This window comes from Pungitius pungitius, chromosome 12 (assembly GCF_949316345.1).
Source record: "Pungitius pungitius chromosome 12, fPunPun2.1, whole genome shotgun sequence".
NCBI classification, from domain to species: Eukaryota; Metazoa; Chordata; class Actinopteri; order Perciformes; family Gasterosteidae; genus Pungitius; species Pungitius pungitius.
Window position 1 is genome coordinate 7,539,685 of NC_084911.1, and position 140,093 is coordinate 7,679,777.

Consider the following 140,093-nt stretch of genomic DNA (forward strand, 5'->3'; position numbering starts at 1 on the left):
AAAGCTTTTACATAAGTGAACCAATAAAATAGAAAACATTTTCGCTTATTTAACAAAGGTAAAGTCTGACATGTATTTTGCTGACCAAATATTTTAATATTGTAAGTTTTGATGTGTTTTTTTTTATATTCAAGTAAGTGTGTAACAAAATGCGTATTCTTCACTTCTTGTGAGAATACGCAAATACATTTGTGGTGGACTGGAATTTCAAGGCCAATAAAAGCCACCACATCAAATAAAACATCGTGGATCAAAAGAACCAACGCATGGACATGTTTCCCTATATAAATTTAAAAAAGGGAGGTAGTCTTCCACGCTTGATTATGCCCGAGTCCTGCCCCGCTTCTGCGATTGGCTGGACGGACTCTCATGGGGGGAAAGTTTGAATAAAATACAAGAGCATGGCCCCGGTGTTGTCGTTCAAGCTTATGCGCTTGGTCCACAAGGGCTTCACTTGGGCTTCACTTGGGCTTCACTTGGGTGGATGAGCAGACGGTTGTAGTGTCACTCTTTGGCAGATTATTATACATCCAGAGAACGCGGATGACTGTTATTCGTTTAAAAGCACTTCTAATAAAAATAATTTGAGCGTTTTCTTAGAGCGGGGCACTGATAGTTGAGCCATCTTTTAAAACTGTGCGTAAATTGTCGTTTATTTGGCTGCTAAATTAGTAAAAGGACGTATATCTCCGAGGACACGTTGCATTTTAAGAGAAAGAACAAACTTACACTCCGATAAGATATGGCAGCGATCCGAATGGTTTCATCAGTGCTGGTGCTGGCGCTGATGCAGTCCGGAGCTCTTTGCGCACGGAAGTTTCGGGGTGGCCGCAACCCACAACCACGACGCTCACCACCTCCTCCCACATACCGGGCGGATCGGGGTGACACCACCGAGAGCTTCCCTCTGGATTTCACCGCCGTGGAGGAGAACATGGATAACTTCATGACACAAGTGAAGAACCTTGCGCAGTCCCTCTACCCGTGCTCGGCGCAGAAGCTCGACCACGACATGAAGCTGAACTTTTTGGAGAACACTTCGGTCACCTGCAACGATGGAAGTCCCGCAGGGTATGTACCAACCTAGAATACGCGAGCCTGCACAAGGGAGGAGGGTGGGGGGGTGGGGGGGGATCAGCAGTGCAACCTGCAGCTGAAGGAGCACTCGTTGTTCAGCGTCGGCAGCGCGCAGCGCGTGCCGCTGATCGTCCTGCTGCCCACATCAACGGTGTCTGGCACGAGGACAACAAGGGTCGCCTCGGTGTGGATTCCTCTTATTCGAGCCGTTTTCTTTGGAAGTGGTTTTCCTCTATTTAGGATAAACAAATAAAATAAATGGGGTGGGGGGTATGGTTTCAAAAGAGAGCTTTGCCCCGGGGTAGAACAGTGGGATGACACCGACAGATGCTTTGCATCAGCGAAGCGTGAAATTTGCCGGATAACCACATGGCCCTTTGCTTAATTTCCTGTGCTTCAAATTAGAATGCGGGATTTGCTGTGCAGGAAGTTTGTACACACCGACCCATCTCTCTGCCTCTCTCTCTGATGATTGCACCCAGCATGCACACTGCTGGCTTTACAGCCGTTTGATGCACATTAGGTGCCGTTTTGGTGCTATTTACGTGGCTAGTATAACATGTGTACTATTTGCCCTGATGGCTACGGTCTATGAGGTGAACAGAGTAGTAGACAGTAAACAGACCACTACATTTGTTTGCCATGATCTCCACTATTGACATTGTTGTAAATCTGGAAGCAAGGACACCTCGATGATTTAAAGCAATAAGCCATGGCACTAAAAAGTACATTAATATCAGTCAGATCGATTTTCTGAATACTGGAAGATAAATGAATTGCTGTTAATTTCCAAATACCGCTAAGTAAGGCATGGTGTGACAAGAAGAAGTCATATGTAAAACTGCTCCATCCAAATATATATGGATATGACTCAAACTGTCAAAATATCATTCTGCAACTACCCATACCACAATGAATGAACAGTATTTAAATGTTATGCCCCGAATGGGCCTAATATAGGAAACTTACAACCCAGTTCAGTGGCAGACTGCATTTAAATGACTATTTAATACGTTTCTGTGTGGATTTAGTATCCGTCTGTTGGGGCGGTAAAGACACTTAGTGGCAGATGGGCGTTTCATTCTCCACCGTGGCCTGTCGTTTCCACGCAGCTATTGTTACACTAACAGGGCACGCAACAAGTGAAATCATGCACAGTGCGTGAAGGTGAAAGTGTGTGATACCTCTTGTGGAAATACACTTGTTAGAGTGAGTGTGTTGATGCACTTCCTTTCCCCATCTCGGCATGTTCAGCTTTTCCAAGCCCGCCTGTACTTTGTTGTTTGGAAGTAGTGAGTAGAGGGCACTGTCTTCAGTCTGCATCCTTGACGGTGCATTGCAATAATATAAGACATAAACTGCAGCCAAAGTCTGATTCAGAGTTCTGACCAAATAGCTCAGAACATCAGCCAAGTCGGTTTTCTTTAAAGTCACTGACGCTTCTTTGGCAATCCCCCCCAAAAAAAGGATGATGAAGCATCCGACATTAGAACGTCCTGCAGAATGTGCATGCCCTCTTCTGGACCGAAAGCACACAGCACGCGTCTTTCATTCTATGCAGCGTGCATTCACTTCTCATACGATTTTAACATAGCACAAAAACATTTACTCTACCCAGGGTGCAGCAGGAAAGCTGTAACTTGGAGAGAGACAAATCCTAAATATAAAGACAGGCCGGGTGTGTTTACATCTACACACATCCATTCAGTTTCTATCTTTAACATCCCTGTGGGCCGGAGCCCTGATGTTATCCATGACGTGTGTCTTGACAAAATAAACACCAGGAACATCTGTAAACTACAAAATGGACACAGGACAATTTATGACCTGTTTAATCCCTGTTTCAGTTACCTAAGAGCAAACAATACACATACCTCATTGAAAACGAAATTTGCTGTTGTCGGTCACCATTCAAAGATCAACAGCACAACAAGACATCTTGGTAATATTTCTTACTTGGACACTATCATTGATGGTGGATATTGGTGGATATTAGTTTTCATTATTTATATCATATATCTGAAGAAAGATAAGTGTTACAATTGTGGAATGTGGTATAATCTATTCATTGTTCAAACATATTTATATTTAGGCTGTGTAAAATACAATTTACATATATTCAAGCCTTATGGACTCTGTTGCATCTGCCATGCTGTGTTGATTTGATATTCTTTGGTCTCTCGCAGGTACTACCTGAAAGAATCTCGGGGCAGCAGACGCTGGTTGATATTCTTAGAGGGTCAGTATTAAAATAAAATAACATCATGTCATTGTCTTTCTCTTTATAAGGCTCCAACTGCAAAGGGTGTACAATTCAACACATTGGATGTGACACACTCTATTTATTTGGTATCTATATGCAGGCGGCTGGTACTGCTTCAACAAGGAGAACTGTGACAGCCGATACGAGACCATGAGGAGACTGATGAGCTCTTCCACGTGGCCCCAAACTAAAACAGGTCAGCTTCAGTGATTGTGTGTCCTTCACTGCCACCTGAAGCAAATCCTGACTCCAAAACAGGATAAAGAAAAGTAGCTACGTCCTAATTTCTAAGTATTTAAAAAGGGTCGGATGTGTCCGTCGCCCTGTTATAATGTAGCTGCCGTGCAGAGCTACCTGGCGCCCGCTGCTGTAGGGGCCGAGACGCTTCCCTCTTTCATCGCAATGTAATAACTATAATCCACTTGGTAATGATGATGAGGAGGAAGAGGATGTGTTTGGGAGTGCCACGATGGCTAATGATACATGCTGCTCTGTCTATGCAGGCACAGGGATCCTGTCTCCGCTGCCTGAGGAAAACCCTCACTGGTGGAACGCCAACATGGTGTAAGTTGACTAATGTTTCCGTGCTTGTTGGAGCTCAAGTTTTTATCCGAGCTGGGAACTTTAACTGTATTTTTGTGGTGCAGGTTCATCCCGTACTGCTCCAGCGATGTTTGGAGCGGCGCAACAGCCAAAACAGAGCAGAGTGAGACATCACTGGATCTTCACAACAAACCTAACGTGTAACTCTCTTTAAAACCAAAGAAACCTGTGTTACAGTTGCACTCTGTGTTGTGCTTAGGTGGATATGCATTCATGGGCTCACTGATCATTCAGGAGGTTGTGAAGGACCTGCTGAACAAAGGTCTGAACAACGCAAAAGTTCTTCTGCTCGCAGGAAGCAGGTATGTTCTTGTGTGAACATTTCGCAGCGGATTCAACATTCCAAAATCTTTGACATTTTGACATTGTCCAACTGTTTGTTGAGAACATGTTGTATTATTATGCGAGCAGCGCGGGTGGCACTGGGGTCCTTCTCAACGTGGACCACGTGGCGGAGCTGCTGGATGGGCTGGGACACACTGGGATACAAGTGCGGGGCCTGTCTGATTCCGGCTGGTTCCTGGACAACAAGCAGTACCACTGCACGGACTGTGTGGACGCTGTCAGCTGCCCCCCAACCGAGACCATCAAGAGAGGCATCAAGTACGGCATCCAGAAAACATTGGCATAAAAAGAGAAGCCTTTTTATTATGAGGTGGACCTATTTTAGTATGGGGATGAGATCATCAGGTTACTAACCTCGACACCGCGTATGCTTTCTTCTCACCTGTCCCGCCAGGTACTGGGGAGGAGTGGTGCCAGAGAGGTGCAGACAGACCCATGAAGGAGAGGAGTGGAACTGTTTCTTTGGATATAGAGTCTTCCCATCAATAAAAAGTGAGCTTGGGGGTCTCATGATCTACCTGGGAATATGCACCTATTGCACATGCAAGCCCAACATACCTGAATAATACTTGGCACAGAGTATATGTTACTGCACTATATTGATCATTGTGTATATATACACAATGCTCTTACGTGAATCGGCGTCCATTCTCCCTGCCCAGGCCCTGTGTTTGTTGTCCAGTGGCTGTTCGATGAGGCTCAGTTGACCGTGGACAACATCCAGCTGACGGGCCAGCCTGTGCAGGAAAGCCAGTGGCGCTACATCCAAAACCTGGGCATTGAGCTGAGAAATACCCTAAAAGATGTCCCGTAAGTCCCGTGGCTTTGTTTAGGAGGGGGAATTTAAACAGGATGTTTGCGAGGATTCCTTTTGGCTTATGCGTTGTTGTTTTTCCATTTGCAGGGCTATGTTTGCTCCAGCATGTCTATCACATGAAGTTATCACCAGAAAGTGGGTATAATGTACATTTTCAGATCGCTGTCTTCCCGGTGTACCATTAGCAGGGGACACTGAGCTTCGTGAGAGACTTGCGAGCTGACAGCGCCCTCTTGTGTTGCGTTCTAGTTACTGGATTGACGTGCAGGTCAAAGGCACCTCCTTGCCCCGAGCCTTGCACTGCTGGGACCGCAGCCTCAACGACAACAGGAACAACAAGGCTCCACCCAAAGGCTGCCCCGTCCATCTGATTGACAGCTGCCCGTGGCCCCACTGCAACCCCACCTGCCCCACCATCCGAGACCAGTTCACCGGGCAGGAGATGAACGTCATTCAGTTCCTCATGCACATGGGCTTCGATGTGCAGAAGATGGCCCAGCAGCAGGGCATGGACCCCAGCAAGCTACTGGGCATGCTCAGCAGCGGCAGCTAAAGAGGCGCGCACACACACACACACACACACACACACACACACACACACACACACACACACACACACACAGCATCTCCAAGCTAATCCCAAGCAGGGCTGGATGGGCCAGTCCCTCTATGGCTGATACCTCCATCTCCACCTTCACAACCCCATCTACCAATAGTCATCTCCCCTAGGAGCTCTTCTGTACTTTGGTCCGGGCCCTTAGTCAAACACAGGGGCTTTTTTATTCATCCCGCAAAACCTTTTTTTTTACCACTAATGTAATTGGTGTGTTGCCAATTCCAGTGGCCACCACGACAAGGCACAACTCTCTGCTACTCTCCATTTAAATTATCTTTTGCTTTGTAAAAGAAGAAAAAAATACCACAAATATAATCCAGTTTTAAGGATGCTCACTGTTGTTTAATTCATTTAAATGTTATTTTCATCCATCCGTTGATTATATTTAGTCATTGTATAAAAAAGGAAAACACCACAATGGAGCAAGGATGCTCTTTCTTAAGCAATCGCTATAGATTCTATATTTTGAAAAACGGTTTTTATAGTGTCTCATCTCATGAAAACCTTTAACAAAGCAGTAAGAGATAACAGCAGTAAAATATGAGAAAATCACTGGATCAGAAATTAAATTTAGTATTTACTTTAAATAATAATGGCAAGAACGATAGCAAGACACAAACACTCCACATCATGTAAGACGTTGAGTTGAATCAATATGGATGTTTCTTTACTGGTCAGAGTGTAACGAGGACACCGTTGCATCAGCGAAGAGTGAATACGTTTATTTAAAAGAAAAAAAAAGATACAATTCAAAATATAAAAAAAATTGCAGAAAACCTTAAGCTTCTGAAATGAATCCAGCGAATTGACAAATATCAAATGTTGTTTCTTGCTAAAGAAAGTAGCCAAAAAAAAGACTGACAATGTTAAAGAAATATATATTACTGTGGCTATTTTTGTGGGTAAAGATAAATAATAATGTAACTCACGCCTGTTAGTGTGACTCAGCAATCTGAGTGAAACATTTAGCTGCAGATCGCGGGGTTAAGTGGAGCCGAGAAATACTTTAAAGGTCTACTCGTAGCTACAGATTCACCACAGGGCCATTACGTCTAGTCTTTACCTCTTTCTCACGGGTTCTCACGGTGTTCAAACCCCAGACATCATGTTAGATCAATGCAATGAACATTTAAAGGGAGACAAATTATGTGTACTGTATATTTTCTTTGAGTATTTGTATAGGTTCTTTCAAGTGTTCACTAATGTAACTCCCTTCTTATATTTCATAATAGAGATCACTTTTTAATATAATGACAATGTTTTATGTAATGATGTCTTTACAAATGATGTTTTTAAAGGACCTTTATTTCGCGTCACACCAGAGAATGAAACGTATTACTACTTGTAATTTTATTCTGTAACATATTTTCTAACAGAAAAAAAAACTCAAGCTACATTGGTAATTTACATATTTATTTTGTTATGTAAATCATATTTATAAGTGCCATTTTCACAGAGAAGTGATTCTTTGTAAATTGTAAATACATTGTGTTTTCTCTTTGTGTTGATTGCATGTCTTTGTATCAGATTAAAAAGAAAAGACACATTACATACTGTATACTACAACTGCCGTCTTGTTGTTGTTACTATTATTAACATTATTCATATAATCAGTAATTATTCTTGCATTACTATCATTCCTATTTTTTATTCCCCTCAGAAAAACCTTTAGAGGGAGCTGAGCTAAAGAGCTCCATCAGGCCCAGACACCATCTATCACCATTTTAACATATCTAATAAAAGATATGATGGTTAGTGTATATAATAACTGTCACTTAAAGGTTTTTCAACAACAAATATTTTGCAGCTCTTGTTAAATCTCAAGATCGTTGGTCAATCCCCCAAAACAGGAGGAGATTGACAGGTGAAAGTGAGAAATAGCTCTGCAGCGCAGTGTTTATATTTGATTTAAAATGACCCGTGGCTAATATGAAATGAGTTACCTACCCGCAGTCCCAGGTGATTCTGTGTGTGGCAATCACGCCTTGAAAGGGGACAAAATGTCCAGAAATCATTTCAGTGTCTGATTGCAATCAACGCATATCAATGACACAAATCTGAATAAAACATAATACACAAGGTATGTTTCCAAACTCACCTGCAGCTGTGAAGCCTCTTACCAGGATTATTTATCAAAGTTTCTTTCCTTGACACCTACTATCTATTTAAAAGTGTGTTTATTTCACGATGACCCGGGTGAAGGACGTTGATCTAATCACATTAGTTAGTTCATTATTAGTACATTAGTTCATTGTTCGCCTCCTGCTTGGAATAAACCCTCTGCTTCTTCAAGTGTTTTGATTGACAGGAATACACAAAATAAACAATATGAAATGGTGTCGCTCAATGGAGGCACGGAAGATAAAAGATGTGTACCTTACTGGTAACACGCCCACAGATTGTCTACCTGGTTTTCGGTTAACTGGTCTGTCCACTTTCCAAAAAACATGTCCATCAAGTCTCATTTAGTCGTAGATAATTAATTGCGTTCCTGGCGTTCTGCACACCTTTTCATTTCTTCGCCACAGTCCGACACAACGGTCACAGAACGTTATAGGACGCGCCCCAAAGTCATCGTCAACAAAGTGTTACCAAACATTCACGCTCATTGTCTTCCTTGCTTGTTAAGTAAAAGTATCGCAAAAAGTACGTCGACCTCTGAACCCTGTCGACTGTGATTGTTTTTCAGGTGTTTCCTTGAAGCTGTACCCGTATGTGTCAACTGTGGCCTCCTGTGGTAGCAGGACTTTTACCTCTTTATTGTTCGCCTCCTCCTTGGAAGTTCATTTTCTGCTTTTTAAGTGTTTTTGATTGACTGATGCTGGCAACACGCCTCCGGTTTGGCTCTTTCGTTAACTGTGACTTTGACTGTGAGTCTACTGAGTCTACTGATGTCTATCAAGTCTCCTCTTCTAGTTAGACAATTAATTAACTTCCTGGCTTTCTGCCTGCCCATCTTTTCTGGGTGAATTCACATGCTGTAAATAAATGATAAATTAATAAATATGTTCACCATAAATCCCACAACTCAAGAAACGCAGTGTAATACCACAGGGTGAAGTATTTAAGGTACTCATTTATTTCCGTTTCCCCTTTACATCTATGACTCAAATCTGCAATAACAGAATCTCTCCGAACCTGGATGTAATTTCTGCCCTCTGATGGGAGTCTAAGCCTCCCTCCCTGTCATTACATCGGTATAAATGCCAGTTTCTTACCGAGGGTGCTCTGACTCAGCCTCTCTGGGTGCTCCCTAGAAATACGACTCCCACACTGCTCGCCACACGTAGCCTCCCCCCGCTATGTGGAATATAGACCCCCTATTTATAGAGCCGGCGAGGCCTGTACCCTTGGGTTCGGCACAAACGTTCATTTAAACAACCTCCCCTTGCAGTCCAGTAAGTGCACACTGACACACACAGGAGGGAGAGGGTGTGTGTGCTTGAAGAAAAAAATAGAGCGAGAAAGGGTAGGAGACGTGTTTCAAGAGGAAAAAAAGAGACTACGGGAGCGAGACAAAGAGCAAGACACAGCGCCAATTGTTTGAGCAATTTTGATGAGCAGTTAAGGGCCTACGGGGAAGATACTACAAGGACCGGATCCCTGAATGACAGGACGACCAATTAGTCCACCTGTTCGAGAGTGGGGGGCTAATGTTGGAAGATTGATCACTGGATATTTAGAGGACTGTACTTTGAACTTTTGATCCACTGGACAACTTGGTGATTGAAGAGAGCAAGCGAGGGGAACCAAGGTCTATGAGGACGTACGCTGCTGCTTTGAGTAAGAACAGGATCAACTATCTTTAAAATACTTTTAAAACACTACAAAACATACTATACCAGTGTTACATGATTTACAGAAATTGTACTCTCGGTTCATAGTATATACTTCTGCAGTCAAATGGTTCAAATGTCCTTCAGCAAAACAAGCTACCGTTCGAACTTCTACACAACAGTGTACATGTGACTTGATATTCAGCACACCTCTGTAATTACAAAGCACGCCGAGGGAAGAGTTGCCGACATTTGTAATTAAGGACCATCTATAAAAAGGCACCCAAGGAAAGGGTGAGGTCCGTGGCGGAAAAAGAGGAGAAAAAAAAGAGTTAAGCCACAAGGACGACCGAGACTGAGAACAGGACGCAGAGATTCTCCCCGAGAACCAAAACAGCCATGGATTCCAATGGAGGACACTACCTCAACAAGGAAGCTGTGCTGTCCCCTTTAGGTGCAACCCGAATGTGCCAGCTCCTGCTCGGCTGCACCATAATGGCCCTCGTGTCCCACGGCGCGGACTACAGCGCCTCCTACGGGACCTTCTGCATGTTTGTGTGGTGCTTCTGCTTTGCGGTCACACTGGTGGTGTTCGCCCTGGACATCACGCGCCTCCACGCCTGCATGCCCATCTCCTGGGATAACTTCACGGTGGCGTTTGCCATGCTGGCAACCCTCATGTACATCACTGCCTCCGTGGTGTACCCCGTGTACTTCCTCCAAACGGAGTACACCGACGCGGACCTCGAGGTCCAGATCTACCGCATCGCCGTCACCGTCTGCTCCAGCGTCTGCTGCTTCCCGTACGGCGCCGAGGTGTTCCTGACTCGAGCCAAGCCCGGCGCGGTGGTGGGCTACATGGCGACCGTGTCCGGGCTGCTAAAGGTGGTCCAGGGTTTTGTGGCCTGCATTATTTTCGGAGCCCTGGCCAACGACAGCGAGTACACCCTCCACATTGCCACCCAGTACTGCGTGGTGGTGTACAGCCTGTGCTTCTCCGTCACCGTCGTAGTGGTCGCGCTGACCGTTTCGGGCCGGACCGCCGCCCTGCCGTTCCCCTTCGACCGGTTCGTGGTGGTCTACACCTTCTTCGCCGTGATCCTCTACCTCAGCACTGCACTCGTCTGGCCCATCTTCAGCTTCGACAAAAAGTACGGCACCACCACTCGTCCCGAGGACTGCCCACGAGGGCAATGTCCCTGGGACAGTAAGCTCGTGGTGGCTGTGTTCACCAACGTCAACATGATCCTATATTTTGTCGACCTGATTTACTCGCAGAGGATTCGCTTTGTGTCCGGCTCCGCGGTCTGAACCCCTCGTCCCTTCGAGACTGTTTGGATTCAAAGACAAACACTGAAACTCTCAGTCCACATCCCGCTCTCAGTGGAGGAACGATTCCCGTGGATTCAAAACTTCATGAAGTCGTCTAACCATTTTGTCAGTGTTTTTGTAGAATGTTGCCTTTTCTAAGCAGAAAAACTCAGTGTTACCCCATTTTATGAGCTTGAAAGGCCTTTTCCCGGTTCTACACTGACCTACCAGAGAGAGACTACATCGACGAGCTGATCTCAACATCTTTGTCCACAGAGGATCCTGGGAAATACGTCCATCTCAGCACCGAATGCGCTGCAGATTCCTTCGGAGGTGGCATACAGGACTTCTCAACTTTGGGAGTGTGGGATCATGTGTGTAATATTAGAACTTATGTCAGTCAGGGTACAGAGGCCGTACAATGTATTTATGTATTAATCTATGCATTAAAACGTATGTAAGTAAAGTAGAGTGAATATATCTCATGGTATATATGGGGTGAATAGTATATGTTAAGTCTACAGTATGAACTAAACGTTGCTTTTGGTTTTGACTTTTTAGATATTTTTTATTGTTTCACCTACACTATGTCATCACACAAGTTGTGTCAAAGATTGAGCTTCATTCATCTTTTTCGGTCATCCACTGAATGTTAAATACATCTTATATGATATTTCAAGTAAATTACATTTTATTTGGGATAAGCACGGTCGTGTCGTGTCACCTTATCTTCTGCTATATTTCTGATGCGTTCCATGTTTTATAAAAATGTATCTAATAAATTACAATAGTATTACTGGTTGACTTTTTTTATTTATGTACTTTGCATTCTGTAATAAACAGTCTAACTTGAATTGTGAACTATAACTTTCAACTTTCAGAGGACAGAAGACTCCTCTATTACATACACATCATGCATCTCATCCGTGTATTGGAAAAGATTCAAATGAAAAATGAAAATGTTAGTTATGTTGATTTAAGTACATGATTCATAGCCTGGTTAAATCAAATCAACGTGGTGCTTCAATATATGCACTAGGCTCATTTATGAAGGCGGAGTTGTGCCGGAAGCCGGCGGTTTGAAACCTGGCTGCTCCCTGGCCCATGTTGAAGTGTCACCAGGAGCCCTTACGGCTGCACACTACTCCCACTGTGTGGGATGGGTTAAAAATGTAAAACCATGGATTACAAGTGCAATGTAAGTTGCTTTGGATAAAAGCGTCAGCTGAATAACATGTAATGTAATGAATATTTTAAATGAAATGTACTCACAGTGTTAGAAAACAGTTTCGTGAGAAGCTTTTTTGTTGGTTGCCTGCTACCAACAATTGAACAAATTAAAGCATGATTATTTATCATTGTAAGATTTTATTACTTGACACCTACTATCTATTTAAAAGTGGGTTTATTTTATGATTACCTGGGTGAATAACGTCGACCTAATCTAAATGTCGCAAGACTTTTACCTCTTTAAAATTAACATTTCGCCTCCTGCTTAGAAGTAAATCCTCTCCTTCTTCAAGTGTTTTTGATTGACATAAACGCACAAAATAAACAATATGAAATGGTGTTGCTCAAGGGAGGCACTGAAGGTAAAAATCTGTATACCTTAATGGTAACATGCTTACATTTCCTGGATCCGGTTAACCCGTTTGTCCACTATCCTTAAAACATTTCTACCACGTCTCATCTAATAAAGTTAGATAATAAATGAACTTCCTGTCTTCCTCCTCCTCGCCACAGTCTGACGCAGCCGCCGTCTTAGAACCCGCCCCGAAGTCACCGTCAACACCGCTGTGATTGGTCGAAGAATGTACGTGTCACCCAAAAACTCACGCTCATTGGCTTGCTTGCTTGTCAGCTAAATGCATCGCATCTAGTACGTCAGGTGAGCGCGACCTCCGAAGCCTGTCGAGCGTTGTTTTTCCGGTGTTTCCTTGAAGCTTCACCCGTATCTGTTACCTGTGGCCTTCCTGTGGTAAGTCTTACTTCTGCGAAGGTATTTACTGTACAACAATATGGCCGCTGTCACTGCGTGTGGAGGATTGTCGTTTGCTTCGTTTAATAAGGAAATGTAAACAAGTTACCAGCAACTACAGCAAAACATAGTGATACCGTGATTATAGCGCACGATGTTGGACTGAGTAAATGATCGGTTTTTGTTGAAATGAAATTCCTCCCTGCACACACACACACACACACACACAGATAGAATGAGCGTGGGCTTCATAGGAGCAGGCCAGCTGGCCCATGCTCTGGTGAGAGGCTTCACAGCTGCAGGTGAGTTTGGAAACCTACCTTGTGTGTTTGTGGTATTCCGAGTCGTGTCGTCGACGTGGGTTGATTGCAATCACACACTGAAATGATTTTCTGGAAACCTTGCCCCTTTTCAAGGCGTGATTGCCACCCACAGAATCACAGCCAGTTCCCCGGACACAGATCTCCCTACAGTCCAGGGACTGCGGGTAGGTTCATAATTAGGGATTAATACTGTTGTCGTTATAATATTTATGTTTGATTTTGAACATAATCGTGGCTTTCCAAACGTTCCCTTCTTGTGAATTCCCGTGTACCTCTTTTTCGAGAAACTAACGCTAAATATGATATTTGTACAGAAATTGGGCGTCAATTTCACCACCAGCAACAAAGAGACAGTGAGCAGAAGTGACGTTCTCTTTCTTGCCGTGAAGCCCCACATCATCCCTTTCGTACTGGATGAGATTGGACCAGACATCGAAGAGCGTCACCTTATTGTGTCGTGTGCTGCAGGTGTCACCATCAGCTCTATTGAGAAGGAAAGTCATGGCCCTCACTCTTCCAATGTTACTAATGGACCACAGATTGTTATCAACAGAACAATATTGATGAAAATTAAATATAGTTTGTTCACTCAATACTTGAAGAGCATAGTCTTTTGGACAGATTAAGCGTTAGTGCATGTAAGCTAGATGTTATTTTATTAAGAAGCTGTCGGCCCATGATGCCTGCTGCTTTTAAAATTCTGGCTTTTCTATAGGGATGCATTGACACTGATGTCAGGGGATACCGACTGAAATAGCTGGATAGTGTAGTAGTAAAAATAGGGCTCATATATTGTATAGGCTTTGACCAAATTAGAAATAGGAATCACAGGCATACAACCTTTTAATCCTACACTGCTATCAGATTGTTATAGGCTGATACTCATAGCCCAAGAAAAAGCTGGGAATGTTGCGTCCCTATTGTTTGTTTTAAGATAATGTTTTAATATATTGTCTGAAGTAAATGTTTGGTCCATGGCAAATCAAAGCAAATGTTGTGCAACTATTACATTTGGACTCTTCTATCAACTAGTGTATAAACTTTGAGCCAATAACGATCCTCCCAGTCCAACGTTTCCCCCTGATTCAGTACATTGCTACGTTCCCCTACAGAAGCTCCAGCTGTATCGGGCTGATCCAAAGGTGATGCGTTGCATGACAAACACCCCAGTGGTGGTGTGTGAGGGGGCCACTGTGTATGCCACAGGCACCCATGCAAAAGTGGAGGATGGAAAGCTCCTGGAGCAGCTGATGTCCAGTGTGGGATTCTGCACTGAGGTGGAGGAGGACCTGATCGACGCCGTTACCGGCCTCAGCGGCAGTGGTCCTGCTTACGTGAGTCATTCAAATAATGTGGATTGTGTTTCACCATTTTTCCTTACACCTGTAGGATCAATATAACTATGTGGCCTTTCAGGCGTTTACTGCTGTCGATGCTCTTGCTGATGGGGGAGTGAAAATGGGCCTGCCCAGGAGGCTTGCTGTACGCCTCGGAGCCCAGGCCCTGCTGGTATTACTGTCTTTTTTTAAAATAAAAAAAACACAATCCTCTTGGTTTAGGTGCTTTTAGGTTTAGGTTTTTCAAGCTGTGCTGTCATGTATTCATATTACAAAGGTGTCTGTCCTTACTCACGCTGGCATTTAACTCTAATGTTAACTGTGTCATGGGAAATCTATACAACGAGGCTGAATTTTTGTTAGCTGCAATCTGTCATGGATGTTTCTGGACTCAGTATAAGATCATAATTGGATATGACAGCAATACTGTGTTTGTCTAATGTGGATCGTCCTTCTTTAAAAGGGGGCTGCTAAGATGTTGTTGGACTCCGAGCAACACCCTGGACAGCTCAAGGACAACGTGTGTTCACCAGGGGGCGCCACCATCCACGCCCTGCACGTCATGGAGAGTGGTGGCTTCCGCAGTCTCCTCATCGATGCTGTAGAGGCCTCGTGTGTTAGGACTAGGTAAGTTGATGAGAAAAGTGTGATAAACAAACCAACAAATCATATCTCTTGTCATAGGGATGCACAAGAAATGCTTTCAAGTTAATTGTCATATTCAAATAGCTGAGTGTGTTGTATTTCTTTTGAAGTTTATGATTCTGACAGTAGATGGAGCTAAATGCAAATATTTTTACAATGAGCGCTTTGCCCTTCTTAGGTTACTAGTTTTTAAGTAATCAGATTATTATTATTACGCTACTGTATTAAATATAAATTTATACTGTATTAAAAATGTATGCTTCATGCTATGTTAAGAATGTCTCTTGTGTTCTTCTCCTTCCCTAAAAAGGGAACTTCAGTTTTTGGCTGACCAAGAAAGAATTTCTCCAGCTGCGATAAAGAAGACCACTCTGGACCAAGTGTTGCAGCAGCCAGGAGTGACCGCAGGACCTGTTGGAGTCAGATCTCAGGGGATCAGTATGTTCAGCAATAACCCCAGGATCAAGAAGAAGTGAGCTTCTTTTTTTGTACCACACTGCCCAAACATTTTAGCTGCAATGACGCAACATATGCTTAAATACAACTGTCTGACGACTGTCTGAGGAGAGTCTAACCCAGTGGATAACTTTCTAGAGAAAAGCCAGCTGGGGGACGATGAATGCATGAGCCATATTTTATTTTTGTAAGGCAATAACTTTTGTTTGTCAGGCTTGACTAAAATAATCATTTAAATCTCTGATTAATTTGTCTTCCTCTATCTTACTTCAGTCAGTTTGATCTCAAGGTAGTTTCCAAAGTACCATCTGAACCAATGCAATCGAGTGATATGCAGCAAAGCAATACACTGTGTGTCATGACTATTTTTTAAACGCATATTTCATGATGCAATGAAAGTAAGAATGTCTTTGAAACATTATACAAATAGATATTAAAAATAACATTTTGTGGATATGGTTTGTGTGTGGGTTCGTTAATTGCCTCCAATGTCGTTATCAGAAGCTCCAATCTAACAATAGGGGGTATAATTTTAGTGAGGAAAGCATACCCTTCATGAATGAAGTCACGTGACCAAACACAATGACGTCTGGCTCGGATACAAGAGAAAGGAATCAACAAGGAGAGCACGAGCTGGCATTCGGAAGCGCTGTCGCTTCTGTCAGTGGAACCCGATCCTTAAAACTGCTCCCGATGTTTGGGTCTCCGTCGCGACGACGCGGGAAGAAAAACTCGACGGCAACAACTTCAGAGAACGTCATTTTTCAGTCAGGTGGGTCTGTAAGCCAAACAGAGTTACTGTTGTTATGCTGAGTGTGCATGCCTCCGACTCGCCGCTGATAAGCTTGTCGCGGCTGCTAGCTTCGTGGGTTAGCATTCCTAGCGTCTTGCCTATACCCCCGACAAGTTAGCCCGAGTTATACCGAACTTTCCTTTCAAAATAAGAGCACCGGCGTCGCTCAAGCCGTTCACTCGGCCGTCTTCGCAAGTATTGGGTTTTACTTTGAAAGCAACTACCGGAAACAGTGTAGCCGTTGGTAACTGACAACCGTTCGGGCTCCTACTATGCTGAGATGGCAGCTAAGCTTTTTGTACACATGAAGCTCTCGAGTGGCGAATAAAAGCATGTCATTCAGATTTGGGGGGTTGAAGCGCAGCACCCAGCCGTTTTGCGCTTAAAGCGGAGACCCCCCCCCCCTCTCACCACGGTACAGGAACCGCTCGTAATGCTGAACCGCCACGGTTATAGTAGGAAGGCTGAGCACGGGGATTTCCTCGCCTTCTTGTTTGTAGGCGGGCAGTTTTACGCCACTTCCACGCACTGAGGGATCGCGGACCGAGTCGTGAAATGCCCCCCAAAAACCGTGCTGTTGGGCGGTTTTGGAGATAAATAGTTGTGGCCGAGGTGCGCCAATCTCTCGCGGCGGGTTGTCAACTCATGCGCTTCTCGCCGTCCAAACCTGCTGCTTCATCACCTCGTTGCGGGGGAAAAAAAGGAGCGACGGCGCGCCGAGGCAGCGGTTTAGCGAGATCAGGTTGGTTTTCAATACCCCCCCCCCCCCTCCTCAGTGACATTTAAATAAAACGTGAATATATTTCTAAAATCTGAGCCTGTTGTGCAGCTTTTCAATGCATGCATTGATTTATTAACATTTAAGGGAAACGCTTCCAAGCCGTTTCTTTGGAATGAATTGGTTCACCTGAAGTGACAATTCATTCCACCACTGGTTAAATAGTAACAATGGCAACGCCAAAAAAACCCGCCGTCCTTGGCTTTAATTACCACAGCGCTCTTTTTATTAATACCAACAATCACGCAGCGGCATGTTTTTTTTATCGTGCTGAATCATCAGTGATGTATCTAGACGTCCTCAAAGTCCACCCGGTAATACGGTACCGGCGGACAAAGGTCTGCTCGGTTGGATGAGGGTCGATGTGTTTATCAGCCAGCCGCCGTCATTAAGGAGATTGATCGTGCAAGTCGGTCATCAAGCCATGAGCATCAGGTGATGACCATCGTGCCTTTTTTATTTATTTAATCTACAGCCTTGTCTCCGTCCAGCTGAGAATGGATTCCTTTTAGTGCAGTGCTGTCATTATGTGCATCTACTAACCCCTGGTGTAGAGTACATTCCCGCTAAGTGCTTATATGTCAAGTGCGATGTCAAAGCCTTTTAAAAAATACATGATAAGCAATGTATTATGCCCGTGTTGGTATAATGGAATCCTTCTCTGAATGGCTGTTTAAATTGGGCCATTTGTAATGATGGGAAGTTAAAAACAACACCCGGCGTGGAAATACAATGCTGTTATAGAAAACACAAATTTCTTGTGACGTGCTGTATTTGCTTTTCATCCCATTGAACAGTACGCTGAATACTACATCGTACCAACTTGCGTGTCATATCGTGGAATGCAGTATGCCATTTTATTTCTTTGATTTAGGGTGGGCAGATGCCCTTGTGTAAGTGTGTGCATGTGTAAGAGAGACATGATGAAATTTGCCGCCTATTAGAGTGCACGCGTATGGAGGGCAGGTAATGAATTATCCATGGAGAATCTCTCTGTGCAATTTGAAAAGTCACCTTGGAAACTGTTGAGCGCATATTTATATATATATATATATATATATATATATATTATACACACACACACACACACATAGGCAGGGACTAAACAGAGAAGTTGCCCGTTCTTGCTCACTTATTCAACTTTGTTTCATCATCTCTGCTCATGCCCTTTGGAGTGTGTTTAGCAGACAGGCCGGCCCAGCATCAAGGGCCCGCCTCTCTCCCCAGGTAACGAGAACAGACGAGGGCCCACGTAAGAGTCCGATGGGGCTGTGCGGTGGTGTCTGGCTGGAGGCACGCAGCGGGTGGGGGAGAAAGCCACGCAAAATAACTAAGGGGGGGGGGGGAGGGAGGGGTGTTTACAATGGAGGTGAACCAGGTGCTCCGCCGTTTGCTACACTGGGCACGCGACTGTGAGGGTGGAAGGGATGTTTGTGGTTGATGAAACATGAGGCAAGATATTTACAGCGGATCCAGTCTGGCCACCAACACCTCTGTGCTGTGGACAGCTGCGCCTTTGGGAAAAGTTCTGCCTATTCAGGACAATTGATAGCCTCCAGAAAGGAACACAAATGTGTGATTTGCCCACGAAAGTGCTGCTAAAGCTGCATGGGGAAATAGGAATGCCTTGAAGGAAGATGGAAAAAGATCAATATAGCTTTTTCAACCCCTATTTTTTTTTCTTCCTCTTCTTTTTGCATTAGAAAACAGTTTAAACGTCGGTGATGAAACCTCTTGCAAGTGTAGTGCGGATTATGATTGCTTAGCATTGCGATATGCCCGCTCGACTTCTCAAAGTAATACTTTCATCCAGACGGAGGAGAGTGTGTTTGATGATTTTCTGTTTGAAACTTGTGTGTGTGTGCGCGCTCTTTGGATCACCCAATATCGGACAGAACATGGAGAGCGTAAGAGCTGGCTGCTGTTTTTTGTCATGTAAGTTACCTCGGCCGATTTAAGGTTTGAGACATGTCAGTGGAAGCCAGGTCTGTGTAAGAGGCCGAGGCCAGATGACACCAGCGGGTGGGAATACGCAGTCGGTCCTCGTGCATTTTGGGGACTTGTGTTCTGATTGGTTCTTGGCTGGATTTGTGAAAAATGTCCTACGGTGGTTAAAGATAGCGAGACCTTGTTCTAAGATAAGCAGCGTATAACCCACATTAGGAAAGGAACTCGTGCGGATCATTAGACAACCATTAGTCTGTCTCTAAAGGTTGGTAAAATGAACAGGGTTGTTTTGTAAATAGGTTTCCTGAATAACTGACGGCTATATTTGTACCTGATTACATTATGCTGTCCATGCAACAGGATCCAGTATTCCTATTTTTTATTTCTTGCTCTGTCCAGCCAGTATCGTCTTACTTGCTCCAGCTGATTAATTGACAATAATCTGCATTTATAAATATTGTTTTTTTTAAATGTACACAAAATATAAAATAAAAATGTATTTACAAATCTTCTCTTTAACTGAATGTGATGTGGTACTGTTTCAAAACAGTGTGTGCCTTTTTGGGGTCAAATGTGCGACCTTGCTCTTACCTTAAGACCCTTAAAGTATCTCTTTGCTCTGTTTTTATTGGGTGTGTGCTGGATGCAGTCATTTCTAAGAAGGCAAGATTATTAATTCACAATGCATTTCTGGAGTAAAGCAATCCTAATTTATTTGAATTAATTTAGGTTTTTTTTCGACACCCTCATCTTCTTGAGGCTCCATCAAAAATCTTGTCAGCAGACATCATCAATCACGTTCCATAATTTGAACTGAGCGCTTCAATGTTATTAATAGCAATGAGCATCTCTGTTACTTAGTCTAGGTACTGACAATGAATCCAAGCACTCCACATGAAAATCAGATGATGCTTTTATTTTCTTTCATTTTTTTTAATTGAGTGACTGAGCTCTGTTTGTTTGTTTTATCCACCCCAAAACTCTAGCTGTGCGGTGGTACCAGTCTGAGGCTGGAATTATTTCTGTATATTTAACTTTGATTAACATAACGTGTTGAACTGCTACAGTTACGCCTCGCCTGCCATGTTGCTGATAGGTCGATGTGATATCTATTTACTGTAATATGTATGCAAGCAGTGTAGTAAGGCTCCTGGATATTGGTGCTGGTGTGTGTGGGTAGCCTGCAACCCTCACTTCCTCTGCCAGCGCTAAGGCCGGAGTATCAAGCGCTATTCTCTGCCTGTTGAATCAAGTCCTCCGGGCAGATGCTCTGGGGGGGGGGGAAAAAAGCCAATGGAGTCTCCTCTCCCGTCCTTCTGCTTGTACTAACAGAGTAAAGAGCAGCTACCGAGCTTGGAGATGGGCTCCGAATATACCGGAACATTGGTTCATGCAAACTGGTCTAACCCAAGTCCCTTTTAAAAAAAAAGAAAAAGATCTGCTTCACGTGTATCAGAAAATCTAACGGCCCATTAGGGCGGTGATTCATGTTTTCACTTTGAAAGCACGAGGACTGGATGCAGATTCCACACAGCTCCTGCATGCAGGCTCCCATGGTGCATCAACTGATGCTCTCTGTCACCTTGTGACAAGTAATCAGTCATCCATGTAAACCTCTGATAGGATAAAAGTATCATTCAATGTGTTTTGTTTTTTTTGTGGAATATTTTATACATTATAATATTCAGATATTCTCTCTGCTTTCATCTTTTTGTCTCCATCATAAAACAATATATATGTTATAGATCATGAGTCAATAGTCAATGCTATTAAAAAAAAAATCTCTACCAATATCCCAACAATAAATGACACTGCCACTCATTGTAGATAATAAATATAAAACCATTTACTAACAGCGTAAACAATTGATTTGGTTTTCTCACTGAATAGTTCATTAACAGAATGATATACTATTTAGGTGTTTGAAATGTAAAAATCGCTATGATAAGTTACAATCTCTTTACATTAATTTCTCTAAATGATGCCATCAAACGTGATTGAATAACCAGAGGTCCACGATGAGGATGGTTATGTTTGTTGATTTTAAACGCTGTGAAATTAGAAATGCGCCGCCTACCCAAGCTTTTATCTCCAAATAATAGGTCTAAAACCAGCTCCAATGCTTCTTTTCTCTGGTTTCAACATGCGGGAGGTAGATATTCAATCATTTGGTTTTTTTGTTTACAGTGTGTGGGAGAATGACACTTCTTCTCACTAAATCCCTTTTTGTCTTCCGACCTGTTAATTGATTTCATAACGTTTCAATTAAACAGTGTTTTCGGCATTTGTATCAACTTAATTTGAAGATAATACCAAAATAAGAAGGGTACACTAACAACCGTTTCCACGAGTGCCGGCCTCCTAAAACCCAACAGCTGAGTTGTCTTGAGCCGGAGGTCTGATCCTCGAATATCGCAGGTCTTTTAAAAAAAACAAACATTTTTTTTATCACTCTGCAGTTTTCTCACCCTCCCACATGGATGCCTCGTTCTCTTTACCCGTCCTCACCCCCACCTCCATTACACCGTCTTCATTCTCCGGGGTCGGCCTTTCCACATTGGCGTTCAGAAGATTTTGGTTATCTGCTGTTTTGAGTGGTCCGACGTGTCTGCTCAGTATTTCCCCCTTCACTACAAGCGTGTCGCATTCCACTCTGAATGATTTCCCCTCTCCCTCTTTTTGTCACTCTTATTTCACGCTCTGAACACTCCGTAGTTAATGGCGTTCCTCCCGTCGTGCCCGTCCTCTCACACAGACACGCCGGCCTTCCGGTAAACTCCTCCGCTGCAGTCAGAAAAGGCCGTTTTTTTTAATTTGCGGTTAAATGGCGCCCAACTTATGCCCGCTCGCTTGATAATTGACTTCACTCAGCCTGAAGGGGAAGAGCGATTAGCTCTGAATATTAAGGGCGCTCTTTTCCACTGCGCGATTAGATGGGAGGGAGTAAAAGGGGTGTCTGTGATCGGGCAATTTGTGGCCCACGAGGTGGAAACATTGGCCCTGAAGAGCAAGTGGACTAGACAACAAATGAGCACAACGTCTACACAAAAGCCACAATGTGCGTCTGGGTTATCGCCGTTTCTATTTTCATTGGAAATGTCTGCGATGACGGAGCCAGAGGCTGCGAGTCTCATCCATTATTGATCGGGGAAACTCGATAGGCGATCGCAGTGATCTCACATGGAGCTCTCCATAGTGCTAATCGGCTCACGATGAGCAGGTTTTTACCGAAGACATTGAGTGAGGAACCTCCGCCGAACCCTAAGGCCTCGTTCGCACGGGAGGGTGGGGGGGGCACGTCGGGGCTCCTGAACCAGTCCGGACTGTTCCCAGTGAGCGAAGTTCCCCATCGTGCGTCTAGTGGTGTGAGACCAGTGTCTCTCGTCAGCACGCGCCACGGCCCAGTTCCATCAGCAACCAGACCACGCACGACCAATCCAATGTGCATGTGGGATTGTTTGTGTTTTTTTCTGGGCGATCTGTCTGAGTCTGGGGAGCCGCCATCCGCCGCCATGTCTCAAGAAAAGGCTCCCCGGCCGCGCTTAGTATTCAGAGGGCGCCCGCCGTGGTAATCTGGATTCCGGGGGGCCGCTCGCCGGGCTTTTTGTTTGCTCTTATGGCCCCAGATAATCTTGTTACACCGCTGTCAAGTGGAGATGGCTCTCCCTGCGAGCACCCGCCCACCTCCCCTACTGAACCACCTCAAGTACCATAAAACCCCCCCCCACCACCACCAACCAGCCGCCATTTTGAGACCGCCGTTGATGGAAGAGCTTTGGATGTATCCTTGAAGAATCACCTCCTGACCATCTTTACCCCCCCCGTCCCCCACCGTAGGCGGCTGAACAATAAATATATGATAAATATTAATGGGGGGGGGGGTGTGCAGTGTGTGTACAACAAAGGGTCCCCTAGCAAAGTGTCCATCCTTAGCAATCACCCCCCCCCTCCCCCAAAGACATACTGTGGTGGGAATGAGGTCATTAAAGCATGACACAGGCTCAAGGCCGAACCCATCATGTGGCATCAGCGTTTATTCCACCAAGCCAAAGTCCCGTACCCCCCCCCGCCCCCCACCCCCCCAGAGTCGTAACCTGACCCCACCTATAGATTTAAATGAATACGGACAGCTTTTGAAGGTTGGCTTCTCATCGTGTTAGTTCAACTTGACAACTTCCTAATTGGCAACTTGGTTTTGGTCCTTGCTCAGATGTGTGTGTGTGTGTGTGTCATTTTTTTTTTCTCTAACCTGTTCTTCACAAGCTCCCCTAAATGTGTCGAGCATGCATCTTTCACAAGGCTGTTTCCTCTCCTTTTCTCTCTTTCCGTCTTCTCACCCTCTCTTTCCAAGTCCGTCTCCCTCACCCATCCCCTCCTTCTCTCTTCTCTGGGTGACCACACTCAGCGATTTCTATCTCCTGGGGGTGTGATGTCTCTCCTCCACAAGCAATCAGCTCTGATTTGTCAGCGTTCTTCCAGGCGATTCATAAACATTCAGCAAGCACCTACAAAAGACTCTGTGTGTTCCCGCACTTGCCCCCTACCTCTACTGCCCCCTTGTGCCCTCAAGCTGCAGCTTCCTTTCTCTCACACACAGGACATGAAATCATTAATTGGAGGTGTCCAAGAAAGACATCAGTGTCGAGTGTCCTCGCCTGCGACCATCAAGAACGTGAACTTGTCACTTGAACTCCTGCCGCAATCCAATCAGTGCGGCGACGTCCCCGGTTTTCTCTTCTCCCCCTTTTCGTGTGTGTGTGTGTGTGCGCGTGCGCGCCTCTCTTTTGTCTGCCTCGAGGCGTGACGTGCCCGCCGCCGGCTGAAGGCAGCAGCTGTGCGTCGGACGTTGTCTGTGTCGCGCTGCCGTGCCCCGTCGTTGGCAGCCGGCTCGTTTGGCGGCAGCAGCAGCCGCTGGAGGGCCGCGGCCCGGGCTCCATCATCCCAGCGCGTCGCATGGTGAGCTCTCAGCCACGCCGAGCCAGGCCGAGGAGTGTGTTTGCCTCGCACACAGCTGTGTGACAGCGAGCCCCCCCCCCACCCCACAGATTCCCACTGCTTTTTGAACAATGTTGGGTCTAAGCCGCTGAGGGGGAAATGACAGGGTTTATATTACATTTGGAAGAAGGAGCTTTTTTTTTGTCTTTCTTTCTTTCTCCCCCCGACTCTCGTCCCAGCAGCTATTAGCGGAGTACTTGCCTGTCTATTTGTCCATTATCTGTGCATCATCAGGCAGACCATTATCCCATTATGTTTTGCATCTGTGGTCCAAATGCTTACTGGAAATGAGTCACCACAAAAGGCCAGTGACAGGTAGGTGTTACTATCAGTCAGCTATGCATAGCCGGCCCAACGGGGATGAAATGTATTGCATTTTAAAAGTCCTCCGGTACGTGAAAGGCTTTTTTTGTTTTGTTATTAATGTGGCATTCACAGCACCAGGAAATATCTCCGTTCTATGAGGAGCCAGAGGACGTTTTGAAATGGAAGCATTGAGAATGCGAGTCACAATCTGACCTCATGTTATGTCCCCAGACTGTGTGATAGTGTCGTATTCAGGTCATTTTTAACAAGCGTCTGTCTCTGCCTGTTTGGCTCATGTGACCGGTCCACCTGTAGCACCCTTTTGTTACCATGGAAATATCTGGCCCATCTTGGTCCACTTCAGAGCTGCAACTTGTTTTTTATTTTATTTTCTTCCCCCTCCATGCACACATCATGCATACATTATGACCACCTTAGTGGCCGTGTAGGCTATTAACACACCCCAACAGTACTTTCTTTTTTTCTTTTCTTTGGGGAGGGGGGCGGGATGGGGATTCTTTTGTTTCCTTTTTTCCACACCAATCAGTTGCAAGAACCCACACGCTGCTCGGTGCAAACACACCGCCAGGCTGTGAATCAGCTTACAGAAGCAATGTGCTGGCTCGGCTCGCCGCGGTGGGTACGCGTGTCGCTGACACAGCATTTACTGTGTGTAGTATAAAGCACCCAGGGCCACGTGTGTGTGTGTGTGTGTGTGTGCACGCTTGTCCTCCTTGTAAAGGCTCACAGGGTGGAGGGCCTTCTGGCCGACCCCACGCCAGCAGGTTAGATTATCCGTCCACACGGCTCCTCCCCGTGTTCCCTCTGTACTGACGTGACAGAACTGCAGTGCAGTCTCGGTCCTCTGGATGGTGGCTGAGGCTCAGCCGGAGTCGCAGTATATTCCTTTTTTTTTTTTCATTGATTTCACGGGATAATACTGTAGCCGCACACCAGACAAATCTAGACCGCTGTGACCGTCTAGACGGGACAACACAGGTGAAGGGCTGCCCCGTGTGCCTCTATATATATATTTGAGCCGTGGGGGTGTATGCACAGTAGAAAAAGCTGCATCCTTTCTGCCGTTACTGCTCTGCAGAAGGGGCTCCCCCCTTGAGTGTTCGAGTCTTTGAAATGCTGCCAGCCCCCCTGAATGTCATCCTCCTTGTGTCTCAACACTCGGCTGTTTTGAAGGCAGTGCGGCATAAAAGTGAGATGTTTAGTGGAAGGGGAATACCACCACGGTATTTGTTCACAGTGACATGTGCATTAATAGTCCAGATAGCCCCCCGCTGAATGGAACTAGCACCACCTGCAAGGAGGTCACCCGTGACCCACTTTTGTGTATTTGAAGGACATTCTCGTAGTATACCTTTCCAGACAAATTACCTAATTGTGTATTTTTACAGAGCTGTTGCTCTTCCAATCTCTGTTGGTTTTGCTCTACATGCTGATGGTGACTTTTTTTTACCCGACAGACCGACCAGCAGCGCAGGTGGACGCGGCTCTCGTGGCATGACTACCACAAACAAGGGAAACAAGGCCTTGAAGGTAATTGTGTGACCCGCCCCGTTTTTTCCAAGTTGTCGCCGTCGGCGATGGCGCCACTCACCAACCCCCCCCCAATTCGCAGGTGAAGCGGGAGCCGGGCGAAAATGGCACCAGCCTGACGGACGACGAGCTGGTGACCATGTCGGTGCGGGAGCTGAACCAGCACCTCCGGGGCCTGACCAAGGAGGAGATCCTGCAGCTGAAGCAGCGGCGGCGCACCCTGAAGAACCGCGGCTACGCCGCCAGCTGCCGGGTGAAGCGCGTCACCCAGAAGGAGGAGCTGGAGAAGCAGAAGTCTCTGCTGCAGCAGGAGGTGGACAAGCTGGCCACGGAGAACGCCAGCATGAGGGTGGAGCTGGACGCTCTGCGCTCAAAGTACGAGGCCCTGCAGAGCTTCGCCAGGACTGTGGCCCGCAACCCCGTCACCTCGGCCAGGGGGCCCCTGGCCTCCGTCATAGGGCCCCTCATCCCGGGTAAAGTAGCCGCCACCAGCGTCATCACCATCGTCAAATCCAAAACGGGGGCTAGGTCGTAGTAGCGGAAAAAGACGGTGGGGAGATTTTTCACGACTCCAGCCGGTCAGTGCATCGTAACACGCCAGAGGACCGCCTGTGTAAGTTCTTCGTTTTTTTAACCCCTTCGGCACTAACGCTAACAATATGCTTCCTAAATTCACTGCCGGGGGTCTGACTCAGCAGTCCGTGCCCGTCTTCACACACACACACACACACTTTAGATCCAACACTACGGAATCGTGCCGTTTTGGGGAGATCACGTTTTTATGGGCCACATGTCATTTAAAAAGCAGATTTTGGTCGCAGATGCTCAACAAGGTAATTCCGACTGTTAACAGCTCGTTGATGTTTGGATATTGTGATGCGTCTGTTTCCTTAAGACTGAGCTCTTAAGATATTTCCGTCCTGATAATCTGGCACTTAATAACCCCTGTTTAGACGCTTTGGACCCCTTTTGCCTGTTATCATGCACTGACTTGAAGTTGGATTAATAACAAAACGGTCACAAGCTCGTGAGTGCTACAGATGTCTTCAGAACAGCCCGACAAACCCCAAACTATAAAACGAGTCCAATTTGTAATTTTTGTTGTCTGTCTGTCTGTAAGCACGGAGTGGTGCTCCCAAATCGAGCATTCATTTCTGTTTACGTGGGACAGGCTTTAATGAACTTGTCATTATCGAAATGACCGGTAGATGCAATAATATATGTATGCACTGAATATACAAAGAGGTCTTGCATATTTATGGTTGGTGGAAATGTTAACAGTGATCAGCAGTTCTCACAATAATGATCCAGAGCTGAGTGCCATTCCAATATGACAAGATTCTTCACAATACCTGAATGTTATAACGGTAATATCCTCTTGTTTTGTGGGGGCGGGGAGATCCACAAACTTTTTGAAAACATCCATTTTTGTGTTCATAGAGAAAATATGTTCAAGTTGTTTAAAATATATATATAGAAATATATATATGTATTGCATTTTTTGTAATTACTTGTTGACAGGTCCGTTGGATATTTCCAAAAGAAAATCTTTACACAAGCTTTACTGTTGAATTGTTAAGGTGTAGACAATTTTGTCAAATGTTGGGTTGTTGGTTTTTATTACTAGGTAGATTACCTTCCATTGTTTATAGAAATACCGATAGTGAAAAAGAAAATGAAAAAAAAAAAGTCCTGTGAATCTTTTTGCAATTGTACCGAAAGTGGCTTACTATTGAAGTCTAATAGCTTTTTTTTCTAGTGACTAGGCAGGTACTGTGGGGTAGCGCGCGATGTGATGTGTAAGTGACAAGTGGGCAATGTCGTCACTGTGTAGATGTCAATGCTGTGCTATTTTCAAAAACAAATCTGTTGAGCTAAACTTGGTGGTGTGAACAAGGTCAATTGTCTTTGTGCGTATTGGCAGCCGTGATATCCTCCGCTTCCTCGGTGTTAGTTACCAATCACATTGTCATGAAGAGTTCCCCCGCATCGAGCCAGGGGAGAGGAGAGGGGAGAGGGGAGTGTGTGACGTGGCGTCAGTGACTTTTACCTGAAAGCTGTGCGAGGGCCGCACCCGGCGCTGGATGCCCTCTGAGCACATCCTCTGCAACCTGGAAATAATTGACTTTATCGTTGGGGAGATTTCATTATCATATCCATTCCAGCCTCTTAATTGGTTGTAATTAGATCATAGGAACAGGAAATGAATAACCTTTCAAAACGTAGCTTTTGACGGACTAAAATCAAATGTGAAGTCGACAGTGTTCTCTTTTTGTATTTATTCGTTTTGTATCTCACTTCCAAATGCTGTCGAGAATCTTTCTCAAGACCACAGCGATTTGTAGGGTCGCGTGTCATTGAACTCAAAGTGTGTAGCCGCCATGTGGTGCAGCATCACTTGCGTGGATTTACCTTCTGGTCACAGACTGTCTGAATAAAAGTGGTTAGGGTTTGTATGCACTAAACTCCTGCTTGTTTTGCTCAGGACAAAACAGGTCACTCTCTTAAAAAAAAAAAATGAGCAAACCATTCGAGACGAGACAGAGAAGCTGGGACGGAGGAGCAGGTTTCTTTTTTTTCTGCTTTAAAGAAAATATATATACAGTGTGTGTGTATATATATATATATATATATATATATATATATATATATATATATATATTAAACAAGCATGTCATAAAGGGCTTCAACCCACACTCCGGGTGAGGAGGAGGAGGAGACGTCGAGGTGGGGGGTGGAGAGACACAGCAAGACCACGTAAAATCACAATCAATCATCGCCGCCACCACGCGTCTGCAAAGGAGAGCCAACTGGTGGCGCGCTTTCAACACCTCAAGGTGAAAGGTCATGTACATGACATTAGCTGAACGCACTTCATACTCCATATATATATTTGAAGTCTCTTAACAAAGCGTGGTTTTTATGTTGGCGTCCTTATTCCGCTGTGGGAGTGAATCCTTTTAATGTGTCATGTCTTTTTTTTAAAAGGTGTTAAAGCGACGCTGTCGCCCAATCTCTCGATCTTTCCGCTAGAGGCGACAAACTCTATTTGCTCACACATACAGTTGTATAGTATGTAGCTACAGTAGGTATTAATGACCATTGTGAAAAAGTGACCCTTAATATGCAACTCAGTGGAAAAGGTGTGCAGGAGTAGATGTAAGAGTAATCAATATTGTCAAAGTGACTATGGTCTGTTATTTAATCATTCTTGCTGTTTTGTAGGTCGTTTTCTTTTTGTAAAAATGTGTTATTCATTTAAAAAATGTTGCCCTCAGATTTTGAAGTCCCTAAAATGGAAGAGCAATTGGCCCTTGTTTATAGTAGACGTGTTAAAGGTGTAAAAGTGTGGAATCGTTGGACAGTTGCACTCACAGCCTTACTCACTAATTGCTCTGGTCTTGAATTAGATGAATTTACCCGATCCATTAATTTAACCTGTGGATATCTGACTGAAGGATATTGCTGTCTTGTAAATGTTTGTGCACTGAGTGAAATAGATGCTACAGTAGATTCTGTCACAAGGGCCACTTGCAATATTGTCTGTTCTTTGGTACGTGTGTGTGTGTGTGTGTGTGTGTTTTGTACGTCCGAGGTTCCTCTGCTGCTCCACTCATTGAAGCTCGTTGTTTGCTGTAGTTTCATCTGCGGCGATCCTGTTCTCATCGTGTCGAGTGTGTCTGAAATTGATCTTAACACTGGAATTTGTTCTGCAGATTTCATTTTTAATAGGTTCTTTTCTTTCCTATTTTTTATCAGCAACACGTTAGAGAGAGGACACATTACAGCACTTGTGTGGCAGTTGAACTGAACAGATCTCAAGACGTTGACTTTTTTTTTTTCTTCGTGATTTGTGATGCAGCTTTGAAAACCGTTGAGGTTTCTCTGGAGCAGGTTGGCCTTTTTTAGAGGAATGAAACTCAAGCGAGTTAATACACAGTAAATGATCTGTTTTTATTATTTTTCCGTATGGGTTTAAATGAAATGTTCCAGTACTTTGTATGAAAACAAACGATAGTTAATCGTAACTATTTATAAATTAAATTATTGTAATTTTTGCAATCTGTAGATAAGTACTATATATACAGTAAAAACTGGATAAATGTGATTCTGAGGTGTCTAAGTTATTGATGTATATATTGTATGTTTTGTTGATACAGCTTACTTTATTTTCTATAAGACCAATAAAATGTTTTGAAAAATGAATTGAACAACTATTGCTGTTTGTTTAAAATCCGTTTTTCTTCATATTCTGTGGCGTCATTGACCCAGTTTCATACTTTTATAAAACAAACCAGAGGGGGGAAGGCTCTTTGCAAGTCCAGGGTGAGTTTTTTGAGAAGACAGCGATCACTTAGATGGCACAATTTCTTTTTCTCTGATCCAAAAAAAGCTGTCGGGCGACCCACTTCGGCTAACCCCGGCGGACGCTTTTTTTTTTTTTCTGGGCCCGACGCGCGTAAAACATTAGAGTCATGAAGGATGTCTAGGTGTGCTTGTCCTAGATTAGGAGGAGTAGTGAGTTAGTCATCTGTGCTCCCTTTGGGCCTCCCTTCCCCCCCCCCTCTCCTCCTCCTACTACTCGTCGGGAGCGAAGGAGACAGATGGTGGCTGACGAGCTACACGTTACTGCTTCATCCTTCACCCCCCCCCCCCCCCCCCCCTAGCCGCGTGGTGTTGCATGCATGCTCCTTCAGGTCGGTGTGACCTGTGTCTCAAAAAAAACCCGGCTCCGCTCCCTCCTGTGGATGCCCGCCTCAGACAAGCCGGACGGCCTCCGAAGGGTTGATTAATTTGGCGGGGTGGGGTCGGCGCGGTGGGCCCCGGTGGGACAAACTAGGGCGGGCATTCTTCATCCTCGGCCACTCGTGCAGCAGGGGCCCGCCCCAGTTCTCAGACCACAGCCCCGATGCACACAATTAACGTTAATCTAACAAACGCCCGTCCGCAGAGAGCGCTCGTTTTAGAGCGTCCGCACGCGCCGCCGCGCGGCGTGGGGCTCCGCTCCGTCACCTCGACAGAGGGCAAATTCGTTTAACTGGAGAGGCCGCTGTGGGCTTTACAGGTGGGTTTATCGGACGTTTATTTGTTTCCCATAATGCTGCAGTGATAACGCCCGCAGAAGACGCTCGTCCTCATATCGAACACAGTGTTTATTTTCCTCTTCTTCAGATAGCCAGTGACGTCATAGTTGTAAGAAAGCCGTAAAAGCCGAGGTCGTTAATAAATGTTCCTGCTTGGGAGGAAGTTAACCTTTTCCTAGCTCACATGTGATGTGTTGGTCTGGGTTTCCCTCTGCTGGCTCTTCTGTGGAAGTACGTTGTGGGTCTGGTTTTTCCACAGGATGACGACACACACGCTCTTAACAGAATGATCTTTACTTGTTGCACTATGAAATGTCATATTGTCATTATGGTCCAGGAAGGGTCAATAGTCCATACAATATGTGACGGGGCTTTAGGGGAAGAACCAACAACGCCACCTGGGGATAACACCAAGGAAGATACACAAATAAAGGACTGTGGTATTGGCAGAGACGCTTGTTTGTTGTATTTAAAAAGGGTTTTATTCGAGAAAACAATAAAACCAAGGTAAGTGCAAATCACTGAAAACTGGGTTAATATTATAAAAACCAAGCAAGCTGAACACCGCAACCAATACCGAGGAAACTGAGGAAAACAAAGTAAACCAAAGAAAACACAAGATTACAAAATGTAATAATACAAAACAGCAGCAGGTTCTTTCTGTTCAGCACAGGACCAAAGGGGGGGGGGGGGCTTCATGTTAGTATACAGAATTTAAGACCAACATGCATGCAGACAAACACACCTGTACAGGACCAGAGGGGACTGAGGTCATGACGGCATGTGCTTTTTTAGGCCTGCCACTAATTGGCCATTTGGTTGGATCCACATATACACAGAACCATCTGATTCCATCTCATATCAGCAATGCAATACATGCTTGTGAGTTAAGAATTTGTTGACATCCTGAGAGTCAGGCATTCATTTAAAAGGCCTCATTGGGGATGTTGGGGTGAATCACACCTTTCACTTATAGTACACCACATCACAAGATTATTTTGAGTGTGAGTACATTCCTCACGAAGATACATACACTCACCGGCCACTATAGGCACACCTTGACCGTAAAAGGATGCACCGCATTTTGCCTTCAGAACTGCCTTAATGTTGCAGCTTATGATATCCAGACTCACCAGGCAAAGGTGTTTCAAATCTTCTATTGTCCAATTTTGGTGGGCCTGTGTGAATAGTCTCAGTTTATTCTTAGCTGACAGGAGTAGCCCTGTTGCTAACTGATCTTCTTCAAGGTTCCACATGTTGTGGGTTCAGAGATGGTATCCTCCTTGGTTGTAACGAGTGGTTATTTGAGTCACTGTTAACTCCACATTAAGATGATCCAAGCAAGTTGTCTTGAGCCCTTCTATCATCTCTGACCCGTCTGCCCATTCCCCTCTGACCTCTCACGTCAACAAGGCCTTTTCGTCCACTCAGTGCCGCTCACTGGATATTTTCTCTTTTGGATCATTCTCTGTAAACCCGGATGGTTGTGCCTGAAAATCCCAGTAGATCAGCAGTTACTGACATACTCAGACCAGCCCGTCAGGCACCAACAACCATGCAACGTTCAAAGTCACATAAATCCCCTTTCTTCTGCACACTGATGCTCCGTTTGAACTTCAGCAAGTTGCCTTCAGCACCTCTACATGCCTAAATCCATTAAATTGCGGCCATGGGATCAGCAATTTTAGTTAACAAGCAATTGAACAGGGGTACCTAATAAAGTGGCCGGGCTGGTTTGTAGTAGGGCTTGAAAATGTATTTAGTATGAATCAGTGAAGAGGTATTTTATTTTCGTGATTCTGATGTCAAAAATGAATAATCATATTGACAAAAGTTTTTTATGTATGCTAAGTTAACGAATTCACATATAACACATTTACCCATGCTATATGTTGCGTTTTCTTTATCCCTTTTTATTTCATTTTAAATTATATTAATCCATTATTTACACACTTTAACTAGAAGAATAATGTGGGGGGGACCTCAGTAGTAATTATTCTGGTTCCTTCGAGCATGTTAAAATACTTTAAAATACAAACGAACGGTTTTATCTCGTTATTGAAGTGAACGCATAGACCACAAATTGGCACGTCATCAAAGACCGCTCGGGCCGAAACCTTCTATTTCTGTCGGAATACAGACACTGTCACATGATAGTGTAAACGCCGCGATTATGTAACAACGTGTCGCCTGCGTGCACCGTGCGCCTCGTCGTACGATTCACCTTCCATCAAGTCCGCCACAATCAACACGCTGCTTCCGGTTTGGCCTTTTCAAAGTAAAACCTGCCGCTAAGGCGTCGTAAGCCACCGCGTTTTACGACTAGCTATTCATTTCCGCCCGTGGCCTGTGTGCCTCTTTCGGCCGACTTGACGTCGCGCGTCGTACGTCGCTGCGTCGCCGCTGGAGGAGGCGTTGGCGCATCGCACTGCTGCTGCTGCTGCTGCGGAGCCACAAACCGGCTGTCCTGCACCGACACGGGGCACGCGACGGACACCGTTCACCGATCACACCTGAGAGCAATAAAAGAGGGAGAGAGAGAGAGAGAGAGTCGCTACGTTGAACTTGAAAAGCTTAACCCCTCACCAGCTTCGACATGATCAAGAACGGACACCACCTCCACCACCACCACCACCAAGTGAACACCGCGGCCGGTAAAGACACCGACACGACCCCCGCCGCTGCGGCTTGCAGTCCCGAGAAGAGGAGGAGGAGAATCCGGCTGTGGTGCGATGGCTGGTGAGTAAGTGGTCGGGTGGTTGGCGGCAGCGGTGAAGATGCCGCAGCGGGGGGGGCGGGGGGGGGGGGGGGGGCTCATCGGTCGTTGTCCGGTTGGATGAATGTGTCAGCACAGGGCCTCCCGCAGGTCGCACCGCTCTCACCGGCCCGCTTCCTCCGTCTCCAGACATGTCAGCACGCGCGCAACTTGAAATTCACTTTGGATGTTCGATCAGGCCAGAGTCAATGGTCAGGTGTTATTTGGTAATTCGGGATTTATTACATTAACATTGTTTTTGATTGATACGGGAGCATACGCTCTATTCCCCTCCTCAATCGATATAGTAATACCAGAGCAGACTAACCATGTTTACTCTCCACTTATTCCGCGTCACGTTGAGGGAGCCCTTTAACGATAACATGTACTACTTACATATGACACATGCAGTGTTATTGCATGTGATTCTGATAAAAGTGTCTGCTGGACCGTTATTTATTAAATGTAGGGGGGTGTCACAATTTACAAAATGACCAATAACAATAATGAATTATTAGAATTAAGATCAAGTGAGTTATATATATTGTCTTCATTTAGAATTGATGTATACAGTTTAATATCCACTGAGAATCATGGGCCTGTGAATGCGGAACTATTTAAGTGTCATCTTTTTCTCAATTGATGAATGAAAATCATTCTCGACCTGACATTCTTCGAATGTTTTTGCACATATTCCACAAAGATAGCACAATGGGTTTAAATGTGTCTTCAGGAGGCTCGCACACATTTATCTTAAATACTGGTGAATGTGTCCGACCTAATCAAGTTCATGAGAAGAATTTATTCAGACCAGTTACTCACTGTCGCTGAGACAACAGATTATTAACGAGCCTTCCCTATGTTATCACTAATTCCTGTGCTTCTCATGCTTTGACATGTCAAAAAGTGAGAATGATTATTTGCCACAACATGAAGACATTGTCTGGAAACAGTACTTCCCTTTTGCTTTCCACAGATATGTTGTATTTGAGAGGAATAGGCGTTCAGGGCGTTGAGGTTCAAACGCAGCTCACCAGGTCGACTTGACTTGGGTTCATGATGCCGTTTTGACACCCCGATGGCGTAATGGAACACAGTCGTGTAGCTTTAAACGCAACGCCGATGAATAATGTGAACAAACACAACGCTGATGAATAATGTGAACAAACATCTGTGGGGGAAGGGCGATGCTCACCAGAGTAAATAAGCTCTTGGCATTGATTTGCCAAAAACAACAAACGTGTGGAACAAAGACCAAAAACAAAGACAGCCGAGGTCACTGTGCTCCTGCAGCTTAACATTCAACATCTTATTTTGTGATTATTGGATCAAACCAATGCTTGATTTGTCTTGGCTAGATTCTTTAGAAAAATTCATTTTTTAATTAAAACACTTCTACTGACACCCGGCAGCGAAAGCAGTGAACGGGTCTCTCTTTGTGTGACCAATGAGGCTTAAAACACTTGGACCGGACCAAGTGTAGTTCAACGTTTCAGTGCCATCACAGAAACTACTCAGGACACTAATATTTCCGTCATCTCAAAGTGGCACTTTATAAAAGGGCAAGTCAGAATACTTCTTTGTTATAAGGAACAATTTGGACAACCAACAAAATGTCTAAATTTCAGTTCTCATTTCGTCTCATACAAAATAAACTTAACCAAATTGTATTGAGCTGTAATTGAAAATATTATGTGAGCTTTGATTTGATTCATTTACAAAATGTGTTGTCAACCATTTTCACACTAGAAGTTGGTTCTGAACTTTTGGACCAATTCAAATTGAACGTGTCACCCCATGGTCTTTTTCTTTCATTTAAGCACTCTTTTATAAAGCAACAATGAAGATGACCATCAGGCACAGCCCTAGCACTGACCCCTTTAAGATGCCTCCTGTGGGGAAAAACACCAGGCCTCTGCGTTGCAGGGTCTGGCTCCACAGTGCAGGGAAAAAACCCAATGTTTGGAATCCACGTATGAGGGCCAGGATTATGTCGGCTTTCTCTTGTAGAATTCCTATCATTTAGGTGTGGCTGCCTAATCCGTGGTGTGATGGTATGTTGCAGAATATTTGGGATGCCGGAATATTATACGGTGGCGTGAGCGCGCAAAGAGAGCCAATGTCAACAGAGCTCATGTCATTGACCCCTCCAGCCCCTCCAGCCCCTCCAGCCCACACCTGCCACAGCCTCTGCAGCTTGTGCGTCCGCGCCCCTCACTGAACCCATTGTCCCCCCCCCCCCGCCGGACTGACATCCAGCGCGGTCAGCGGTATGAGAGGAACATTCCAAGGAGAGAGCACAGTCACTTCGTTTGTTGAGACATCTTTTTATTTTGCTCCAACAAAGACGCTTATTTATTGTCCGTCCTAAAGAGCGGTGATGCGGGCCCAAAGGTCGGTTGTCAGTGGAGCATCATGGAGTAAAGTCCACTTCCACTGTGTCTTGGGTGAGGTGGCATGTCTTGACAGGGCTATAAACGTGCTATTTAAAGCCTCAATGAAGTGTTAATTATTCATTACTGGATTAACTGAGACTATAAGTATGCCTAGAATTATTCAAGACAAATCCATCATAATCCCTTTGTCTACAGGTGTTTAAAGTTGAATGAAGCCTCGATAAAATGCCACGGTAATTATCTTTGTTCCCCATTAGCTGGTATTTCCTACCCGTGTCTCATTGTGTGTCACTGTGCACGCTGGTGTCTGTCTGGCTTTATTCCCGTGAGGTGTAGGTGCTGTTTGGGTGTCCGCTAACAGGCTACGCTAATTAATATTACATCATCTCACGGTCATGATCCACGATCCATCCCTGGCTTATAAATACAACACGAGTGCGGTCGCACATGTGGGGCATCTAGCTCGTGGAACAGCCCCAAAAGCAGCCTCCTGGTCTTATGTAACTCAGCCCTGTGAGTGTTTTCTTCTCTTCTTATTCAATCCACTTCCAAATGCCCCCCTCCTACTGCATTCTTCTCGCCTCAGAGCCATTTCAAGAAATTGAAGGCACAAGACACACACACACGCACACACACACACACACAGAGACCATCTTGCTTCCCCGACAACAAGCATCGTATTTTGTCTTTATTTTGGGTAATAGTTTTCCTTGTTGTCCTACCATTAAGGGCAGTTTTCAAGCAGCCTGTCTATAGTGACACCGTAGCGAGGTAAAAGTATTTGGTTAGCAGAGCCCTGGGGCTGAAAACAGAACGGGATCCTGTTACTGACGCGGCTGTGTGGATACTGTCTTAAAGTACTCACGTGTTTTCTCATTGATTCTGATTGAAGGTGCTATTCATGGTGCTGTGCACCGGACCGGGAGTTGACAAGGACGCATGTGGCAATTTTAATTTAATTTCCGTCTTTAATAACGTTGTCATTATTGTGATTCCCAAAAGTCAATTGCTGTCACACGCTTCCTGTCACGCTGCTGTAATGAATTACCTTGTGAGCGGATCCTAATAAGCTCCATGCATCTTCAGTGACACCTTCATTCGCTTTTATCAGTCAAAGAAAATGCGCCTATTTTTCAGAGCACGGTAGACGTCATCATCATGATCCCAGCAGAGCAGAGATAAAAATAGTTAGTTAGTGATGAACAGATAATACTCATTTGTTCCTTATTACTATGGAAGATTATCTGTACTCAATGTAACTATTGTTTGGAGGGAAGAGGGAGGGAAAACACATTGTGCTGCTGAGTTTTGTCATGTTCTTTGATCAGATATCCAGCAGATCACATGAAGTGCGTGGAACATTGTGCGTGTTTTAGGCCTTCAACTGAATGTGTGTAGATCTCCTAAAGCTGCAAGATTGTGGGTCCAAGAACACCCGAACATCTGCGTAATGAAGAGGAGCAGCACTCTCTGACTTTAGGAGTAGTGTGAACTTTAAAATAAAACACGGCACGCAACTCAAACCCAGCACGCCATGCTTTATCCAGGAACCGTTTTCAACCCTCTGCCATCATCAGGAATAAAACACGGGGTTCTGGAGGAGAGTCGTGTGCCTTAATATTTGATGAAAGAGCAGCTGCCAGGCTTTATTACTTGAATTCAAGAAATCCTTCATCCCTTGTTTAATTTTAAAACCAAGAATACAAAATAAAAGAATCTTGCTCTCTGCTGCTCCTGTACTATTTATGATGCAACTTATATAACCTCTCATGTTCTTATCCTCCCAGCTATGACATGGTCCATTATGGCCACTCCAACCAGCTGCGACAGGCGAAGGCCATGGGAGATTACCTCATCGTTGGAGTACACACAGATAGTAAGGCTCAGAACCGCTGACTTATTGTCCTCATCACACCTACAGTACTTCAGTGGAAGTCTTATTACAGCATTCCCAATTCTTTCCCCCTTCCATTACCATGCATAAACCATGCGACGCTACTCCATTTTCTTTGCCTCATATAGCACACTGGGGCATTCTGAAATGACGATAAACCCCCTTCCTCCCATGACTTCATGGTCAGGGAAAGCAAAGATACCACAATCTTTCCCTCTACCGAAGTTACAACGAATAACCCACTGTCGACTGCTGCGATCAGTCACTGTAAAAGTTGCTTAGAATGTCATCCGAACGGAGACACATCTCTGTCTCTGTTTATCTGTGAACCTCGGTTGATCCGTGCATGTCGATGGTACCGTTTGAGTGGACATCGCTCTGTTTTCCAGGCGAGATTGCGAAGCACAAGGGTCCGCCAGTTTTCACCCAGGCAGAAAGATACAAGATGGTGCGCGCCATTAAATGGGTGGACGAGGTCGTGGAAGGAGCGCCTTACGTCACCACCCTCCAGACCCTCGACAAGTACAACTGTGACTTCTGTGTGCACGGAGGTACAGTTATCACTACCTCATGTCCTGATTTATATATAAATATTAGCACTGCTATTCTGCTAAATACTGTTATTAGTTGAACAGGGTTAAGTGTAGGCTGTCGTTTCAGATGACATAACACTAACAGTGGACGGGAAAGACACATATGAAGAGGTGAAGAAGTCAGGGCGGTACAGGTGAGTGTCCTTTTGAAATGTGCGGGAGAGTGTGAGCCAAGATATCTTGTATGTGTGTGTGTGTGTGTGTCTGAAGTTGTCGTAATTCTGTTGCTCCAGGGAGTGTAAGCGAACCCAAGGAGTTTCCACCACGGATCTGGTGGGCAGGATGCTGCTGATGACCAAAGCACATCACAGCAACATTGTGAGTAAATCCCCTTTGACCTCCACAAGGCCCTCGGTACACCATTTTCCATGAGCACACCTAATTCAATCCTCCTTTGTCTTTAGGATAGTTCAGACTATCAGCAGCACACAGACAACTTTGGAAAGGTAGGTACCAAATACTTACATTGTTTTTACAGTGAATCAAATCAAATCCTCAGCTTTTTAATAAAGTCGTAGATGAAGGACTAAAACCTTGGCTCTGTGGCTTCCCAGTCAGACAGTTTTGCCATTCAAATTATTGGAGTTGCCATGTGGGCCAAATGTCAACCATTATTTAACAAAGACCTTTACTTGTGGACCCACTTTACACTCAAGTGGCAGGCAGCGCCGGTGGCACAGTGAATGTTGCTCTTGTTCCTGATGGTGGAAAAGAAAGCCAGAGTCAACATGCTGGGGATTCTAATGATCGCATTTGAATGAGGAGAGTAGCAGAGTTGTGCTGTAAAGTTGGCCAGTGTTGAATAAACGTGCTGAGGATTTGTGAGACAGCCTCGAGGTGGCGTTGCTACTCACACCACTAGGGGGCGACGGTGCCGCAGTGCCAGTGGTGCCACTGAATCAGTCTCTCTGCTGCCCCGTTTGTACTCACTGTGCCTGTTTCCGGATTACGGGGGTCACATGGTCAGAAGGGCCCCAGTCCCTGGACGGGAGTGTCTCAGTTCCTGCAGACCTCACAGAAGATCATCCAGTTTGCTTCAGGCCAGGAGCCTCAACCCGGAGACACCATCATCTATGTGGCGGGAGCCTTTGACCTCTTCCGTATCCTTTTACATTCTCAGAATTTCTGGAAACCGCAAACTTGTTGATCAAAAAAGCACGTGCTATTTAGTAAACTGAGACGAATGTGTGACTGCCATTACTAAAAGGGTGTGAATTATTTATAATTCACTGAACTGTTGTTATTTAATAGTCAGCCTCTTGACTCATTTCCTGTCAGACATCGGCCACGTGGACTTCCTCGAAGCAGTGCACAAGCTCGCCGAAAAGCCATACATCATAGTCGGGTTGCACTTTGATCAGGTGAGACACCTGGCTGAGACCAGCGTTGCCATTGCACTTTACAGTTCCTAATACTTTGTTTCCTTTCAGGAGGTGAACCGCTACAAAGGGAAAAACTACCCCATCATGAATGTCCACGAGCGAACACTCAGCGTCCTGGCTTGTCGAGTTGGGTCTTCTTCTTCTTCTTATTCCCCCTCCCCCCTTTCAACACGGTGCATTGCACACATAATTATCCCCCGTTCATTTTATGTCATTGATTTCAGATTTTTTATTTCACAGTATGTGTCGGAAGTGGTGATTGGTGCACCCTTCGCAGTCACAAAGGATTTGCTGGAACATTTCAAGGTAATCAAAGGCAAAACAATTATCTCGCACCACAAGATGATGATGTTCTTAAATTAAAAATGATTAAAGTAGAACATCTTTTATCTACAGGTGGACCTTGTATGCCATGGGAAAACAGAAATATACCCTGACAAGGATGGCTCCGACCCTTACGCTGTAAGAGCATAAACACTCAGTTTGAACAACATGTGAAACATTGTGATCTGTAGGAATGATCAGTCACATCTGTATTGCAATATTATGTCTTCACATCCAGGAGCCGAGGAGGAAGGGGATCCTGCGTACCGTTGACAGTGGGAACGGTCTTACTACGGATGCAATTGTGCAGAGGATAATCAAAAACAGGTTAAAAAAGGATTTGAGGGCAAATAATAGATCATTTTAGCCAACATTTACAGTAATTTAGAGTAAATACAACACATTTTATTTGTCAGAATTATAAATAGTATTCCTTATTTTTCCAATTTTCATGTTTCCATTCAGGTTGCTCTTTGAAGCAAGGAACCAGAAGAAAGAGGCCAAAGAGATCGCTGTGATCCAGGCCATGAGGCGACAAGAGGAGGAGAAGACTAAAGAAAGAACCCAGGCCGTGCTGTAGGAAGGCCCGCCCCCAAGATATGCACTTAGTGTCGACGTAACAATGAAAAAATTAATCTAAGCTCGTGTACAGTAAAAATCAACCCTTTTCTATGCGTTATTACACCGTCCCCACGCGATCCTGGCTCGTAACGGCACTCCTTACAGCAGCGCGTTTGAAGCCAGGGCGGCGTAGTCCGCCGCGGGGTCATCAGGTATACCGCATTGGTACTCGTGTGCGGTTGTGTGTGTGTGTGCGTGGGGATCGTCTGTGTGTTCATATATTCGGCATATGCAAATACATTCAGTTCATGTGAGTCATCAATCAGACATACAGGTGATTGAGGTTATAAACATAAGAAAGTTGGAGCGAGGCAGATATAACGTCTCCAAATGTCTATTTTATCTCTCTGGATATTTTTTTACTTATAAATCACTTTTATTTATTTTTTGCCTTCAGAAATATAAAAATCTAAGTAAATTATTTTGGGATTTGGACATACAAGGGGTAAATTGTGGATACCTTGAGATGCTGATCAGCCTTTCACCTGTGAACAGAAAGTGATTTGATAAGTTGCTTCTAAACCGTTGGGCTGCTTTCTGTCAACCATTGGATGTAACCGCACAATTGATCTATGTATGTACTGTATGTATTACAAATGAATCATAGGACTTACGGAGGACACTAAAACCACGAGGGAATCCCCCCTGCTCCTCTGCGTCCAACCTGCAGGGCCTGGATGTGATGTCTTTTGGGGCCGCATATAAATTTGCTCTGGAAAGGATCAGAACTGTCCTGTAGAGCAGGTTTTTAACTCCTAAATGACCTGTACTCTTGGCCTTCTGAGTGGAGTTGTATTATTTTTTTAACCAACATTACTTAGCTTTTATCCTAATATAGAGAATACTACTGAGTTTTAACAGGCTGCGTTAAAGTTTTCATGCTATAACAATGACAAATGGTCAGTGTGGTTGACTTGATCATGAAATAGACCTCTTACTGTAATTGAGCCTTGAGCAAAATATCTTCTGTCTCTGTATCAAATGTGATTAAATAATATATTTTTTGTAGATCAGTATTTTACTCCCCTCCTCTCCATTAACTACTGTATAGATTCATATTGTGTAAAAAGGCATTATAATATATCTGTATGTCAAGTAGGAATGTATTCATTGTAAGCTATCATGTAGATGTTATTGACAACTCCCAAGTTGATGAATACAGTACAATACTGGTATGACCACAGTATATTGCTGATAATAATAACCTTTTTGTCTGAAAGACTATTTGTCATATTCTTTTCCCTAACACTAAAAATATCTGTGTTTGGGAGTATTACAGTCTTATTGAGTTCTTAAGGAATTGACCTAACCATGTAAGCTATGCTTTAATTACACGATCAAAGGTTAGGGTTAGGGTTAGTTGTAGAGACGTTTAATCAGAGAATTTTTTTTTTTTTTACCTAAGTGAAAGTAGCAAAAACACCATAAAATTGTCTTCCCTTAAATCGAAAAGTCCTGCATTCGAAATCTTTCAAAACATGATAATGTTTAAGAAGTGAACCGGTATGACTGCATGTAAATGTAAAAAAAAAAAATAATTAATTAAATAAACAATACCGTACTCCCATCATGGAAAAGGTGACGTAATTATTGATCTTAATGACATAACTAAATGCACGTGCTGAGTAAAATTTCTACTATCTTCAAATGTCCCAACAATTGTGAAGACAAATTGTGCTCTTATTTTGAAACAGAGGCGTTCTTCCACTTCCTGTTTGAGAGCCGCTCCAGAGACATGCACACGTGCCCTCAATTTGGCTAATTAACTAGCTGTGTCTTCTTCTTCTTCTTCTTCTTTTGTTGTGTTTCTCTTAACTCTTTCCATCAGCAATTCCGTCTGTGAGTCCAACGACCCCGGCGTCCACAGCCAGTAGAAGCGGGGAGATGTTCTGCTGTCTTCACACACTGCCGGTCCCGCTGCAGGTAGAGCGCTCTTTACGCTGTCATCTCATTATGCAAACGTAGTCTCTCTCTCGTGTGTCCCCCAAAGTGAGAGAGGGTCAATCTTCACTCGAGTTTCGCCTCCTAAATTGGATGTTTGTTAGTCGAGTGGCTGAGCATGTTATAGAATGAAGGTGAGTTATTACCGGTATGTGAAATTAAACCGCTTTAAAAATGTTTTTAAAGTGACCAATTATATTAACCTCTTGTCAGCATTATGTGAAACTACATTTAATTTGGGCTTACTAGCTTTAAGAAGACTGCTATCTAATAGTAACGTGAGGTCTATATTTTAAACTAAATTCTTATGTTTGTCAAAATGTTTTTTTTCTATTTTCAATTGTTCCAATGCATGTGAATACTTCCTCAGTTCTGCATGGGAATGTGCTTCCACCCGAAACTGTCAGAAGACTGTAAAAAGGCCAAGCTCCAGAGCTCCAAAATAGAGCAAGACCTCCATGAACATGCCAGGAATGAGATGCACGTGGTGAAGATCCTCATGCTCGGTAAATCAAAGGCGTTAACGTCCGTCATCCGGGTTCAACCCAAGTGTTGCATTTATGAAGCGACGCATTTCTCCGTCTTTGTCGTGTCAGGAGCTGCAGAGAGCGGGAAAAGCACTCTGATCAAACAGATCAAGATCATCCACAGTCAGGGCTTCTCCGAAACGGAGCTCCTCAGTTTCAAGGTATTTGAGAGCCTGCAAAGCTTTTATCCTAAACTATTTTCTATGCTGTCTCATGATCACTCATGTGACACAAAGTCTCTGCCTCCCCAGCCTGCCATACTGGACAACCTGCTGACCTCTATGAAGTTTGTTCTTCGTGGAATGGGGACGCTCAGGATCAACCTGGCTAACAAGAACAATAAGGTGATGCACTTTTTAAAACCTCTTCTTGTGGGAGCCCCCCACCCCCCTCCACTAGGTGTCAGTCTTCCTCTATTGTACAGCGCACCTCAGTGGAGGTGATTGCTCAACATTATGATCACCACAGACCTACTGATCTCTTTGGACCTGGTAGATTTTGGGCAAGTAAAGCTCAAACCTCCATTTGAAAGTCATTTTGAATAGGGTCTCTTTCTCAAAAAAAAGAACTAAACATGTCCCATGTGTTGTAGACGTGTGCCCGCTCCGTCCTGTCCTGCGATCGGTGTTTGGGGGACGACCAGGAGCTGCTTCCCTTTGTGGCTCACGCCGTCTGCGCGCTTTGGGCCGACCAAGGGGTGCGAGCGGCTGCAGCCAGAGGTTACGAGTTTGAGCTGAACGACTCCGCACTCTAGTGAGTAGAATGGCCTTAAAGTGATCTACTTTTCACAACGCCGACCTGATGATGATGATGATGATGATGATGGACAGTGGAAATGTCATCCGAAATTGCCCAGCAAGAAGTGTGTCGTCACGTCTTATCGATACAGAGCAACGGTAGAGAGACCGCTGAGGAGAAGGGGGGGGGGGGGGGGGAAAAAAAAAGGAAATGATTCCTGTGACATTTATGGAACGGGAGGCTTAATTGGGACCAATTCAAACGACTGTTTGCAGATCTCTAATGAAGGTGTATTTAGGGTGGAGCAGATGAAACAGACTACTTTAGTTTTCTTTGATGAATAATTTTAATATGAAGCTTATCTGAATTTGACCACTTGCTATTATGTGGGACCATTTTTAGTCATCTGGGCAGATCTATAGATATTGTGCCCTTTTTGAATTGTGGGAGGATAATGAAAAATAAAAGCATTCATTAAACCCACTACTCTGCATAGATCTGTTGGAGTGTGTTGCATCATCGGCTGTAGTGTGGATCATTAATTGAAGTGTGGAATACACTTTGCTGAATGCCATTATTCATTATTTATATAAAGGTACTTTGGTACTTTTTATTTACCAGCCAGACTGGGAGAAATGATGTGACAGCTTCATTATCGGAAGTCGATGGGTTTTGGAGGATGAAATTCCGCTGGCTGTCTTGCGGTGTTCTCACTCTTCTGGACGGCACATTGATTTCTCCCTCCAGAAATATTGGATCAGAGTGTGTCGTGACACCCTTAACTTCCCCCCCTCCCCCAGACCCGAAGGCACCTCAATGTTTTAAAATGACTTCTCGAACCTTAACTTGGGTTTGAATTGAATCGTTAATGCCAGGAAAGCTTTTTTTTTTTTTTCTTCTCTGGGAAGTTAACTTATTGCTGTATCCCGTTTTTTAGAAGTCCATTTTAATTTGCACCGGATTGATTAACAGACCGTTACTGCTCTGAGTAATGGAACATTTTTTAAATGGTAGAAACGTTTTTTGTTTGAAGAATGAGTCTTTATCACGACGGATGAACCCGAAATGACCCAACATTTCTTACTTTGAAAACCTCACGTGGTAAACATTCTTTCTTGCCTGCACATTGAGGCAGACAGTGAAGTAAAAAACCTCTAGCAGGGCTGAATAGTTAACAGATTCGACTTGGTTCTTTTCATATTCAAACATCAGCAGCAACCGACTAACTTCCAGTGCTGATGCTTCAGTTCAGTGACGTCATTTAATATACTGTACAGTTGAAATGACCCCCTCAAAATCACTAGGCGTACTAAATTATTTTCTGACTATTATCCCCTTAATGGATGTTGGATTTGTTTCAAGCACCTTCTGTATTCGGCCTGATATTTAAAGGGAAAGTAACAACTGGATGTGCATCTGCTCACAGTTGGCAGTGTGTGATACTGGTCTCATCCATTTCTTCTCTTCTTTTCTCTCTCCAGTTTCTTTGAAAACATTAGTCGAATCATCGCTCCCAAATACGTTCCCACGGAGACGGATGTTCTGAGAGTGAGAGTGAGGACCTGTGGAATCATTGAGACGCAGTTTCAACTTAATGAAATGATCTTTCGGTAAGACTTATTAAACTGGCTGCGCAAATACAGCAGTGTTTGCAACCTGATACAGCGCCTAGTACTAAGCTTAACATAATGCTCTAAATTGACCGTTTAAAGGTAACGACTTTAGCGATTCCCACTCGCAGCATCAATTTCTACCTAATGTTTGAGGGGCTGTTAGATTCCTCAACATGTTATTGATGCAATATTTCACTTTGGAGGTACAGATGAGCTCTTTGAACGTTTTACATGAGCCATCACACGTTTGATAAAGTGCATAATAACTCCATTTAATTGTGTAGGGTGTATCTTGAGATGCTGAGCTAGTTGTTGGTGGTTTAGCAGACTGGAATCCTTTGCAGGTCGTCACTTGCGATGTTCGGATGAGGGTTTGCCGTCCTGCTTCTGTTGCGTTCTCAAAAGCGGTTCATGGCGCTGACATTTGGCTGTTGTTCAGTAGCTTGCTTGGTAACAAGCGTGTACATAATACGGTAGCTTATTGGAGGGTCCTTTTGTGATGGACCTGATCGTAGCCTGAGGACTTTTTGGATTTGTGTTGCATCAGTGTTTCTGTGCATGGAGCAGTTTTCACCTTGTTTGAGTCTCTGGAGACTGGGACTCACCACCAACTCCTAAAGGGTCCCAACGAAAGCACAGCACGACTGAGCTGAGGGAGGGTATGACTTATATATATATATATATAAATATGACTCATGTGAAATATTGATGACCTGCCTGTTGATTTCAGTACTGTTGACAGAATTGTAGAAGTGCACTGATAAAATCTCTCCCCTTTGACCTTTTTATGTTTTCAGAGTAGTAGTTGTGTATCTTCCTGTGTGAGGATTAGTCTGTCTGGATTTTTAAAGAATCTGTACAATAAACCTGTAATATAATTCTGAAAAGGAAACATTTGAATGAATTTTAAATTCAATAACATTACTTTTTGGAGCTTGCGAGCTGGATCACTTTACAGGTCTGCGTTTTTTTTTCTCCTGTTAAATGAAGAAAAAGCAAAGAATAAACACTACCGCTGTTAAATGCCACAGTTGTGGCTCATTGTCACTCGACTTGTTAGAGATTCTTAACCGGGGGATAAACGCTTCAGTGCCCCTGACATGACTTCTGCAATCAAGCACCTGGAGACAGTCTGGCCCAAATTGGAACCCATTACCTGTGTCACGGAGACCCTTGACTTCACCTGCTGCCAGATCATATTTCAAAATGGATTGCCCCAGTATTTGAACTGGGTTTAAAGTAATATAAAAAAACACCATGATTAATAGCTGGAACTACTTTGTTTATTTGTACAACTTATTTTTGTGGTTACAAAGGGCAACCAGGCTTTTCCAGAAAACAAGCTTGTACAACTCTTACTTTCTTGTAAACATATTTGAATGTTGTGAGGTGTATGAACTTGTTCTTGCTCGTTGACAGGTTGTATGATGTCGGAGGGCAGCGCGGTGAGAGGAGGAAGTGGCTCCGCTGCTTTGACTGCGTTCAGGCAGTGCTGTTTGTCGTGGCCCTCAGCAGCTATGATATGACACAGGCAGGGGTATGTTGTGAAAAAGACTTGATTGCAATCGCCTAATTCAAATGTATGTATCTATGCAGATCTTTGGTTTTTAATATTTGGTGCAAACTAAAGTTCTCTCCAACTCGTCCATATTATTCTTTCTATTAGAATCGACTGCAGGAAAGTCTGGAGCTTTTCAAATCTATCTGTACCAACACCGTCTTTAGGAGCGCCTCACTGGTAAGTTTAATTACACCTATTTAATAAAGTACAGTAATGGATCAGACTCTGAATGAGTGTTCTGCAGACTGATCTGATGCACTTTTTTGGACGCTCAAGTTGAATTGCTATAGGGCATGGCAGTGTCTGTTAGTAAGTATTGTGCAACACTCACTTTTGTTTTATTTTAGGGGGATGTATATGGCATGAATGTTTTTCTGTATTACAGATTCTGTTCATGAACAAAACTGATCTTTTCCGGAACAAGATCCTACACTCTGGAAGACACTTAAGATGTTACCTTTCTAGCTACAAAGGTATGCCAGAGAGGGTTCATTTCATGTTCATAAGACCCATATCAGTGTGAATTTGAGTACTGCATAACCATTAGTGAAAACAAAGGGCATTCAATAGTAAAAATATAAAATGTACATTATCAAACTATTATTTAGATATTTACAGACTCTGACTGATTCCAAAGTTAATAACTACTCTTAACCAAATTCGAATCGGATGACTCTATTTGACCATTTACATTTATTTTTTTCATCCCTCGAACCCCAACCAGGAGCAGATGGTGACGTGGACGCTGCAGCCCACCACATCGCTGCCATGTTTTTGTTGCCTAACAGCAGCCCAGAGGAGCCAGTGTACCATCACTTCACCACCGCCACAGACACCACCAACGTGCAGGTGGTCTTCCACATGGTCATCGATCAGGTCATGAAGGGGAATCTAGCAGCTGTCCAGCTGCTGTAAAAGGCCAAGGTTTTTTAGATTTTATGTGTGTGTGTGTGTGTGTGTCATGCAGCGGTGGAATTTTTATTTCATCAGTTGTTTTTACCTTGTGCAAATTATTGCTCATTTTTTAACGTTTTATCAGCTATTTACCATAATGGTACAGAGTCCCTAATTTATTTTAAAACCTTTTAATAAAAAATGTATTTAAGCATGGTCCTTTCTTAATGCCTTTTATTCATCTTTATAAAGTAATTTTTAACATGCATATTTATCAATTAACCCATTATGATCTGTTAAGCTGACATGTTTACTACAACTTTGCATAATCACTTTTTCATGTATTTCCCGTTCAGCACTTTTTATATCATACCCAGATCAATTACTGAATGTGCCGATGGAACAGGTCCACTAGTTTCATGTTGGGGGACCTGCAGGGTGATGTCGTCGTTGCATCGAAACGAGAATACATTTCCCTGTTTTGCATTCAATAATTCCAGAAACAGGTTGCATTAAGATTCATTTATTAATGAAAACTCAGATCAAATATTTACAAATATATTACTTTTACAGAGTAGTTTAAAATGGGTGTATCGATTAGGAAATGTTTTCCATCCAGTGCAGGATTGGTGTTAAACTTGGACACACACAGGGAGTTGTCGTTGCACTTTGTGCCCTTTCATCGTCCAGCTGTCGGTTCTACTGCTTAATCTCCACAGTCTGTAGAGTCCAGAGTAAGGAAGACGTCCGCTGTGCACTTAAATGAACCCTTGTTTTCCTGGAGGACTTCACAGCTCTGCAGATTTGGGGAAATGTCTTTGATGCAAACAGGCTGTTTGGAGAAGAAACAAAAGTAATTCCATTTAAAAAGGAACCTTTTGTACACTGGAATCAACAGAGATTTATGATGCCTAAATATATATGTTCAGGATGTACTGCACTAAGTACTTTATTTCATTAATGAGACTTTTTAAAACTTGTTTTAGAAGTAATTGTATTATACATTTATAAAACATGAAGGCAGGTTATACAATGGGATGCATAATTACAGTATATTACGCAATTCAAATATGTCTGACCTCCACCAGCTAAGGAAATGACTCCACTAAAGTGATTTATTTTTCCTAGTTGGCAATTGTACCGCTTTCATTTTTATTTTCTCCTAGAAGAAGAAAATATGTAATCGTCTATTAGTGTGGCTAATATGATCTGTACAAGATCTCTGGTTTCAAAATGATAGTGATTAAAGTGTGGTCATTCATTACACTCTAGTATAATGGTCGTATACAATCTGAAATGCTCAAATGATTTCACTCGTGCCTGCACTATTTTACAATATTTGGGTAATGTGTCCTTTTTGGTAAAGCGAGCAAATTTTAACAATAACTATCACTTTTAGGCTCTTGCAACAACAAAAAAAAGTCCTGCGTAATTGCTACCCAAACCCGTTCTGTTCGGAAAGCCGACCCCCCCCACTGACCATCGTCTTCAAGATGACGTTTTGCGCCGTGAGTTGAGGAAACGCGTTCTGGTTCCCCGACTCGTCGCCGTCCGCCGGGTCCGCCTCGGCTCTCCTGACGTACGGGGACCTCCGCATGCCGGACAGCAAGCCGGACGCCCTGCCCACGGAGTAGTAGCTCGGACCGGCCCCCTGCTTGTACCATGCCTCCGACGGTCTGCCGGCCGCCAGCAAGGAGACGACCAGGACGGGGAACACTAAGGTCGCGGGCAGCATGTCCACGTCGCGGGGTGAGAGCCGAATGTGATGCGCTTCACCGCGTGGGGCTTTATAGGGAACCTGTCGTGACGGTTCGTACGAACCCTGGAGAGATCCTCCTGCGGGAGGGAGGTGGGAGGAGGGGGTGGGGGGTGAATCATCCGTCCTAAGTGTTCCGAAGGGATTGGCAAATCTGCCGGGCCTTTACGTTTTGGGTGGGGGGTAAAAAAATAAACATGTTAGTTGTTTTTGTTTAAAAAAAAAGTCGCGTGAAAGTACATATACTTCTAAAATCTATGCAAACTGTAATCGTATTGTCGAGAGGGAATATAAGCTTTTTACTATTTATACATTTTGCGGCAATGTTTCCAACGCAAATTTCCTTCGGGGCAATAAAGTATAATCGTTTTATTATATTGAAAACTTCTTACCAGACAACCAGAAGCAAACAAAACTTTACAAAATAGATTTGAAAAAAAAACAACAAAAAAACGTTTCAGAGTGAGACGTCTGTGATGATATGACTTACTTAGACCACCACAAAGCATCACGAGACCTGGCATAGATGCACACCGCAGATGCTTTCTTAATTTTAGGGGCTGCTTAGCAAGAAAAAGCTGCAGACGTGCACGGAATCCGTGCATGTGACCTGATTTCACAAAGCGAGGGCAACCAAGACCTTATATTTCCGGAAGCCGTGTTTTTCGCTGCATCAAGAAGCAGCTGAAGAAAAAAATCACATTCATTCACTTACAGCCATTTGACTTGATTGGTACCTGGAAACATGCGCATTGAAAACACAAACCTCATATGGACACTGATGGCAGTGTTTCTGTCTGGTGAGTAAGACAATTACGTCATTTAATGTTTTATAAAACTGATCAAAGCCTCACGGTATCGATGAATCCATCTCTTTCAGGGGTTAACTGTAGGTGGAGAGTGGTGTATCCCCAGCGACACATCTGTGCTGAGAATGGCTCGCTTGTTGTCATTCCCTGTTCCTTTTATTATCCGGATCACCTGAGTGTGCAGAGAGTGATGTGGTTTCCTGTCAGATCTGGTCGTTTTAAGAGACCTTTGTTTTTTGACAGCTCCTCAAACCATTCCAGTACCCGATTTCAGTACATCGGTGACAAAAAACACAACTGTTCTTTAAAAATGGACCAAGTGGAGCCCAATGATGCCGGACAATTTTTCTTCAGATTCACAACAAACTCCACAGACGGCAAATGGACCGGCAAACACGGTCCAACATTGAAGGTTGTTGGTAAGTCTTCTTTTCTGTGAATGATGCACTTCAATATGTACAGTTTGAAACTTAAGCAGTGTTTTCCCCTTCTAGATTCGAAGATTATCGTGAAACAGCCCGAAGGAATCAGAGCAACAAAGGAAGGCGACTCAGTGAATCTAACCTGCATGAACGCCTTTGATGACCGTAGACCTTCCTGTGCTTTCACCTGGTTTAAGAATGGAGAACCCATAAACCAAGGACCTGTACTTTATTTGAGCAACTTGTCCTCTAAAAACTCTGGAAACTACGCTTGCTCTCTGAAAGGACACCCACAAAAGACCTCCGGAGTCGTAAATATCAATGTTGAACGTGAGTGTGGGACACAAGACGGAAACTTGACACAATCCGATTAAGTGGAAACTATCATTTCGATAACTGAAACAAATCTATTTCGAATTTGACAATAAGCATCAAGATTTCTCTGATCGTAAACTGTTTTCTTTCAGATGGCCCCAAGAACACATCAGTGTCTGTAAGAGCATCCATGGAGGGAGACTTCAGCCGCAACGTCACCCTGATCTGCAGCAGCCACGCAAACCCTCCAGTGGAGGATTACACTTGGTTTAAAGTAGATGATGAAGACGATGACATCATGGATGTTGGACCCCGGCCCGAGTTCCTCCCCGCTGATGGTGGCCAGTATTTCTGCGGTGCCACCAACAAACACGGAAGCCAAAACTCCTCCGTTGTGACAGTAAAGATTGGAAGTGAGGATAGTGCTGATGAAGTTGAGACATGGGATGTAATTATTGCGCAGAAAAACGTAGTGTTATAGCGATTTTACTTAATGTTCGAGGTGAACTCGACCGAAGAGAGATGGACCAGGACTTATCAAACAGGAAGCCAAAAAGAATCAAATTGATACATTTAGTTAAGTCACGTTTTGAAATTATTATTATTATTTTTTTAAAGCAGCTACAACAGCTTTAACACTCTGCTTTTGTTTCACAGCATATTGGGCAACATTCACCAGAGATGTGATCATCTTTGCTGCTGTTGCTGTGCTTCTGACAGTGATCACTGTGGTGGCCCTTAGCAGGTGAGCACTTCGTAAAGCCTCTTTTGGACAGGAACTCCTGAATAAAATGCTTTGAGATGCTTTTCTCGAGGAATTGTAGTACAACACAAACTATTTATCTACTCTATAAAGTAGAAGTCATCTATTCAAATGTTACTTATGTAAAAGTAAGATACAAGATAAGCTTTCATTAATCCTTGAGGAAGTTATTCTGATTGATTCTAATGGACAATCACAGATAAGAACTAATGATAAGTACAAAATAAAAACAAAAATGAAAGTAAGAAACATCTGGTAAATAAAAAGTATTATTGTGCATTCTATTGAGACTTATGTTGGTGATTCATACAGTTTGGTGAAAAAAAGGTATTCTATACGCAAAATGGACCGTATAGGGGTATACCATTGAAATACAATGTGTCCTGATTCGCTTTATGTGTTTCAGCCTCTACAAAAAAAGGATTTGGATACCGAAGCCGGACAGCGAGGACGACATACAGGTGCACTTACCACGGCATACATTCAGAAGCGACGTAATTAAAAGCCATCAGCGGCACACAGGCTGACTGACATGCGAAAGTCCAGTCAAACCCACATCCTAAGTCGCCTAAGCTAAATGAGAGAGGTCACACAGGCTGTGGGGGCGAACGCTCATAATGAATTCATGAAAAGCAGGATTTGATTTCAGGGGAAGACTAATTCATAAGGTGCCCTTTCTCCATGATTGTGTGCAGAATACAGACTACGTCAACTGGCTCCCACATGCCAACCACCACCCACAGGAGGGACCTCCGTGTGAGGGAGGAACAGAGGACGTTACCTATTCAACCGTCTACTTCAAAAAGAAAACAAAGTCAAACATGTGAGATGTGTTACTTCTCTTTTTCTCACATTCATGGCATCGGAGACCCGTGTGCTGATGGACTGTGTCATGCAGGGAGCTGCCGATGGACTCCCGTTCCCGAGATGATGAAGGTGTGATTTACATCTGTGTCTCAGGTAAAGCCCGGTAAAATACTTACAGATTCAAAGAATGATTATTTGCAATTAAACATCTGGGGTGCAAACATTTTTGGTCTCTTTTTCAGAGAACAGCCGCTGAGTTCTTTGTAGAAAGTCGAAAGCAAACACATGGCACTTCGCATCAACAAGTGTGGTATTTTAAAGGTACTTAAAAAATATGTAAGAAACAAAGAAACGTAACATCTAACAATGCCATAGTTATACCTTTAACTCAAAAGAAAAGACACTAAAAAGTGACCCATTTGATCCAAAAGAGACGTTTCCATGAAGATTGAAATGAACAGAACGAAATATCAAATAAAAAAAGTCTAAACACCTGCACTGTGTTATGTTTTCTGAGTCTGTTAAGGTTTATCTACTTCTTGGCATCATTTACTTACTGTTTCCATTATGCTGCTGGCTGTGTGTGTGTGTGTGTGTGTGTGTGTGTGTGTGTGTGTGTGTGTGCGTGTGCGTGGGGGGGGGGGATTTTATTGTCGTCCTTTCAACACAGTAATAACCTGATATATGTTTGATCATTTGACTTTCATTTGGTTGCCAGCCGAGTTCAGCCTCAGTGAAAATGTGCAAGTAGGTCTTTTTGTTACTGGATGTAATGGATGTGCACACACTTATCCGTGAGCTGCTTTGGCTTCTTTGTGTTTTATAAATCACATAAAATCCTTTTTTTTGTGAAAGTTGATTTACCCTCTAGTCTCTATTTCCACAGCATTTCAGGAGCTGCCAAAAATAATTTTCCCAACTGTGAAACTACATGTTAAAACATGTGAAATAAATAGTGATGGAATACACAACGTATTGTATTAGAGCAATAAGGGGAAACCCAAATGGAACAGGGACATAGAAAAACCAATGTTCACAAATGTTTTCGTTCATTGGGTTCAAAGCAGACGTGCTTTTACATTTGGGGTCATGCACTCGATTTTTACGCCTGCTCTTCAACTAAATGTGCCGAGAATGAAGGGACTCCTCTTGCCCCTGGTGACCTGAAATCTGCACCGATTCAGCCTTGCGGAAAAAAAACAAGGTGCTGAATTTACTGTATCTTCATTTTCATTACACACAGTCTAACTCTACATTACCACAAAAAATGAAACTTGAGGTTTTGGGTTTGCTACGCTAGTAGCGGCTAATAAATGTGTTGGATGTACATACAAATGTATCTCCCTCTGTGTATATATAACAAGTGACTAAAAGTTAAAATGGAAACTATATAAAGGGGAAAGAAAAAAAAATTGTCAGTGATGTGAGCAGTTGAGTACAGTCATTTTAATTTCCCCGAGGCCTGGCTTCACGTTGAGCCGAAACTACTGAGGTTGCATCTTGTCTTTGCTGTGTTTGACTTTTTTTCTGGGTAAAGTATCGAAGCTTCACTGGCACCTGACATTATGATACGTGAAGTTGTGCTTTGCGCAGGATTGAAGAGAAAAGACAATCTAACCTTTTGAAAACAATAAATGGAGCCTTTGGACAAACTAACATCAAACTCAAGCTTCATGATTACATGAATACAAGTGGAAAGAGATGCGATTGACGAACTAATGCGTCAATGCTTTTCATTTGGCTGTTTCTGCTGTCAAATATCACAAGCTTCATGTTTGATGCTCAAAAAAAAAAGAAGTCACAGGTGAAGGATGGCAATCAACAAGGATTTTTATTCTTAACTTGACTGGCACACAGGTTTTCAAAAATATTTTCTGCCTTTTTCAACTACATGCAAGTTGCATGGTGAAGACATTTCCATACCTCTGGATCTGACTTCCTGAATGTAAAACACTCCTCACTTGGGAGTGGAGTCCCTGTTACCTTGGCAACTGCAAAAGGAAATGGAAACACTCAAGATAGGTGTTTTAGCAAGATTACTCAGGTGACTGATTTTTTTTATAGAGCGCATTGTCCACGTGAGAAATCCTTTGTGGTCGACATCTGGTTAAAATAAAAAATAAAAAATGTTGGCACAAAACTCCCCGGCCAATTCTACAGATTGTTCTGCCCTCTGCTGTCAATTTAAGAGCAAAGCATCCTAAAGCAATGTTGATGTTGATGTTGAGCCTCCATTATTCTGAGGTAGTGGTTCTCAACCTTTTTTCAGCCTTTTCAATGAAATTGAATAGCCTACTAAATATAACATTCAGGTTGTGAACGTGTCTAATATTTTAATATTTATTAAATAACCAGGCATCGCCACATGTGTCACGATGAACATCTGCATGTTTCCCGTTTCTATTAATTCACAGGAACAGTGCGCACCTCCTTCCTCACAGCACGCAGCGTCTTTGTATTTGTTGCACTACCTCCGTTCTAAGGAGAGCACAAACAGATCCTCAAATTGACATATGTTAAGTTGACATGTTTTGGGTGCAACAAACTGTAGTAGCTACTGCTGTGTAAAGGTTTGAACACTAAGGCCAACTAAGGATTTCAACAGAGAGATAACAGCAGTGATTGCTTGTCCTGAAATAGAAACTGAAGCATTCATCCACTGCCAGCAGATTTTCAAAAAATAACATAATTATCCGTGATCATTTTGCACTCTTTTCTCATTCTCGTCACATCATAATCACCACCTAAATAATCATGGCTGTAGATAGTAGATTAAAATAATGTGGAATAGTAAAAGCTGAAACACATGTTAACATTAATATACATGTACACACTTGTGTTATAAATGAAATGATTGCTCAGCTCTCCCGATGCACACACATGGCCGACAGAAGTCATTTGGAAAGTTAACTTTGTTTTAGACGACGCCCATTTCTGACAAAACGAAACTTTCCAACAAATGCGGAAATGAAGGGAAAGCAACACTCGGACTGTGTCACCTGCATCGGGTCCTGCGGCGGACATGAGCTGCCTTTATGCTGCTGAATCCCTCCTTGCAAAACCCAACGAGGCGTCGTGACGCAGCCGGTGAGGTAAGAGCGGCGCCGGTGACGTGGTAGTGACGCCTGTCTGGGAAGCCGCAGGTGAAACGGTCGGACTCAGACGATGTGACCCCAGGTTAGCATGAAAGTAGCTAACAGACCTCGCGCACAGGAGGCAGGGGGGGGCAGCTCTGGACTCGTGACCGGGGTTTAGGATGCGGTGGCGTTTGGGTGACACGTGTTGGCTCGTTGGGTGTTTTCTCTTATCTGGAAAATGAACAAACAGACCCCGGCTAATGTTAGCTTAAGTTTACCGTTATGCACCGCAAGAGTAAAAAACAGTCAGTTAGTGAACGTTACGTAGAAAATGTAGTCATCTTTAGTGAGACCCAGGGCTGTCACTGTAGTTATAAATATTGTGTCGGTAATACTGTCCTTATTATGTACTGTGTGGATGCTTAGTTGACATCGATGTTGTTGTTGCCACTTGCTCATGTAGCTTGGGTCCGTTGCGTGACGTAAGGAGCATTTCATTGGCTGAATTTTGGAACCAATTGCAAAAGATCTTGTCACGAGGAAGAGGAATCACTCTCTACAAATTCTTTCTTTTTGACCATTTTCAATAAATGTGTTAACAAACCTTACCTACTGGGGACCGACTTGATAAAAATGCCATTAGCAACACAATTTTCTAAAGCTATTTTTATAAATCTTAAGAAGAGCTAAAATAAAATAAATAAATAAATAAAAATTATATATATTTATATATACCATTTAAAATACTTTATTACAGTACAAATAAATGCACTAAGGCGGAATATCTAATTATTTTGTTTCCCAGTCATCAAAGAAAACAAGTTTGCTAGCCTTTTTTTATTAGATAGTATTTAGCACAGCCATTCCAATATGCATTTAGATCTAAAAGTGGGTCGCAAGATCATTTCAGGGGGTTGCTAAATGGTTGTGGAGGAAAAAAAAACATTTTGAGAATAATCAACATATTCTTTAATAGGGAATGTTAAATAGCCTTTACCACAGGTATAAATAGCCTCACAAAATATGTTATTGTGTGATTGGATTAGAGGTCAAGGCTATCTATCTAGTCTTCGCATGGGAAAATAAAAATTAGAATGAAAAAAAAATCACAAAAAATAATGTATCCTGTGATTTTATTTTTAAGGGACTTTTTTAATGCAGCGGAGTTTTGTTATTTTTGCTGGCTCGTCCGTCCATGTTTTCAGCAGCGTGTGCCAGGTTAGGTCAAACCATTCTGATATGGGGGAGACATTGGATTTTTAGGATAATTAAACATCCTGAATATAAAATATAAAAATTCAGCTTATGAACTTGAGTTTGAATAAATTTGAGAAGTTGAATGTTCCTCGATTTGGGTCGCGGCTTGTCATTAAGGGGGGATGGTGGGTCCCGGAGCCAGACCAGTTGAGAACCACTGCTCTGTGTGTCGTGTCATACTTCAGCGGCGCAGTGAGACCTCTCTCTTCTCCTTCCTCTTTGGCTGAAGTGAGTTTTTTTTTATTGGCTGTTAGTTAGACGCTCTGAGGGTGGGCGTGCTGTGCACTGACTCGAGGACTGACGCACAGTTGTCCCCATCTCAATCGGTCGAGGAAATGCACAGGTCAGTTTGTTTGATTAGACCGCTCGAGATTCACGTCGATAAGAAGGAGCCGCTATGTGCGGAGATGTTGTTGCAGAGCTGTGAGCGCTGACTCACCAGGCGTCAAGAAGCAGAAGTGAAAGTGAAAGGAAATTTCTCCCGCCTCATAAGGCACATTGCAGTTAAACCTGTTCCTTTTGATTTGCAGGCAACAGTGGAGTTCAACAATGAAGTGCCCACGTTGTAACCATGATATTTTGGAGAAAAAAGCCAAGTACTGCAGTGAGTGTGCCTACATGCTGTCACTCCAACCTGCCAACCCACAGGGTAAGTTTGTGAATACAGCATCTCGAATATAATTTGCAGGACATTTGAAGTATATTATTTGCTAATAAGTGCTGATGAGTGTATGTGTTTGGGTGGGACTTGAACACCTTCATTCTGTATAATTGTCATGACATGAACCTACATTGTAGTACTTATTAAAAGATTTGATCACAGTATGATGCCAGCAGCTAAGCATCTGTTTTTTTTTTTGGCCTCTGCTCCAAAAATGGCATACACATGATAACAAGTGTAATAAGTCTGTAACTACTTTGTCAGTAGAAAGGGGAAGCCTTGTTGTGAGTGTTGTGATGACTAGAACTCAGTATACATGTTAATGGTCAAGAAATCAATGAATCAATGAATCAATAAATCAATATAACACAACAACAAAAAAAAACACATTTTTCAGAATTGCCAGAAAAACCACTTACAGGGTATCGAGCCCTGGAGAACAACTCCAGGCTACAAACTCATGTGATAGCCCAGTGTGTGGACAGTAATCATGGAAAGTTTCACATTGATGAAGGGCTGATAACTACTCTAGGAGAGGCTTTTGTGCAGGCCTCATAGCAGAGAAACGATTGTTTGATCCTATCCGATCCGAATAACAACACGACGAAAAATCAACATGTACCTTAGCCATTCGGAAGCCAAAATGGGTAGAGCATAAAATCACTTAGAACCCCTCCCCCCACACTTCAAAAACCTGCACTGAAATTGCTTGTGGAGTGAATACAATGGTTGCTGGATGCATTTAGCAAAATAGGTTTTCATGATTCAAATGCTCGGGATGTTATTTTACTCTGGATTTAGAAAGGTTTTTCTGAGAGAAATATTACGGATATCGCTATTTAGCGTCGTCTCTGCTATCCATTTAGTGGCTCGATTTGGTTGTTGGCTTTGATAAAAATAGGTGTACACACCATAGACTAATTTGCATAAAACATTTTCTAACTTGTTGGAGTTGTGTTTGAAGCATTTTCCAATGGATGAGCGGAGATGGTTGAGTTTGTGATGAATACAGGACATTCCTGTTGGAAGTTGAGTTTTGCCTGGTCCGGCTCCCTTTAGGGGAACCTCGGGCAGATGTGGGTAGCATCTTCACACACTCACAAAGTATGAGATCTGACATTTGTGAACAGAGTCGTGTAACATAATGATCAAGCTCAGGTGTTTGTTTGTTTCCAGATATAACAGATCAGCCCAAACACTTGGTGGCAGACTCAATAGGCGCGGGCGACAAATCGGTGTCTGAAAAAAACGACCCACCTGCGGAGTCGGGAAAATCTCCCAAGCGACTAAATGATGAGAGCGCCGTCAACCCAAAGAAAAAAGTAAGCGTCACTGTGTTCCCCAGCGGTTGAATGTTTTTTCTCCAAATGAGTCTACTAAGAATGTGCTGACTTAACGTGGGAGTGCAACACGGAGAATCCAAGTCCTAAATTTAGGGGATTGTGGTTCAGTTTGTGATAATAAATCCTACAAACTGTCCCTTTTGAAGGCAGAATACCACTATACCATTCTGCTATTTAGTAGCGTTCTAGGACTTTGTTCTATTAGAATGTTTGATCCAACTTTAGTCTCTAAAGTCTCTAAAAGTAAATAAAGACACTCATCTAGTTTTATTATTGTAAATACCATATGCTAATTATTATTGTGTGCTCTCATTGTTTGTGAAATTGGTCAGAAGAGGTTTATCTCTTTTAGATCTAAAATGTGTATCTGTCAGTAATAAAATGTCCTTTGTGTAGTTCTGTACTAGTTTGTGAAACTGATCATCTATCCCTTGGTCTTCCTAGAAAAGGAACAGAAAAAAGAAAAAAAAGAAGAAAGATGACAACTTGTCATCCGACCAAGACCTGTCCCATGTGACCCTGGAAGACCACCAGGGGAAGGAGACGCCGATGGGGAGGGACTCTTCTGACAGCGAAAGCTCCGATAATGCAAAGGATGAGACTCCTGACTCGCTGAAGGACGGGCCCTGCTCACTAGAGAGCCAGCCCAGTTCCTTATCAGCCAACAATGCTGCTGCACCACCTAAAATCACACCAGGGGTTCAAGGAGAAACATCTGCCACCACAGCCGAGGAAAGCCCTGCGCGGCAGCCGGAGGAAGCTCCGTGCAACCCTCATGGGGAAGAGCGCAGTCCACCCAAGTCTACCTCGGAGAAGACCCTCAAAACTGCACCCGCTGACACTCCGACACCGACGCCGAAAGACAGCGGCGGGGCTGATTCCCAGTCGCTCTCAGGCCAAGGGACAAAGCCTCACAATCAAAAGGCAGACAAGAAAACCCTAAAGAACAAAAAAAACACGTCCGCTGCTAATCAACCCCCGACCGACCAGAACGCCAACGTGGAGCCAAAAGGGAAACCGGCGGGACAAAGCAAACCGAAGGAAAAGAGTCCGCAGGACCAGACCACCAAGCAGCCGGAGGCAGCTGTACCACAGATGGTTTTTGGTCCTCGAAACCCCTCAAAGGTAATGCTGACTTAAAAACAATGGAAAATCATCAAGCCTACAAGATGAATCAAAACGTGTGTTTCACATGCATGCATGAATGTTCTCGTGCAGGCCGAGAGCCCCGGAGGCTCCAGCGTGGACCCAGAGGAGACCGCCAAGCACGCGGCGGGTCAGAAGGCCGCCAGCGAGGCGCAGTCGACTGCGGCGCCGAGCACGGATGCCGACAAAGGAGGCAAAGAAGGCGACACAAAGTCCGGCACCGATCCGACAGCCAAAAGGTGAGGAAGCTCTCCCAGGTGGGTTCGTCCACGTTTGCTGTAGGTCATCGCCGTGTGAACGTTACATTACATGTGGCTGTGTGGGTTTTCGTAGGCCGAACAGAAACAAGATGGTCGCCGCGCGGGACAGACTCACAATCTACTTCCACGCACTTCTGTCAAAGGACTTCAAATTTAAACCCAAAGAAGATCGAATTTTCATCAGGGCCGGGCACATCATTGGAACCTGGAACGATGATGCAGCGGAGCTGTCAGTGACCAGGTACTGGTTCTCCAGTTGACTGGAGGACTGAGCTGCTCATAACGTCTTCTCTCTCTTTCTGACTTGATGCACATTTGACGTATTTTTCCTTTCTCACGCAGGGATCTTGGAGAACATGGTTTTCTGGTCGAGGGCTCCCTGCCGACAAACAAAAAAGATGCCGAGTCTGTGTCAATACCATACAAATATGTCGTCTATAACCAAAAAAAGAAGAGATATGAGTATGAGTACATTTACAAACTGGATTCTTCACATGAGACCACCAACAGATGTTTGTTCGTGAAACCCCACCTTGTCAATGAGGATGGTAAATCTTAATCTTCATTTGCCCAAAGAATTACAATAATAAATACTTTATTTACTTTATTATTATAACGTTATTGCCTGCATGCAAATCATATCTCATATCTCATCATATCTCATACTTGCATTTCTCACATTTTTTAATTTTTTAAGGGGACTGGCATCAATACGATGACATCATCTGTGCCGAGCCATCAACGAGCGTGCTCAAACGCATTAAAGAAACACTCTGGCCTGAACGAAGGAAGACTCTAGTTGAGGGCAGAAACATCGCCGGGAAAATAATGCTGGAGTCCATATTTGATCTTCTCACGAGCTGGACGGATACCAACGTGACAAGTTTTCTGATCCAGCTGAATCAGTTCTGTCAGGTTTATGGGGAGCCTTTTGTGTATGAACAAAAACAAACCAGATGGCTATCTCTAAACTATGGAGAAGATGATGTAAGAATATGATCTCTGTACACACCAAGTGTAGATGCGCCGGTAAAGCCGACCTGAATTACCCTCTTCTGTGTCTCTGGTATTATTTCCCAGGTGAAGTGGATGATAAAGGAGTTCTTGCTGTCGAGGGTGATTCCTCAGTCGCAGAAGGATGGAGAAGGGAAGATGCCCTACATCAGGGATCCTGTGAGAGCGGCTGTGATCGTGCTCTCTGTGTGGTCCAAGCTTAAAATAAAACTGGATAACGGGGAGTTGCATCGGCTCTGCAGTGCGCTTTGTTTACCAAAACTAGAGAAAGAGGAGTTCCTCAAATACTGGGCCGACTTCTCTCAGGCTGTCGCTACTCTCAAAAAGTAGGTGGCCAATCTATTCAATCCTGTGATCACCTCTATATCAATCGTTTACCCCATCTACTCTCTCTCTGTTCAGATGCTTATAACATTTTCTTTCCAGTCTGCCTGAACTACTGGTCACTCTGATAAGCACCGTGAGAAACGCAAGAATGCCCAGATGGATTCTGGTGCTGCCGCTCCTCCACCTCCTCAAAGGCACCTCAAAGCCCTTTGAGGCAGCGACTTTTGGAGCCTCTAATATCTCGCACTGGGCAGGCCTGCAAGGTCTTAAAGTACAGAGTACCCAGGCACACATGAACAGTGACGATAGGAAGTGAGTACAGCTTGCATACATTTTCCTCCTATTAATACATGAATGTGGCTCTACATATGTTTACCTACTCTTCTGCTTTCAGGGCAATAGTGAATGTGTTGAAAGGCCACAGTCACCTGATGGAAGTGGACCCGCTTTTAGTGCGATCCTGCTTGTTCTTGATGCCGTTTGAAGGCCTGATGGACTGTGTCTCCAACCTCAACCCGGAGCTGTTGGACACGCTGCACTTATTCACCAACAAGGCTCCCCAAGAAATATCCTACTCTAACTTTCAGGTAATGTGGTCACCCTTATTCAAAATAAGATAATTCAGCCGTACACTAAAGTTGAATTAATGTTCTTGCATTTCTGCTTCACAGGCAGTATCGGACATTCTGTCACACATCCAAGAACGACTGATTGAGGAAAAATACAGGTCATTGGCTCTTCTAGATTTAGCAGATTTTTAATTGAATTTTTTTAATGAAATTTACCAGTCTGATCTTCTGTTCCTGTTTTCTTCTTAGTCATTTTACCGCAGCTTACCGGGGCGAGTGCCTAGTGACAGCAGTGAAGCTGTTACAGAAGCTCTGCAATGGAGTCAAGCCATTAGTATATGGCCAGAAATTCTTTGATATTCCTGTAGCTTGTGTAAATCTGGTTGCATCAGTTTCGGACTTTGTTCACTTGCCGCAGGTATAGTAAAGTTCATCTCCTAAGGTAAGACGTTAGCATTTACACCTAGTTCAGTCTTGCTGATTTCAAATACTGTTCTTTTCTTTTCAAGGAGACTCAAGAAGGAGGAAGAGCGCAGCAATGGGAAAAAGACTCTGTGATCTCTGAAGCAAAGGACATCATGAGAAGATGGATCAGTTGCTCCTTTAAGGAGGCTTTGCTGAACAGCGGCATCACCTCCATGTACCGAGTTGAGGCCACATCGGAGATTGAAGTGAGCAGTTTTGTAAAAGTAACAGACAATTTACATGTCATTGGTAGAGAAGGCTGGGTAATGGTTTTCTTGGCCGTACATTTCAGATGTGGAACAACGTCATTTCCATCCACTTCAAAGACGAGGATTGCACAAAAGATTGGAGACAGACATTTGTGATCGATTTCGAGGGCAAGTACAAGCGGGTATGTGACATGTGACATGTTCTTCACATCCCAAATTTAGTTCTTCATCCTTCTGGATGGAGCCATAATGAGTCCCTTTGATTTCAGGAAACCCCCGTGAAGCAAATCGAATTCTACTGCGCAAAGATGGAAGAGCTGAGTGAATCGCATCCACACGTTGCTGCTAGTGTCGAGAGATGTGCTCTCGAGGCTGTTACCTTGTTGTGCCAGGTATCAAGCCTTCTCATTCCCTTTTATATTGTATTTGTATCAACTATACCCCCTCGAAGTGACACCATCCTCCCCCCTAACCACTGAAGATAATCAGTGGTCATTATATTTACTGCACTCTGTGCAATCTAATGAATGTATGGCGTGCATGAGTAACCGATTCACTTCATCAGTGTTAGATCCAAAGATGCAGGGTAATATTTATTACCGTTTCATCTCAAATGTAGACCAAGTCGGAGGGGAAGCTGTTTGAGAAGTTCAAGGTGAACTGGAAGTTTGGGAAACTCATCTCGGCCATTATCCAGAAATCCTGGCCCAAGGACACTCAAGGAAATTATCGGGAAGAAGAAGAATTGGTCCTTAAGCATCTCCTCTCCTGGACCGCCGCCAAAGACTACTTTAAGCTGCACGGTATCTCCTCTGGAATAAATAAACCTTTTTAAACACACAACTAATAAATAACATCTGCGCTCTCAGGAGGTAGAATATAGTTCTTTTCAGGAAATTCAATCGCCCGCCAAGAGTAGAAATCGAGCCTTCAATTTGTGACTTTTGGCAAAAAACGTGTAACGTGTCATTTCTGTGATTCCAGGCGCAGACGAAAAGCTGATCGAGACGCTCTCGCAAGAGGCCAGGGACAGAATAGCCATAGCCATATCGTCCTTCTCCGCCGTCGTCAATCGACTGGTCCACGGAGACATTAAGACCAACCTGCTCAATATTGTTCTGGAGAAGAGAAATGCCTTCTTAGAACTTCTCAAGATTGGTAATAATAATAATAATAATAATAATTGTGTTTAAAAAAATTCACAAAAAAACTGGCCTACTCATTATTTCGCAATGTGTGTATGTGTGTGATTTGATGTCTACAGACTGCCTCTCTGAGAATGACCAATACAAGGATAATACCAAAATGAAGAGGCTGTTACAGTACAGAGAGACTGAATTGAACGCTGTCTACCATGAGAAGGCGCTTGTGGACATCTTCCTAACGAAGAGCCACATACTTGGGACACATATGACCGGTATGGCGGTGAATCTCTCTGTTCTGTTTTGATTGAGTAGTTGCAACAAAAAAAAAAATGGGACCAACTCTTTTTATTTTGTTTCCTCGACAGTTGACCTCGCTGGCATGCAAGAGAAACAACAGGTGAACATGGAGCTCATGCCCCTCAACCAGTTCATGGAGGTTCATCCGTTCGACCGAATGGCCTCTCCCCAAGCCGGTGTTGTCACATACTTTGACCTGGATGAAGACATCCGAAACATGGCCGAGGTCCTATCCACCTTTAAAGATAGTCACATATTCAACGTGTTTTGGGAAAACGCAGCCAAGCTTCTGGTCTCTACAGAAACGGACAACGACTTCCTTAATGAAGATGAAGAAGAGGAGATTGTTGCAACTCCGAAAATGATTCATGATGACATTTTCCAGCCTTCCTATGACGACTACAAAGTCCTCTACGCTTGTCTGAAGGACGGCAGTATAAGGCTGAAGGACGTGAACGATTTTTTCAGACATTACAAGGGAAAGTACGAAGAGCTTACAGAGGAACTGGACCTCATGCGGAGGGTTGATAAATCCTCCGACAAACAGTGGATCATCACCAGGGTCCAACAGATCGAGCAGTATCACGAGCTTCATCTCGCCGTGGCTTCAGCCCAAATGATCATGCAGGTCAAAGAGACGCTCTGTCTTCAAGGGGACTTCCGGGTGTTGGAGACACTCACTGAAGTTGTAAGTGGACATGATTTCAGCTACCCCCCCCGACCCAGTCTCTACGTTATTTTTTTTAAAATAATAAATTATGGTTGTACTTTGACTCTCCTCTCCCTTCAGAATCATGCCGACTTTCAGAACGAGCAGCTCAACAGGATTGACAACGACTTGATGCAGGCGAAGATGGCCCTGGTGGACATCACCGAGTCCCGCAGACTGTGCCTACAGGAGCTGGGGCTCAGGGGACACTTTGTAAAGTGGGTAAAAGATGCCCTCGAAGGTAAGTATTTTTCATCCAATTGAATTTTATTGTAAGCCTAATTCAAGAGAAGTCTTCAAAATGTCATGTGTTTTTTTTTTTTTTCAGATATCAATGAGTTGAAGGTGTTTGTGGACTTGGCTTCCATCTCCGCGGGAGAGAACGACATGGACGTGGATCGCGTCGCTTGCTTCCACGACGCAGTCCTCGGCTACTCTTCGATGCTCTACGAGCTTAAACCAGACTCTGGGTTTCATGTCTTCAAAGAGGCGGTCAAGAAACTCTGGAGAGCTTTGGAGAATGACAGCAACCTACCAAAGAAACTTGTAAGCAGACTCCTCGTCAACATTACCACCAAAAATACTAGAACAAAGCTTAATTAAAAGCCAAACTGGAGAAAACATTTTTTGTCATTCACGCATATACATTATTTACTCATCTATGGCTGGTTAAGCTTTTTGCTGAGAGGGAACGAATGGAAACGGAGAACACAAATAATGAAAAGTCATGTGAAAGTTATCAAACCCGAACCGCACAATTTACAATGTTAATCATCTTTTGCAGCGTGACAGCGCGCGCCATTTGGAGTGGCTGAAGACCGTGAAGGACAGTCACGGCTCGGTGGAGCTGTCCTCCCTCTCTTTGGCATCAGCCATCAACAGCAAGGGCATCTACCTGATCAGTGCCCAAGGTGTAAAAAAGGTAACGATGATGATGAGGATCCGTGTCACTATCTCCATGCTGCGCAGAGATGTCGCGATGTATCAGAGTGTATTTCTGTCTTTTCAATCCAGTTGAGTCTCGACACCGCCCTGAAGCTGCAGATTCCCGAGGAGCACGACGAGGGTCAGCAGATGCGCTCCTATTCTCTCGAGGACCTGCGTGAGCTGCAGAACAAACTCATGCTGATGTCTGGGAAAGGGGATCAGGGCCAGAATGAAGTCGATCACTTTGCAGAGGTAAGCTGATACGTTCTATTTTTCAGTTGTGAGCCTTGTTTAGCCTTAGTACTTAACAATGCATGCAATGCAATCATTATCAAATCATCCTGATCGGTTCAGTCTTTGAGTAAAAAAATCCAAGAAGGATTCACAGTTTCATCTGTCTAAGTTTGCTTTCATTTTTCAGGTTTTTGCCAGTGTTCAAAGACTAGCTGAGGCATTCATTGCCCTCTACACTGCTGGCAACCCTCTGTTCAGACACTGGGAAGCTAAAATCAACTGTAGTTTAAGCATTGAGGAACCCAGCATTATGATGGACTTCAGACTGGGCAGTGTTCTCGGTGTTGTTTTTGTGGAGGGCAGCATAGAGGAGCAGCTCCCTGAGTTTTGTAGGAAAATGGAGAAGTGCCTGCACTTTTGGATGGACTTTGTGGACAAACAGCGGTCCCAGCATTATTATCTGAACTACTACACGGCCGAGCAGATCGTCTACCTCTGCAGCAAGCTGAGTCAGCAAAATGTCACCAACTTGGAGGACCAAGTTCTCATGATGCTCTCCTTTGTCAAGTCAAATTGCACAGCCTCAGACTTGAGGCAGATCTGGCATGAACTCCAGTACGAGATCCTCACCAAACCACGTGAGCAAAATGACGACATTGAGTTCCAGACTTTTGTAACGGTACAGAGTGAGCCGGGGGACCCCGACTTCAACAGCGATGTGTCGGATCCTCTGCTAAGTCTCGCGGAACAAGCCAATGGTTCTCAAAAATTTGATCTGATATGGAACGCATATATGAAAGACATGAAGAATTATCTCCCGCACATTCTGGACATCAAAAGTCTCGGAAGACTGCTGGAGATCCTCGCCAACAAAACAGACGAGAGCGAGACAGACGTTTCTCCCGAGAAAATTCTGGCTTTCGTTAGGAGGCTGCTACCTCAAGGCCTGACCACTGGAAATCCAAACCTCATCGTTTGCCCGCACGACGAGGTGTTGACATCCTGCATCTCCGTTTACATGAGTAGCGGAGACGAGACACTTCCCACGTACGACGAGGTCCTCCTGTGCAACTCCTCAACGCCATATGAGCAGGTGGAGCTCTTCCTCAGACGCTGTCTCAGCCCGGGCTACGTGGGACAGAAGATCTACTGTCTGCTGTTTGGGGATCTGCTCACTTACGACGTGAGCTCTAAAGTAGAGAACTTTTTTCAGCGAATGAAAATGCAGAGCAGGAAAGACTACAGACTCGTCATCATCTGCAGCTCGGAGAGGGAGCATGCCTACCTTCCGTCGGCCTTCAGCCGCTACAGGTTGCACGTAGTTCCCCAGGAGCCGCTGGCGAGGATCCAGCGATACCTCCACAAGCACTACGTTGTGCCCGAAGACCAATGCAGCGCTGCAGCTGCATTCAAAGACCGGCTGTGCGTTGGCGTCGTCTCGTCCAAAAGAGCTGGTGTTGGTCAGTATACCCTACCCTACTCGGCCATTTTGAATGCAGGTGGGAGTAAATATTTACCAACTAAAGTTTCTAAATACCTTTTTTTTTGCAGGTAAATCTCTTTACATCAACAGGCTGCACGATAAACTCAAGCACTTAACCGAAAAGCCGCCCGTGATGAGATGCATTCGCTTGGTGGAGCCGTATGTCGATGAGAATGTCGTCCTTCAATCTCTGCTATGCACCACGAAGAGGAAAAAAGAACCAACGATGTTCCACTTTGACGTCACATCAGTGGTAATAATGACTCTCAAGTTGGTGTTTATCTTAATGTGATGTAGCATTAATTATAGGAAATGTCTTTACATCCTACACCTGGCGTTAATGGGATGTGTTTCATGTGATTGAAAAGGTGCAGAAAGGTCTCCATGAGTTTCTTTTCAAATTGCTGGTTCTGCGCTACTTGATGGACTCTGAGGGAAAGACTTGGAAGTGCGGTGACGAGCAGCTGTACGTCATAGAGACTTTGAAGCCGACCGCCAGGTCCTCCAGAAACGCTTCGCGGCAGGTAGGAGTTTCTACAAGTTCGTCTGCTTCGCTTTTCCTTTGTCATCTGATTTAAAATAGTCGCTCACCCGACGTTTTCTCCAACAGGCTCAAAGTGAGAGCAGCACATTCACCGATGTCTTTCCAAACATTTTCTGCCGACCGCCCAAAGAGGTGCTAATGCTAGAGATGAAGAAGCAAGAAGACCCAACCGTCGTGAGCGCCGACGACCCGCTGATGGATGACGAAGAGTTCAGGAGTGCATCCTTTCAGCGACCGTATCAGTATCTCACCAGGTTTCACAACCGCCATGATCTCGATGGGTTCAGATATGAGGACGTTGAAGGCTCCCATGTGGAATGCCTTCAGATGCTTCTCATGTACTGCGGAATGCTGGACCCGTCCTGGGCTGAACTGAGAAATTTTGCATGGTTCCTTAACCTCCAGTTGAAAGACTGCGAGACGTCTGTTTTTTGTGACGCCGCTTTTACCGGCGATACGCTGACTGGATTCAAGACCTTCGTGGTGGACTTCATGATTCTGATGGCGAAGGACTTTGCGACTCCATCGCTCAGCATCTCTGACCAGAGTCCCGGCATTCTGCAGATGGACTCGGCCGGCGTCAAAGACGAAGACCTGGCTCCTTTTCTGATCAGAAAGAGATGGGAAACAGAACCACATCCGTATATCTTCTTTAACGACGACCACGTGTCCATGACCTTCATCGGTTTCCACCTTCGGCCCAATGAGCAGAACTCTGTGGATGCCATTGAGCCAAATTCTGGAAGGGTGATTAAAAAGAATGTCATGACAAGGGTGTTGTACGAAGGCCTGCAGCTCCAGAGAGTCCCATTCAACATCAACTTTGACAGCCTTCCCAGAGGGGAAAAAATCGAGAGAATATGCAATGTGCTCGGTATCCAGTGGCCTCTTGATCCTGATGAAACATATGAGCTTACAACCGACAACATACTGAAGATGCTGGCAATCCACATGCGCTTCAGGTGTGGCATCCCGGTCATTATTATGGGAGAGACCGGGTGTGGCAAGACGAGGCTCATCAAATTTCTGTGCGAGTTGCGGAGGAGTGGAGTCGCCACGGAGAACATGAAACTGGTCAAGGTGCACGGAGGGACAACGTCGGAGATGATTTACAACAAAGTCCGAGAAGCGGAATTCATCGCTTCTATCAACAAGCAGGACTACGGATTCGACTCCGTTCTCTTCTTTGACGAGGCCAACACTACTGAGGCCATCAGCAGCATCAAGGAGGTCCTCTGTGACGAGACGGTCAAGGGAGAAACCCTAACCCCCAACTGTGGGTTAAAGGTCATCGCAGCATGCAACCCTTACAGGAAGCACACGGATAAAATGATTCGGCGGTTAGAATCGGCCGGCCTCGGGTACAGGGTCGGTGCGGACGAGACGGATGAGAAGCTTGGGTCCATCCCTCTGCGCCAGTTGGTCTATAGGGTCCAAGCATTACCTCCCAGTATGATCCCTCTGGTGTGGGACTTTGGACAGTTGAACGATGACACTGAGAAAATCTACATCCAGCAGATTGTGCAGAGGGTGGTTGAAAGCAAGGCGATCGATCAAAGCTACATCGAGTGCATCACAAACGTCCTCTCGGCTTCACAGAAGTACATGCGGACAAGAAAGAACGAGTGCAGCTTCGTCAGCTTGAGGGACGTCGAGCGCTGCATGCAGTCTTTTGTCTGGTTCTGCGACAACCACGCCATGTTGTTTGCGGAGCTCGACAAATATGAGAGCAATCAAAAAGCTGAGAGGAATGAAAGGCAGCACAGACAGCCGGACGCCAGAGACCACGTGCTCTGGTCTCTAGTCATGGCCATAGGCGTTTGCTACCATGCCTGCCTGGAAAAAAAGGATAAATACAGACAGAAAATCAGCACAAGCCTTCCACCAGCATACACCCCAGCAAAGGTAATGCAGGAAATCTCACTAATGCAGGATTTGCTTCTAAACGGTGTTCCGATGGGGGATACTATTGCAAGAAACGGCGCCCTCAAAGAGAACGTCTTCATGATGGTTCTCTGCATTGAGCTAAGGATCCCGCTCTTCTTAGTTGGGAAACCTGGAAGTTCCAAATCTCTCTCCAAAACTCTGGTGGCAGACGCGATGCAGGGCCAAGCTGCTCATTCTGATCTCTACAAAAAGCTCAAACAAATCCACCTGGTGTCCTTCCAGTGCAGCCCTCACTCGACACCGGAAGGCATCATTAATACATTCAAGCAATGCGGTCGCTTTCAGGAAGGAAAGAACCTCAATGAGTACATTTCGGTAGTGGTCCTCGATGAGATCGGGCTGGCTGAGGACTCTCCAAAGATGCCACTGAAAACCCTCCACCCACTGCTAGAGGAGGGATGCATTGACGATGAGCCACAGCCCCACAAAAAGGTCGGATTCATTGGCATCTCCAACTGGGCTTTAGACCCTGCAAAGATGAACCGAGGCATTTTTGTCTCCCGCGGTGACCCTGATGAGAAGGAACTTATCGAGAGTGCGAAAGGCATATGCAATTCTGATGCAAGGGTGTTGGAGAAGGTCCGAGATACCTTCAAACCCTTTGCAAAAGCCTACTTGAACATCTGCCACGAAGGCGGCAAAGGCTTTTTCGGTCTACGGGACTACTACAGCTTGATTAAGATGATTTTTGCCGTGGCCAAGGCTTTTCAAAGGAAGCCCACTGGCGAAGAAATCGTGAAGGCGGTGTTGAGAAATTTCAGTGGAAGGGATGACGTGGATGCGGTTACCGTCTTCACCAACAGCCTGAACACTTCTCCCAACGTGCGGAGCATCAGTGCCGTGGAGTTTGTGAGAGAAAACATTCAGGTAGGCGGCCAAGAAGAAGAATGCCGGTACCTGCTGGTGCTGACCAAAAACTATGCAGCCCTGCAGATCCTGCAGCAGACGTTCTTTTCCGAAAGCGGTCAGCCGGAAATCATCTTTGGGTCCAGTTTCCCAAAAGACCAAGAGTACACCCAAATCTGCCGCAACATCAACAGAGTAAAGATCTGCATGGAGACGGGGCAAACGGTGGTTCTCCTCAACTTGCAGAACCTCTACGAAAGTCTCTACGACGCCCTCAACCAGTACTACGTCTGCTTGGGAGGACAGAAATATGTGGACCTCGGACTGGGAACCCATCGCGTAAAATGCCGGGTGCACAGAGACTTCCGGCTCATCGTCATCGAGGAAAGAGAGGTGGTCTACAAACAGTTCCCCATACCTCTCATCAACAGGCTGGAGAAACACTACCTGGACATCCAAACCGTCCTCAAAACTGAGCAGAAGCAGATGGTGGACGATTTGGAGGAGTGGTTGAGACTCTTTGTGTCTCTCAGCAGTCATCACGCAGCCGCAGCCCAGACCTACGAGTACCAACCGCCGGACGTCTTCATCGGCTACCACTCGGACACGTGCGCGTCCGTGGTGCTGCAAGTGATCGAGAAGCAGAAGGACGGCGCCGAGGTCTCCGATCCACAGAGGAGGACACTGGATGAGGCCAAGCTGATACTGCTGCGATGCGCCACCCCAGACTCGGTCGTGCGGCTGGACTGCACGGGCCTTCCCAAAGTGGAGAGTGAAAATCTGGCCCGGGTCTACTTTGAGGAGCAGAACAACAGCTGTTTGGCTGACTTCATTATTGCTCACACCATGCAGGAGGTCCACTGCTACTCCTCCTTCACAGAGGTGGGAACCTTAAAGTTGTCGTACAAGATTGAAATACGTACCGTAGCGCCAAGGCTTGAGTATTCATTTCTTAATTTGCATTTTTTGAAACGTAGGTGACGACATTCTCAAGACTTCTGACGGCATCTGACCTGGAACCACTGGAGCAACTGTTGCACAGCGTTGAGCTTCTCTCACTGCAGCAGTTTGACACGGAGCACTCCTACCTGAAAAAGATCAGGTTTGATGAATTGTTAACAAGGATATAATATTCAAGTATGATTGCACTCTGAATACAAATTCTCCGTTTTCTTTCAGGAACTTCCTCACTGCCAAAAAGGGAAGAAGTGACACCAAACCCTGCAACAAGATCCTCCTCATTCAGTGTGATTTTGATGAGGCCTCTCACAGCGCCAATCTCATCGCATCTGCAAAGTAGGTCCAAGGATTCTTCTCTGTTGGGATTAGGTCATCCCTGTGTGGGTTTAACATACTGACTCTTTTACTCCACAATTGAAGGTATTCGTCCATAAATGAAATCAACAAGCTATCTCACGAGAGCACGGGATGCAGGGTGTTTGTCTACTTCATCACCCGACTGCCAAGAGTGGAAGGAGGGACCTCCTATGTTGGCTTTCATGGAGGTAAAGCTGGCACAACTAGTGACTTTTAGTTTTCTTTTTTTTGTGTGTGTCGATTGACGAATAATGGGACGTGTGTTCATGTTAACAGGCCCCTGGAGATCAGTTCACATTGATGACCTCAGGAGGTCAAAAGACATCGTTTCAGACATCAAAGCCTTGCAGAACATGACAATCAGTCAAATGTTTGAAACCAAGGGGGACGGGCCTGAAGGTAGTTGATCGCAAATTATGATTTCCTCAATTGACATTCTTTTTTAGACTAAATTACAAAATTCTTCTCGACAGCCATGGAGCTTGATTACATGTACACCGAGAATGAGCCGGAGGAAGCAGAGTCAAAGGAAAATGTGAGTACAGAAAACATGTGTCAAATGTGCCCCCTCCCCCCTCACACTCACAAGTGACACTAGTCTTTAACAAGTGTTTCGACCTGCTGCAGGGCGGCTATAACATTGTGGACACCACGGCGCTGGTGCGGAGCTGTGTGCAGAGCGCCGTGGGCCTGCTCAGGGACCAGGTGGAAAGTGGCCTCCGCAGTACTCAGAGAGTTGAGATCCTGCTGACACTCCTCAGCGACGACGATGAAGTCAAAGGTACAAACAACAACCTCTTGCCCTCTGATGATTCAGCAGTGAGCAGTGTGCATAATTCCATCTTTCTCTTGTCAGGGGAATTTCTGCAAACTGTGAAACGGCATCTTCATTCATTGCTGGCAACTCGTGAGAGCAAAGCCTTCTCCTCCACCAAGAACAACTGGGTCATTAAGGAAGCCTCAAACATTGATGCCTTGCAAGAAGGAGGCACCTTCAGGTCAGTGCTTCTGCCTCAGACTTAAAAAAATGTCTGTTTGCATAGAAGTTGTGCTAACTTTTTGAGGATCATGACAGGCACACCTTATGGAAGCGGGTTCGAGCTGTCGTCGTCCCGCTGTTGGCGCAATTGCTCTCAGTCATTGACCGGGACCAGAACTTGGACCTGCTGCTCGATGGAAACTGTGGTGAATTTGTCAAGAGGCTTTGGTTAGATATCTTTGGCAATGATAAGCTGCTGGACATTCCACACCTAACACTGGACCAGAAGTAAGTGGTGGGGATATATATTTTCTAGGGATACCAAATTCCTATGAATAAGACGCAACCTTCAGTTCCATGCTTTTTTTTTTTTTTAAACAGCTCCGAGACGAGAACAATCCTTGTGCAGAACTACATCGCTCAAGACAGGAACGTGAGCTGCAGCATGCCCTTCAGCTGGAGGATCAAAGACTACCTGGAGGAACTCTGGGTTCATGCGTTCCAACGCGAAGGTACGGTCGGGTTCTGTGGACAAATAGCCCGTTACCACCATGGTGTTGTTGTTGTTGTGTGAATGGAATGTGTATGCTTGTTAGGGCACACCCAAGGAGAGTTTGAGGAGTTGTTTTGGAAGACACCACTGGGGCGATACATCACGAAAGCAGACGAAGAGACGCAGAGAGAGTTTTTCCAACGCTACCTCCAGGATTTCATCGCCATGACAATGAACGTGACCTGTCCGGGAGATCTGCAGGTGTTTTTTTTTTTTTTTTTTTTTTACACATTGCAGACAGAAGTGTCAGGACTGCACCTGTTTGATGGTGTGTGCATGTACTAATTCCATATTGGCTTTTCTAGCTCCTGTGTGGTGCCCTGAACAGTTGCGTCAATGAGCTGCGATCGCAGCTCGGTGCAGCGGATACAGCAATGTCTCTTCCATGGGTCCATGCTGCTTATCACAAGTTCAAGAACCGGCTGCAGAACCTCTCCAGAATGATCTGCATTGAGCCCCAGGTGACCCAGGACCTCATCAGGAATCATCATACCAGAGGCGGGGCGGAACTGGTGAGCCTCTTAGCATCTTACTTTTCCTTTTTCCACTTCAAGGTGTTTGAATTTGGCATGCACGATTTTGGCTTCATGGTTAAATTATGTTTGGTACTTTCATGTTATTACATATTATCACCTTTTAAGTTATGTTTATAATATTCCCCTGTCGCCAAGGTCCTCGATGCGTATGCTGCTTTTGCATGTGTGGAGTATCTGGAGCCCCGACTCCTGGACACCAATGTCCAAAGACAAGCCTGGCTCAGACAGGTCAAAAAGCTCCAGGTTCCCATCGAGTTGATCTGCTCAGAGGACAGCGTGAGACACTACGGCGAGAGGAGCAAGGCGATCGCCGGTCGAGTCCAGTAAGTCAAGCTTCACTAAAAACATGCAAATGGGCCCAGTGGTGCAGTCAGCTATAGATACCACTCTCTTTGTACTGAGGTGGATGGTTAATTTGCTGTGTTTCTCTGTTCTTAGGGCTGGATGGAGTCGCATATTCACTCTCTCTCTATTTGTGGAACACATGTTGTTGGACATTGAGCAGGTGGAGAAGAAGCTGACACCTTTGGTTTTGAAGCATACAAAACTACTTTGCAAGGTTGGTCTGCAATATTTGTACTTTTTTAATTGAAGGAATCAGTCACCATAAAACAATTACCACAATAATTCCTTTTGCCAAAATGAATATCTAGCACATCTATTCTTTCATAGTTACTGGAAAAAAATTCAGACCTCAAAACTCAGGAGTCCTTTGAGGCGGTTATTCATTTGCTCAAAACCTGCAAAGACGGAGCCATTGAGTGCATCTTCAGGTAAAAAATGATGTTTCCTATTGTTGTTATCGGAATCTGCCTCCCGCTGTGCCTTCACCTCTAATGGTTTTTCCAGGTTTGGTCTCACGATTTGCCCAGTGTGTATGGGAGACCCTCAAAATCCACTGTGCCTGCCGTGTGAACACATCTACTGTGTAGCCTGTATCAAACAGTGGTTGGTCCCTGGTCAGATGTACTGTCCCCTCTGCGTGCAGCCAGTTAGCGAAGACTTCCCCATGGTCCCTTCAGATACCATAAGGTGGGTAGCTGCATGTGGACTAAACAACGGAAACGCCTTTCTGTTATTGTTCCTCTTCTCATTATTGGGTTCTAACCCAAAGCTGTTTACATGGACGTGTGTCTCGTTTTGCGTAGGATCCTCGTCCAGCAACATGCTCAGTTCAGGAAGCAGTGCAACGCTTTCTTCATCGACCTGGTGTCCACTGTGTGCTTCAAGGACAACTCCCCCCCTTGTTCAGCCGTCATTCTCCATCTGCTGTCCTTCCTCATGGTGGAGGCCAACACTGTCCCCATTCTGACAGGTGTGGCACTGCTCTCAACCTGCTCCCGCAATCGTTTCTCAAGTTATTCACATTTTGTCAGCTCTTAATATCCTTCTTTTTTTTTGTAGTTAATCGACACATTCTGACAAAGGTGCTCTCCCCGTTTGATGACTCTGTGGATAAAAATCCAGTGGTTCGGTCAGTCGTGCTCAAACTCCTGCTGAAGTACAGGTGAGGTTGCGCATTGTACAAAGCCTGCTCATGTGCAAATTGAAGATAGGTAGCTGGTTCTCTAATATTTGTATGAATTGGATGCTGTTTCTGAAGCTTCGATGAAGTCAAAAATTACCTAGAGCAGCATCTGGTGGCCGTTGAGCAGAGCAACATCTTGGAAGAAACGGACAAAACCGAGCTCTACTCTTTGTACATCAACTGCCTGGAGGTACATTTCTGGCTCTGCTATATATATATTGAAATAAACCTTTTGTTCAGAAATTTGCAAATCACACATGTGGATGGTATTATCTTGCGTTGGGATAAAACCTTTTATACAGAATTATATATTTGTTTCTCATTTCTGTAGGATTCAATGTTTGAAAGGTTGCACTTCAGGTCCACTGCAGACCGGCGCGTGTGTCTGCAGGAGGAAAGTTCCTTTCTGACCGACTTCCTGCAATCACACGCTCCGAGTGCTGAAACAGCCACTGTGGAGTATCTCCAGCAGCTCGCCAGAGTGCGCATGGACCTGGACATGGCTGCGGGCCTAATCACAGAAAAGCTCGGAGCCACAGGTGAGTAACTCTTATGAACTTAAGTACTATGTTCACACAGGCCGTACCCTCACAAGCTACTGAGAGATATAAAGACATTTGTGATTGGTGTGTGTTTGTTTTTCTAATGAAAAAATGTCTATTCGATCACAGCAGAGTCCCAAGAGACGGATCAAAGCGGAGCCGCGGCCTTCCTGACCAGTGCGATAAACCTGTGTAGGCGCAGTGGAAATGACTGGTATCGCGTCTACCTGATCCGTAAGATCTGCAGCCAGCACGGAGTGGAGTTTGTCCTGAAGCTCCTCAAAGTGGCCGAAATGCACTGGCTCTTTCCCGAGGAAGTGCTCCAAAAGGTTTGATTCTCCACATTGGGATTTTCAGTGGCAAAAAAAAAGAAAAAAAGACCTGGGTTGTCATGAGAATGTAATCCCAGCAGTGATTAAAGAGTGTGATTCAATTTCCATTACACTCAGGGTGAGGAAGTCACTCCAACAGACCAGTACCTCGTGTGTGGGGAAGACTACAAGACCATCAGAAATGCTGTTGCAAAGGGAGTCATGGAGGGAAAGGTGATCGGACTGGACGAGGCTTGTGAGGTGACGTCACGTTTCTTTATTTTCGGTAGCTGAGGAGTCTGCCTCTGAACGTATGTTTACACGGGTGTCTTGTTGCGTTCCTTTCTCTGTAGGGGTGCCGGTGCTTACCACAAGGGACTGCAGTATATCTTCTGTTGGCCCTGTACAGAGAAGTCACCACTCTCTACAGAGACGACAATGTCGCCTTCCACCCCAAGCCAGAGGTAGCACCTTGCATTTGGACCTCATGAGCTAATCTGAAATGATGTATGGGTGCATGCAATATCACAGATAATTATTATTGAAGTTATGGATTTATCAAGTGGGGGTCACAATTTGGGAAAATTAAGGTGAAACTGGAGAAAATACCAACTGAAGTTAACAATATCAGCAAATCTGAATGATTCTCCAACAATGTGTCAGAATATAGAAATCACCGTCATAGAGGGAGAAACTTCACACAGCAAAAAGGGAATGTTTTTTTATTTTTTGACTCAGAACACTGCAACTTGTTTTACTTGATATTGGGGACTGGAAAAAATGCAGTTATTTACGAGGCATCTTTCTGTCCGTGCTAGCTTGCTGAACATTTATATATTTATGTATCTCTGTACCTCCAGCAATTGGAAGCCTTCACAACCTACATCCAGAACTCCAGAGTTCTTTCCAGCCCACAGATGAAGGCCTTTGCCACAGCTTTGGTGACCAACCAACTCAGATCCTTAGTTGTATGTCCCGGGGCCTCCGGGACCCAGTCTGTGCTGGTGGACTTATCCATTCACCTGGCTGCTGTCTTGCTCTGCGGGAACCAGCAGATCTTAGCTCCCCTGCAGAAGCTGGCAATGCAACCTGCCGACATGCAGGTATGTTTGATGTCTGCTGCTTTCAGTGTTTGCAAGTTTTCCTCCTCTTCTTTGAAGCATATCCCTTATATATATTTATATATGTGTGTTTTTCTTTTGGCACAGGCGGCCTTCTTGCCTACCATGCCGGAGGACATGTTGGTGGTGGCTCGACAGGCTATGGGACCGTTACAGTGGTACTGTAAGTAAACACTCAAAGAAAAGGTAGTGCCTTCAAATTTGAAAGATTATAAACGTATTTACGCTTCCCATAGATTGTCCGAATGGTCACCCCTGCACCATTGGAGAGGTATGTAGTAATGTTTATACTCACATTGAATGCATTCTATTAATACTTTGAAAAGCACATTTCTTTGCTCACCATTTTCTCTTTTTTTTTCCTAGTGCGGGCAGCCCATGGAAAAAAGTATTTGTTTGGACTGTCGTGTTGAAATCGGAGGACTAGAGCACGTCCCTGTGAAGGGATTTCAAATTGTGCAGCTGCAGTAAGGAGGCCTAACTTAAATAAAATAAAACAAAAAAATGTTATTCAAAAAAAATCTGTATTGATGCATTAATTGTCTTCTAACAGGGGAGACCGCACTCAGACAGGCCACGTCCTTGGCGACCCGAGTCGCAGGGACAGTCCAGACATGCTGGACACCAAGAGCCTCTCCCTCGTTCCCTTCACCGTGGTCCGCTTGCTCACTCACATGGCCATGCTGTTGGGTACCTGCGGTCACCCAGAGGTAGAGTGAATTAGTAGTACAGTTCGAATGCAATATATTCTTAAGTGTTTAGGTGCTGCAAAAAAACCAAAAATATTTTTTAAATTATATTATATTAAACCCGAGTTACTAACTGTCGAGTGTTGTAACACTTGATTTCCTGTCTGTGTTTAAGATGGGGGAGTCATGTCAGTGATGCTCTTTATTTGTGTTTCTAGGCTATCTCTGCCATCATCAGGCCTCAAGTCACCGACCCAAGTGCATTTCTACTTGCTCACCTGCACGAGGACATGAAACATCTGATCAGGTCCCTGGGTAAGGGGACAGACGACACAGTCACCGCCGTTCACCTGCTCATCAGCAGCCTCATGGAACCCAGACAGCCTCAAACGTGTAAGAAACAACAATCGTTCATTAAAACCGGTGTGTGTGTGTTGTGCTGTGCCAAGATATGTAGTAACGTAATAAAAGCCAAAATAAGGTCTGATAACCATCCCACCTCCACCAATACAGTGCAGCTGTGATACTGTTTTTGCTAGTAGAGTTTCTCATATCGCTCCAAATTTAGTTTCAGGGCAATGAGAGAAAATAGAGAAGAGAGACGTTGAAGTTATATGGAGTCATGTCGGGTCACTCAAGGGAACAAATGCGGGTCAGGATTTCACTATGCAAAGTTACTTCCAGTTTTCCATATGATCCGGATTTATGTGGTAATGTAAAAGTTGTAGTTCACTCTTGTAACTACGGACTTATTTAAGTAAATGTGCAACTGATGTACCTTGATCACAGATACAGTAAACTGGATTACTTTATGATGACTATTAAGCACAGCTGGCCTTTTCTTTCAGGGCCCGTTCCTTATGACAATGGGCTCTCCACCAAAGAGGCTAGAAATGGATGGGAGATGGAAGTCAGCACCGCCATCGTCACGCCCCAGCTGAAGGTAGGAATACAATATAAAATAGAATTTCATCCAACCCTTTAGTGGAATTCGTGCACATAACACATCCCCTGAAATTCTTCTCGTGCACAGCACTTGGATAGACGGCTGAAGGAAGTGAACACGTTCATCCGGACGGACTCTCGCATCTCAGCCAACCCAATCATGAAGCTGATGTTTGGCGATCCTCTTCTCTTCTTGGCCTCGCTCCCCCAGAAATCTCTGATCCACGGTTCTGCCGTGTGGTGCTGCAGGGAAAAAGTGTCTCTGCTGAGCCTCACCCACATTGTGGAACAGAATGATGGCAAAGACACAGTGCCGGTGCTCTGGAGATTTCTGCATAGGGTAAGAAATTAGAGACCAAACATGGCCGTCCACTTTTTAAAAGCCAACGAAAGAGTCCCGGGTCTCACTTATAGCTACTTTAGTCCATGGTGCTTGAATGCTCTGAGTTAAAAAGTTGCATTTCCCTTCAAACCAGGTCAGAATATATAAGGAATGCTGTTGAGCAATATAAGCACCATACACTTCTTTGCTTTTAGGAAGCAGAGGTCCGAGCAGTGAAGCACCTTCCTGACATCCTCACACTCCAGAGAGACCTGGTCAAGAAGTTTACAAACATCACTGAGCTGACTTGTACCACCATTGCCGAATTCCTCCAGGGTCAGAAAGCAGGTACTGAAACCAACTGCTGAAGACGGCTTGCTATGACTTACTCTGCACGAGATAAAAAGTTCCACGCAGTTCCTAATTAACTCTTATTCGGAAACGTCATAGTTAGAGTCACTTAGTAGCACAGTGGCTGGCAACGAACGGATTGAAAATGAGTTGTTTTTAACCCAAAAGTAGACCGTGAATGATTCATCTTAAATGTCTTCCACACCTCAGTCTATCCAATGTGCTCAACTTCACGTGTGTCTAAACTCGGGAGGTTTTTGTTGTTTTCCTCATGTGTGCAGTGTCACTGAAAGCCTGGTATGAAAAATACATCCAAATCTTCCTGACAACGTGGAATCAGCTCCGAGTGTCTTTGGCCACAAACGGTAACTACAAACCCAGTTTGTGACACCGGCCGGTCCACCATCTCCATCTGACTTAAATGGGACTGTCCTCCTTCAGGTGAAATCAAGATCCCAGCAGAGTTCTGCCAAAAGGACCTGGACCACAACAGCGACTTGAAGGTGCTGTTACCACGGCGACAAGGCCCGGGCCTGTGCTCCACGGCACTTGTCAGCTACCTCATCGCCCTGCACAATGACCTGGTCTACTGTGTGGATAAGCACACCGGGGAAGAGACCAGGTGGGGGCGCTCATGCCACATTTTTCTCACTTGCACATGTTTGGCTGTAAGAGCACGTCGTGTAAACTCCCGACCCGCGTATACGGACTGCGTCTTTGTATCGCTTTTGACTGAGGCACTGAGGACAGAAAGATAGCTTTTTCATAACCGAGTCACAGACAGAAGGAAGGAAAAAAAAAGGGTGTTTGCAGATGGATTCCCATAACCCTGTGACCGACCGGTTCGTGTCTCCCTCCCCCAGCTACAAAGTGAGCCCCGCAGATCTGACTGACCTGCACGTGATTCGGTACGAGCTGGAGAGGGACCTGATGCCGCTGGTTCTGTCCAACACCCAGTACAGCATTGAGAGGGGCCAGGAGACTCTCCATGAGTACGACTTGCCCAAGATCCAGCAACAGATCGTCTCCCGCTTCTTACAGGGCAAACCTCTCATCACTCTCAATGTAGGAAAGCATAAGCCAAGCACAGAAATGAATCCTCTTTGTTTGGGGGAAAAATTGTTGAAAACACCACTTTGTTCCACAGGGCATCCCTACACTGGTGAACCGACACGACCGCGACTATGAGATTATCCTAAAGGATGTGAAAACAAAAGTCCAGCAAGTAGGTTTTTGGTCTAGAGCCAGTCCTGGAACTACCTTTTTTATTTTATCACGTTGTATACTAAACAAGTGGCTGTCAAATGATGTATGAGACAATACTCCCTGTGTGTGTGTGTGTGTGTGTGTGTGTGTGTGTGTGTGTGTGTGTGTGTGCGCGCCAACAGGAGCCCCTTCCGACACTCACCCTGTCTGCCGTTGCTGGTGAGCTGCACTCCTACAGCGAGGTGTGTGAGGCCCTGTCCACGCTGGAAGTGGCCCTGGGTTTTCTCGCCATGACCGGGGGAGAGCCTCACGTGCAGCTGTCCTGCTACCTGGAGGAGGTGCTGCAGATGGGAAACCAGATGGCTGCGCATATCCTCAAGGTCAGCCTAATTGGGACACCGATTGTTTTATCCCGTTGCCGTTCTCCCACTTCCACTGACAAACTTTGTTGCTTTTTAGACAAACCATTTGCCAAATTGACACCTAGGAGCCAACCTTTTTTTTTTTTTTTTTTTGTGCCGTGATATTTGACTTTTACAAACCAAAGTTTCAATTAGATTAGGTGTTTTTCATGTGCTGGGCGTGAGATAAAACGTGTTGTTCTCCCTGTTTTGTTCACAGGCGCTGAGCATGTGCTGTCTCAAGCATTGCATGTCTCTGTGGCAGCTGCTGGCCTCACTCAAATCAGAAAGAATGCTGCGGCTGAAGGGGGTAAGGCATCGGTACACAAATACACCGGGCTAAATGTTGTTCTGTGCGATAGCAATTTTAGTGATGCAAGTCGAATTACATTTTGACGTGTGTTGAAAGCGTTGTATGATGATTTATTTTGCCTATTCTTCTCCAGGATCCATTTGTGGAAGTCTCAGAGACGTACAAAGTGACCCTGGGGGAGGACGAGCACCGGCTGCTGACCGGCTTCTTCTCTAAGAGCAGCGCTGACAATTTCCTGCTCGAGATGCACGAGTTCCTGCTGCTGGTCCTTAAAAAGCCCAACGCACCTGACACCTACAGGCCCAACTGGAGGTAAACCCATTCCATCTGCTAACCATTGTATGTGTCAATTAGTTCTTAGAAATTAGATTATGTTTATGTGTGTGTGTAAAAATGGGATGTCAGATCACATGTATAAAGTGTGCATCTTGTCTCTTTAAAGCCTGAAAAGCACACTGGTGTCTTACATGGAGCGCAAAGACCTGGACGCCCCCCCTGATGTGGAGGAGCTCTTCCCAGAAGAGATCTGCCTCTCCCAGTACGTTGAAGCCTGGAAGTTCATTATGGCCTTCAAGCAGGAGCGCGGCCAGAGGTAATGGCGACTAAAAGAGCAGCTTGTCTACCTTCTTAAACTTTGTATCAGTCCCTCTGAAGAAGTTTACAATCATGGCGAATCAAGAATATTTAAGCTGCATTAAAGTGTGATATGTTTATGCAGAGGAGATTCGCCTTTTCAGGAGCACTAATATTGAGCTTCATAGTGCCATAAAAACACATTTACATCTCCCCTGTATTATGGGTTTTTGCATTTTTTTCCTTTTGCATCAACTCTCCTGGTTTTGTTTTATTTTCGTGAGCATCTACATGCAGAGAGTTTCCACACAGTTGAAAATCTCCTGTCATGCACTTTACTTGGAATGTGAATTTGTCTGTCCTGAAAAGAGAGGCAGCAAAGACAATCTGAATGCTACTCAGGTACAATAAGTGGATACCTTTCCCAAAGCCACTTGTCATTTCAATTCCTTTTGTGTCTTATGCATGTTAAACTGCATTCAACTTTTTTTAAATTCGCTGTCTTAAAAGAAATCTAGATGCTGTATACAAAAAAACTTTTTCTTAAAATGTAATTCCAGTTTTGATTTCATTTAATTTTCAATATATTTACATAATAGAATAGTTTGCTTTATGTTTGTGTGACAATACATACTGTCTAAAATAAAGCATGCATGTCCCAGTTTGTGTCTTTGTTCTGCAATGCATAAGAATACACAAATGTTGCCTTTCTAGCTAAATATGGACTAACATTTCCATAACTTGTCTATTTGTCTTTGTTCTCATCTGCCATTGTAAGCAAACTGGGTCATTTCCTCAGTCAGCCTTGAATAGTTTTAAATCCTGTAGTCACAGTGGAGGGTTCGGCGGTGCTTAGATTCACCTCCTGTGAGAATAACCTCATTTATAAGCGTCTTCCATTGGATATATATCTCTTTTGTTCTTGTCATGTAACATTGCCTTCAGCTTCCAGGGTACTGATCATAAACAAAAACAAAACTTATTCTCTCACTCTAACGAGTGTTTTACTGTAGATTCTTGACAGCATTACTCTCAAGTGAGTCTCAATTCAATTCCCCCTTATTTACATGTTACATCACTGCCCAAGACCAAAAGAGGCTCTCCATGATGGAGTGCTCAGGAAATGGCTGCCTGCCTAAGGTTATGACTTTCTGACCCCCCATTTGGGTGGGGGGGGGGGGGGGGGGTGCTCAATGTGTTTCTGATCAGGCTGATGGAAATGATAAGGACAAGACCGCTGCTGGACGGCTCCTTAATTTAATTTCCTCTATACCAAAGCAGTGTTTAGCATAACAATGACAAATGGAAGCATGCGCCTGTGAAAGTAAACCACGCCAGCGACCACCCTCCAGGAGTCCGCAGCCTGTATAAATAATATCCACGAGAGGAGTCAAAACCTGTCGGGTTCGCAGATTTCACCCGAATACCTGCTTTTTAAAAAAAAAAATCTTGTTTTACTTTGCTCAGTAGAAACATAATTACGCTTGTGATCTAAACTATGAGTCATGGTGAAAAATAGCTGTGTTGACAGACGTGGTCGACGCGGTTAGACGGTCACTAAAGCCGGGGCGGGAGGTGCTCCGCCACCAGGCCTGAGGCGACTATCTAACCGTGTCCTCGCTGCTCGTTAGCAAACCCCCGAGTTTGGAAGCTCAGTACTGTGAGGTTAATTAAGACACCCAGCTCAGTCCTGTAGAACAAGCCTCACTGAGCAAGTTCAATTGCTTTCACTTCCACTTCTGTAGGCTCCAATGCCAACATGCCAGCAGTACAAAGGGAAGGATACAAAGAGGCCAAATGATTCACCCCCCCCCCCCCCGCCCCCCCCCCCCCATCCCCAACCGCTCTCTGTTTTTTTCTGTCTTTGTTTCGATGAGGAAGAATGGGGGGCTGAATTACTGTGCATCGTGGCTCAGATTTAACGATATTCATAGTTAATGGATAGTTGGGATCCGGTCACAAGCAGGAGGATTTAACACAGCCTGGATAATAATGTGCAGAAATGCCTGGCTTGCAGCTACAGTGTGCTGAAGGGTTTTGATTTATCCCTCTGAATTATGGGAATTTTGTTCTCCGACAAGTTGCGCTACGACTCATTAAGGCACTTCTCCCGGGGTGGTCCTCTATTTTGAACATTGATTAAATGAGCATTGAGACTCTGGTATTTTAGAGCGTTCGAAATGTGACCACATTGTAAACTCATATTTAAAAGACAAGGCTCCTGGAAGCGCTATGATCGCACCGGAGCCCGCTTTAAACGCACGATAAGTCTCCTGCATGCAAATTCTCCCATACATATATATATATATATATAGATATATATAGTGTGTGGCGTATAGGACAAAGAAACCAACAATAGAGTAAGGCCCATTTTTATAAAATACCTAAAAATTGGTCTGTCTCATTTCATCAAACTAATGCGTTATTGATGGTTTGGAATGTGTCCAGAAAAAATGGGTTGTGCCCTTGGTCCTAAACTTTCTCCCCACATGGTCCCTGTAACTGTAATGCCCCCAAAATAATATTTAAAAATGAAATATGTTAAATCTAGGTCAGCAGTCCTAATCAATTCTCCCGTTTATATTTGCCTTTGGGTTATCCTGTTGTTTCTATTAACCCTTCAGAGACGCCCCGTGAACTTCACAATCCAGTTGAAATAATACAAAGTTCAGCTTTGAATCGTCACTTTGCCTTGATCTGTGGAGGAGCTTCAGACTTAACCCTCTGCAAAACAGCCTCAGATATTCATCAAGTGTACACCTTGGGGATCCAATATCATTCACAGGCACCGTCGCCAGTCAGGCGCTCCCAGTCTAAAGGGAGCTAAGATTTTAATGATTGTGGTATGAAATCAGTACCCCGAGAGACACCCCTGAGACCTCAAAACGCACAACAACAGGCTACCGTATTTTCTATGGAGCATTACATGTGCTTTACTGGCGGTCTGGGAAAATGTTTTCTTTAAATTAGCCCTTCAGGGTGCTGCTGTTATTGCATTATTATCAAATTAGTGTTTTTTAATTAATACGTCATCTGAAATGTATGTGCAAGTAGGTCACGGTGGGGTGAGAGCAGAGAGCGTGTCCAAACTCTCAGGTTGCTCGACCTCCAGCGCAATGCTGAGAGAGAGAGAGAGAGAAAACAACCTCAGTGAGCACATATGTGAATTATATTAGCTAATTGTGTGCACTTCTCTTTGCACTTAACACTTGAGTTGTCCTCCAAGCACAAGGAAGAAATTAAGAGCCCCGCTGCCGTGTTGTGCTATTAAATACGTGAAGAGAAAATACAATTACCAGTTAAGTGGGAACATACCACATGGGATTACGAGGGGCGCAACATTTTTCTTTTGGGATTTCAGAGGGGTTTCTTCTTTTCGCCGCGCAGATGCAGGTTTACCAGCAGCAACACTGTGCGCTTCACATGCAAGCCGAGCGCGGATAGCAAACCAATCCCATTCTGTCTCAGAGTTCTTGACATCTCTTTTTTTGTTGTTGCGCTAAGTAGTTAACTTTGTAAAGTATTGGCTCTCCTTAGTGGAAAAGGACTGTTGTAGCATAACACTGAGTCGCCAGTCCAAGCGGAGCCTGCTGCTAAACTCACCTTGGGCAGAGACCTCTTAAGTGTACCTGTTTCATAACTGCAGCTTGACTTTCAAAACCAAACCAGCTCGGCCTTCGCCTTTCCATAACAATGAAACCACATGTTGAGTCTGATTGTTATGATAATATGAGGGCTGAGTTTTGAGAAGCCCAGAAATGTGTCTGGCCCAATACTAAGATGAAGCAAAGGCAAAGATGCCTTTAGTTGGGTGGACGTTCTCCAACCGAATGGTTTCCGCCGGTGCTCTTGTCCCGGTGTCCCCACTCGTGTTTACTGTCAGGTGCCCACGGTCCAACTTCAAAACCCCAAACCCGTCCTCTGCCAGCCTGTGAACCACCTTCCCCTCAACGCTGGCTTTTTAAGCTGTAATCACTCTGACACTCTTCACCTCGTCCGCACCAGACAACACACAGAGGGAATAATTATACGTGGTGCTTGGAGCGCTTACCTCTCTGGCCTTCGGCAGGCATGGCTAGATTTGACTGAGGAGGATTTAGCAAAACTTGTCAGGTTCCCACCCAGGTTTTGCCTCTGTGTGCTCTGACCGTGTGTGTGTGTGTGTGTGTGTGTGTGTGCATTGTTTCCTGCCAGGGGACGGACGGCCATTAAATACTGAGGTGCTTTATACTTTCAAGGTTTTACTCGTTAACATCACTATAGATTGTTGTTGCGCAAGATTTGCAAAAGGTTTGACAGTGTTGGATTTTAATTCCTGGAGGGGTTCTGATTTTATAACATGGAATCAAACCACAGAGAAAACAGTTTAAAATCGGGGGGGGGGGGGGGGGGGTAGCTTGGAGCTTTTACAACACAAACTCTCCAAACAGTTTCTGATATCACAACTAAACACTGTTCTCTTTTCTCCCATTTGCTCTCTCCCAAACTCGTCCTTCTTACTTTCTCTTGAGCTTTCCTGCATCTCCCCTCCTTTCACTCTGCGTCGTCATCTGACGGCTTGTGGCTGTGAATAGATATTGACTATTCTGCGAGAGGTTTTGCTTACCGCGGATACCGAAGCATTAGAGTGATTGCTACCGGTGCCAGTGTTCTGCGGGAAGCCTTCCACAGTGTATGGAGGTGCTGACAGTTATCCTACACAAGATTAGAGACCTTGGATTATGGGTCATTTTTCTCCACCTGGTGATGAGAGACTAGGAAAAAAACGTTGCGTGTCACAATGTCAAGACCCCGAGGAACGGGGCCGTCCTGCGTGAAAGTAAACCAAAGCCTCCGTGTTTGTTTTGAACATTGGGCTTGTTCATTTTTCAGAGTTGTGTTAGCTGTGGCCAATAACACGCAGTGTTAGTCGTGGAAACTACGTCACTTTTTACCTTGCCCTTTGACCTTGGTGTTCCCCGATGCCTGGGGCGGTCCACAGAGGAAGATGCCTCCAACTAAGCCCTCCTGTGGTCAGGGCCTAAGCCGGTGTTGGGTTTCAGCGCGCCTCGCCTCTTGGCCCCAGCACAAATACACAAAACACTCTCCGATTGCACTTGATAATATTTATCCTCAATTATAATTCCGCAGATATGGATTCTCGAGTGGAGTACAGTGGCAGCAGACAAAGCAGAGCGGCCTTGAGCCTCCTGCTATGTCTTGCTGAGGCTGGGCCCCCACATGAGCCCCAGACAATTCATGTTCTCTTCAGCAGTGGGGCAAAAATAAGCAATGTAGCCATTAAGAGCTCCAATGCATTGGAGAAACACTTTGCTGTATATTTGTCCTTGTGTTGAGTGCATGCATTGCTTTGGTGAAATGAGAAACCAGCTAGAATACACACTTAGTGTCACACGTGAGGGGCGGTCACAGTTTAAATAAATGAATCCAGCTCCTCATGAGACTGCAGCCTCGTCCGCATTAACCCCCTAAACCAGGCAAGGCCGGTGTATTAATTGCTTCAATAGAAGCCATGAACCATTAAGTCGGTTATGCACACACACAGTATGAATAATATGCATGAACGGAGAGAGCCATAATAAGATGATTAATAATAACCGGATGATTCATAATTTCCCGAATAGAAACAACACTGTCAGATTGTTTGATTTCGCCTGCAGAGTAGTTTTAAGGAAGAAGGGAATGAACCATTTGTGTTCTTAAAGTTGAGCGTTAGTCAATCGTTTCCCACGATATTCTGGCCAAAATGTTCAAATATTAAAAGTTAATGTTGAGCATGCAAGAGTATTATTTCTGGCCTCTCGGGGACAGCAGAAACGAGCTGCGATCTCAACATTTCTCCCTATATTACCAACTTATCAAGTCAATTGAGGTAATAATTGCCTACAGCCAGCAGACACAGATCAATAAAGTGTTTTCTGAAGGATATTTGTTTCCACCTGGCCTGGTTTGTCCAATAGTAAATACTTGGTAAGACCTCATTGTCTGAAACCGCGGCAGCCCGTATGCCTTGAGATCATCCGTCTCATCTTGCCAGCGACCACTGTAAAGCCCGAGCTCTTATTGGGGATAAGCCTGTGATTTGTTGGTTGTCTTGGCTATTAGAAATGGCATCAGAGGACTGAGGATTTTTCTTGCAGGGGAAGTAGAGGGAAATAATGAGGGGAAGGAACTGCTGCCAACCGCCGCTTTCTAACCCCGATCGCACATAGAGAGATCCGTGTGTAATATTGTTTTTACTGGCAGGGCCTATTTTGGGCAGGTCAGCACTAGCCTGTGATGCCCAGGAACGACATGCATGTCATTTCCTGCCAGGGCCGGTCGTTCGGGTTATTGCTTCTGCTCTTTTTGGAAGCCCGCTCATGTTCTGTCTCTGATTTCCAAGCGGAAACGTGTATATTTTTCTCTTGTCGACATCGGCAATATTTCCAGGCAAATGACGTCCGTGAAGGTTTGGGGTTTTAGAAAACTTCAGTTTATAATCAAACATACGAAATGTCTGAATCGGACCATTTATAAATATGATCCCGGAGTGCTCATGGCTTTGAGGAATTGCCTGTTTACTCTGCCTTGTAATGTCCCGTAGGTTGGATTTCCAAACTGTATACATACAGCTTGCACAAACAATACAGACTAATTACAATGCATCTTGAGTTACATGATATTTAGCTGGTGATAACAGGAAGGTCACATGTAATTACAGGTTATTAACGAGCACACTGACTAAAATGAATGTTGTTTGAATGTTCAATATCTGAAGGAAATCAGCTCCACTTTTCATTTCTGAATGTGATTGGTAGATTTCACTAGCCTGATGGTGCCAGACTCTGCTTACACTACGTCCCACCATTACTGACCGAGCGATGGTTCGTGTGCAGCGTGATGTTCATCAACAGTCAGATTAGTTCCCAGTCTGCACAGCAAACACGGCCAATTAAAATGTTCGCTCTGAATTCAGTGGTTTCGATTTCCCAAAACCAAGTGATGCAGCGTTGGATCGGACACGACGCAACAAAGTGACTCAAAGAGATCGGAGGCATCGGAGTTTTCAAACCCACCGAGCGATGGGAAATCCCCAACTCGTTCGGGCTTCGGGTTCTTCAGGGGGGGGGGGGGGGGGTGGGGGGCAAGAGGTTCACCCTCCCAGGGGCCCCGCAGCTGAGCATCAGTATTCCACAGCCATCCCAAAGTTGGCGCACAGCCCCGAGACGTCAGGGTCCACTCAAACAGTTCGGAGAGGGGAGGAAGGATCACGCTGCAGCCTCTTGACCTCGGGGTCACGTGCTCAGCTGAGAGGTTCTGCCGTGGATAACAGCTGGTGAGCTCATGCAAACAGTCGATGCCGCGGATGAAGTCGTAACGAGGCCGTAACTTGAAGCCTCACACAGTGGCACCAAGGGGGGTCTTTCTAGTTCTGCGATTTGCACCCTATTGGACTTTGATCTTTTTCACATGTTGCCATCAGGTATTGTATGCTAGCAACACACTCATAAATAAAGTAACCCGAATAACAGACATCAAATCAAATCGAATCAAATTTATTTATATAGCGCTTTAAAACAACCACCAGGTATCCAAAGTGCTTCACATCAGGAACTAAGAATACAACAACATATCTTGCAATTAAAAGAATGATACGTTAAAAAATAGTAGGATCAAAAAAGGTTACATAGAGACAGGAATAAGAAATTGTCACACCACTACTGAGTATTAAAAACCATTCTAGTCGTGCCACACTGTCATTCGGTTTCATGGGCAAATACATTTGCAAATCATCTGCATAACAGTGAAAAGACAGCTTGTGCTTTCCTATAATAGCCCCCAACGGCAACATATATAAAGAAAAGAATCCAACATGTGGAAGAAGAATCCACATGTAGGATCAAAAAAGGTTACTCCCCCCCCCCCCCCCCCCCCCCATCGACTCGTTTAATGGATTCTTTATCAGTCGGGTTCCGTTCGAGCCGTTTCAACTCCTGGCGGCGGAGAGGATGATCAGCGGTGGAGGAGGCCCAGGCGATAGATAACCTGCGATGGCCTCCCGCCCACGCAGAGCAGATATCACACAACTGTCTCCGAACTGTGCGATAACCAAGGGGCCCGGCAAAACCTGTGGAAGGCAATTTGTTCTTTAGGTTGTTTATCAAGCAAAATGGGAAACGTTGAATGAGTATGAATCAGGAGTTGGTTGCCGTGCATCAGCGATAACAACAAACTTCCAAGCACACTGGCAAAGGGCTTATATATTGTACCCATAACAAATATGAATTTACTCAACTGATCCTCATAACTGATCCTCATCATTTTCCGGTGTTAAGCAATAGTGTTGAAGTGCGGAGTTGAAATCACGCTGCAAAAAGATTAAACTCTTACAGAGTCAAGTCAATTGTACGAAAGAGCTGGAGTCATTACGCAGTGTGAAGATCAGATTCATTTGCAACACTTAGTAGAGTTAAATTAACTGATGGGTTTGAAATGTAACTGTACACACTGTCACAGTTCTTGGTATCAGGCTTAACTCCATGTAATATGGCGCATGGATTGATGAGGAAGCGCCAGGAAACACAGGGTTGTTGGTTCGAACCCTGGCCTACCCATGTCTCATGTCTCATGTCCCTGAGCAATACACAAAACCCTGAATTGCTCCCTGGGCTAAAATATAAACTCCATGTGTTAAAAATGCAACACAAGTTGCTTTTAATAAAAGCATCAGCTAAATGACGTATTCAACACAGCAGATTTATTTTGACATTTATTCTGAGTTAAATTCGTTTAGTGTTGATTTAACACTGACAAGATTGGGGCAATATAAACACCAGTCAATTAAACTCTCTGTATTTTGCTGTGTACCGATGACTAAATGCAAAGTTTCCGGAGGTACTTAGGGGATAGAATTCTGTGAAAAAAGAGACAATATCTATACCTGATTCTGTAGTTGTGACCAATAAGGTTCCATATTCATTTGTATTTATATCAGTTGTATTTATGAGGTCCACTCTCAGTATTGATTGATTCGCGTAGTGAAAAAAAGTTTGCGATTCCTCCGGCAGGGGACGGGCAGTTTGTCATCCTAAGGACATTTGGACACATAGATCCTCCTCTGTCCTTTAGGTCAAACTAAGGACTCGGCGGCTCTCTGAATCAGGCTTACCGTGTCAGACCTTGACACCGAACCAAAATCTGGTCAGCCATCTAAATCTCTGACATGCCGTATGCAGACAATCTGAAGAATAACATTAATAAATCTGCTGAAGGGCGGGAGGGACGGGAAGGCGGTCGCCGAAGGGGGGGGGGGGGGGGGGGAGGGGGGAAGTGAAACGAAAATCAGTATTTCATTTCCTTTTGAACGTGAAGTGGAGGAGCCTCGGCGTGCGCCTGCTTTACATCACAGCGTGATGACTTTACCACACAGCCTTTGTCCCCCTTTGGACTCATCCATCTGCAGGTATTTAGTGCAAATAAGCAGACAACGAGGGATCAGAGTTCATGCCAAAGTGTTAAACGTGGTATCTCCCTGGCTGTCCTTTAATCCTCCGTCGTGAGGAGACAGGACAGAGAGAGAAGGACGAGGACAGCGCCATTTCTCATGCTTACAGTATTTATGGTCACCGTGGCCCTCTGTGCTGGAAAGGACATTCTGTTGATCTGTTTCCACCTTGCAGACCTATAAATCTGTCATTTGAATTAAGAAAAACAGAGATCTTAATATTTCAACAGAATGTTCCCATTTGGGACGCTCGTGGAAGTTCAGAGGAGCTTTCGGAGATTTATACCTGTCCATACCTATACGTCTTCTCTGTGCACTGCTCATGATCGTCATCCATGATAACAGACAATTTATGACCACTTTTTGTCCCTGACAGGGGCCATTCCTCCCAGCACATTAAATAAACTCCACAGCTCTGTTAAGTTTCTGCAATACATATCAAAACAAACACAACGTGTACGTATGGCTCTGTTTTCAGCAACAACAAAAATGTTTGCTTTTTTTTAAAGCTATTCAAAGACTGTATTTTGTTAAAGCCAATGCAGTACATGGGCCTTAAGTCTGTGCAACACAAGCCAAAAAAAATGCTTGCTGGTTTTGTGTGAAAACCTGTCTCTTTTTTACTGTTATTGTTTTCAGTCTTTCTGCAGAATCTTCGAGGAAATATAAAGAAAACGACATCGTAGAGCTGGTGAAAAAAAGCCAACTGGACGTCTTCTTTTAATACTCAAAGCAGTTTGACTCTAGAACTAACTGCATGGCTCAAACATTAACTTACCCAGAATAAGCACGCACACATAGAAAAACAGTAATGATTTGTGTCATGCAGCGCACACACACACACACACACACACACACACACACAGTTCTTTCCAACCAGTGGCTCATATTCCAGTGAACCAGCTTCTATTAACAAACAGAAAAGGACATTTTGTCTTGTTTTTTCAGACCCTTTGTCCAGTAATCAGCAGAGATGTGGAAAGGTTGTTGATACTAATGCTGTACGGCAGAGCCTTCCGACGCGCTGCTGATGGACTGTTTGCTTGGACAGTTCTCCTGCGATTGAGAGGTGATGATGGCCAGAGGGAAGTTGTCAGTCAGAGTTGGCCAGTGCAGCCGTGGCTAACAGGTGTGAATGTGTCACCGTCTCCATGTTTTTAGCTGAGCTGCCTGGAAATGCACATGTTCAACAGCTGCAGGGAGAATGTATTATATATGTGTCCCAACGGTCGGGTGTGTAGGGGGGGGGGGGATGCTCCAAGGGGAGGAAGCCCTGTATCCCTCCCCGTGCTTTCGGTGAATCTGTCAGCGCTACAACTCCTCAAGGTGTCAATATATTGAACCAATATGTCAGCTAAATTCCTCTCCTGAAGGCACAGGTATTATGTTGGTCCGAAGGTGACCGCCCAGCTATCGGAGGGCTTGTGTCATCGTTTATGTCCCCTGTAAATAATCAAGTCGGTAAGATGTGATGGCAGCTGTGTTAATGGGAAAGCCTGCTTGACTTCCTCTGTGTCAGCTACAAGGAGCTCTGGGTTCTCAGCAGATTTTTCTAATCTGGCTAAAGCTTTAGAAATGGACTTGTTGTCTACTGCACTGGCTGAACTCACGCAGGCAGCAACTTGATTTTGATCCGAGGCCCTTATTATTCCAACATCCATATTCATCACTATACATTGCACTTAAGTAATATACCTCGTAGCAGTCTAATAATGCAGCTATGTTTGATTGATTTAAGAGCCATTGAAAAAGCTAATTCTGCTGTGACGGATTGTGTCATTGTTCACAACAATAAATAAGATATTGGTGTCATTCCACTGGATCAGTCACCAGCACGGATGCAGTGACCCTTACCTGAGGCCTCTGCTCGGCTTCTGCCGTGGAAACGGCCAGCGGAGTATTACGGCACACCTCTGGAGATGATGGAGGCCGCTGGCCAATGATGGCAGGCCATGAGGTCACCTGTCCTCTGGGACGCTCCTCCCTGTGCGCTGCCATATGGGGCTCGGCAGGGAGCCAGTAAACAGACAGTTTATACGTTGCCTTTTCTGCTCGTGTTTTTGCTCAGGCGTTACCGTTGGCATCCAATGATTTTGTCTCTTTTGATCTCATTATTTGGTTTTGTTTCATAAAATATTGGCCGGCCCTAAAAGTTTTGGAAGCTCTTTTCTCTGTCTGATGTTTTAATCATGTTTTAATGATGGAGCTTGAAATTCCCCCAAAGCATTAACTGATCATGTCTTTATTCCCCCAAACATCTGTTAAAGTTAAAAACAAAACAAATGCAGAAGACCAAATGATTAAGAATTATAGCTTTGAGGCCAAAGCTATGTAACACCACAACGTTTTCGTAAAGCACAAACACAAAGGCATCTCACAGCGCTGAAAATGAAGAGTCACATACACTGAAACAACATTTAATAGGACAGTAAATCCCACGTGGGACCATATCAGCATACAGTTTTTGTGGCATTCCCAACCATTGGTTTACAGGTCTCCTTCTGATTTTGTTTAGGGGCGAAAGGTTTAATAACTACTAGCACACTATTAGCAGGACCTTTGAATAGAAACTACATTCAAATAAACACATTGTGCGTAGAGCCAGTAAGTGTGCAGATGCATAAAATGGTTTAGATTAGATTTCTCTCGCTAAAAACACAATTAAAAAAAATATCTCTTTCCTCCTACAGAAGGTGTGATTTCAAGAATGATTAAAAGTTGATCCCCAGCTTTATTGCCTTGCGAAATTAAATAATAAAAAAAGGTAATATGTCTTACCTGCAGTACCAGTGTCGATCGAGTGATGGCAATCTGGCTCCATTCAAACAGCCCCTTATTCTGCTTGACAGGTTTTTAAATAGGCCTCGGTCCCAGCATGTTCAGTGCAGGAAAAGGAGAATTACAATAACTTATTAAGATGTATTGACACCAGATGTGCCCTGGCCCTGTTCATGAGATGGGGCAAAAAAGTTCAAGCACTAATTGGCGTTCTGACCAGCCAACATGGTTCATATGCAGTCAGTTGACACATGCATGTGAATGCATACATGTATGTATGCACATATTCGTTTTCTTGTAGCCTCACGCTTTCCGGTTTCACTAATGAACACTGGTTTCATAGAGTAGCCCTTGATGACTCAAACAACTGCGGAAAATAACACACATCAAATGTCTGCATGGGGTTAATACAGTGCATTTATACATGGAAGTTTTGCTTCGACAACCAAAGTCATCGCACGCGTGACCAGTGACCTTTGTCAAATAAATGGATGTGTGTAGGGAGTCGTGGCTACATTTCAAAGTAAACATAGGAGAAAAAGATCAATTTTAGCACCACATTTTAGTGACAATTCTGGATGAGAATGAGATTTTCTCCCATTTAGATAAACACGTAAACTAAATAAATATGAAACATCTGTCAATAAAATGAAATTCTTAATCAAACTAATGAATACTACAGTCTCAAGAAATGCCTACCCTGGTCTTTACAGAACTTCTTTGAATTGCAGTAGAAAAAGTTTCAATATTTCTGGTCAGTGACTCTTTTTTTCACCAATTGAGTGCTGGCTATTTGATGCATGAGGTCAAAGGTTATCAGCGAGAGCCCTCTCTCTCAGATGATGTCACTGATAGGCTTCTAAAAGACTGAGTGAGAGTCCTTCAACATAAACAAGGCCATGACACAGATTTACATTTTTCCCGTTCCAACGTTTTTTGTGTTTAGTTCGGCACTAAAACTGCCGTGTGTGGCTTTGGTCGCCATTAATAATACACCTGTCAAAGTATCCTTTCACTGCTCAATTGCTTCTTCAAAGTGCCCCGGCCTTCCACATCAAAACCCTTTATTCCTCAAGACGTGTAATTGCTCTGCCTGGCAGAATATTGGACACACGCAGACAAACACACACGAGACGTTATTAACTTGCGGAACATTTTCACGGCCCTTTGGCGTGTACTGTGTGTGCAGCTGAAGAAAGGAAGTTTCGGTGTTGTTGGTAAACAGAGCAAACCTGAGCCCGACCCAAACCAGCACCTATGCAAAGATTTTGTTCTACTTTTTTATGCTAAGAAATACGAGAAGACATTTAACAAAAAAGTGGTTAAAGTACCGTTAGAATACAATAAGATCTGATCATGTGCGTGTATGCAAAGAGCGGGACACTCGGCAGGCTATCGTTTTATTGCTCGTAATATGGGCTAAAATCATTTGTTCAACAGTAGTTGAAAAGCTCCTTAGCTTCCAGCGAGCAGGAGGGGGCTAAGACTTGGCCAGTGTTGAAACGGCAATGTGGGCCCGAGGTGCCATTAGTGGCTGTGGAGCAGCTGGAAGTGATTCCAAAAACATGGCGAGGAGGAGGCAGTTTAAAACCACATGGTTTCAACAGGTTTTTTCACACTGTTCTTGGCAATTTATAACTAATGGCTCCACGTAGCCTCGACGAGACTTTGTTTGTGTTTTGATGGAAGGACAACAGTGATGAGCGGATTAAAGATGTGCAACCACTGGTTTATCAATGCGCAGCTTCGGCTTCACGGCTACTGTGCTGTAGGTGTTAATGACCTCAAGGAGTATATGATCCCACGTGGAGAGAGAAGGAAGGAAGGCCATCTGCTTCCTGACTCCGACCCAAAGAGAGTTGGTTTTCAGGTGTCCAAAAGTGCTGCCTTTACTTAGATCGCACAAGACAGATGCTTCGTTTTTTTACATGTTGAGATCGTTGACGAGACGAATGAAATGAACACACAAGACAACCAGGAGCCGATAGGAAATAGTCCGGACGGCTGGTTTTGGTGTGGCATAAGTTTCAAACAAGCTTAAACTGTTTCTATGACGCGATTCCGTGCATAATCCATACGGAATCAATGTAAAGCACCTAAACAGGCCCGTTGCATCGCTTTTGTGCTTTGCTGTCTCATTCTGTGGAGTTGGATCAAAAGGCAGTTTAGAAATGCCCAACTGAATAAACTGATTAATTCTTATGAGTAGATCATCACACAGAGATACATATCGTTAGTTTAGTATGGAATTTGCAACACGTTTAGGAAATAGGATGAAATCATTATTTAAGCAACTGTTTTTTGCAACTCTTCGTTCAAAGGGAAAACAAGCCTGGAAGTAACATCTGTGTTATTGAAAAAAGGTTTTGACTCATCCTTCAAATTTCTATGTACAACCTCTGAATGCACTCTGCTGGTCAACACTAAATGACCATTATTCAGTGTTAAATTTACCGGATCTAATAGGCTATGAGTTAGATTGAATTTATCAGATTTGCAATGTTATTACCTAATCTGAGACAAGAATATTTTCCTCAGTTTGGCCTAACACACAAACAGGCTCCCCACTGTAGATTGAAACGAGGGCGGTGCAATGTCAAACTAATCAGCTTGTTGTTTCCATCCCTTTGAAAATAAATGGCCCTAATAGCACATAAATGTAGCCTGTTTTCTTAATAGCTGAACTGGCCATTTAATCCACAGATCAGAGAATTTTCTCAGTATCTCTGTGATTTCTATCTTTCATGTTTGCAGTCCATTTGCACAAGGTTACTGTGCTTAAAGATTCTGAGTTGTTGGTTTAAAACATTGTTTTCTCTAACTTTAGAGCCCACATTTTGAAGCCACTGTGTCACAAACTATAACTATAAGATCTTAGATTCTTAGTGATTTGAACCATTAGGCCTTTAAACTCTACTACTACGGTATTATCTCAACATATGCAAACATATGAAATCTATTGTTTTCAATTCCGCATAAATAGTAGCAATTTTGTAGATTGCTTGCATGGACAAGGGCCCACACAAGACTATGCACAACACAAACACACACACCCATTTACACACACGTTTCTGGTTCATATCGCATGGTCCCAGGTCCACTGTGAACACAAGGACTGTGATGCATAACCGCACGAGTGTCTCTCGTGAGAGCTAAGAAGCCATGAGCTTCTTTTTGGAAAGCACTTTAAACAAGGTGTGTACAATCAGTATCAGGCTGCAGAAAAGATGCATCTGAAATGAGTTGAAACCAGATTTCTTTCAGTCCTATTTATTTTCGTGGAGGTAAGCGTCTGACTACTGACCTGTCGCATCATTTCGAAGGATGCTAGAGTAAGGCGAATCCTGAGAGGCCTCGGCTGCAAACCAGACCGTGTTTTCCTCTCTCAGAAAAGCCGAGCTGATTTACATTCATGGACCCTGGCAGCCTTATAATATACAGTCCCACTGCATCGGTAAAAAAAAACACTTCTCTAAATGTTTTCATTTGAAACAGAAAAGTACAGAAGATCTTAATGAAAAACATAAAGTTAGAATTTTAAAGCCTTAAGATTGTCGAATTAAGGTGAACTTGTTACTTCTTTTGCTTCATATTTTTGTCCACACAATCTGAATGGACTAACGCGGTTTTACACGGCTTCAGCTGGAGTTACAGTTACTCTGCAAAAGTTAAACACATTTGTACTCGCAGCAAATTAGTGATAATGACGCATGAAGAATCAAACCTTGAGTGTTAAGATTACTTTGCCAGAATCTGAATAAGAATCAGCCCTGTTTTTGGCAGCTCCTCACGTACTTCCATAGAATTTACAAAGAAAAATGTGTAAGCCAAAAACATGAACATGAAGTGTCCTGATATTATTATCAATACATACAGTACAAGTCTAAACGGTTTTTACTGCATGCAAAATGTACGGCACAAGGATTTAATTATTAATTTAGAAATTAAGCCGACAACCATGATGACTAGATACCACTTATAAGAAATATGTACATTCTGCCATATGAATGTATGGTTGTCTACTTTGGTCAAGGGTGTGTCAGAAATGATCAATGATATTTTCAATATAACGTTAAATCTTGCAATACTTTCTAGAATGTCCTTTATTTTGTAAATGACTATGCTGCTTCATATTTATTAAATATTCCCTGAGTTACAGTTACAATTGTATTACATTCATGCGCTACCATATACCGTCTGCCAGGATACTAAGCACCAAGAAATGTAACCACTTGCAGACACTCCTTTGAGACCTTCACTCAACTGATAACTTGGAAAATAGAAAATACTAAGGAAGCGCCAATAATGCAACTCGACATAAAGTTGGACGACACGTTCCATTCCAAGGGCCAGTTTAGTCTGTTACTGATGATGAGCATTGAGCATTGTGCGATGTTGGCATGACCTATGGAGCCACAACTGGCACATCTATGGACAATATGCCAGATTTGTCCTCTACGTCTACACCAGCTCAGGTGTCCAAGGACGGAGGGATGGGATCAGAGGTATTGCAGGTGGGAGGGGAAGAGGAGGTGGATAGGGGGGGGGGGGGAGGCAACCGTAAAGACATGTGTCTGTCATGCTGGCTGTTTCCTGGCCTTGACTAGTGTCTCCACCACCTGGGGACGATGGGATATTTACAGAGCGCGTGTGGGGTGGACGGAGTGAGACCCGAGGGCGGCGAGGCACCGTGGGCCCCGCACCTCGCACGCATGTGCGCAGACTTCTGTATTTTTAACATGTGATGTGTTTGGGGGAGCGTACGAAAGGCCAAATATTTTCCTAACTGATTTTCTGTCAGCAGCTTTCTCCAAATTATGCATCTGATTCATTCTGTCGTGGATGAAAAGGTCCTTTCAGTGAGTGCAGGCTTGTGCTGAACCAACCTGAGCTCCAGACACTAAAGACTTTTAAAACTTCTTCCTCATTATCATGTAATACTTCCACAAGATGAGGATGCATCTTTTTTTTTTAAATATATTTGTTTAGTTGCATTTAATGTCCGATATATTATCAAACAGATAACTGAATTTGTTGAGCCAGCTTTTTCTGGCATTGATGCAGTTTGCTGTTTGTTGAACACGCACCAAGTCCCATTCATTTTTTGCCAGCAATGCATTATGCATTTGATTGATGTTGCTTAATCAAGTCTCAAATATTTTAACATTGATCCATTAAGCCACATGGAAAAAATCTCCTAAAGAGATGTGGTACTGTAAAAATGACAATCTCAGAGAAGTGCTTTATGGGTGCGTGAAGGGCAAGAGCCAAGCAGAGAGATATTTTTCACTTTAATTTCCTCCGCAGACGGCTGCTGCCGCCCCGGCGAGGCACACTCAAGGATGTTATTTCTCCACTTTCACAGTCTGATACTGTACATGATAAGAAAAATACTCTCCTGCCGGAGAGGGTACAGCACTGGAATTTTATGAGCTGCTGAAATGGGCACTTTGACAGAAATTTTAACTTGTTATAACAACTCAAAAAGTGCTTTTGAAAAAAATTTTTTTGAAATTTGAATATATAAAGATGTTTGACTTAACATGACTCAATTTTGTTTTTTTATTTGTTGTCAGAAATATCACCTTGGCCATGTTTTACGGCTTACGTGTGATTTGACGGATAAAGATGCTTTCAGGTGCCTGCATTCCTCTGTTAAAGGACAACATGAGGGGCCTCATGCCTCCTCTATGGATGACTGAACCTTCAAATTACACAGCAGGCCAACTACCGAAAAGCAGCTCCATCATGATTAGCTTTCTACAGTGTAAATATGAATATCAATCTATAAAAGCAACCTTTTTCATTTTTCTTATTCCAAGATTTGATGTACATAGTTGTAAATGCTTTAAATAGGTTGACCCTACTTTACAAGCATTCTGATAGCGACACAATGGCTGCATTCACACTTCATAGCTGCAATTTCTCACCAAGTTTTCCCAAGTAAGAGAAAACAAACAATACATTGTGTTTCCCTCTGAGAAAAAACTTTATAAGTGTTAGAAACGTTTTTTTTTCTTTTTAACCCAATGGAAAATGGGTGTAACTATATGGTGGGAAAATGATCACATCTGCTGTCGTTAACTTGAACACAGAGATACTAGTTGAGCCGCTGGTTTAACGCGAGGGTCCGCGCGTTGCCAGCCGTCCAGGGATATTTCTTCGGAGCACTGAGTAGAGAGTGAATGTAGCAATTAACGCCTGGTGTAGTGGTGTTGTCAATGTTATGAGGTGAGTGACATGAGGCAGACCATGACCATAACAGGTGGAGGCAAAGGTCAGCAGGGAGCAGGTTTCTGGAAGAGGCCATTATCAAACATGTAGAGTGGGAAAGGAAATTTAATTTCCTCACTGGCCACTGTTTAACTCGTCCTTGCTACCTACACAGTAGCCCGGGATAACCAGTCTCCGCATTGCTTGTTGTAACACTCTCTAACTCAGTCATTTGTGTGACTTCTGTTGCAGTTTCCAAAAAAAGTAGTTAAAGCCTTTTCAACCAGTCTATATATATATATACACACACGCATGACGGTTTCCCCCGAGTTTGCTTCACGAATATTACCCAGGTCACGGAAGTCTAACAAGTCGGATTGGTCTTCACGGTTCTCCAGAGACCTGTGTGGCTCTTTTGTCCAGTATGTAAGTCAAAGTCCTGCCCTGCGTGTCTAGACAGAGGAAAAAGGGAGAAATATCCGCCAGCATGTCCTGTAAAAGGACTCATTCTGAACGGGAGGGAGTTTAATTACTTTTTCCTTCCTGATAACCTCTTATTAACTCTGACATTTAGTCGCCCTTGCCAAAAATAGAAGGCATACAGTTTATTCTTTATTTTGCAGGAAGACAAAAAGAATTGTGGGCTAAGTGTGATTAATGCACTCTGCATTTGTTGACATGCTGCAGCACTGTTGGCTTGGTGGCTAAACGACAAAACGAAAGATGAGAGTCGTTTTGTCGTAGTTGCTGCTGTTAATAAGCAAAAATTCTACGTTACTATTTTAGCCAATTTAGTATTTCCAATGTTTTCAAGCGCTAGCGGTACTTTTGCATCTCCTCTGCGGTTTGAGAAAGAACCACAAATCCTGCATCCGTAATATCGTCCCATTTAACTGCCAAGTGAGACTGGATTTGTTCTAAAAGCATAAAGTATTACTTGTTAAAGCTCTGTGGCTCCACCAGCGAAGCCCTCTCATTGTGTGGCCTCGGGATATTCCACCGCCACAAAATCAATGTATAAATAACAATCATGAATCACGGCTGATACAGTGAACTCAGGACCAACGCCACGTGGATGTGTGAGCGCTTTTCTTTGCAGTTCGCTCGGGCCAAACCGGCACAGATCAGCTTGCAGTCATTACAGCATTTCAGATGACTGACAGACTGAACAGACCTTGTCCTGCCTCCTGCCTCCGTCTCGCTGGCACACTGAGCATCTCCTGTCACCCGGGCCTCGCGGCGTGAAACCACCGGCTCGGGGGCCGACGCGTCATGACTGGCAGCGGAGAAAAAATAAACAGCTCCGGATTATGATAATTGGTCGGTCAGCTCCAGCACGAGTGCAGCTCTGAATACACGCCCAATTAATCAGCTGTCCTGCTGAAACCTTTTATAACGGGTGCAACAATAACCTTTTAACAGATGGGAATCATTTTTCTTAATTAAAAACAGAAATAAATACGGCCTTATGACAACAAAACCCCCTCTGGTTGATACACGCACTTCAACCATCCCCTCAAGATTTTTCTAGCTAAGCCGGCGGTAATCAAGGCAATTGCAGCGAGTGTCTTTTCTATGACCTTGTGCTTGTTATCTTAATTGGGCCTTAAATCTTATGGCTCCACTTTTCAATGTTCTAAAACGTACAACAGACACATAGAAGGAAAGTTCTGGAGTATATAAGGATATAAATAAATCCATTTGTGTGATTTTGTGTGATATTTGGTCCATTCACTGAATCCATGGAATTTGAAGACTTTGAACATAGTTAAGATATTTATGAATTTGGGAGATTTCTCTGCATCGTCATTATATACAGTAGCCGGTAAAATCAAATGTAGTTAAACACATTCTATAACCGGATACTTTAAGCATACTTCCATGATTTTTACAACACAATACGCATGCAGCACATTTTGCACAGTTTCTCTGCCAGGATGCAGATGTTGGCATTGAACCGCACTGAACTTACTGGCTCATTCAAACCCACGAAGTCACTCTGTCTGAATGCAGAACAAACCGTAAGAATGTGATCAGTGCTGCGTTGAATGAAGATCATTAAGGATCGTTTGTGGCCAAAATGTAAGAGATTCCCGATTGTCTGTAAAGTACGACACAAGTACGCACAGCACGGCTGCAGACTGACTCTTAATCTGCCCCATATTTATTTACCGAGTTTCATTTACTGATAAAGCTCTTCATGCATAAATGTCTGCAGTCTGGACTGGTCAGTCTGGTCACGTGTTGATAGCTGTCGCTCCCTCTGTGTGGGTGACACGTATCTCTTTACACACTCAACCTATTTCTTTTTCTTTTACTTCTCTCTCCTCCTCTCTCTCTCAATCAACCCCTCGGCTAATAAAAAAATAGGAAAATGCCACTGTGACACTGAAACCACACTTAGGCTGACTGACCGTTTAGCCGGTTTGAAAGAGCCTCTCACACCGAGTCTATTTCTCTTTCGGAGTGACCTGGACCGCTGCCGCTCGGCTAGTTTAGAGCGGACTTTGGGAGGAGACAGACCGTAATCTCACCCATAATCCATTTTAATCAACAATAATACACTACATCCAGTCCCGGGGCGAGGCCGCAGAGCTTTTCTGAGCCCCAGATTTACATCTCAGTGAGGCAATGCTGAAATATGGCTTTGAGTTATTAAGGTTTTATTTGGCACAAATTGTCTGAGTTACAGATCACATGTCGGCCTTTTTTCCCCCCAGGCATAATAGAAAGTGCTTTGAGCTGTGCTTAATTGCAGAAGAAGCATTTCCCCCTTTGTCGTCTGCTAGTTTCCAAAGTGGCCTCTTGACTATTTAAAATATGACATTCAAGAAATAAATTACATTTGACAACTTAAACAGTCTTAGTTTAATAATTTTAAACATTAACTAACAGGTATCAAGGACTTTAGGGAAACCTGGAGATCTGATGTTTAATGGAAACTTTAAAATGTCCAATGTCCCCATGTACATTGACATACTTCCATTCACTTTAATCAAAGTTATTATCATTATTATTATTTTCCTTTAATTTGGATTGTTATTTTTAAGTGTTATGATCCAATTTAAGAATTATTTTGAGTCAACTTTCCAAATCTTGTATTTCCTCTTAAATTGTGTATCTATTTAAAGAGAAAATCAAGTAAGTCACTGATTTTATAGACACTTATTTAACAGGCCAAAATCATTCATTAATTACAGATTGTCGCTCAATCAAATAATCCTAACTTGGGTTAGAAACTTTTGGTGGACGGTCTTGTGATGATCGGAGGTCACTTTGAGATGCAGTTGAGCCAGAAAGTGGGCCTTCTCGATTATTCACTATAACGTGAAGCCAAATAGAAGATTGTCAGTCCTCACTCCGTACTCCTGTATTTTTAGTCCCAGCGTGACTCTCTCAACAGTACACAGAGTTAATTACACTTGCTGAAGTTGTATCCTCCCCCATTACACCCCTATTACTGGTGCCATCCGAGCCTGACAAGCGTCCTCTTTGTTCGGCGAGGCTCCTCCGAGTGACAGGATGTGTAAATATCACTTGGTTGATTGGATGCGATAAGTCTCGCACGCTGGCGATTTTTTCTTTTTTTTCTTCTTTCCTCGAGTATCCAGGCCCAGTGTCCAGCAGAAAGCTCGGCATCCAAATCTCTCGGGGCCGGCTCTGAATTGACTTCTTTGTCCGTCCCCGCAGATCCAAATCATCAAGGCCAACGCTGTGCCCTTGTGCTCTGTCGCCATGGGAACGGGGACTGCGACTGCCAGTAGCTCGCTGTTTGCTTTGGCTGGGAATCAAAGTGCGCGTGGAGGTGGGGATGAATGGGGCGGAGTGGGAGGTGATGTGCCCTGACGTGGGATGGTGGAGGTGATAGAGCGTCTTTGGGTACACCGTGGCTTTGTCCCCCCCCCCCCCCCTAAACAGGAAGCCACAGTACACTGGTCCTCCCTAAGGAAAGAGATCAGGTTTTCCTGACCACCTCTGCCTTGTCATCAACCCAACATGCCCCTCCTGATCCTGACAAGATCTGCTTGTGTCACAACCTACAACTTGACCCCACCTACTGAAAACCCCACCGTTCCCCCTTCACTCAATTTGTTTGCTTTAGCGCAACTGGAATCCTTGAAGACAGATACAACGCGCTGCTCGCAACGTGACAATATCAATCAGCTTCAAAGAAAATCAATAAAGCTGCTGTTTGCAGCCCGCAGGTTCAGCCGGTCGTGTTACATGACTTTAGCATGATTCTGCGAGCCAGGGACAGGTACGCTTTTATTTTCCTAGAGAAGGGTAATCACTCACAAAGCAAAGGAAAGTAAACAGGTTATTATATACCGTAAAAACCACACTGTTGCTGTTTCATTCCCCACAGAATCACCAGTTTTCTTTTTTTCTTTTTCTTTACGAAAGATCATTCATGTGTCAATTCATCAGGCGCTGAATTTCAATGTATCGCCCGCTCCGTTGTACAAATAAAGTTATCTTGATTTGTAATTTTTTTTTTCGTGGGCACGATTTCATATTCGATGGACAAGGCCATTTATCACTGTCAGAGCCGCGGCTCGCTTAAAGCCCCTTCACCCAAAGAAATCCTTGTTTTGACAGGCGTTCAGCGGTGAGACACATTTGAAGCTGGGACAGGCGCTGTAGGGGGTCCTCTGGCTTACAAGGTTCTGACCTCCGCAGGCCTTCTCACATTCAGGTGTAAAACCCCTCTAGCGGCACAGCCGAGCTAACATTGCTTGGGACTTGCAGCGCCACAGTGTCTGCTGCAGCCCCTGAGCCTTCCTGAAACTGAAATAGAAGCAAGCAACCTCACACCAAGACATGGCTTTACAGTTGACATATAAAATTCTGAATTTTCAAAGGATTTGCAACTCATCCATCATGTTTTTCATACGGGAAAAAAAAAAGATTATTTGTAGTCGAAACCTTTTCTCTTTTGATGCTTTAATTCTGTTCGGTCAAACAGATGCCACAGCATAAAAGGGGCTAAAATGTTCTTTTATCATATGTTGTGGAACTGTTGGAGGTTTTCCATAGGGTACAGGTGGAGCCCAATATCTCAGATGATCAACAGATGATTTCCCATGCCATTCGCCTCTGTTTCCTGTTCAGCAGCACGGCGGATATCAAAACCACACATGTTCCTTCGGTGCTCAGGATTCCCTGTCTAGGAATGCCCCCCCCCCCCCCCCCCCCCCCCCCGAGGGTCAAACCTCAGGTTCTTCCTCCTCTTCCTGCTATTTGCAGGTCAAAGGCAACGGCCTGCTACGCCAGGCAGTTCCCAGCACAGCCCCACCGGATTCACACTGGAACCCGACGTTGTGGAAGGGCAGTGGCAACTTTTGCTGCGTCGGAAGATGCCAAACCAGATGCTCTTGTGGACGATAATTGATGCAGAGGGAGGCTGCGTGTGAACTAAAACCAGCCAAGGCAAAAGCAGATCGTTTATAACCATCACTGACCCCGGGAGGAACGAAGCAGATGTAGCTGAGGAGGAGGCCAGATGGGAGGGAAGATAGCAAGATCTGTCTCATCGGGGGCCTCATGATAAGTTACAGCATGCAATAGGAAGGATACAGAGAATCATTCTTGAGGTCTTGACGATATACGGTAGGCTTCGAGTACGACACACATGCTTCTGAAAATGACTTGAATAGATTGTTTGACGGGATGAAATCAATCCGAAATAACCTCCCCCTAGAATATTATGAATAAGGAGAATTTGACTGGATCTCAGAGCATTTTTCATGGGCCTCATTAGTGTCACGACCGATTTCCCCTCCAATATTGAGCCCGGGTCTCCTCGAGGGACCCCCGTACCATGGAAGCGGATCTGTCGAGTGGAGTGATGATGATGGGCGCCTTTTGACACGTGTACTTTTACAGTGAGAGGGGCATGCATAATGCATGCGGCTTTAACCAAACATCTACCAAAGTGTTATCTGGTGTGAGACTTGGGCTCTCTTCCTGAGTGGGAAGGTGTATCAAATTCCTGGAGGCCCCTGCTTCCTCTAGTGTACACATGTAAACACTCACAGCCTGCAAGCATGTGCGCACAAACACACACAAGCATCTAGGAAAACACACATCTAATCGAGACATACATCTCCCAGCTGATTAAGCCCCAGATGTGGCGTTGCAGCCACAGCCACATTCTGTGATTAATTGAGGGAAAATAACTACCGGATGGATTCACAAAAGATGGATGGGGGAGAAATGTGCTTTTCTACATGAGAACACGTGGCAAACGCCACTTGCAAAGATGTCCGCTGGGTATTTGTGCTTCGTCAAGCAAACCGACAGACATCAGCTGATTCAGAGATGTATTACGATGTTTTATTATCAAAGAACACCATACTTAACCTCTCCTTAGATGCTTACTGGAAAGACGTTCAGTAGACATTTAGAGCCAAAGAAGCTTTGTCCCTCCGGCCATCACGCCGCCTGGCCTCTCCCCCAGGGACCCAGCGGAGGCAGCGTGGGCTAACTCCGAGACATCTGGCAAGATAGAGTGTCTGCGCTGTCAGGTCAGGTTGCAGACACAGACACACGGGGAGGCCGGCTGATTGGCAAAATGATGAAAAAAGTTCAATGAAAATGTTTAAAACGCAAGCAGCTCATGAAAGGAAGAGCAGCATTGACACGTTACGTAATAGCCGAGGCAGCTGGAGGCAAAATGATTCACGCAATAATGAGAGTTTTAACGACGCCTCCCAAGCCCAAAGTTTGCTTTGCATTTCATATTCACATAACACGCCAGAGAAACTGGGTGAGTCTCTTCGGGGGAGTTTGGGGAAGGTGCTTTTTAGCCACTTTGTCTCCAGGCTATGAAATTCATTCAGCACTATTAAGTGAAAAAGGTGGGATGGAGGATGGATTTCTTTTCACAGCCATCAGTTCACACAGGGAAGGTATTATTTTCAAGAGTCCTCTTCCTCTTACACTTGATCGGGCAACTTAACGTCAACGCCACTATTAATCAAGATGAAATATGGTTTAAGTGCCGATTGCATATGTCTGAAGAGTATGCCTATACTAAACTGAAACCCCGTGGTCAGGGCCTCTTGAAAGTCCACGGCGGCCCCCACAGCCATCCTGACTACCAGAGGTTTCTAAGCTTGAGCTGAAAGGGAATTGTACCCAAGGTGCTTTCTGGGGCCCATTTAACCCTGCCGCCGTTTACGCTCAATGTGCATTCTATGGCCGCTTTGTGGTTTCAGCCAGCTGTGGGCCCTCGCCCGAAAATGAACCTCTCGCTGCGAGGAGCCGACTTATATCTGCGTGTTTACATCCGTCAAGAAAAGGCCAGACTCAGTGGCGTGACTGAGGCTCGTCTGCTGACGTGAACGTTTTGATACCTCTCTGAAGCGTGGGAGCACCCTCCACTCGATTGCTCTGATACGGTCCGTGGGAGTGTGGATCTGAAGATTGTGCAAGCGTATACCCGTGGTGTCACAAGTAAGCTTTTTTGGGGGAAACATTTCTGCAGCTTAATGATCTCTGGAAACGGTTAAAACCACAATATATTGCTCATTGATGTGTTAATGGGTCCATAAGGCAGGAATCCCTCGTGCTGTTATTTCTTGGGTAGAGGTGTTATGTCTGACAACATTTGACTTTATTCTGGCCTCTTTCTATTGAGCCTTTTGAATCATATAGGAGCGTAAGTGGTCCATGCAGACACTGTACTCAGCCCATAGTTTCTCATCCAGCCTGTATAAATCCAATTCATTGAATATCATTATTTGCCATTTCATTTCAACCGATGATTATTTAATGATGATTTGAAATGATTCTAGTTTTATTGAAAATGTATGGTGCGGTATTGTGGGAACATTATTAATTTGTCTTTAAAGGTTGTTTTGTTTGAATGATGCAGTTACCCTTTGAAACTAATAGTAATAACAATTCATTAGCAATTGTGACCTAACAGTTTAATGTAGAGGACGGGTGAACCACATTGTTTAAATGTTCTCTCGTTAATTATACACATTAGTAAAGACAAATGTTTAGAAAGGGAACCGAGAACTTCAAAACAATGAGTGGAGAAGGCCCTATATCAAATGTATGATATACATACAGTGTATAGCAAGGCCAACACTGGCCTCATCCTGTGTAACACAGTAAGTGTGGCAGGCTGTAAGTGTGAGAAGTGCCGGGCCGGGGGAAACTTCGCCTCTCATTTACAGTAGATTGTGTGAGAACACACAGAGCGCAGGTCCAGGCCCAGCTTATTTATTATGGAGCAGTTGCAGCAAGCAGACAGGAGCGAGAGCAGCAGCAGCCAGGACGGGTCCTCCGGGGGCCCCGGGCCTCGGGGGCCAACACAGTGTCTGACAAAAGCATAAACATAGGGGGACCTCCAAACCCACAGGGCTGCTCCACTGCCAAACACGACCAACCGTGCTCACCGCCACCCTCACGTTTAAAAACCCCACTTTCCCCAGCAACAGTTTGTTTTGGGAAGGAGCGTTTTAGGGCCGCAGGAACCCGACACTGCTTACGTTATGATTTTGTAGGCATGTACTAATTACTGTAAACATAACAAGAGTAGTATCGGCCACGATGAAACGCCGAGGACGATGGACAGAAAAGGGGTCCGGTTGTGTGTGAGCGTGTCCATTCAGGCCTGACCTGTCAGCAACAGACCCGGCTGAAGCATATACACGACTCATTCCAGTGTACAGTAGATATACAGCGTGCTGTACCTCCGAAAAGTCATGTATGGACTTTGGACAGTGACTATTGTCCATTCCAGCAACATGTGACCTCACTGAATTCAATGCATTGGAGTGGATGCAACAGACTGAGCAGGTCTCTCTGGGGCTCCTTACACCGATATGATAGCGGTCCCATTGGGGCAGGCGGTGAGGACATCGGACGTCTTATCGCTCTAAATTGTTCCGATGCCTGTCACTGGTGCAGCCGTGCGTGGGTGGACAGACAGAGGCCTGCAACTTCTCTCTATTCAGTACGCTTGGTGCCTTCAGTCCTGCATTAGTTCAGGAAGCATTTCAACACCACGGAGCCCGTCTCTGCTGCAGCCAGGCCAGCTCCCCCTCCTCCCCCCTCTCCCTCTTTTGCCACATCCGGAAAAGAGAGATGTCCCAGTTGGACTCACATCAAAGGAAAAGAGAAGCGGAAGAGCCTTGACGTCCCTCGAGCTTCCATTGTGGAAGGTCTTATAATACAGACCTAAAAAGATGCAAAAGGCAACCTCTTTGGTCAAGTCACTGACTCAATGAAGTCACTGACTTGAAGTGTCTCAAAGACTTTTAAAAACCACTTGTTTTAAAATAAAAGGTCTCACAACATACGAATGGCCTTTTTAGCACTCTTCTGTGTGCAGAGGAATCGATCTCGTCAGATGCGTCGCATGCTTGGACGCTTTCATTCATTATCCCTCCTCTACTCCGGTGGCCCGGTCACGCTCTAACAATGAGCGTACGACTGCGCGCACACACACACACGTATGTGGTGGAATGCGTCTCATGTTGTGGAGAGTTTTCCTTCGGTGGGCCGGTAGGCCGGGAGGTGTCATGGTATTTAATTACGTACGGCTTACAGCGTCTGTCTGACTACGGCCGCATGAATATGAGCTTTTGTTTGCATGACTTTAATTATCTCTTAATTAATATTGTCATCTCAAGAACAAGCCTCAGATCGGGCCGGAAAATGTAGGTGACAGTGTGCGGAATGCGGCTCCGTTTTCAAGACAAACTGACGCGAGAGACAGAGGGACAGAGAGGGAGAAATCCTCACATTATGAAAACAGGTTGAAATGGATCCCGGCCTCACGAATGCTTTTGCAAACATGACAAGACAACATCTGTTTTCGTTGGGCCTCCAGCCTCGGCCTCCAGACAAAATTATGTTTTATTAAGGAACTAATATTTCCCCCACAGTGGCGTACACGATGGAGAATGGTTTTGAATATCGGGAACTGAAAACCGTTACTTGTTGAAATTGAGAGTTACCATGGCGATGGCCTTGTCTTTGTCATTCCACAATTTGCTGAAAAGTGAAACCATGTCCCAATGAGGGAAATCGGTATTTGGTTGTTGGAGAAATCCTACTGCACCCTTGCTCCTTTGCAATTATCCCATCCCGAATGGAAAGCATAGGAAATGTATACGTGCATCGAATGCTGCGGCGGCCGTGGTAAAGAAAGACAACGTAAATGCTCGTAAATGTCAATTTTATAAATAACTCACTCGCTTTATTTTGGCTTGATGGGGCCTAAATGCTTCCTTGCATTCTCATAGCCAGACACACACACGCACACACACACACACACACACACACACACACACACACCAGAAGTAGTCTCCGGGGCTGAGTGAACACCACATGAAGGCTGTCTTTGTCCTCTGTGGCTCTGTGGTAGCCGTAGCCGAGTAACGCAGCAGCCCCCGGCCTGCGGGCAGCGGCGTGTCACCCGGGAGGTGTGACTCTGACGTCAGCATTTGTTTCTTACCACCATGTTTGTATTTTTTTTTTTCACGCGTGCACGTACGCCTTTGTTTTTGCCCGGTTTGAATTCAGGATGTTCTTGTCCCGCTTCGGGCCCCAAAACTGTGTGCACGTGTTGTTCTGTAGGATCCTGAGAGGCACTTAAAGGTTGCGCCTGGACTCCGAGCTCCCTTCAGAAAGTGGTATTGTATTTACGAAGCAGGCATGACATTCTTTGTCACTGACACTCTCCCTTATAAACAGACTCCAGAAAAGGCCACCTCCTATAATTATTCGCTCCTTTAACCCGGAGTGAACGGAGAGGTCGGTTTTTCCATGCCAAATGCTTTGCATTTGCATGAACACATGCGTGTAGATGTGTCCGTCGCATGCTACTTTATCCATGCTAACACACACAAACAACCTTACCGTACTTGCTGGTGGAATCATTATTTCCTTGGGGTATGTTGTCTTAGTATTTTTACTGCTTCGCTCCTGCCAGTGTCATGCTTCTATAAAGCTGTCAGTGTCAGTGTAGGCCCCTGTAAGTCTGCTGGTTTAAATCGCACTCAAGGCAACCAACAGTCTTGTGTTTCTGTCGACCTGTTTCTCCGCTCAGGTGAACTGCCACCTTGCCGGGTCACCTGAGTGCTGTTTGGTCCATTAGCACCACGTTTCTCTGCAGTTTGACATATTTAACTCAGTCAAGCTTAAATGTTCTAAATGATAATAATGCTTTTTTTGTCTGGAAGTAACACAAAGCTTAAAGGAATATTGTTTGTTGAAAGTTCAAATGGACATATAGTTAATTATTCTACCTAGGTCTGGAGCGTGTAACAGTCGCAGACTGTGCCGTATTTTATCACCCATGTCTCAGTTTGGCAAGAAGACGTAAGGCTGGTGGGAACCACTTTTTCCAGAAGTCACATGACATGTTTCCAGTCTATTGGCAATGCCAAACCAAAAGGCCAACCAGCTCTACACAGTACATGCAGCTGGTTTTATTCCAAAGTATTCTGGGAATGGATCCACCAGAGGTGTGTGTGTGTGTGTGTGTGTCTGTCTGTCTGTCCGTCTGTGTGGTGTAGACTGTGTGTGCGTGTGTGCTCCTTATAATGAGTATGAATGCACTACGCCGACTTCCAGGGTCCACATGCACCTTTCCAGTGCAGTACACGCGGCCCATCGGGGCCAAGCTAAAAAAAAAAAAAAAAAAGTTTCCCCTGATGCTCTCCCACAGCCTCAGAACTGGACCAGCCGACAGAAGACAGACATGCTTTACGTCCTAAAAAGCCCAGATACCACGGCACACCTTGCTCACCGTGCACAACAATCTGCCAAAAATGTTGAGCACTGTGCTGGGAAGAATTTTCGGCCACTTGGTGGAAGGTTTTAATAACGAAAAAACACACACCCAAACTTTTTATCAGTGTTTATTGTCTTCCGTTGGCATATTTAGTAGTTCGATCAACTAGAGTGTAATTACTGGAAGTGCAGGGAGGCAGACTCCGTTGCTTTAGGTATCAAATGAATCCAGTAGCACGCGGTTGAGCGGGTCAAGAGTGTGAAGGCTCTTTCCGCCGTGTTCTGGCCTCTCCAGAGGGAGCACCAAACACCTGACCTTCCCACAGCATTCGGTGGGAGTTCAAATTGTATGGATTTATGAGAGAAGGTGAGAGGCTCCGGCATAGACTCTGCCCTATGACCGACCATCAGGGGTCCACGCTCTCCCTTGTGTGCTGACAGTGTTACTGCACATGTGGACTCCTGAAAGATTGGGTGTGCTTTTCTCCCAATTGTTCTGACCCCTATAAACTGTGGCCTGGCTACCAATAGGCTTTTCCGCTTGGAATATCTCACCCTTAAATGGATCTCTCAGGTATAGGGGCCTCTTAACGTGTGCCTCCAGTGGGCTACAGGAGCCCCACGACTGGGTTCATTAACTCTGCATTGATTGCTCCGGCTTTGAAAAGGTGCGGCAACGTCGGGGATAATGTGACTCTATTAAAGATCCTTGGGAGTCCCCAAAGACTAATTATGGCACGGACAAGTAGGTTTGTATAGGTTTAAAGGTGTCTTGTATAAAACCCACATTTCTCCAATAGGAATTATGAGAAGTCTTGTTTGAATAACGGTTCCTATTAACCTCCATATAATCATAACAATGAGGTGTTTGGTTTGCATTAACTTTTCTTTATTGTAAACAAATAAAAAAAAGTTCCTTTGCTTTCGCAACTTAATTATCGCCAATAATGCTTTCAATGTGATTTCTAATCTCTTTTTTTTCCCATCCATGTAATACTTTTTTTCGAACCAGAGTGCCCTGTTCAGTATATTCGGTTCCCAGCCATATTTTTGGAGCAGTCCTCTGTTTAATGCTGCGTCAGGACCTGTCCATGCTGCCTGCGGAAACGTGCGTGTGCGTGTGATTGATGAAGGTCCTAATGTGCTGTGCCCTCCCAGGTGAGCGGGTCCTCAGAAGTGTAGTGCTTCTAGGTGCTGTGCGATAACATTGGAGCTGTCCTCCATGCCGCCTTCTTGCTTCCAGCCCCATTCATCATGAGATTGGGACGCTGCTCACTGCACAGCGGCGCTCGAATATGAATCGACCACCTCCTCCGAGGGCGTTGAGCCAGGGATCAAAAAAGAGCATTTGCATTTTTACATATTCAGTCTCTTTTAAATCTAGTTTTTTCCATTCATTGTAATGAAATGAGATTGAAGAAAACTTTTAAAACTATTTTAACTGGCCCATTCTCCCTGTATGTCCTTTTGTATGCATAGTCTGGCCTTTCTCCATTATAATATACGTTTTACTGTAAACAATGACCAGGCTGTTGGTCGTTAATAAAACATCTGTTGATCTTGGTGATGCATTTGGTGGCCACAGCCCTTTGTAAGTATAGTTTCATATTCCGCCCAGTTAATTAGGCCGGACTGGAAAAACTGACCACACTCCTTGTTTTTTGCTCCAGGCCTGTGAGAAGGTGTGGTGGGCCGTAGAAATGAATGCATGCATGGCATCTCTCTGCAGTACTTGCAAGATTTATAACCAACTATGTGGAACCCACCAAAGTAGTCTGCCTTTTAAAAAGCATTTTAAACAAGGGTTAATATGTTTTAAATTTGTAACATCAGCCAGCTACGACCAATAAACAAACACTCACTTTTTATTTCACCAAAACAGCCTAAATATGTTCGGTGCTTCTGAACAGAACAGAGTGTGTTCAAATGAGTGGGTGACTGTATCACACGCATGGCTGCTATCAGTCCCGGAGATACAAAGACAAACACAGTATTTTGCTCACATAATATTTGAAAATGTACACACTGTACTGTTTTTTCATGTGTTCATCAGTATAGTTTAAATCAGGTAAAATGACTAAGGCTTGGTTTAGTATTTAGCCAAACATATAATCAAAAGTCAAGTATTTTGGGGTTTACCAGACATGAACACATGCTTGTCAGCATCATTGGACCTTTAAGGGAGACGGATCACAGGAGCAAAGTTCCTCTATCAAAAGAAACATTTAGAAAAAGTTCCTCCACGGGGATCGTTCACCTTGTTTATTGGCAATTCAATGAGGCTAAAGTTGGTCCAGCAAACCAAAAATCCTACAAAAGAGGAAACTTGTAGAAAAGGTCATGACGGAAGATGCCACCCTGAGTCATTCTGTTTAAACATGAATAATCCCTGTTTGTGTCTGTCTGTCCTAGTTGTTAGGAGTCATCAACCTTGATGGACAACTGTTTGGAAGTTTTTTTGACTGGCCGCGTAGTTGTGCACCAAAATGAGCTCAGAAGAAGGATTTCTTCGTTTTTTTAAATTGAAAGTAGAAACCGGTGAGTTTCAATGCTGTTATGAGATAATAATTTGATGTCGCACGGCCATCATTATAATCCACAAAAATATGAAAAGACATATGTATTGAATTTCCTTAAGTAGAGACAGCGTAGAAGAGCATGTTCCAGCTATGTCGACCAAGCGCAAATGTTTATTTTAAAAGAGATGTTTGAATATTGATTTATTTCCTTATGGTTGTAGACTTGGCTCAGCAGGTGAGTCCGTCTCAGAGAAACGTTGGAATCGAGGACCTGGTTTCAATTCCTGTATACTGTAGCTGTCAATATCAGGACAATGTGAGTAAAAGGAAAGCTGCGATAAGAGATGCTGTCTCACCGTATCCAACTAAAATAAGCAAAAGACTGGCATACTTTATTTTTGAACATGGTCATGGAATATCAGGCCTGCCCAGTGGAAAAACACAGAAAAATACTGCAGGTCAAATTAAATCCAGGGTGTGTCACTTCTTTAGTCTCCAGAAGAAATTTACCTTTTATAATGTTTGCACAGGATTATATTTCACATGCAATAAAACACCTTTTGGCTACCAGTAAAATATGAAATTCTTGAATGTATATTGAGAAGTCTTCTGGTTTAACTAAACTTCTCCCGGCATGAAAGACTGGACTGAGGATTTTAAATCAAACCACTGCAGGTCACTTGTGGGACAGTATGATCTCAATCTTTTGTGCTTCACATGATGTCCTGTAAATCAGTCAATCAGACTGGTAAAAGCCCGCCAGTGTGGCTAAGGTAAGCTACAATACTACTCTTGTGTCTAGACGCTATGGGAGGGACAATTTTCTGTTCCTCCTTAAGTCAATACTACATATGCAGTGGGTATTAGGCTCCATCACAATCCCTGGTTATTTGGCCGGCTGTTGCTAATGGAAGCAAGGTCTTCGGTGAACGTCACAAGCGCGCTGCTGAACAAAGGGGCCCTTTCTGTGGGCCCGAAGGTGCTGAAAGGCAGGCTCAGGGTGGCAGGTCCACACGAAGCGCCGCTATCACCGTGGGCGTCATATATACCGCGGTCAGAGTGCATAGACAAAAGGCAAGGCATGCTATCGTCACTCCGCCGCTTCCAGGGCCCCTGCCCGTCGGCCGAGGTCAGTTAATAAATACCGTTGCATTACATTCGGAGATGACGAGGTAAAAGTCTTTGTCAAGCGCTCACTCGACAAATGGAAAATGTGGAATTTTCTCTGACCCGTGTTTGCCGGACACGGCTGTAAACATCTTTAAAAGACAGTGGTCATTCCTGATAATACTTATAGACGTTATGATATGCATCTAAAAAATCATTAAGCGTTCACAGTGGAACATTAGGAAGTGGTGTGTGCTGAAGAAAGCACAAAAAAAAGCTGCATTCTGCCCAGTCTTCTGGATTGAATGATGGGATCTGAAAGTAGACATGGCAAAGCTTCATACCTCATTGATTCTTTTTGCCACGGTATTTTTGCATCATATAACATGATAATTTGGACCACATGTGCCCAGACATTCCCTCCTGAATAGGAAGAGGTGAACGTCTCAGACGGTTAGCAAGGAACGTAAAACATAGTCCGCCAAAACACTTACGTTGGGTTTCTCCAGATTAAGGATTGAGAGCAAAACCAGGAGAGGAATCACGTTCACTACCAACAAAACTAGATTCAGCTGCTAAGCTTGTAAAACACAACTGCCTCTACAAAGGAGATATTCACAATTGTTCTGAAAGATATTTTTTAAATCTCAAACGTAACAAATTTATGACATTTTCCTAGGCATCGTTTTTGTTTGTATTCATTTGGGGTTGGGGGCTTTTTGGGGGGGCCTGATGGTGCCAGCAGCAGTAAACGAGGACACGTTCTACCCGGCGGGCAGGGCAATGGGTGGCCAAACACTGCGGCACATTTCTGGAGCTGTGAGCAGGGGGGGGGTGGATGGGGGGGCAGAGCTGGCTGACCGGAGGAAAGCCTCACGGTCACGCGACAGGACCTGTGGAGCCACTTGAGTGAACCCCCAGCCACCAAAATACAGTCTGCCTTTTACCTCCCCGTGTGTACACAAAGGGGAACTTATCCCGCCCCCCCCTCCCCCCCCGCCGTCCTTCCCTCCCCTCCCCTCCCCTCCTTCTTCACCCCCTTTGCCCTTCATAATGAGACGGAGTCAACTCTTGCCACAGCATAATAAAAACCTCCATCCTTTGCCAAACAATCACAGCAGCTGAGATAATCTAAAATCAATCCAGCAGAGGGTGGGTGACCCGATACCGTCGGCCGTAGGTGAAGCACATAGGGGGGTTGGGGGGGGGGGGGGGGGGGGGGGGAGACTTCTTCCACCTCTCATGTGGAAGCAACGGCGATCCACATGGATCTGTGAATTTTAAAGGAAAAAAAAAAAACGTTAGGCGAAGGCTTCTCATTATACAGGGCTCTTTGTATGCAGTGTATACTGTATATGTTTATCTAAAATAATAATGACCATTTGTGATTTTTAGCCTAGTTAAAGAGAATACAAGCCCTGATTCCTGCATTCCTCTCTCATCTGCGCGTCACACCTGAAGTTTTTGACGACCACGTGTGTTGGATCTGTCACCAGCAAAGAGTATACTGTAAAATGTTGTGTTTCACTCTTGCATGGAGCATGGGGGCCACACACAGCTCCCAGAGATCCATAGATGAGGGTAAATAAACCAGGGGAACCATCCCTAACACCGTGTGTGGCGGACTGGTGGGAAAACACAGTTTGGTGAAGCGCGACTAAACGCCTCACCTTTTTTATCAGGATGCTCTGTTACGTTCATGCATTGCAGACTCCAAAGCTTGATCCAAATCACTCGTGAGGTTCATTAATTGATCTTGACCAAAATCCTACTGGGAATCTTACGGTACTTTTAAGATTCATGTAGAAAGGCAAAAAAACCCTCATTCATCCAAATAAACACATTATGGCTGAAATAGGATTGGATTTAAGGTCTAAGATGAAGGCCAGTCCTCCCAATCTGAAATGAAGAGAATAGACTATGAGGGACAATCTAATAATTATTTGTAGAAAGAATATTTCAAAATGAAATGTATATTCTGTTGATATTTAAGCCAGGAGAGAAGGCCCTGACTACCCGCCACGTCATTTTTGTGTCCAGGGAACCAAGGTCAGATTGGGCTTCTATACGTTTGCAATGAGTTCAATAAATGACTTAGGAATGCCTAGAGCCGCGTGTGCAACCAAATGGATCCTCGAAGCGGCGCGTCTGATGTTTTACGACGAGGCAGATCTCAGTATTCCAGTATTTGCGGTGCGATTATTCAAGTGTGAAGGAGTCTGGATTGGTCTAGGATAACTGTGCATTGGGAAAACAATAGTGATTTAGATCTGGACTCTCAAGTTGAAGGGTTATTCTGGCTATAAATGTATTAGGTTTGACCAATGTCAACTATCCAGGTTTAAATGAACGCCCTTAGATCAAATGTCACTTTTTTTTTTTAAGGGGGCACTCAAGTAAATGCCAATCAAGAAGGATTGTTTATCCAAGAAAAGCCTGTAAACATGCACCCGAGTTCAGCCCCTCTGCAGGTTCTCTGGGAACGTCACAAGGTGCCGAAGAGCATTCGCCTTACAGTATTCCAGAGCAAAGCAAGCCATCGTCACCACGATTGAGAGTGACAATGCTGACATTTCAACAGCTATACACTCTGAAACGCGCACGCCTAATCTGTATTGCTAAAACGGATTTGCCCCGTAATTTCCCCATTGCCTGTGGTCCTTCTGTTTGTTGTCATCCGTTGCCGCACATAGACTTTAAATAAACACTGCTTTGATAAGCTCGGGGCCAGACAGTCACCTCTGACCCATAGCAGTTCCGATCGGGGTCCTGGGGCATGAGGTTCACCAGGTGACACAAGCATAGCTCTAAATTAGCGGCCCTTCTCTTCGTAGGGAGCTTTATAAACACACTGCGAGTGGATGAGGGAGTGTTGGTAGGAAATTGACTTTGTCCAGAGTGAGTTGACCGGGGAGAGAGCAGAGGTTAAGAGGTACATGGTTTAAAGGAATCTCGGGATGTTATTAAAGTCAACAACATTCATGAATGAAATGAAGATACAAATTATGATTATGTCCAGACTACATCATTTAAATGTTAACAAACAAAATAAATAAAAAAATAAATATACATATATATACGTATATATCTCATGTTGTTAGTCATCTTTTTTGTAAACAAATGGTACTATTTTCAACCTGGCTTCTGTTACTGAACTTATTCTTTCTTTCCTTTAAAGTTTGTACCGTATATACATAGTTTCCCGAGACGTCTAAAGCTAAATTCAGGAAAATAACTTTGTGAAAATAATATTGTACAAATATTTCCTTCTCCAGAATAAGGGTCCTTGGCTTATTTGTAGTGGACGTGGTCGTGGGTGCAGCCAGCCAGTGGCCGTCTGAGGCCTCTTTGTCGGCCGTCGAACATGCACCCGACCACAAATTATCATTGGAGCAGGACAGGCCGCCTGCACCATAACAGGGCCCCCCCCCCCCCCCCCTCGCCCCCCCGAAAGTTCGGGATTCATGGCACGTGTCCAAATAAACGTGGCAGAGAGAAGCTGCGGGCGATGCATGCATTTGAGAGGTTCACATCTCACACCTGTATGATAGTTAGGCCCGCTGCCAGGGAATACAACCACGCACTCTCTTAAATAAATCTTACAAGCTTCATTCGTTTATGCATACATGATGTTCAGCACGCCGACCTTGGCACCGTGTCTCTTTTTTTCAGCACGCCTCGCCTTTTGCCACTTCCCGTTCTCACCGTGTCGTAATTAATTCAGTAAACTTTTTTCATAGTAAATGAGGTGGACTGCAAGGTAAACATTGCTTAGAAATGTTTACTTTTGTCTCTGTATAATTTCTGGTCGGTACAGTAGTAACACTTATGTAGGTAGAGTTCTGAATGGAAATCTTTCCAGCAGTTCTTCATCATTTGTAAGCATCTAGCAGGGTGGGATTGCTCATTTTAATATTTCCTTGCCCGTTGGAATAATTAAGAGGCCTTTCTGCTTCAACCGGTGGTTTTGGAAGTTTTGATTGACTATTAATACCAACATGTCTAAAGGGAACTTTGTGTTGTATAGACTTCCATTTATTAATGCAGCTAATACGTACAGAGCAGATTGATAATTGTTGTAATGCTGAGGGAAAAAAAATGTATATATATATATTTACATATACAAATATTTATTCATTAATTGCAATGTGTCTCAAAAACAAAGGACAGCCAGAAACAGATTAAGGCTGAGTACTGCACTCCATCGAAAGATGATCAATCATTGGCCTCGCTTGACAAAACTGCCCAAAAGAAAATAGAAAGGCCAAGATTTAACCCTCAAGATTTCTTTATGTAAATAATCCCCAATGCAAACAGATTCTAAGGCATCTGCTTCAGACCGTAGGAGCTGTTACCCAAAACGTCTGTGTGCCAACATGCTAGTTTCAGGAATTCTCTTTTTGAGCCGCACAGTTTTACCAGTTTGTGCGAGTGTGCACTGGCCGACGTTAGGATCCTGCTTTTGGCACGGCGTGTTGGTGACATCAGTAATTTGTCACTCTGCAGACACACTTTGATTTATTACTTTTCCCATGAAGTAAAACGTGCCCTCAGTGTTTCTTTATTACATTTAAAACTCATTACTGTAAAATTGTGAGATTACTGCATAATACATGCTTGGAAAAGAACAAATATGGTGTGTTTTATACTAATAAAGTAGCTGGGTTATAGGTAAACGTTCATATTCTTTTACAGCTTGCCTTGAGGAGGGAAAAGGTTTCCATTTATGAGCAGAGTGATGAATGCAAGTAATTACCTGGTACTCTAAGCAATATACTTCAGTCCCCAATGCTTCACACTATTTTACGGTTTGGATTCCACACTCTCTTTTTGATGCACTTCCCTCTCGGTTTTTCAAATAAATGATTTTGTGTATTTGACGATGAAGGTGAATTCATTATTTTAAACAGGTGTCCCATCCTCACGTTGATTCTACTGTGTGATGAAATTTGGACAAAAACACACGAGGTTTGTAGAGGAAAAGAAACATATTTTCATATCACACGGACCTTCTCCGATCTGTAATTACCAGAACAGATTCGACTCGGATCACCGATGGTCCGGCAGCCTGCCAGGCGATCGGCACATTTTTGTATATTTTCCCACTGAGTGATTTGCAGAAAGACATTCTCGTAAAAGGCCACCGCCACTGCTCCCCCGAGGGCGCTCGGGGTGCTGACACCTCTTGTCCATCAACTCCAACATGGCTGTCGGCGCGGGGCGCACTCTCCCACTTGCTCGTGTTGTACAGTATCAGCAGAGACAACCACGAGGCAGACAGAGACGTCTTTCAGGGGACATAAGGACACACACGCTTTAATTGCATCCAAGCAAAGTGCTGAAGGATTGTCACCGCCAGGGATGGAAGACAAATAAATGCTCAACGTTGGGGCACGTGGATCCTGCTTAAGGATGTTTATGTGTGGACACTGATTATTTGTTTCTTGAGGTAAAGACAACCTGTCAGTTAACAACACAAGGAAAGATAGTCTGGAGGGTACAAGTCATATTAATTACATCCTTCTAAGAGGAAGTTAAAAGAAGAAAAAAAAAAAAAAACGCTTGCCTTGAGGCATTTCGTCACAGAGCCGTTTGTACTTTTCCCTCTTTTTTTATTGCCTCACAGCAAACAGGCAGCCTGGAAGCGGGGACGTTCAGCGCGGCGATAGGAAGAACGAGATGTACGGTTGTCAGCACTAGATTGATGAGAGTCGAGGGAGCATCGGTGTTGATGCTGAAGGGGTTAACGTCCGCTCTCTGGGCAGGAGGCAGGTCTTACTGGGGGTCCCATCGCTGTGGTCAGTCTGGGAGTTGTTAGAAGTGCTCATTAATCATAGTCCTAATTTGTTTTCACACTGCTGTGCTGACATAGACTGAATATTAGTGTAGGGGTATTTAGGGGGGAATCTCACTGGTCAGAGATGTCATTGTAGTGCATGTTGAAGGACCCTGTGAGGCTTTCCCACTGTTTGCAGGTTGAGGAAAGTGGCAATGCAGATGTGTGAACCTTTACTTTCCTTCATAATAAATTATGAATTTGTGGAAAAATGTGTTAAGCAAACCGTAGGTGGGCTGTTAAGTGCTGCTGTAATTGCAGTTAGATAGCACTTTATTTTAATATATTGCCTTAAACACTATGAAGTTGGAATTCAAACTGTTTATATGATCACATTCTCAAAAGGCTAATTACAATCCATCATGAAGTACACAAGAGCACCACATGTATGTAAATATTGATTAAACAGCTTTCATTCTTTTTTTCAACCCATGTTTATTTGTTAATAAATAAATGTAATGTAATTTCAGGAGCTTTCCAGTAATATTAAGCAAAGACCTGCAGGAGTCTCACACACTACCTCTAACCATTTACCCCATGGATTTGAATAATATGCCATTTAACTTTGGGTCAGAGCACCAGACAGAGGATCAAATGCTTTTTTTCAATGAACGTATCTTTGAAGAATGGCTTCACGATGACTTAACAGGAGATCGTCTGAACAGGTTTCCTTCCTTTTCTATTAATGATGATGTTTAGCATTGAACAAATCGACTGACCTCGGAGTTAAACCAAGGAAAACACTCCGCGTCTCCTCCCCTATGTGCTGCAGAAGTTGGCTCAGCTCAATGAAGTAGAACCACAGTCCCATCCATCAGATTGCCCATACATTCAGCCAGTTGATTATTACAGCATCTGATAAAATGTCCTCCCAACAACAAAGCCTTTCGTAGAAGGGTTAAACCCAATGGAGGAAGAAAACGTGTGTAATGTAATAGTGTAATAGTGTAATAAGTGCAAGAAGATTTGAGTTTTTACTGAAAAAGAAAACCTCTTCAACACTAATGTTTGTTATTACACCGGATATTTCAAGGCATTGCAAAGTGGATAAATAAAAGTCATTTTAACAAATATGAGACAGTAAGGGCTTTATATTTATATGATATACTGATAATTTCTCATAACTGCTGAATGCCAGAAACGTGAACAATGTAATATTACGTGTTAACTATCCAGACATGATTAAACACTGTATTCCATACATTGTTTCCTAATCTTTTGATGTAGCACACATTCGCATAAATAGCCTTTTCACTTAAATTTATGGAAAGAGAGAGTAGAGAAAGTGAAAGACCTCATTGTTTGTTCTCACCAGTAGCAGATAAGGCCAAAGGTTGCTATGGAATCCCAGCCAACTGGAGCCAGGGTCCAATTTAGGAAAACCACAAAGTCAACATTAACGCGTGCTATGGGTCGGGAAGGAGGGAAAAAAAAATGTGATTATACAGACCATAATCAGAAGTCTAAATATATAAACCAAAGGACCCTTGGATACAGTGACATATCGCCATTAATTTCCATCAGTTCAAGTAAACTATCTTTCTGGGGCACAGGGGGAGGCTCGATGACACATTTACAGTATATATAATGTGAGACTGTCACTGCTGCTGAAACCATATCCTTGTATTTATCCAAGGCAGGGCCAAATACAGCGAGGGCTATGTGCTCCCCTTCAAGTTTTTAATTCAACCACATCTTTTAGAGTTGAGACATTAAGTTAATATCTCCGTGGTCCTACAAACATCTGACATGGGAACAGTTTCTCCAAGAGTTTATTATAATATAAAATTAAACTCTAATCCAATATGTTTAATCACATATATGAATGTATGAACGTAAGTTATTCTTCTAACTCTTAACTGCTTTAAAAAGGAAAACAACTGATAATATCAACAACAAAAAAATATATAATATAAAAATAGCTTAATAATAACTGTTCTACACATCATACAATATATGTAAAAATATACTCTAGTGTGAGCACCTCTGAGTGAGACTGCCTCTATTTTCTTATCTGGCTGTGATTAAAAAGCTGGCATTGATCAGACTGTGGTGGCCAAATACCCCGAACCAGCTACAAATCTGGAGAGTAGTTAGACTCTAATCAACACAAGCCAACGTGATTTCCTGGGTTGCATCAAATGTCGCATGCGATGGCTACAGTCTTCCTTCCCCCATGCAGGCTTGTCATAATAAACTAGATTGTTTGTGGAAATCTTAATGTTATAATGAGCTTTGACTACTTCGCTCTCATGTAACATGATCACAGTCTTGGATATGAATTGGAAAATTAGAAAAAAATGTCCAAAAACACATAATAAAAGAAGGAAATTACATCTTCAGTGGGATAAATAGTGAGATTTGGCATTTTTATTTAACGTTATATAAAGACTTTTAAATTATGACATATCGTACAATGACGTCGATACGTTATAAAGAAATAAAAAATAATACATTTAAAAAAAAAAATCATACAACATATAAGGGAGAAAAAAAAGAATGGTTACCGAGCCATTCAAGTACAATTTTCTAAAGTACAGGTCATTTATAACCCAAATATGTACTAAGGGGAGGCTTTTATTTACAAAATAATCCAAGGTCCCTTCCAGTACATCGGCTAACATTTCACAGGGAAGAATTAGTAATGATTTGTCATATTACGTTGCTCGGTGTACATTTAATCCATCATGTAGGATTCAAAGGCGTGCAGTATACAGTGTGATACTTAACAATTTTAAATAACATACCATAACATTTTTTAATAACCTCTTTTGACAAGCCATGCTATAACGTTATACTCTTATCATTCATAATACTCTTTAAATTGTATTATTTATTAAGCTCACAATACTACAGGGCTTTTTTTGCATACTAGACGATGAATTTTTATTTTATTTTCTGTAGTTTATTCTATGACTTTCTTGACATTTTGTGATTTTTCTGTACGGTTTTCTCAATACAATATACCTAACATTCTAGCTACATTCATTATACGTGATGATAAAATATATAAAAAAGAAGTCAATCGAAACCGTCAAATCGAAGTGCCATATTCATAGGAAGTCTGACAACTGTTAAATTGCTTCATGCTAAGGCCAGTCAATCAAACAATGTAAATCATGAAGCATACCGCAATATTCACGGTAACGTGATTACCTGTATTGACTCGTAATCAGGTTTAAAACAATAGCCCAAAAGGTCACACTGTAACCCAACAAAATAGTTACCTGTCAAATTTAAACCCGCCTCTCAGCTACTTTACAGGAGGGAAACTTTCTAAGTAGCCTGTCATCCACCAGCGTGACAAATGTGGCACAAGTCGGTGACCAATTTACTGATGGCGAAGCTCTTTGTCAGAGAAAAAGTCCTCCGAGTTGCCAGTTTTAGCACAGACGACTACCGCAACTGGTGTGGGACCCGTCCAAGAACAACTTGTCTGAGGTCGCTGCAGAGCCGACGCAGTCTGACACGGTGATTATAGGTGGTGCTCTGGCTGAGGAAAGCTGCGGTTTTTGTGCTGAATGTCTGAGAAATCCATTGTGAGCTTTAGCTTCTCTTGAGTAGCGTTTGACTGAATTATTTGCCGTGGGGAGGAAGCGAGTGAGTCCTCAGGTACGTTACCGCGAGTCGTGCTGTATCCCAACCAGTGCCGTGTGGACAGCTATTGGTGTCGATGATGCATATCGACGTGTGTATTTTTTCCGTTTTGAAAGTGTTCAATTGTTTGAACAGGGGGATTTTGGAATAAGTCTAGAAGAACCAGCTGTGTCCATTAAAATGGGTAATTGCATACAAAGATGAGTGCACAGATGGGAAAAGTTGAGGTGATTAACACTCTAAATTTAACTCACTTTGCTTCGCTGCTACCCCTCATAATAATCAACAATCCAGATGGACCCATTTGTTTGTGACAAGGATTAACTCGTGTGTACCAGCAGGGACCCTCCATGCAAATCTCCGTAATGGAATTATTGAGACGTGGCTAGCGCCTTTAGGTTTGGAAAAACTATATCTTTCAATCTGAAGAGCCCTAATGTCGAGCATGTTACGGTCCATCAGCTGGATACCTGCCACAAATAACCTCAACCAAGTGAGCTCCAGGGAGTCGTATCACAAACTCTGGCTTTCCTTTTTTTTCCCGTCTCTTTTCCGAAAAAAAGTGCCCTATGACATGCTGCAGCAGACGCAAAAATCATATACCGGCCATGCAAGATCTTTGCGCGTGTGCCTGTGCGTGCGTGTGTGTGTGTGTGTGTGGTGGTCCGTGTGAGGGTGGGCTGACATATGTGTGGCATGTTTCAGGGTGGGGGGGGGGTAGGGTGTGGGGGTTGGGGGGGGGGGGGATACGGTACGCACGATGTGTGTAAGGATTGTCATGACGTGTTTCGTGCTGCTTAAGACACACTGTAAACAGTCACCCAATAAATCCAGCTGGAGGGAAAACAAAACACATGATATATGGCTGTTTAATGATTGCGAGGTGAGGTGGAGGTGCAGCGGACTGGACTCAGCCTGAATGGGGTGTACGGGTTCAACGTGAGTGGGGGAGGGGGGGGGTTGTAATCCTTTGGGACTCGGATAGTACCAGCCTACATGGGGTAGACACAAGGCCCTAGTCACAAGGGGTTAATTGTAGGTGTTTAAAGAGCACATGTCATTAAAGAGCTGGTGCGTGGAAAGAGTTCTATTTATACACGGCGGAGGTAATGAGGTGAAATTATTCTGTCCGACAGAGATGGGATGTGACCACAGCGGGCCGGTGGAGGCTCCCCTGCCCCGGTTCGGACTCCTGAGAGTGTTTTCAGTCCAAATACGGCCGCTGAAACGTAAGCTTGCTAATTAATTCCCATTTACATAGAGCCAGCTGTGGTTTCCATCGAGCCCCACAGCCCAGGCGCCCTGTCACAGCAGCGCTCGATTGATTGACTAATTAATGATTCCCCAGATGCAACAATTAAATTTAAATTAACTTAATAGTCCTCAGACGGCATTATGCTACGGTAATGTTTTCACTAGTCGTGTCTACATGATAACATAAACACGGGCGAGGAATCACACAAGCAACGCGGCGGCTTTTCGACATTCTGGAGAACTGTTTTATTGAGGGGTGCACATCTGTGACTATTTGCTTGACACAAGCCTGTTTGTTTATAGCACTGTGGCTGCACTGTGAAAAAAGGAGTGTGAGATTGATTGAGTGCACATCAACATCCCTCGAGTGATTAAACAAGCCCCCACCCCCCCCCCACCCCCTCGCTCCACTAGAGGGAGCAGCTCAATAGGGATCAAATACATGATACAATATTTGTTTCTGTTTTATAATGCATCAGTCTTTCGCTCCCTCTCTAACAGCCAGACATGATATCATTTCTGGGTAGTAAGAAATAATGTCTCGTTTAATTTCAAATTCCCAGCACTGGCCCCTCGTCACAATAAGTTACATAACATTGGTTAAAATGACAAATAATTGTTCAAATTGAATAACATGTTTAAATAGATGTCTTAAGGCTTGTTAATAGTTAGAACTCAGTTAAATGTTAATGACTATTCATTCTTTTAAAAATTATGTTTCAATTCAGTTGAAAATGAATGAAATATCATCAAGAACGCAAAGCAATGTATTTCCACAGCAGCTCGACGTGGTGGTTGCTTTGCAGATGCTTTTTTGAAAATCTTACTGTTTTTCCCCTCCTTTTAATTAATAGAAAAACCAACACACATGTTGTGTACTTTACTGACCATAAGGTGTGGTCCCTGGCCGTGTCTGTAACTGGTTCTTTGCTGACTTTCGGTGGAGACTGGATGGAACACAGCCCGAGGACGTCCACTGGGAAGCGTTTTGTGGTTTGCCAGAATCTGATCACTGAGAAGGCGCATGCAACCGAAGGAAAAAAAAAGAAAAACAGCAAACTAAATAACGTGCCAAAATCATCAAGGCAACTTCTGGGGCACTCTAAAATGGCAAGGGAAGCTGGATCTCCCTCCTCTGCTCGCTTAGTTTTCTTAAATAACGGCTCAACTTCCTTTAAATCCCCGTTATGGAACTTTTTTTCTTCTTTCCCGATTGATTTTCGTACACTCGGAGAGGCGAAGAACAGAGAAATAGCAGAACACCAGAAAGAAGTGAGAGCCTGTGATTAATAAATGCACACAGCAATGAAACGCTTCTCTCCCCCCCCCCCCGACGCTCGGGTTACGCCGACTCAAACGGCGTTTTTGTCCATACCGGTGAGTTCCCAGTTTTTACCCTTCCTGTCTGCGTGGCTGGTAAAGGAGGGAGGCCAGAGTGCTACGGCATGACGGCCGGTGGCACCGACCCCGCGTTTCCATCGGCGCCTGCCGTCCGCGCCAAGCCCCCGAAAGAGGTGAGATGGCTGATACACACACACACACACACACACTCCCACACACAGGGCCATCAAGAAGGGTGAGGCCACCTCGGTCTGGGTTGGGAAAAACTTTCAGCAGGGCCGGAATGCGAGTTCAAGCTCGGGACCCCCCCCCAGCGGTGAAACACTTGAGTGAGACACATTATCTCCCTTTGTAACGCTGCAGCAGAAAGAATAAATAAAAGTCATCGAAAAGCGATGACACGCTCGCAGTTGGCTCGCTCCGTGGTCATAGTAAAAACGCCACGAGTCGAATGCGTATTTCATTATGTGTGCGTTTGATTTAAGCCGGAGAAGATTGTTCCCGCCTCAGGCCAAGCCACGCAAAACAAGGTGATTCACAGCCTTTGTGTAAATATTCTTTTTGGCTGTTGTCTTGTCGTTGCGTCTCGGTATGACTTTTCCAGAGGAAGGGTGACCTGCAGTCGTCGTGTAGGGCCCCAGTCTGGGCCTTTATGCGTTCTCTCCTTAATTTCACCAACACGCGGCTGTTAAAGTGGCGTCTGCTGAGCCAGCGTGGAGCGCTTTGACGGTGGCAATCTGCAGCATGTGTGCGCGAAGCGTTGGGCTCGCTCCAATTAAAACAACAACCTCAGAGCGACTGACTTTGTGTGGAGGCGTGTGGAAGGCGAGGTGGATGGGTCAAACTGTCACAGGACTCTAGTTCATGAGGCTAATCTTCTCTTCCCGGTTAAAGTAAGAGGGAAATTTCATTTTGTCATGCGAGTCGTGAGTGGCGTTAGTCACATGACCCTTGCCAGTCAATTGACTAATTTGTCGCTCTCCGGCAACGTATGACGTATGTGAGTGAAGTTAATGCCAACTCCACTTCTTTCCTACCTAAGGGGCCTAAACCCAAACATCCTCTGAAAACTGAGGTTTATTTTGAAAATAATGAGCGTAACATACTGATATACTGACATGCCATCCCAGCTAAGGGTTTAAGAGTTAAAAAAGAATATGTGTGGCTTTTCTTTCCGGTTGGATTACCTCTCCAAATGTTGCCTCAGTCACAATTGAATGACTAAAAAACAAAAACTATATCACCTTCGTCTTGGCGGACGACAAGCTGGCAGCTAAAGCATATTTCATTTAGTACTGAAAAACTTTATTATTGACAATGTAGACTTTGTTTTCTTCTTTGCGATGCTTAAGAAGTTGTCAAGACACATTTTAAATAGTCACAAAAGTAAGAATGAAATTAATGAAAAAAAAAAAAAAAAGAGACCATAGAGTGAACGAGTGAAGTAAATGTAAATGCTTGTGGCTCTGACTTGATGTTTAACACTTGAATGCAAAACACATTTCTAATTAATTTACACCAAGTGAGTTGAGAAGTGTGCAAATTACTGTTACTGAATATCTCCTTTTTTCAAATCCTGATCTTTAACGACTTGTCATACTTTTCGTAGAAGAATCCGGAGGTAAAATAAGGGCCGGGGTCTGCGAGCGTTCGAATCCCTGGCACCTCTTTCAACCTCCGAGGACAACAACCAATCAACGTTTGCCCTAATGAAGCCACATTTCATCAGCACTAATTCCAAATGGAGTGATCGAGCCATGTTTGCTGTGTTTTGTTTTGGGAACCTTACGGTGGCCTTTTGATGGGAATCGCAGGTCTCTGCTGGTGAGGCAGCTGCTGGAGAGATCATGGCCTGCTTTTTGCAACGCACCCGCTGAGAAGCCGAGCGCCACGGGAGAACCCTCCCAGATCATTTCCATAAATATGAGTGATATGCCCCTGTTCCTCTTCGGTGTGTAAGTCCCTGAGGGAGGATGTGGGGATTGGTGCGCGCGGCCTAAGAGCAGACCAATAAGTTATCTGATAATTTGTTTCTGTATGTATTGCCGTTAAGTTGCAAAGATAAACATCATAATGAGGAGAGTATTAGAGCCCCTGACTGGTAAACCCTGGTGGGAGACAATAACTTCACATTGAACAACAAGGTCCATAAACCCGTAGAGTCACCACATTTGCTGCCTTTTCTTTGGAAATTTAAGACTGACATACAGTATATATATCATCCTATCTTCCATGGCTAATGCTGCACTGTAAATACCCAGTACACCTACTTTAAGCACAATTAAATTCCTACAGAAGTGTCAGCATGCTTCAGAGTACAGCTCATCTTCATCATTTGGCCTCAATAAGGTCAAGGGATATTTGTCACTTACTATTTCACATATGCGTTAGTTAACAAGGTGTCTGAAACTAATCTATTTCTCTTTGTTGATGAAAAAAGGAACTCAAGAAATACTGAAAAAATATTGATCAAATATCAGCTCTTTGGGATGGTCCACAGTTCTAGTGTAGTTAGGCGATATGCAATGCAGGAATGTAGGAGAAATATTGACAATATTACATTTACATACGAAAGCTTGATAGTGAAATAGGAGGACTATATTTTATCATTAAAAAAGAGATATTTCTGCCACTGTCCTCGTTTAAATAAATAGAAAATAAAATGCACTCTAGATTTCTCATGTATTCACAATGACAATAATGTAACCCCATAGGCTTTGCAGTGTTTACAAATGTCTTTCTTTGGGAATACTGAGGTCAAAGGGCAAAGCCTCCAGTGTGTATGACAGCTTATACCGACTGAAGCCAGCATAAATCCTCATCCTCAAACAAAAAAGATCATTTGAGTTGATTTTGGGATATTGTTCTTTAAAATGCAATTTTTAGTTCGTTCCTCCCCCAGATCTGCAACATCCCTAACCCTAACCCCCCCCCCCCCCCCCCTTGGCCCCTCTCCCTCCCTTCCCCCACCCTCTCCCCCCTTCATCACTCCAACACACACACACTGTAAGTTTAACTGCGCTCGGGACACTAAATCAAACTCCTCGGAGGAAACCATTTATAAAGGCCCGACATCTGGCTTCCTATTTCTGATTGCTGATTACACCTCAGAGTTTCTGAATACAGCGTTTGCTTGTCACCTCAGGACCAGAAAAGGACAAGATTAAGAAACCACCAAGCTGTAAATTAACCAAATACATTATCTATGGCCCCAAATTTGATCCGCTGATCACGTCTCCTCTTTGCAGCAGCCAAAGGGAGGCCTCCAACCTGGACATGATGAAAGAGTAGAGCAAGCTCATAATGACTTTAACAGCATACTGAATCCCTGCCTGGTCTTATATTAAATCACTGCGTATATTTATTACAGCAGGCAAAGATTTGTATGACAACTCAGACAAAATTTGCAAACCAATGCTTAATAAAAACATCCATTATACAGGAATATCGGTCAACATTAGTGCATCATTGTGTGCACGAATGGACACGTGACATCGTTGCCTTTGCTCATTTCGGGCAATGCAGAGGATTGCAAATAACGCGTCATGGTGGAGATTTGCTGCCTTTAACATAGTGGCCTTTCAGAGGTCCACTTTTAAGCGTGACATGCAAAGAATTAAAAACGAGACTCGAATTTTAATAGTGTCTCCTCTAACAAAGTTAAACAAGTTGAATGAGCATAGCGTAGTCAAAGTATTGTGAAAAAAAGCATTTCCATTTCCAGTTTTCAATAGATCATATTCAGATAATAGGATTATTTTCTGTCCATCAATGAAAAGAAACAGATACCCATACATTGTATCCTTAAAAATGTTATGGTACAAAAAGATTAAATGATTTATTCTTTCTATATATAATGCCCAAAATGTTAATTATTTAACCAAAAGCAAGCAGATAAAGAAAAGAAACAGTTGTGTTTAACATAAAATTATAACTACTGTACATGTTGATTCTTATTATAAGTTGTAAGCACAACCGTGAGAGACAAATATCTTTGGAAAGAATTGCAAAATGCGACTTAATGAGGATGAAAACACTTTCAACAGTTAGAAAAGTTCCTCTTTAGTCATTTTTGCCTGCTTATATGGTTTTTCATGACTATGGATGAAACCCTTTTTGTGTTGGATATCACCATCTTCAATTTCCAGTCACAGAGCAATTAATTCAATAATTTGATATAGCATTGCTAAACTTCTCGCTATTTCTCGCTCACCTCTGACATTGCTTTAGGTCCCATCCACGCCCCGCTCTGAACATGATGTAAGGAGGGTAAAAGGCCTCTTTCATCAGTAATTGATAGGTGCTTGTTTTGGTTCAGTGGCATTGTGTCACTCTTGCCACTATACGTTAGGAACATATCAGAGCTGGAGCGGTGTGAGGAGGTGGGGAGATGGTGGAAACAAGTGTGTCATGAGCAGAGACTGGCACGTACGCCACGCTTGTCAGGATGACTAATAGCCCGGGGCAACAGGTCTCGCTGTGGGGTGTTAACAATCAGCCGGGCTTCAGCCTGACAGCCAGCTACATGACATGAGCACAAGTCGGTCACCTGCACTTTGTATCTTAAAAGGACCTTTGTCTTAGCCAGCTTTAACCGGCTGGTTTCACCTTTGTTACCAGCTGTGCTTAAATGCTTAATTACCCGGCACACATTGTTTTTTTAACGCTATTTACAATATATGAAATGAAAGACATTCGTAATGACGCTGAGATCAAAACACGTGGATCATTTAGTGTGGAACTGAGAATCTTTATTTGACAAGTCGGCTCGAACGACAGTTCATCAATTCAGGGTGACATTTACAGTCCCACTGACCCATGGGGGGGGGGGGGGGGAGAAAAGAACAGCCCACGCAACACACTGTGCAACACTATCCCTCCTACATTTAAAACTTAATTCAATGAAGTAATGGTGATACAGTAGCCAGCTCAGTCTAAGCATTACATGGTTATGTATTATGTTTAGTCCTGTAATGTATCGTTAAAGCTTTTTGGCCATTACCAGGTTTGTGTGATATATTGTATTGTATAGTTTGATAATGAAGCAATATATTAAATGCGAGGGGGGAAAAAAAAAAGTCTTGCGCTGTAATTACCTTGTAATACTAGACTGGGTGAAGCATTACGTTAACTGTAGACACCCACCGGTTGGACCACTTTGTCAGACGCCTCTGTGAGAACTAAGGCGCTGCTCCCTTCCGATAAATACTTCACTTCCTAGAACGGGTACACGACAAAAAAAACACCTGATGTCTGTCACAGACTCCTAAAAATAAACCCCTTCGAAAAAAAACTGTTGACCTTGTTTCCTTTTTTTCATACTGTGTCTATTGATGCACGTATGGTATTCAGACCCGAAAAAAAGACCTAAAGCAAATAGACATGAATTTTTATTCGTTATATACCATGAAAAACCGAGATTAAGAATAAAGCAAAGTGTGCATCCAATACCCGACATGTTAACTTTAAGGCCTGCAGGTCTACACACAAAAACTATGGAAAAATGATCTTGAGAGCAAAGACAATTGAAAAACCAATGTGAAATATCTAAAATATAGACAGCTCGAATTCACTGTCGGAGACAGCTGACTACTGGTCTGCATTTTGCCAACCCTGTTGACGGCTAATTTGACCTATTTGCTTATCAGTTAAACGTTATGCTGAGGTTTGTTGCAGTCTTAACAGCCAATTAGTCATCAGGGAAGGTGGCAGACTATCTAGCACTGGAAGGAAAGCATTTTTCAGAGGCATTTAATTTTCCAGGTGTGTTGGGCCGTTTTAATAAGGTGTGGGCAAAGAGCCTTGTGCACCCAGTAAACAGTTAGGTAGAATGTGTCAGGACAATAAAAAAGGACCACCAGAAGCTGGTTGTGAGAATTAATTGAGCTCTATTCAAAAGAAAATCACTATTGTGAATACCGGTCATTTCAATGATGATACTGTGAATAGAAAGAAAATAATGACAGATTCTGTTTGTTCGACATGTTTCCCTGTTTTCAGTTTGTTTTCAAGTTTTCTGTTTAATTTGGAATTTTATTGGACCAAAATCCAACTTAACAAACTTTTTGTGTCTTGCTACTTCATATCCATTCCCATCATTGTCGCAAAAAACCCCAAAATGACTGCTTTTAACCCACAGTCACACAAGGTGACTTGAGCTCGACTAACATCGGGCACAAAGCCTTGCAATGTTCAAATCTACATAATATGTGGATTATATTTCTCTCGAGGCAGTTGTTTTTGTGAGTCATGCAGTAACTCCTCAAGTCCAGAGATGTGACCGCCCTGGGTCTTGGCAAAGTCGTGCAAAGTCTGGTAAAAACTCCTCTGTGCACTTGTGATGAAGTGTCTTTATTTAAGCCCGTGAACTCAAACGAGCAATCAGCGCCAAACCAAGGCTCCAAACTTCCTCAAAACCCTGCTGCTGGAAGCAGTGAAGGGTGTTACTGGATGGACTATCATCATTTCTCTGCTGTCAACTGGTACTCTACATTACGCTTTAGTTGCTAGATTCACTGATGTTGCCAACCTTGCAATTTAAACAAAATACATTCAAGTTTTTCCATCATAGTATCGTTCCCAGAGAAACGCCATGGTGAGACATTTAACTAATTATACCAAATATTATCACACTACTGTAGCATGTTGACAAAAGCGTTATGCAGAATTACGACAGCGTTTTATACCAGTATAGAATGTTTTCCTCTAAACAGACAGATCTGGGACATTCTGCTCCTTCCCTTCAATCCACACGTCTGCATTGGTCTCATTACATTGTTCGGATGTGCTATTAAGGCTGCAGCTCTGTGTATATTTATATAAGGTTCATGCCTGTATAGATAATAGCGTAACGTTTTGATTTATCCTGATGATAGTGATTAAATCTGCTCTACTTTAAAACGTCCGCAGCCGGGGCTTCTAGAATAAAGAGACACAGATAATCAGAACATGTTGAGATATTCTAAAATGCCCCGGATGATGAAGCACGTTCGGCTGTCTGTGGTTTTCACAAATGGCTAAATGCTGCTGTGTGATGGCAGCACAGTCTTGTCTCTGTCTGTATGAAGGTGAAATTCCCACATTCTCTCCGTCTTGCTCACATCACTCGCTCTGATGAGCAGATAATGTCAAGGAAGTACGATGATGGAACTGTTTCTGTTTAGTCCTCTGAAACAGACACTATAATGTGAGAAAAAAAGTGTGATTCAAGGGAGGAGATTTTATCTGCCTATGTGTGACACACAGATGACAGCAGCTGGGTGTGAGGCCCTGTGACGCTGTGCAGACATGTCAAAAAATACTGATTTTTGAAAATCTGATTTTGGGTTGAATTCATATAATAATATGTTTTTTTAAGACTAAAACAAAATAGCATGTTGCATTTTACAGATTCAATAACTGCACTAGATGCATTAGAGCAATGGTACAGGTTTAAAAAGACTTCAGAAAATGTTGTATAGTTAATGTAATATGTAAAAAAAAAATGTTTTATAGGTTAGATTAAACCTTTTGGTTTCTGATATTTTCTCAAAAGAATCAAAACAACATTTCAATTACAGGATGCAAATGTTGGCTTTCTTCTGATGTCAATGAGTCACCACGTGCCGTATGTCAACCAGCTTGGTCAAGCAGTACATCGCAGATAAATCCACAGGGATTATGTGAAAATGTTACCAAATGATAAACAGGGCAATCTCATATCTCATATCTCATGTCACTAAGACGGAACATGAGAGCACAGCCTCGTTACTCTGTTGATGAACTATTCATTCAACAGCTGGAAGCTCGTGCGGTGCTCCTCTCTTTTTTATCTTTTTCTTTTTTTTGGGGGGGGGGGGGGGGGGATCTACATTTACACATGTTTTTATGTATGTGTGCCCTGCCAGTGTAATATTTCTGCAAAAGAGTGTGTGTTACAGCAGGTTCAGACAGCCAACACACTAACCTGTTTAACTCACTCGGCGCCTGGGCCACTGGTGGGGGCCCTTTACTGCTCCTGGCTGGTCCGACCCCTAAAACAAGCTCCCGGGCTGCGGCAGCGGTCAGGACCCAAACCAAGCCTCCATTCACCTCATCAACCCAGCTGTTTATTTTCAGAGGCATTAGAGGAAACACTCGACAGGGCTTATCAGATCCAAACAGTCGCACGTCTTTGTTATTTTACACACAGGCCTCCTCTCAACTCAGCCTCATTTTCAGTAATTGTTTTCTTTCTTGCTTGGTAGAATAACACGGAGGGCTACATTTAACACAAGTGGTAAGGGAATCCCTCAGTGTAAACAAGGCAGATACAATGCACACTGGGATTTTATCTGAGCCCTTTTCTGTTATTCTATGTTTTTTAAGGGCAGGGCTGGAGCAAATATTGGAGCGTACGCGGGTTAAAGCGAACTCGGTGAAATGAAATACAGGCCTTCAACCTCCCGTAGACCTCTGTTTTTCTCACTTACTGCCCCACTAAACATCAGACCCACTCAGGGCGACGTAGTGGACCCCCGGAGATACCGGGCCGATATCCATCTGGCTGAAAAGTTAATATCTAACTCCTAAATTTCATCCTCTCCAAGCAAACTGTCGTCTTCTCGCAGCAGCCAAAACGTGAGGCCAAAAAGTATGTTGCGGCGCTAAAGAAAGGGGGAGTTGTTGCGACTCTGTAGTACACATGTTCAACATGGTGGCAGTGTTGCACTGCCTTTGGGACATCTGAGGACCTCAGCGCCACCCGGTACCAAGCAGCTGCTGCTGATGGAAGGACTGATTCCAGCAGATAGTAACGTCACATACGAGCACACACGGTATAACAAGATCACATCATCTGTGCTAATAGTTTGTCCTTATCAAAAAAGACGGACTTTGTAGAGGAAGAGTGGAGTTTTTTTTTTTTTTTTAGCAAGCGGGAAATATTTGCAGTCACTCATGACTGACAACACAGGCTCTGTTCGGCTGCAAAGTCCTCAGACAAGCCAGCGTTACAGCCGAATATCAAGGCAATCATCGCCCAAATCCCCCAGTCCGCCTCCTCGTGGTGCCAGCAGGAGCTCTCGTAGATGGGCCGAGCTGTACTTTGCCAACTGCGCCATAAAATAAACACACAGTAAATCCAGCACGATTAACATTAATCACGATCACGTCACTGCTAATGCACTGACTGAGGGCCATAGAGTGAAAATCACATGACGCTTGTCTACGGGTGAGGATGTGGTTGGCACGGACAGGCGGACCTTCAACAACTACTCTGTGATTAAGAGTAAAAAAAAAAAAAATCATTAAATGTAAAATTTGACAGATGAAGTCTGAATGAGTTCACGACCATGCAGGAGGTGACTTAAAATGCAAAAACAGGCCTAAATGTGGATGTTAGACCCGTTAAACTTCACTCCCTGTTTCTGAAGTGTGCGCTGCTTTGAAAACTGTGCAAACTGTGTCTGGCAGTACCAGACACAGTTTGACTAAAAAGGTCCCGCTGGGCCTGTAACTTATTGTCAAGGAATGGATTTCAGCTAAAATTTGCTATCAGGCCGAATTTATTACTCTGATTGAGGAGTCTGAAAAGGCCAGTAACGGTCTCTCCATTATATAAGCCCAGCCCTGAGTTGAAGATATCATGTTGCAATTTAATTCAACCCATAGAAGTATTAACAGAAGTTTAGGTTTCCCCAAAGTATTGAACTGGCCTGAGAGGCTTGGAAAAACAGCAAAATCCCTTTTCCAATTTTATAGTGGTGGCAAAACAAGCGTCTTTCCTTAGGTGACTTGACTTGTTAAACACACAATGGAGAATGTGGGTTTCGAAACGGTCGACCAAGCTTAAACTGGCAGATTATAGTTCAGTTTGAGTAGAAAACGCAGCAGTTTGGGACCAGCAAACCAGATCTGTTAGAGAGAACTCTTGTTACATAAGATAGTGAATTTAAGTGAAATGTGTTAGAGTTATAGATAGAAAGATCGATAGAATTTACTAGTTGACAATTAGTTTACCATCATAAATCATTTACATATCTGTGCACAGTTCTCCATACTGTAAACTACCTGTTTTTTTCCAAATTCATTGTACTGATCCGTCTTTGGACCGACAGTGGCAACAGTGTCTCTCCAGAGGTTTGCACACAAGCTCAGGTGAAAACAAATATCCTTTTGAGTGAAAAGTCGTTTCCTCCTGACTGTTTAAACACAGGTGTTGATTTTGGTGAAAATGACTGCTGCTACACTGCATCCTACCCGGCATTTGCTCTTTTGAATATGAAACATTCCAAATATGGTTACGACACTTAGGCACCGTGGCCACCCCTGCAATTATTATTATCTGGGATTTTATTTTTTTGTGATATCCCCCGAACCAAAACAAACAAACATTGCCCTCGGAGTTTTTCCACCTACTACGCTCAAAAAGAACGAGCGGCAGAAGATCATAAAAGTTTACAGTTTAAATAGGTGTGCGGCTTGTAAGCGTGTACCGCCTGTGCTGCCAGGAAACACTCTGTCCTGCCGGACTGCTCCAGTACATGGAGACAGGCACTGGCTCTGGACACCTTCGAGAATATGGGCCAGACAACATTTTCTCCTAGCGTGGTGTACGTCTCCCAAATGCAAGATCTGCACAGAGTTGAGAAAGAGAGGGGACACCAGTTTTCACCTTTGTGAACCCTTTAAATATGCGCACAACGGCGAGGACGCACAAAAGTATTGCCCCGAAAAAGCAAGTGCTGATAGCAGCGTAACGGCTTAACGGCCTTAACAACTTTCTGGGCTTTATTTCTCCCATTCGGGTTTTTTTTCTTCTTTTCATCGCTGGGGCCGCATGATGGATTCCTGCGTCTGTGGTTGGCACAGATGCGTGTCTCGCGGCACAGATTCTGGCTCGTTGCACTGGCATCCTACAGGCCCACACCCAGTGCCATGCTGCACACTCTTCCCCACTGACATCCACCACTCGGACCAGAGACTG

At 44.0% G+C, this 140,093-nt stretch overlaps 9 protein-coding genes across 18 annotated transcripts; 8 read left to right on the top strand and 1 right to left on the bottom strand.

The window, feature by feature from the left end:
* Positions 1-429: 429 nt before the first annotated feature.
* Positions 430-7,279, top strand: notum1a (notum, palmitoleoyl-protein carboxylesterase a). The gene is made up of 11 exons (XM_037477616.2): positions 430-1,071; positions 3,264-3,316; positions 3,441-3,536; positions 3,844-3,904; positions 3,988-4,046; positions 4,143-4,245; positions 4,355-4,546; positions 4,683-4,780; positions 4,951-5,098; positions 5,193-5,240; positions 5,355-7,279. Exons 1-11 carry the CDS (start codon positions 743-745, stop codon positions 5,656-5,658), a joined length of 1,491 nt encoding a protein of 496 aa, XP_037333513.2. The 5' UTR covers positions 430-742; the 3' UTR covers positions 5,659-7,279.
* A 1,808-nt stretch (positions 7,280-9,087) lies between these two features.
* On the top strand, positions 9,088-11,860 carry LOC119220348 (myeloid-associated differentiation marker-like protein 2). The gene has a single exon (XM_037476289.2). It carries the CDS (start codon positions 9,897-9,899, stop codon positions 10,806-10,808), a length of 912 nt encoding a protein of 303 aa, XP_037332186.1. The 5' UTR covers positions 9,088-9,896; the 3' UTR covers positions 10,809-11,860.
* A 790-nt stretch (positions 11,861-12,650) lies between these two features.
* Positions 12,651-16,001, top strand: pycr1a (pyrroline-5-carboxylate reductase 1a). Of its 2 annotated transcripts, XM_062566050.1 has the most exons (8): positions 12,651-12,786; positions 13,017-13,088; positions 13,203-13,273; positions 13,424-13,601; positions 14,220-14,443; positions 14,526-14,618; positions 14,910-15,073; positions 15,402-16,001. In XM_062566050.1, exons 2-8 carry the CDS (start codon positions 13,022-13,024, stop codon positions 15,565-15,567), a joined length of 963 nt encoding a protein of 320 aa, XP_062422034.1. In that variant the 5' UTR covers positions 12,651-12,786; positions 13,017-13,021; the 3' UTR covers positions 15,568-16,001. The 2 variants fall into 2 exon arrangements, with proteins under 2 accessions (XP_062422034.1, XP_062422035.1); XM_062566051.1 differs by lacking the exon at positions 12,651-12,786 and having other exon boundaries at positions 12,793-13,088.
* A 62-nt stretch (positions 16,002-16,063) lies between these two features.
* Positions 16,064-28,557, top strand: LOC119220349 (transcription factor MafG). Of its 2 annotated transcripts, none has more exons than XM_037476292.2 (3): positions 16,064-16,319; positions 25,845-25,917; positions 26,000-28,557. In XM_037476292.2, the coding sequence occupies exons 2-3, from the start codon at positions 25,882-25,884 to the stop codon at positions 26,450-26,452; spliced, it is 489 nt and encodes a 162-aa protein (XP_037332189.1). In that variant the 5' UTR covers positions 16,064-16,319; positions 25,845-25,881; the 3' UTR covers positions 26,453-28,557. The 2 variants fall into 2 exon arrangements, with proteins under 2 accessions (XP_037332189.1, XP_037332190.1); XM_037476293.2 differs by lacking the exon at positions 16,064-16,319 and adding an exon at positions 16,591-17,082.
* Positions 28,558-33,388: 4,831 nt separating this feature from the next.
* Positions 33,389-42,504, top strand: LOC119220400 (ethanolamine-phosphate cytidylyltransferase-like). Of its 2 annotated transcripts, none has more exons than XM_037476406.2 (13): positions 33,389-33,740; positions 37,940-38,028; positions 38,436-38,597; positions 38,707-38,773; positions 38,873-38,957; positions 39,044-39,085; positions 39,607-39,739; positions 39,918-40,000; positions 40,070-40,147; positions 40,262-40,327; positions 40,418-40,483; positions 40,584-40,672; positions 40,811-42,504. In XM_037476406.2, the coding sequence occupies exons 1-13, from the start codon at positions 33,598-33,600 to the stop codon at positions 40,923-40,925; spliced, it is 1,218 nt and encodes a 405-aa protein (XP_037332303.1). In that variant the 5' UTR covers positions 33,389-33,597; the 3' UTR covers positions 40,926-42,504. The 2 variants fall into 2 exon arrangements, with proteins under 2 accessions (XP_037332303.1, XP_062422022.1); XM_062566038.1 differs by having other exon boundaries at positions 39,044-39,084; positions 39,591-39,739.
* Positions 42,505-42,646: 142 nt separating this feature from the next.
* Positions 42,647-48,442, top strand: LOC119220401 (guanine nucleotide-binding protein G(o) subunit alpha-like). Of its 3 annotated transcripts, none has more exons than XM_037476407.2 (11): positions 42,647-42,889; positions 43,278-43,413; positions 43,504-43,595; positions 43,686-43,778; positions 43,859-43,936; positions 44,027-44,187; positions 45,654-45,782; positions 47,205-47,322; positions 47,452-47,523; positions 47,732-47,819; positions 48,071-48,440. In XM_037476407.2, exons 1-11 carry the CDS (start codon positions 42,851-42,853, stop codon positions 48,259-48,261), a joined length of 1,197 nt encoding a protein of 398 aa, XP_037332304.2. In that variant the 5' UTR covers positions 42,647-42,850; the 3' UTR covers positions 48,262-48,440. The 3 variants fall into 3 exon arrangements, with proteins under 3 accessions (XP_037332304.2, XP_037332307.2, XP_037332306.2); XM_037476409.2 differs by lacking the exon at positions 42,647-42,889 and adding an exon at positions 42,899-43,041 and having other exon boundaries at positions 48,071-48,442; XM_037476410.2 differs by lacking the exon at positions 43,859-43,936 and having other exon boundaries at positions 42,648-42,889; positions 48,071-48,438.
* Positions 48,443-48,831: 389 nt separating this feature from the next.
* LOC119220402 (neuropeptide B-like) lies at positions 48,832-50,035 on the bottom strand. Its single transcript, XM_037476411.2, has 2 exons — positions 49,721-50,035; positions 48,832-49,072 (listed from the first exon to the last, which is right to left on the bottom strand). Exons 1-2 carry the CDS (start codon positions 49,973-49,975, stop codon positions 48,947-48,949), a joined length of 381 nt encoding a protein of 126 aa, XP_037332308.2. The 5' UTR covers positions 49,976-50,035; the 3' UTR covers positions 48,832-48,946.
* A 1,068-nt stretch (positions 50,036-51,103) lies between these two features.
* Positions 51,104-53,597, top strand: LOC119220691 (B-cell receptor CD22-like). Its single transcript, XM_037476872.2, has 8 exons — positions 51,104-51,224; positions 51,300-51,557; positions 51,695-51,955; positions 52,200-52,287; positions 52,712-52,766; positions 53,001-53,128; positions 53,204-53,265; positions 53,355-53,597. The coding sequence occupies exons 1-8, from the start codon at positions 51,116-51,118 to the stop codon at positions 53,366-53,368; spliced, it is 975 nt and encodes a 324-aa protein (XP_037332769.2). The 5' UTR covers positions 51,104-51,115; the 3' UTR covers positions 53,369-53,597.
* Positions 53,598-55,948: 2,351 nt separating this feature from the next.
* On the top strand, positions 55,949-84,202 carry rnf213a (ring finger protein 213a). Of its 5 annotated transcripts, none has more exons than XM_037477547.2 (67): positions 55,949-56,204; positions 57,984-58,095; positions 59,284-59,429; positions 59,895-60,575; positions 60,669-60,835; positions 60,930-61,097; positions 61,199-61,404; positions 61,554-61,843; positions 61,937-62,196; positions 62,297-62,509; positions 62,592-62,784; positions 62,869-62,924; positions 63,016-63,184; positions 63,276-63,437; positions 63,524-63,622; positions 63,710-63,832; positions 64,060-64,243; positions 64,425-64,598; positions 64,705-64,857; positions 64,951-65,570; positions 65,673-65,832; positions 65,920-66,137; positions 66,376-66,513; positions 66,606-66,770; positions 66,940-68,212; positions 68,304-68,488; positions 68,604-68,759; positions 68,846-72,454; positions 72,550-72,674; positions 72,752-72,868; positions 72,953-73,077; positions 73,166-73,288; positions 73,363-73,424; positions 73,517-73,670; positions 73,746-73,887; positions 73,965-74,156; positions 74,250-74,380; positions 74,465-74,622; positions 74,727-74,933; positions 75,093-75,280; positions 75,396-75,516; positions 75,630-75,730; positions 75,807-75,989; positions 76,106-76,272; positions 76,362-76,464; positions 76,561-76,675; positions 76,817-77,024; positions 77,160-77,356; positions 77,477-77,599; positions 77,692-77,802; positions 78,199-78,441; positions 78,547-78,622; positions 78,696-78,730; positions 78,826-78,926; positions 79,013-79,169; positions 79,367-79,541; positions 79,997-80,091; positions 80,182-80,433; positions 80,631-80,763; positions 81,048-81,131; positions 81,208-81,388; positions 81,630-81,831; positions 81,914-81,991; positions 82,155-82,352; positions 82,594-82,683; positions 82,820-82,998; positions 83,129-84,202. In XM_037477547.2, the coding sequence occupies exons 1-67, from the start codon at positions 56,148-56,150 to the stop codon at positions 83,280-83,282; spliced, it is 15,723 nt and encodes a 5,240-aa protein (XP_037333444.2). In that variant the 5' UTR covers positions 55,949-56,147; the 3' UTR covers positions 83,283-84,202. The 5 variants fall into 5 exon arrangements, with proteins under 5 accessions (XP_037333444.2, XP_037333443.2, XP_037333447.2 ...); XM_037477546.2 differs by having other exon boundaries at positions 55,950-56,204; positions 77,157-77,356; positions 83,129-84,201; XM_037477550.2 differs by having other exon boundaries at positions 55,951-56,289; positions 57,977-58,095; positions 77,157-77,356; positions 83,129-84,201.
* The last annotated feature ends 55,891 nt before the right edge of the window (positions 84,203-140,093 follow it).

What these genes read in the sequence shown, in the direction of transcription:
- pycr1a (XM_062566050.1), top strand. Translation starts at nt 13,022, where the DNA reads ATGAGCGTGGGCTTCATAGGAGCAGGCCAGCTGGCCCATGCTCTGGTG. An exon ending in CTACAGTCCAGGGACTGCGG is followed by an intron (nt 13,274 to 13,423) that starts GTAGGTTCATAA and finishes ATATTTGTACAG; the next exon opens with AAATTGGGCGTCAATTTCAC. An exon ending in CACCATCAGCTCTATTGAGA is followed by an intron (nt 13,602 to 14,219) that starts AGGAAAGTCATG and finishes ACGTTCCCCTAC; the next exon opens with AGAAGCTCCAGCTGTATCGG.
- notum1a (XM_037477616.2), top strand. Translation starts at nt 743, where the DNA reads ATGGCAGCGATCCGAATGGTTTCATCAGTGCTGGTGCTGGCGCTGATG. An exon ending in CTGGTTGATATTCTTAGAGG is followed by an intron (nt 3,317 to 3,440) that starts GTCAGTATTAAA and finishes ATCTATATGCAG; the next exon opens with GCGGCTGGTACTGCTTCAAC. An exon ending in ACCATCAAGAGAGGCATCAA is followed by an intron (nt 4,547 to 4,682) that starts GTACGGCATCCA and finishes CTGTCCCGCCAG; the next exon opens with GTACTGGGGAGGAGTGGTGC.
- LOC119220402 (XM_037476411.2), bottom strand. Translation starts at nt 49,975, where the DNA reads ATGCTGCCCGCGACCTTAGTGTTCCCCGTCCTGGTCGTCTCCTTGCTG. An exon ending in ACGTCATCTTGAAGACGATG is followed by an intron (nt 49,073 to 49,720) that starts GTCAGTGGGGGG and finishes TTCTCCAAACAG; the next exon opens with CCTGTTTGCATCAAAGACAT.
- LOC119220691 (XM_037476872.2), top strand. Translation starts at nt 51,116, where the DNA reads ATGGACCAAGTGGAGCCCAATGATGCCGGACAATTTTTCTTCAGATTC. An exon ending in CGTAAATATCAATGTTGAAC is followed by an intron (nt 51,558 to 51,694) that starts GTGAGTGTGGGA and finishes GTTTTCTTTCAG; the next exon opens with ATGGCCCCAAGAACACATCA. An exon ending in ACTGTGGTGGCCCTTAGCAG is followed by an intron (nt 52,288 to 52,711) that starts GTGAGCACTTCG and finishes TATGTGTTTCAG; the next exon opens with CCTCTACAAAAAAAGGATTT.
- rnf213a (XM_037477546.2), top strand. Translation starts at nt 56,148, where the DNA reads ATGCTGCTGAATCCCTCCTTGCAAAACCCAACGAGGCGTCGTGACGCA. An exon ending in GCGGAGCTGTCAGTGACCAG is followed by an intron (nt 61,098 to 61,198) that starts GTACTGGTTCTC and finishes TTTCTCACGCAG; the next exon opens with GGATCTTGGAGAACATGGTT. An exon ending in ACCTACAGGCCCAACTGGAG is followed by an intron (nt 82,999 to 83,128) that starts GTAAACCCATTC and finishes GTCTCTTTAAAG; the next exon opens with CCTGAAAAGCACACTGGTGT.
- LOC119220401 (XM_037476407.2), top strand. Translation starts at nt 42,851, where the DNA reads ATGTTCTGCTGTCTTCACACACTGCCGGTCCCGCTGCAG. An exon ending in CGGAGCTCCTCAGTTTCAAG is followed by an intron (nt 43,596 to 43,685) that starts GTATTTGAGAGC and finishes CTGCCTCCCCAG; the next exon opens with CCTGCCATACTGGACAACCT. An exon ending in CTGAACGACTCCGCACTCTA is followed by an intron (nt 44,188 to 45,653) that starts GTGAGTAGAATG and finishes TTCTCTCTCCAG; the next exon opens with TTTCTTTGAAAACATTAGTC.
- LOC119220348 (XM_037476289.2), top strand. Translation starts at nt 9,897, where the DNA reads ATGGATTCCAATGGAGGACACTACCTCAACAAGGAAGCTGTGCTGTCC.
- LOC119220400 (XM_062566038.1), top strand. Translation starts at nt 33,598, where the DNA reads ATGATCAAGAACGGACACCACCTCCACCACCACCACCACCAAGTGAAC. An exon ending in AAGCACATCACAGCAACATT is followed by an intron (nt 38,958 to 39,043) that starts GTGAGTAAATCC and finishes CTTTGTCTTTAG; the next exon opens with GATAGTTCAGACTATCAGCA. An exon ending in TCAGCGTCCTGGCTTGTCGA is followed by an intron (nt 40,148 to 40,261) that starts GTTGGGTCTTCT and finishes TTTATTTCACAG; the next exon opens with TATGTGTCGGAAGTGGTGAT.
- LOC119220349 (XM_037476292.2), top strand. Translation starts at nt 25,882, where the DNA reads ATGACTACCACAAACAAGGGAAACAAGGCCTTGAAG. An exon ending in AGGGAAACAAGGCCTTGAAG is followed by an intron (nt 25,918 to 25,999) that starts GTAATTGTGTGA and finishes CCCAATTCGCAG; the next exon opens with GTGAAGCGGGAGCCGGGCGA.